The following is a 142,533-nucleotide window of genomic DNA, read 5'->3' on the forward strand; positions in this document are numbered from 1 at the left end:
GAAAAAATATACACTATATTCAGTCTTTACCTTTAACTTTTAGTGTCACTTCTGTCTTTATGTCACAACTTCCCAACACATGGTGTTCCACCCACAACAGAGAAAATGCTGGATCCAAAGCAGCTGCTTTAAGGTACACTGGATGTGAAAAGGGAGCAGTGATCCCATCTTCTGCTCTAGCCATTTGCACACTGATAAAAATTCCAAGAAAGATGCTTGGAGACTCCTGACCAGACCATTCTCTGTTTTTGATATAATTGTTCTGCGACATACTACCCAATTCTGTATTTTCTGTCAACTACTGGCAGAAAGTGTCGAAAATTCTTGTTTTCCACAATAGACAGGGGCAGTTTGCAACCAATATTCAAGTCACTTAATCATGCATTTGTGATAGCTTTCTGCTGTGGATGAGTCATGCTGTGCTGTCCAGCACAATTGTCCATAAACTGTGATATGGAAGGCTGTTCATTTGTGATCCTCTTTTTCATCTGGTATTCTTCAAATATGCTTTCAAAGGTACATCCATTCATGAATTGCATTTGACTTTAAGTTGTTCCTACTAATCAGTAATAAATATTAACACTTAAACCCTCATAGTTTTCAGACAATAAAAAAATATAAAAACTATTTATTAAAACACTTTTCTAAAAACTCGGCATAAAATAAGATAACCTTTATTAGTCCCGCGCGTGGTAAATTTGTTTTGTTCTAATAAGTTCTAATAAGCAATGTTTAGCGTCAATGTTAAGAATAACTGACATTTTCAAATAAACAACAGCTAATAATATAAGATCAAAGTATTTTATGTGATGTACTGACATAAATGACAGGAGAAAAATGAGTACTACTCAATCACACACTACGGTTGGCCAGATTTTCTAACCAAAAAAAAAAAAAATTCCCTGGGCCAGACATGCAAAAGTTACACATGGCCATGCATTAATTGCAAATTAAACACACTGGTTTTGAATTTTGCTGTGATGGTAAAATAAATATTTGTCAGTCTAAACCGCGTTAAATCTACGGGGTTAATGATGGGGAGGAGACGGAGACCAATTTCCTCGAGTTCAGGTACAGAACCCACTTTCCGAAACGGACCCTGCTCACCATTTACCGACAATTCTGTATGGGGCGCCGTTTGTAAAGTGAAACATGCTGAAATTAACAGCAACATTTTTCCACATTTAGCTCAAAACCTTACCTTACCTAAAACATGTTTTTTCGAGTAATTTTTTACAACATTTAGTAAAATATTTGTAACTTTTCATCAAATGTTAAATATTAAATCTAAATGTTAAATATTAAATCTAAATGTTAAATATTAAATCTAAATATTATATTTAAATCTAAATGTTAAATCTAAATGTTACAGAAAACTAAATATTTAGGCTAACATGCAAATTTATTGTACGCATCAACGGAAATACCAAAATAAAAGCTTCCCGAAAACCTCCGGTGCAAAATTGTGTCTGCTCTCCCCCTCACTTCTTCCCGCCATGTGCTGCTTCACTTCTTGCCTACGAGCATGTCCAGCGATTTTGCTGGACATGTGCTGCAGCGATTGTGAAGTGGAGACTGCAGCTGCTAAGAGTGCACTACTGCTGAACCTTTGGATAGCCGACAAAACGGATCTTCCGATGTTTTCAGCTAAATCGCCTGACGTGCTTTCCCATGGTCGGCGCCGGGTTATGGCTGAATTCCAGTGGAATGACGGTCCCGCCATAATAGACGTTCCAGCCATGTGTTCCAGCCCTAAACCTAACCTTATCCCTAACCATAACCTTATTCCTAACCTTTACTAGCAATTAAATGAGTAAAATAGTGTTTTCCAAAGCAATTTTTAGAAAATGAACGAACATGTGTAGATTGAGTCCAAACGGTTCTCATGTGCTCTCCTTTTTCCGATGCCGTCATTTAGGAACGTGTTGGGTACCCGAAAGCATAAAATGTTGACAATTATTAAATTAAAATTAAAATTATTACGCTTAGGGAGTGAGAACGTGTCTGACCACTGTCTTGTTTCGTTATGTTGTTGTGGGTTCTTAAGAATGACACCATTACTTGAAGAGAAGGTATTTTATCGAACTGTGGTTCACATGTAAACAAAGCTTCGCCATCACAGTCTACTCCGAGGTAACTTCCTCTGGCTCTCTAGCTCCCCCTACAGTCTAGGAGTATTAACAACATAAAACATGATACTAGGCAAATAAGGATTTGCTGTTATCATTACAACCACTACCGGCACATTTTTGCACACACACATACATATACACATCCACATTCCAATGTAAGGAACAAACACCCACTGATGTATAAAATAAAGACCAGGGCAGTCTCAGAACTGCGAGTCCCTGAGCCCTCACTCTCGTGCGAGAGCTCAGAGCTGCCCTTGCTAAGCAACAAGTAAAACTGTGTGTTTCTCCTCTCTGATTCTCAGCTGAAGAAGTGTTTTAGAATATATCTCTTAACATTAAACCAATATTTGAAAACAGGAAAGTATCTGATATATGAAGCTAAAATTTACAGCCATCATTATAAACGTTAAACTTTTCTATTGTGAACAGTTGAGCAGAAGGTTTGGTTTTGACACAGAATGATCACTATATCAAATTATACTGTAATACATTAAAATACAAGTACTGATGACCAGAGTACACATATGCTACACTTTTTTAATTTGTGGTTGACGTCAAGAAAAGACAACAAAAGTCAACTTGTTTTTAATTTTTTTTTTTTTTTTTTATTTAATTTTAGTGCCAATTAACTAAGAAGTCTCCCGAAGGTGTTTTGAACTGTAAGGTGGAGGGCCTGTAGGACCTCCACCTTACAGTTCAAAACACCATCTTTAGAAAATTCCAGCAATCAAATGATCCCCTATGAGCAAGCACTTGGCGACAGTGGGGAGGAAAAACTGCTCTAAAAAGCAGAAACCTCCAGCAGAACCAGACTCATGTAGGGGCAGCCATCTGCTGCGGCTGGCTGGGTACGATGGAAAACACAAAGGAGACACAGTGAAGATATAATAGTTTTTTAGGAAAACTGTAAAGACTTTTAGGAATTTTGATTTGAAGCAAGGCAGTGGAAAAGTCAAGGTCTTTAGTCATCGCTGCCCTTAAAACAGCATCTGAAGGGATACATAATAGCTCTTCCCACTGCTGCAAAGAACCTGGCAACTCTGGACTTTTTTGGAGGACTTGTGAGGACACCCAAATTGATTTTCAAATGCTTCAAAATAGCCTCATCAAATGAACTATCACTTGCAAAAGCAGCATTCATGACCTGTTCTGTGGAGCCAAACTCCTTGACGAGTCCTTTAAACATTTTTTTGGTTAATTGACTCACATTCTTGTCCAGATTTGTTATAGACTCCTCAATGCTGATTTCAGGTTGCACCAAGTTGTTGAGATGTTCAATGATGTCTCCTAAAGTTTTGTTAGGTAATGAAAGCAGAGGCTTTTTTAGGCTCTTTTTGTACTGAGCCACGAGTCTAGCTATAAGACACATGGCAAGGTTCTCGGATGCTGCCTGAGATGACACTGACACTTCTGAGAGCTTTTTCTCCAACTTTTCTGAGGGTTTCTCTTTAGACATTTCAGACAGTTTTTCCTCTAACTTTTCTGAGGTTTGCTCCTCAGACTTTTCCGAGGGTATATCCTCTGAGAATCTGTCCTCTGACTTTCCAGACATTTCCTCCTCCATCCTCTCGAGAACTGGTGTTGAACTTGAACAAGAGGATGTTGAGCGTTTCTCTGGTGACTTGACCTGCTTTTCCAGAGACGCTGGTCTAGAAGGACAGGGTTTTTTAGATTCTCTGACACTTTTCTGAGAATAGTCTGATTCTGTGTCTCTTGCCCGTTTCTGTCCCTTTGCAATGACCTTTTGGATCTCTTCAACAGCATCAGACACTTTTTCGCTCTGAACAATTTCATCTATTGTTTCACCATCAACCAAAAGCAGAATCTTTTGCAAAAACTTTCCAACTGCGTCTTCTATGATTACATAGAGGACTTCAGGAGAAAAGAAAACTCTCGATTCAGCTACTTGCTGTGGTGTCTTGGAGATGACGGAGTCTGATAGACTTCTACCCATAACAGTTGTGGGAATTTGGTATATACGACTTATCATTAAATGGTCGTACAGTTTCTCTGTCAATTCTCTCGAGAAATTCTTCACTTTCTCGCTTATTTTAATGTTTTCGAGCCTGTCTTGGATAATGTCATGTTCTTTCTCTTTTGTGAACTCGCTGTATATGTCACTAATTTCAGATTTGATGACATTAAAGCTAGTTGGAGTAGCAGATTTTATCATGTTTCCCAGAGTAGATGAGCTTCTAGAAGGGGCACGGACAGACATGCTAGAATTTGAACGAGGAGTTTCGCATGCTGAACCTGGGAGGCTGACACTCATACTGTCGTGGGAACCCATTCTCTCAGTTTCAGGGGAGTGGGTTACCTTTGACAGACTAATAAAATAGTCTTTGCTCTTCTTCACTGTTGTTTTCAGCTCCCCTTTCATCTTTTCAAAATGTTTTCCTGCAATCTTGGAAAAATGCAGTTTGCGTGATTTTTGCGGTGCGGAACGAGCACGTGAGGTAAAAAACTCTCTCACTTTATCAAAGATGATTCCCCCGTTGAATCCAGATTTGGGTGAGGTACATTTCTCACTGTGACAAGAATAATCAGTGTCAGTGCACTGGAGATTGTCAAGTATAATATTGACAATGTCAGCTGCAATTTTTTCTACTGGGGTCTCAGGTGGAATACTTTCTGCCTGCCTTTCAGCTTCTGCACATTCCCCATTTTCTGAACTTTCTTTCTTTTCTGAAAGTTGCTCTATTTTAGCGGGTGACTCAATTTCCATATCGCTGTCATCATCCGATAATTCATCATCTGTAAAATCTGAATCTTGACACCATTTGGTTAGAATCTCACTAACCTCCTGGGTGGCTGATTTGACTGAGATGCTGGACTCAATGCTATCTTTGCTGCACTCAGACTTACTTGAATCGCTTTCCTTTCCCATGCACGGGCATTTCAGTTTACTTGCATATCTTTTCAAGCATGAGAGAGCATGAGAAACCATGACACGCAGTTTTCTAATATTACGAATTGCCCCACTGACGTAAACAGCGGGGTCTGATGGTAAATTGAAGTGCTCTCTGACCAGGGCGACTATATATTTGACCTTATTTGAAATCTCCTCCTCAACCATCTTTGTCAGCTTTTTAGCACTGCCACATATCTGCTTTGGGATATTGAGCATGTTTGCAATAGTGATTGAGATGGAGTCACCAAATGATGGATTTGTTTCTATTTCAGCAGATGCATCGCTCTGAATGACGGGAAGAGCACGTCTCAAAATGTTGACTGAGGTGATCTGTATGATTTCAGAAATCATATCAGCCAAAACTGCTTGAATATCAGAATCCCAAGCTCCATTTTCTATTAAAGTCCACTGTACATCATCGAGCTTGTTGAAGGCGTTATCGATAATCGGTGACAGCTCATCTGGTGATACGACCAGTGGAGTTTGAGTATTATAATCCTGTGTTGCAGACATTGTTATTTCACACGGATTCTCTCTGTTAAAATCTTCCTGAAATGCTAAACTTTCTGAATTGAAAGAGCGTGGTAAGTTTGACATGTAACTACTGTCGAGGGGGTCTCTGGTAGTGATAACTTTTTGACTTAGCTTGGCTCCTATTTAAGGACTTTCCCGGATCAAAGGAAAACCACATTAAAGGACTTCTTTGACGTAACACATCAAAACCTTCTATGAGGTAAGTCGTTCGAATGCACGAGAATTCGCGCATGCACAAACGCCCGCGTCAAGCTCGTAACTCGGGTGCGCATGGCAGAAGAAAACAGTTTTTTTCTCAAACCTTTATTTAAACATCAGTACAATACAAAATTGAATTAAACAGTACCACAATAATGGTGTTGTACTTACAAAAGAATTGTATGCATAGATAAACAAATACAAGAACAGTATTCAGAAACAACAATATAAATATGCTAGGGGGAAAGTAACTGATCAAGCCAAAGAATAAAGTGATTGAAAGATCTTAATTTTTTCACAAACACCAATAGTTTTTATAGCTTTTGGGTTAGTGGAGTTTTTAATTGAGTTAAGATACTGTACAAGTTCAAAGGAGAATACATAAAAAGAGGGATGTCTTCCTAAACATTTGGACTTGTGAATCAATGAGAAACTGGTCCAGTGAGATCTCACGTGTTCGGCTGCGGTCATGTCGGCCGCACTTTGAATTTTGTTGCTCTTTTTCTCTCCATAACACGGTTACTCGGAAACACAGCAGAGTTCGTCTTTTTTTTATCCTGCAAGATTGTCCCCATTTACTCCGCAGTCCAGTAGATGTTTTGTTAACAAAGAAAATATAATCCTTACTTGATTTATTATGATTAAAAAAAATATTAAAAACTCTTTAAGAGGTGGCAACATGGTAATATGCCGAGTGGCAGCGTTTTCCTTTCTCACTTCCACAGAGTTTTTCTTAATAAGTTGGAATGTAACAACTTCCGGTATAAACACTGTCAATTTTACTCGTTTTTTTAAGGCATGTCACATAGATCAATCTTGTATTTATTGACAATATCAAGTAAAAAGGAATACAGTTTTAGTGGTTTGTTGTGGTAATTAAAGCATTTTGTGTCACTTTATAAAAAAAAAAACAAAAAAAAACAAAACCCAGCTCTTTGCTCAAATTACTGCAGCTGTATATGTGTCGAGTTTGCCTTTGTGCTTATCCTTTTCTTCCCATCAAATTTGACAATTTGAACACACACTTGAATTAAGAGTGTGCTCAGTTTTCCAGCAGTATGTCCAATTCTTCTAAAGGCAGTCGCACTCGCAGTTCTTTCCCTGTCAACAGGTCTACAAATATGGGTCGCCGTTTGTAAAGTGAAACATGCTGAAATTAACGGCAACATTTTTCCACATTTAGCTCAAAACCTTACCTAAAACATGTTTTTTCGAGTAATTTTTTACAGCATTTAGTAAAATATTTGTAACTTTTCATCAAATGTTAAATATTAAATCTAAATGTTAAATATTAAATCTAAATGTTAAATATTAAATCTAAATGTTAAATATTAAATCTAAATATTATATTTAAATCTAAATGTTAAATCTAAATGTTAAATATTAAATCTAAATATTATATTTAAATCTAAAAGTTAAATCTAAATGTTAAATATTAAATCTAAATGTTAAATATTAAATCTAAATGTTAAATATTAAATCTAAATATTATATTTAAATCTAAATGTTAAATGTTAAATCTAAATGTTACAGAAAACTAAATATTTAGGCTAACATGCAAATTTATTGTACGCATCAACGGAAATACCAAAATAAAAGCTTCCCGAAAACCTCCGGTGCAAAATTGTGTCTGCTCTCCCCCTCACTTCTTCCCGCCATGTGCTGCTTCACTTCTTGCCTACGAGCATGTCCAGCGATTTTGCTGGACATGTGCTGCAGCGATTGTGAAGTGGAGACTGCAGCTGCTAAGAGTGCACTACTGCTGAACCTTTGGATAGCCGACAAAACGGATCTTCCGATGTTTTCAGCTAAATCGCCTGACGTGCTTTCCCATGGTCGGCGCCGGGTTATGGCTGAATTCCAGTGGAATGACGGTCCCGCCATAATAGACGTTCCAGCCATGTGTTCCAGCCCTAAACCTAACCTTATCCCTAACCTTATTCCTAACCTTTACTAGCAGTTAAATGAGTAAAGTAGTGTTTTCCAAAGCGATTTTTAGAAAATGAACGAACATGTGTAGATTGAGTCCAAACGGTTCTCATGTGCTCTCCTTTTTCTGATGCCGTCATTTAGGAACGTGTTGGGTACCCGAAAGCATAAAATGTTGACAATTATTAAATTAAAATTAAAATTATTACGCTTAGGGAGTGAGAACGTGCCTGACCACTGTCTTGTTTCGTTATGTTGTTGTGGGTTCTTAAGAATGACACCATTACTTGAAGAGAAGGTATTTTATCGAACTGTGGTTCACATGTAAACAAAGCTTCGCCATCACAGTCTACTCCGAGGTAACTTCTTCTGGCTCTCTGGCTCCCCCTACAGTCTAGGAGTATTAACAACATAAAACATGATACTAGGCAAATAAGGATTTGCTGTTATCATTACAACCACTACCGGCACATTTTTGCACCAGTGGTTTTCGGAAAGCTTTTATTTTGGTATTTCCGCTGATCCGTGCAATAAATTTGCATGTTAGCCTAAACATTTAGATTTAACATTTAGCATTTAACATTTAACATTTAACATTTAGATTTAGATTTAAATATAATATATAGATTTAACATTTAACATTTAGATTTAACATTTAAAATTCTGTTTTAAATATGAAAAGTTACAAATATTTTACTAAATGTTGTAAAAAAGGACTTGTTTTGAGCTAAATGTGGAAAAATGTTGCCGTTAATTTCAGCATGTTTCACTTTACAAACGGCGCCCCATATACAAACTCCTGCAGGTGATCAGGGAACAGCTGCACTGCGTCCATATACAAACCCTGATATCTCTCTCACACACACACACACACACACACACACACACATACATATACACATACATATACACATCCACATTCCAATGTAAGGAACAAACACCCACTGATGTATAAAATAAAGACCAGGGCAGTCTCAGAGCTGCGAGTCCCTGAGCCCTCACTCTCGTGCGAGAGCTCAGAGCTGCCCTTCCTAAGCAACAAGTAAAACTGTGTGTTTCTCCTCTCTGATTCTCAGCTGAAGAAGTGTTTTAGAATATATCTCTTAACATTAAACCAATATTTGAAAACAGGAAAGTATCTGATATATGAAGCTAAAATTTACAGCAATCATTATAAACGTTAAACTTTTCTATTGTGAACAGTTGAGCAGAAGGTTTGGTTTTGACACAGAATGATCACTATATCAAATTATACTGTAATACATTAAAATACAAGTACTGATGACCAGAGTACACATATGCTACACTTTTTTAATTTGTGGTTGACATCAAGAAAAGACAACAAAAGTCAACTTGTTTTTAATTTGTTTTGTTTTTTTATTTAATTTTAGTGCCAATTAACTAAGAAGTCTCCCGAAGGTGTTTTGAACTGTAAGGTGGAGGGCCTGTAGGACCTCCACCTTACAGTTCAAAACACCATCTTTAGAAATTCCAGCAATCAAATGATCCCCTATGAGCAAGCACTTGGCGACAGTGGGGAGGAAAAACTGCTCTAAAAAGCAGAAACCTCCAGCAGAACCAGACTCATGTAGGGGCAGCCATCTGCTGCGGCTGGCTAGGTACGATGGAAAACACAAAGGAGACACAGTGAAGATATAATAGTTTTTTAGGAAAACTGTAAAGACTTTTAGGAATTTTGATTTGAAGCAAGGCAGTGGAAAAGTCAAGGTCTTTAGTCATCGCTGCCCTTAAAACAGCATCTGAAAGGATACATAATAGCTCTTCCCACTGCTGCAAAGAACCTGGCAATTCTGGACTTTTGTGGAGGACTTGTGAGGACACCCAAATTGATTTTCAAATGCTTCAAAATAGCCTCATCAAATGAACTATCACTTGCAAAAGCAGCATTCATGACCTGTTCTGTGGAGCCAAACTCCTTGACGAGTCCTTTAAACATTTTTTTGGTTAATTGACTCACATTCTTGTCCAGATTTGTTATAGACTCCTCAATGCTGATTTCAGGTTGCACCAAGTTGTTGAGATGTTCAATGATGTCTCCTAAAGTTTTGTTAGGTAATGAAAGCAGAGGCTTTTTTAGGCTCTTTTTGTACTGAGCCACGAGTCTAGCTATAAGACACATGGCAAGGTTCTCGGATGCTGCCTGAGATGACACTGACACTTCTGAGAGCTTTTTCTCCAACTTTTCTGAGGGTTTCTCTTTAGACATTTCAGACAGTTTTTCCTCTAACTTTTCTGAGGTTTGCTCCTCAGACTTTTCCAAGAATTTCTCCTCAGACTTTTCCGAGGGTATATCCTCTGAGAATCTGTCCTCTGACTTTCCAGACATTTCCTCCTCCATCCTCTCGAGAACTGGTGTTGAACTTGAACAAGAGGATGTTGAGCGTTTCTCTGGTGACTTCACCTGCTTTTCCAGAGACGCTGGTCTAGAAGGACAGGGTTTTTTAGATTCTCTGACACTTTTCTGAGAATAGTCTGATTCTGTGTCTCTTGCCCGTTTCTGTCCTTTTGCAATGACCTTTTGGATCTCTTCAACAGCATCAGACACTTTTTCGCTCTGAACAATTTCATCTATTGTTTCACCATCAACCAAAAGCAGAATCTTTTGCAAAAACTTTCCAACTGCGTCTTCTATGATTACATAGAGGACTTCAGGAGAAAAGAAAACTCTCGATTCAGCTACTTGCTGTGGTGTCTTGGAGATGACGGAGTCTGATAGACTTCTACCCATAACAGTTGTGGGAATTTGGTATATACGACTTATCATTAAATGGTCGTACAGTTTCTCTGTCAATTCTCTCGAGAAATTCTTCACTTTCTCGCTTATTTTAATGTTTTCGAGCCTGTCTTGGATAATGTCATGTTCTTTCTCTTTTGTGAACTCGCTGTATATGTCACTAATTTCAGATTTGATGACATTAAAGCTAGTTGGAGTAGCAGATTTTATCATGTTTCCCAGAGTAGATGAGCTTCTAGAAGGGGCACGGACAGACATGCTAGAATTTGAACGAGGAGTTTCGCATGCTGAACCTGGGAGGCTGACACTCATACTGTCGTGGGAACCCATTCTCTCAGTTTCAGGGGAGTGGGTTACCTTTGACAGACTAATAAAATAGTCTTTGCTCTTCTTCACTGTTGTTTTCAGCTCCCCTTTCATCTTTTCAAAATGTTTTCCTGCAATCTTGGAAAAATGCAGTTTGCGTGATTTTTGCGGTGCGGAACGAGCACGTGAGGTAAAAAACTCTCTCACTTTATCAAAGATGATTCCCCCGTTGAATCCAGATTTGGGTGAGGTACATTTCTCACTGTGACAAGAATAATCAGTGTCAGTGCACTGGAGATTGTCAAGTATAATATTGACAATGTCAGCTGCAATTGTTTCTACTGGGGTCTCAGGTGGAATACTTTCAGCCTGCCTTTCAGCTTCGGCACATTCCCCACTTTCTGAACTTTCTTTCTTTTCTGAAAGTTGCTCTATTTTAGCGGGTGACTCAATTTCCATATCGCTGTCATCATCCGATAATTCATCATCTGTAAAATCTGAATCTTGACACCATTTGGTTAGAATCTCACTAACCTCCTGGGTGGCTGATTTGACTGAGATGCTGGACTCAATGCTATCTTTGCTGCACTCAGACTTACTTGAATCGCTTTCCTTTCCCATGCACGGGCATTTCAGTTTACTTGCATATCTTTTCAAGCATGAGAGAGCATGAGAAACCATGACACGCAGTTTTCTAATATTACGAATTGCCCCACTGACGTAAACAGCGGGGTCTGATGGTAAATTGAAGTGCTCTCTGACCAGGGCGACTATATATTTGACCTTATTTGAAATCTCCTCCTCAACCATCTTTGTCAGCTTTTTAGCACTGCCACATATCTGCTTTGGGATGTTGAGCAGGTTTGCAATAGTGATTGAGATGGAGTCACCAAATGATGGATTTGTTTCTATTTCTGCAGATGCATCGCTCTGAATGACGGGAAGAGCACGTCTCAAAATGTTGGCTGAGGTGATCTGTATGATTTCAGAAATCATATCAGCCAAAACTGCTTGAATATCAGAATCCCAAGCTCCATTTTCTATTAAAGTCCACTGTACATCATCGAGCTTGTTGAAGGCGTTATCGATAATCGGTGACAGCTCATCTGGTGATACGACCAGTGGAGTTTGAGTATTATAATCCTGTGTTGCAGACATTGTTATTTCACACGGATTCTCTCTGTTAAAATCTTCCTGAAATGCTAAACTTTCTGAATTGAAAGAGCGTGGTAAGTTTGACATGTAACTACTGTCGAGGGGGTCTCTGGTAGTGATAACTTTTTGACTTAGCTTGGCTCCTATTTAAGGACTTTCCCGGATCAAAGGAAAACCACATTAAAGGACTTCTTTGACGTAACACATCAAAACCTTCTATGAGGTAAGTCGTTCGAATGCACGAGAATTCGCGCATGCGCAAACGCCCGCGTTAAGCTCGTAACTCGGGTGCGCATGGCAGAAGAAAACTGTTTTTTTCTCAAACCTTTATTTAAACATCAGTACAATACAAAATTGAATTAAACAGTACCACAATAATGGTGTTGTACTTACAAAAGAATTGTATGCATAGATAAAAAATACAAGAACAGTATTCAGAAACAACAATATAAATATGCTAGGGGGAAAGTAACTGATCAAGCCAAAGAATAAAGTGATTGAAAGATCTTAATATTTTTACAAACACCAATAGTTTTTATAGCTTTTGGGTTAGTGGAGTTTTTAATTGAGTTAAGATACTGTACAAGTTCAAAGGAGAATACATAAAAAGAGGGATGTCTTCCTAAACATTTGGACTTGTGAATCAATGAGAAACTGGTCCAGTGAGATCTCACGTGTTCGGCTGCGGTCATGTCGGCCGCACTTTGAATTTTGTTGCTCTTTTTCTCTCCATAACACGGTTACTCGGAAACACAGCAGAGTTCGTCTTTTTTTTATCCTGCAAGATTGTCCCCATTTACTCCGCAGTCCAGTAGATGTTTTGTTAACAAAGAAAATATAATCCTTACTTGATTTATTATGATTAAAAAAAATATTAAAAACTCTTTAAGAGGTGGCAACATGGTGATATGCCGAGTGGCAGCGTTTTCCTTTCTCACTTCCACAGAGTTTTTCTTAATAAGTTGGAATGTAACAACTTCCGGTATAAACACTGTCAATTTTACTCGTTTTTTTAAGGCATGTCACATAGATCAATCTTGTATTTATTGATAATATCAAGTAAAAAGGAATACAGTTTTAGTGGTTTGTTGTGGCAATTAAAGCATTTTGTGTCACTTTATAAAAAAAAAACAAAAAAACAAAAAAACCCCAGCTCTTTGCTCAAATTACTGCAGCTGTATATGTGTCGAGTTTGCCTTTGTGCTTATCCTTTTCTTCCCATCAAATTTGACAATTTGAACACACACTTGAATTAAGAGTGTGCTCAGTTTTCCAGCAGTATGTCCAATTCTTCTAAAGGCAGTCGCACTCGCAGTTCTTTCCCTGTCAACAGGTCTACAAATATGGGTCACCGTTTGTAAAGTGAAACATGCTGAAATTAACGGCAACATTTTTCCACATTTAGCTCAAAACCTTACCTAAAACATGTTTTTTCGAGTAATTTTTTACAACATTTAGTAAAATATTTGTAACTTTTCATCAAATGTTAAATATTAAATCTAAATGTTAAATATTAAATCTAAATATTATATTTAAATGTAAATGTTAAATGTAAATGTTAAATATTAAATCTAAATATTATATTTAAATCTAAATGTTAAATGTTAAATCTAAATGTTAAAAGTTAAATCTAAATGTTAAATATTAAATCTAAATGTTAAAAGTTAAATCTAAATGTTAAATATTAAATCTAAATGTTAAATATTAAATCTAAATGTTACAGAAAACTAAATATTTAGGCTAACATGCAAATTTATTGTACGCATCAACGGAAATACCAAAATAAAAGCTTCCCGAAAACCTCCGGTGCAAAATTGTGTCTGCTCTCCCCCTCACTTCTTCCCGCCATGTGCTGCTTCACTTCTTGCCTACGAGCATGTCCAGCGATTTTGCTGGACATGTGCTGCAGCGATTGTGAAGTGGAGACTGCAGCTGCTAAGAGTGCACTACTGCTGAACCTTTGGATAGCCGACAAAACGGATCTTCCGATGTTTTCAGCTAAATCGCCGGAGGTGCTTTCCCATGGTCGGCTCCGGGTTATGGCTGAATTCCAGTGGAATGACGGTCCCGCCATAATAGACGTTCCAGCCATGTGTTCCAGCCCTAAACCTAACCTTATCCCTAACCATAACCTTATTCCTAACCTTTACTAGCAGTTACATGAGTAAAATAGTGTTTTCCAAAGCAATTTTTAGAAAATGAACGAACATGTGTAGATTGAGTCCAAACGGTTCTCATGTGCTCTCCTTTTTCCGATGCCGTCATTTAGGAACGTGTTGGGTACCCGAAAGCATAAAATGTTGACAATTATTAAATTAAAATTAAAATTATTACGCTTAGGGAGTGAGAACGTGTCTGACCACTGTCTTGTTTCGTTATGTTGTTGTGGGTTCTTAAGAATGACACCATTACTTGAAGAGAAGGTATTTTATCGAACTGTGGTTCACATGTAAACAAAGCTTCGCCATCACAGTCTACTCCGAGGTAACTTCCTCTGGCTCTCTAGCTCCCCCTACAGTCTAGGAGTATTAACAACATAAAAGATGATACTAGGCAAATAAGGATTTGCTGTTATCATTACATCTTCCTTTTTTTTTTAACAATAAAATAACATACCTACTTTCACAAACATAAACAGTGTCTATTTGTTTTTTACTTGTTAAACCAGGCTTTGTCAAAGTAACGTTAACAAGACAACTAGTTTTCAACAATTATGGTCCATTCAACACTAGTAACCAAACATACTGAAACTTGCATATATACTATGACATCATCTTCCAAACAACATGTCAACACATTACATCTGTTCAATCAGTCTCATAGGTGGCTTTACTTGTCTTACAGATCTTCTCAGTGTTTGTTCTTGTGTATGTGTAGGTGTTTCAGGTGATAGTGTCTCATGCGTGTGTTGGGGTTGTTCAGCAGCCTCCAACCTCTGCTCCACTACTACTGGTCCCTTAAGAAGATCTCGGTGATTTCTTCTCAGCATAGCTCCATCTTCTGTCTGAATGATGTATGATCGTGGTTGATCTTTCTTTAAAACAGTCGCTTTCTGCCCATGTGTTGGTTTTGTCTTTGAATCTCACTTGATCCCCAGCATGCAGTTCAGGTAAGTTTTTTGTTCCTCTGTCATAATAAAACTTCTGCTTTGCTTTTTGTTGCTCCTTAAACTTCTTCACGCTGTTTCCTTCTTTTGTTTTAAGCAGATTTTCCTGAATGGGCAAGTTTGATCTCAGGCGTCGTCCCATAAGAAGCTGTGCTGGTGACATACCACACTCAAGTGGCGTTGTGCGGTATACTAGCAGGCTTTGGTAGAAGTCAGCACCACTGTCTCTCGCCTTACTCATCAGTCTCTTCACTGTTTGGACGGACTTTTCCACTAGTCCATTAGATTGTGGGTAGTGCGGGCTTGATGTTGTGTGAACAAAGTCCCATTCTTTGGCAAACTGTCCAAACCTAATATTGGAGAATTGTGGTCCATTGTCTGTGAACACTTCACTTGGCACACCGTGTCGTGCAAATACAGCTTTCATAGAGGTGATTACAGCCTCTGCTGTTGTTGTTTGCAGTCTACATACTTCTGGATACAAAGAGTAGTAGTCTGTGACTACAATATAGTCCTTTCCTCCAGACACAAAGAGGTCAGCCCCCACTTTCTGATATGGTCGGTCTGGCACTGGGTGCGGCTTTAGTGGCTCGGCAGGATTGCTTGCTTGATATGCCAGACATGTTGAACAGTTCGACACTTCATTTGTCACATCCTGATTAATCCGTGGCCAGTACATCACCTCACGTGCTCTCCTTTTACATTTTTCCATGCCTAGATGCCCTGCGTGTATCTTTTTGAGCATCTCTCCTCGCAGGCTCTTTGGGATGACAATTTTACTTCTCTTGAACACCACATCATCCACTACAGACAGTTCTGCTCTGCAGTTCCAATATTCTTGAATAACAGGTGAGCAGTTTTGCTTACAGCTGGGCCATCCATCTATGATGGTTTTGCGCAGTGCTTTTAACGTTCCATCTTTGCTTGTTTCCGTTCTTATGAGCTCCATCTTCCCTTCTGAAACAGGAAGTGCACTTGTGACCATGCTCACATATGCTCTTACATCTTCATCCATCTTGGTGTTTGCTGGCTCATTCGGATCAACAGCTCTGGATAATGTGTCAGCTGTGTACATCAGCTTGCCAGGTGTGTACATCACGTTAAGCGTGTAACGTTGCAGTTGGATCATCATTTTTTGGATTCTCAGTGGACAGTCATTTAGTGGTTTTTGGAACAATGCTATCAGTGGCTTGTGGTCAGTTTCAACACTGATGGCCTGCTCGGACACAAACTGGTGAAATCTCTCACAGGCGTATGTTATGCTGAGCAGTTCTTTTTCAATCTGTGCATATCTTGTCTCTGCATCTGTCATGGATCACGATGCGTATGCAACGGGCTGCCACTCACCATACTTCTGGAGAAGAACAGCTCCAAGTCCACTCTGTGATGCATCTGATGAGATCTTAATAGGTCTCATTGGATCATAAAACTTCAGAACTGGTTCCTTTGTAAGCAGATCTTTCAAGTCACGCCATGCTTTCTCATGTTCATGATTCCACTCCCATTCAATTTTCTTTTCAGTTAGCTGTCTCAGTGGCGCCATTTTTTCAGAGAGATTGGGTATGAATTTTCCCATGTAGTTTATCATGCCATTAAATCTCTGCACATCTTTCTTGCATTGCGGCCTCGGCATGTTTTCAATTGCAGACACCTTTTGAGCATCTGGTCTGATGCCTTCACTGCTCAGGATATCTCCAACGAATGTCAGTTCCTGCGCCCCAAGCTGACATTTCTCTTTGTTCAGCTTCAGATTGGCTTTTCTGGTTGCTTCAAGAACATTTCTCAGTCTCATGTCATGTTCAGCTTTTGTGCTACCCCACACAATGATGTCATCCATTGACGTGTCGACTCCTTCCAGGTGTTCATAGATCATGTGTATGGTCTTGTGATACACCTCAGGTGCTGAAGCAATGCCAAACGGCAGTCGCCGGAATCTGTACCTGCAAAATGGGCTGTTGAACGTGCACAGTTTTGAACTTGCTTCGTCCAGCTTCAGTTGCCAAAATCCTGATGAAGCGTCTAGCTTGCTAAAGTACTTCGCTTTTGCAAACTGTGACATTATCTCTTCTCTTGTAGGTAGTTTGAAATGTTCTCTCTTTATTGCTCTATTCAGATCTCTAGGATCCATGCAAACTCTGAGCTTTCCAGTCTTTTTCTCCACAATAACAAGAGAACTCACCCACTCCGTTGGTTCATCTCTTTTCAATCACTTCCAGGTTTTCCATCCTGTCCAACTCGGCTTTCAGTGGCTTTTGTAGAGCAAATGGTACTTTGCGACATGGATGAATGACTGGTGTTGTCTGGAATCCCGCACACAAGTCTGTCTTTTATCAGAGTCTGTCAGTCCTCCAAATTCACATGTTTTACTCCTGTTCTGCAGCTCTGTGACATACTGATCTATTGTCTCCACTGTCTTCTGTACACATGTGAAGAATCTGTGACCCTCAAATGTCACATTTCTCTTAGGTATGCAGTAAGCCTCAAACTTCTCCATTATTTTATTCAGCTTCATTCCGTCACCATCAGTAAACGTGAAGTTATTATAGACTTCCAGTGCCTCATCACCCACTATATGCAAAAACACTGACGCTTGCTTTTTATCATTTGCCTCGTCAAGTCCAATTGCTGATAGGTACAACGTGAAACGTTGCTTAAATCTTCTCCAATTTTCAGCCACATTTCCAGTCAACTGAAGAATCGGTGGTGGGTGTAAGCCGTCCATGCTTACGTCGCTAGGTCTCTTTTCTCTCCCTCGGCGAGTTAGCTACACTACGTTCACTGCTAAGCTGATCCATCGGTACTGCTATATTTTAGTCCGTTACCTTTCTTCAAGTCCATTTTCTGACACCATGTCTTGTTTCTTTATGTTGTTGTGGGTTCTTAAGAATGACACCATTACTTGAAGAGAAGGTATTTTATCGAACTGTTGTTCACATGTAAACAAAGCTTCGCCATCACAGTCTACTCCGAGGTAACTTCCTCTGGCTCTCTAGCACCCCCTACAGTCTAGGAGTATTAACAACATAAAACATGATACTAGGCAAATAAGGATTTGCTGTTATCATTACAACCACTACCGGCACACTTTTGCACCAGTGGTTTTCGGAAAGCTTTTATTTTGGTATTTCCGCTGATCCGTGCAATAAATTTGCATGTTAGCCTAAACATTTAGATTTAACATTTAGCATTTAGATTTAACATTTAGATTTAGATTTAAATATAATATATAGATTTAACATTTAACATTTAGATTTAACATTTAGATTTAGATTTAAATATAATATTTAGATTTAACATTTAGATTTAACATTTAGATTTAGATTTAAATATAATATATAGATTTAACATTTAGATTTAGATTTAAATATAATATTTAGATTTAACATTTAGATTTAAATATAATATTTAGATTTAACATTTAGATTTAAATATAATATTTAGATTTAACATTTAACATTTAGATTGAATATTTAACATTTAGATTTAACAAATTCTGTTTTAAATATGAAAAGTTACAAATATTTTACTAAATGTTGTAAAAAAGGACTTGTTTTGAGCTAAATGTGGAAAAATGTTGCCGTTAATTTCAGCATGTTTCACTTTACAAACGGCGCCTCATAATTCTGAGCTACCAACTTGCATGTTATTCTTGGATGCGCTTGTAAGACCGGGTGTAAAATAGCATGACAAAAATATCATACATGTTGAAGCCAAATAGTATCATCAGCGTAGCCCGGAGAACAGCTAATAAGATGAAGTTAGCTAAGTCAGCTATCGCATCGTAGCAAAAGAAAAGCACCATGGTACCGTTCTTTATGCAACTTCAAATGTTGGAAAAAGTTGGAAGTTGTTCCATCTCCGTCAGTGATTCTCTTCTCGCAGGTTTTTCATATTACATTTTGTTTTTTGTTGACTACTTCGTAGTTAAAGTACTTGGGAGCATTTTTGGATTGAGTGTTTTTTTTGTTTTGTTTTGTTTTTTTGTTTTTTTATCTGGTTAATTTGATTGGCTGTGTTATAGCTCACGCTCACATACGTACGGAGTGTGGTAAGAGTGAATGAACAAAATGAGTTAATGGTCCACACTTTTTAAATAATATGTATGTTGAATTTTAGTCCCAAGTCATTTGTGTAAAGTCCCAGTCAAGTCACAAGTCTTATAACATTTTTTTCAAGTGAAGTCTAAAGTCATACAATTAATGACTCGAGTCCAAGTCATGTGACTAGAGTCCTCGCCTCTGCAATCACCTGATTTCAGTTTGCGTGTCAGAGGAGGAAAATAGCGCTGCAGTCTAGAGCCTGGACAGTTATTTTTATTGCCCAACAGGAAAAGATACATGGCAAAATGAAAGACTGCATCGAGGACAGGAAAAATTGCATCATGCTGCTAACACTTCGATTTCAAACATCTGCCCAGACAGCATGCTAACGCCAAGCTAGCCAAGAACCCACTGAGGTCAGATTTGTATTCCACTAAGAGACTGATCTTCGAGACATGTCTTCTCATTAGGGATTTGTCTTGGTGTGTGGGATGTTGCCTGGGGTTGATAGTGTTAAATAGTGATTGTGTGTGTTTCAGCTATTTTACAGAGTAACATGAATTTGATGCAATGTTACTCTCTGGAGTAAATAAGTCATATACTGCATTACGGGGTAATATGTGAAATTATGACTTTTTTGAGTAAAGACACTGATCACAACAAAGAGGGAAAATACAACAACAAACATGCGCAAACATTTGACCAACAGCATTAATGTAATTTCTGCATTGCTGCTTAAAGATAGTGGTGACTCTGAAAACATACCCAATGAGAACTTAATCTATAAGTGATATTGCTAATGGAATAGGAATCGCTAAATTCTTATCAATTCCCATCCCTACAACCAGCAGCTTTAATCTCCATTAGAAGTTTGAAACAATGATTCATATCTGATTCTGAAATAAAGTAACAATATTACTGCTGTTACTAGGTAGGGAGGAGGCTCTGTTAGGGAGGTGCTGAGTTGCTGGGCTGGATTTAGACCTTCAGCAGGGGTCTGTACTGATAAGACTGGAAGCAAATAACACAGTGTGGCGTCATTTTCAATACTGGGTAACGTTTCAAAAAAAAAAAAAATCACCTTGCATGGTGGATTGCCTGGGAATTTACTGTAAAGATTGACTGTGATGGTCGTTATTAGATGTTAAGGACTGAGGTTGTGATCTCTGATTTGCCTATAATGTGTCTTACATACAAACCCCTGCGAATCACAGGCAACCTCCTTTTGACCGTAATAATGAATCACAAGTCAACAAGTCAACCTCAGAGAGCACATAAATGGATTTTAATGGATTAGCTGTCAGCAGCACTAACTAGAAAAAAGGAGCAGAGAGTGTTTACTAATCATGATGGGCTGTGCTCTCCGTGCAGATATTAATAGCCACAAAGCAATGTCACTACCGAGGCCCCTGCCCCCATCCGTGGCTTTGTTTTCAGGCACATTCTTTCCATCTTTGCTTTTCTCCTAACCTACACTCTGAAAATAGAGGTGAGGCGCTTTTTTCACTTTTAGATTGACTTTGCGTGCTTCTCTCAGCACAACACAAGACAGCAGCTGCGTTTTCTGGCACATGATTAGGAGACTGAATTAAATAAACTCATGACACCGTGAAGGATTTCAGTCGAGAACGGGCCCTTGTGAGAGCACAAACATCTCTATAATGAGATGAAACCATGCCGCGCTACTCCATACGCTGGCATTAAACAGCAGAAACGCGTGCGGATCTCATTTCAGGCCAAAAGACGTGGCCCTGAATATTATGAAAGCAGAAGAAATAGACAGATGGGAGTGATGGAGAGCAGGGGGAATTAAAGCGAGGGTCGGAAAGCTATTTCAGGGATGACGTGTGATGGAGTGACAACTGTTGCCCCCCTCCCCTTTATCCCATGTCAGCTCCTGCTCTTTTTCTGCCTCTCTCTATCAAATCCCACTCTGCCTCCCTCTCTTAACCTTAGGCCCTTCAGTGCCCAGAACTTTTCCAACCACAGACCCATCTCTCCATCAGCTCTCTGAGTCTCATGATAAATTTAGAACAATGTTCCCAATGAGCTGTGGCCTGTGTGACACGTGCCACCTCCCAACCACTGCATGGGGCCGTATAGTATATAAGGGCCGTGGGTAAAGGGCTGCAAGAGATTGGGGGAAAAGGTTGATACTGCCTTACACAAACCAGGAAAAAAGAATAAATAGACAGAAAACGAAAGACAGTAAAGGTAGATAGAAGAGCTGTGTGTGCAACTATAGCCACAAGAAGAATCAACTCTCTCCGCCTCCCTCTTCTCTCCTTTTCACTCCTCCTCTGCCTTACCCAGCACTTACAGCCATCCATGAGTGTAACCAACTCCTCTGCCTATCGATCGGAGCGTAGTTTCCACCAGACTTCATCCTCAACTACGTCCTCTGGTAACCCATACATGGAGAAGAGCCGGGGACTATTTGCTGAGGACTTTGGCTCATTCATGAGGCCTGGGAGCGACTCCTTGGGTTTTTCCAGTAAGTTGGAAGCAAATTTAAGGTCTCTGGCATTCGTTTTGTAAACAAAAGGGGTAAAAAATTAATAGTAAAAGAGAGCGGAAGGAACAGCTTTGACGGCAAAGATGATTTATGCCCGCTTGAAGGCGATTTGTGTACAGTGGTGTGTTTTTGTTTGAGGAGTGATAACATATCTTCAGAGGAAGACTATGGTGTGGCTGATCTGTGTGTGGACAGATGTTTCTTTATGGGAAACTGTAGCCAAGGTGCTGAAAGAATAAACAGAACAGACTCCATTTTTGGATGTGTATTTACTCTTTTTTTAAAAGATTTATTAGGAATTTACATATGTGTTTAAAACGGAGGGTTGAGGAGATTTTTTTCCTCACACAGCCTGGTTCATCTACAGGCTCAATATCTCAGTGTCCACTTGGTGTGAAGTGCTCCGTATCACTTTGCTGCTGGTCCACGCAGACGCGTGAATGTCTGAAATCTGATCTTTAAATGGTCCATGTGCTCCTATGTGTCAGGGGCAGAGCAGCATTGTTTTGGAGCCATGGTTGGTGCTGTAATAGGTGCAGCAGATAAGATGTGAGGTGGACGCTGCTGAGAAGAAAGCAAAGCAATCACACACACACATGCAAGCACACACAGAGTACGTGCAAGCCTGGGAATGCTGGACTAACTGCCAACAGTGTGACATCACACACTGAGTATCTGGGATGACGCCTGCATGAGAAATGACCAGATGGTTGCCCAGTGACCAGTGCGCACGCACACACCACAGTGAAGTGAGGTCACATAATTAAGCTAACCTACACGTGAAGTCAGAGCTAATATCACTCACACACACTCGTTTCCAGTCTGCTGCCGTGTGTGTGAGGTCATGCACCACGCAGGCTTTCAGTGAGCTCAGACTCCACAGGGATGGAGAATAAATCACACTTTTTTCCTGGACCGACTCACCTATCAGTCCTAGGATATTTAACCGGGACTACAGCTGTGCCTCTTGACAGTTCTTAAAGTCACACCGGGCACGGATTGAATGATTATCTCATGTGGAAGATTCACAGGAGTGACAAAGCCACAAACCATATGTCGGCTGTCGGTTTTCTTGCCTCCAAACTGCTCTCAGAAAACTTTAGTCACCTGGAAACAAAAAACAAAAATCAACTTCTGGTTAACTCATCATGCTGCTTATTGAACATCGAGGAGAGAAAGTCATTAACTCAGCAGCTTAAAAGTCACATATGTTCTTCAAAGAGGTGGTGCAGACCCAAACAGAGCAAAAATGGAAGTGAATATAGAATATGGATGAATGTGGACAGATTAATGATCTGTTTCTTCATGTCTGCTGACTGCCCATAATGTGAGCCAAATTTCAAAACACAGTTAATTTTTACACCTCGTCAACTAATCACCATTATTACTCATCATATTTTTGAGCTTGTATATGAATATGAACAACAAGAGCTTAAAAAAAAGTTTTGGAATTACAAAAGAAGCATACAACACGGGAGCGTAACAGATTTCTATTCGCCTCCTCAAAGCACTTCACACAACACCCGTCATTCACAAAAGCACTTTTGTCTAAGTGCTTTCTATCTAACAGACAACTTGAGGTTATAGTATGTTGCCCAAGGGTTGGACCACAAACCTACAGCCAATCCAAGCTTATAACACTTGGTATTCCAGTCTCCCATCCAAGTACTAACCAGGTCCAACCCTGCTTAGCTTTCAAGATCAGAAGAGGGCATGCTCAGTTTGGTAAGCATGCAGCACAGCGTCTAGCAGTTTCATTTAACCATGGAAAACAGATGATACTCTGAACTGTAATAATTAAGGTGCTTGTTCATCTTTTGTGGATGTCAATTTAATGGATTGAGTCCATTAAATAAAATCCATGTTTGCCCAGAATGTGTGGAATAGAAGGTGTGTCATGCTGTTGAAGCAAAAGCAGAGATTCTGATCATGTCTAAAAATGGATTTTGGTGAATACACACAACTGCAGATCCCTCACTCAAATGAGTATGTGTAGCCCATCCTTAATGAAGCACCACCTGCAGGTACTCCAGTGATGAACAGCACACGGTTCTCAGACTGGTGGGTGTATTCACACAGGAAGTATTGAAGATGAAAATCTGTGAACGTTAACTGTGCGAGATATACGTACTTCGCACAGTTAATTGTAGCTCCCTGATTCAACATTTGTGCTCTAACATCCTTTCATCATCTTGGCCGTGGGTTTAGGTGGAGCTGGAAATATCAAGACTCTTGACGATTCGTACCAGTTCACAGTTGACGTGCGAGATTTCTCCCCTGAAGACATCATCGTCACCACATCCAACAACCAGATAGAAGTCCGTGCGGAAAAGGTGGGTAGGGGCGTGGGAGGTGTTGAAACAAAAGGGGTTAATGTGAGCCAAATAAACCCTAACCAAGCATCCATCTCCACAATACATCGCGTGAATCGCTAACGCTTTCTGTTTTGGCAGTTGGCCCAGGACGGTTCAGTGATGAACACTTTCACCCACAAGTGCCAGCTACCCGAGGACGTGGATCCCACCTCAGTGACATCATCATTGGGCACCGAGGGGACCCTCACGGTCCGGGCACGGCGAAATCCAGCCAAGCATGAGCTCGTACAGACCTTCCGCACCGAGATAAAAATCTAGAGACGGTCCGATCCGTCACTTCCTGTGATTTCATACCATTTCCTGTGCTTCTTATCCTCACTGTCATCATTCAGTTTTACTTCAAACACTCAGAGAGCTGACACTGTGCTCTGTGTGACACAATGCCAATGTTGCTGCTCATTTATGTGTGTGAGTTAGCTCATCCCGCACATACACAACGGGACATACACATTCATTTAAGGAGACACAAGGGCTTGGAGCACCATTTTGCACAAAGACACACACACAACCCATCAGTTAACTTCTCCCCTACCCCTCCCAGTGTTATTCTAAAACTTACCAGTCACTTCTAAAGATGATAAGTTATTGTATAATATTATTTGTGTGAATAAAATGATACTGCTTTGACAATAAGCCATCCTGCTCTGTAGAATGCTTTTTATGAACTTCTGATTTTACAAATTATTGACAGGAAATACGAATTGGCAGTTTAAGAGATTTATTTGTTTATTTATTCGTATTGTTTCAGTTTTGAGAGAACTGGAGAAATTTTCTGTGGAGACTTATCACCATCCTTGGTATGACTTGCCTTAAACCACTGTTTTGTTCACCATCCTTGGAATAAAAATCTGCGTAAACCTTGAGCACCACAAGGCAAACTACCCTTGAAATCAATATGAAACGGACTTGGCATTCAGTGGGTGCACAGAGGTGTATATACAAAGGTGCTTCTATTCAGTCTTTTGTGTGTGGGAGCATTATGAACCATCGTGTCCTCCTTTCAGGAGAACAGGGTTTCAAGGGAGGTATTCTCCAATATAATTTGAAAGTCATTGTTGTTTATAATTTCCTCCACTGTACGTGAGCTATGCAGTAGCTTTTTCGTTAGAAACATACAGGAGCATTACTTTTATCCTTGTATTAATATACTTTTCGTATCGCAGAAAATTAATTTCTCTTTGTTCCTTCAGTTTTCCGATGATTTAAGACAAGGACCTCTTCTGATTGTATAAGCCTAAAGATATAGCTCACTTTAGCACGCAGGGATTCAGTTCTTCAAATTTGAAGATTTGTGATTATTAAGTTAGACTTAGAGCGTTTATTTACACACTACACGTGCCTGTAATGACAAACTACTCTATTTCCAATCCCTTTTAGCTCCACGGTGTTATGAAGGTATCAGCTTTGCACATTATGTAACTTGGGTGTGTCGCGACACCGCGTGGCCGCTGTCGGCAAAACATTGGTACCCACTGCGCGTGCTCCAGCGATACATCCGGCCGGTCCCTATCAATCGATCAGAGAGAGGAAGATGGCGTTGGATGGAGTGAGCGGGGTATGATCGATCACCGAAAAACTCGATTGGGTTCGTTTTTCCCAACTGAGCCAAAAACTCCGTAAGACCGCTTGGACCAGCAGTTTCAAGCCCGAGTGAAGACGAGATAACAAGGAGGTAAATCGGAAGTTGGTTTCTGTTAAAATGGCGCTTCTTCAAAAACCGAAAAGAACAGGCTGGCTGTGAAAACAACAAGAGGGGAGGCCGGACTCGCCGCTCCGCCATCTTGTTCCCTCACCACACGCATGTAGGCATGCTAAATTAATCCCTGATAACAAAGCTGCAAGGATTGAGGAATTGCAATCGATATATTGCACCGTCAAACCACGCTGTCAAAACTTGTGGAGAAACTGACGTTCAAGTTTTAAAAAAAGAGAGAATTAAAAATAGCTGCACAGCCAGCGGGACACGAGATTACGCTTCATCCTTGCGTTAATGTCGTATCTCCCGGTTTAGTTGGCCTTTAGCATCTTTCGCGTTGCATTTCGGATTTAAGCTAGCAGTCATTTTGAGTGGTTGATTTTCAAAACGCCGTTTTTGTCCTTAAAAACACACACACGCAACATGTTTGTGAAGTTTGGTTCATAGGTTGCGTCCCATGGGACAATTGTGAGTCTGGAGGAGATGTCATTATCTAACATAACAACTGAAACTACGTACTTAGACTTTACCAGTGGCAGCGTTACTATAATTATTATAGTTTTATTATTGTTATTATTAATAATAATTTAGTTTATATTTTATTTTATTATATTAGTTTAGTTTTTTTATTGGTTTCAGTTTTCATTTTGCTATTGGTTATTACTTATGCCAAATGCCAGAGCCAAAATTTTACCTCATCAGCCAGTTTGTGCCAAAATTCTAACAGATTAACACATACCATATTTATTTATGTTTCCTCTGTTATTTTCCAAATTCCAAAAATAGTTTTAGTTAGTTTACCCTTTTTCATGATCTAGGTTTTATTTTTATTTATCTAACTAGAATATTTTTCAAAGCTAGTTTTAGCTTTTGTTTAGTTTTAGTTAACTATGATAGCCGTGGTTATAGTCCAAAGGAAGACACAAATTAGTGTGAGGAATACAATTGCTGTTATTAAAACTGCTTGTGAAACAACACGTACAGACAGTTTAAAAACTGATTTAGCTTGTTGGACGCTAACTTTAATACATCTCTGTGCCGATACATTGTAAAAGGGGTAATTGTGAAATTAAAATGAACACAACTTTCCAGTTTTAAATAAGGATAATAAATAATGTAATGGTGTAATGTGACATATAGTCTAGACACAGAATTTATACTTCATTATAACTCATTATATCTTATTTCTGGTGACTTATATTAATTTGTAATGTATAGGTTTAGTTTTAAGGCTGATACATCTATTTTTCTGAAAGCAATCATCCCCTAATATTGACTGACCGCAGTCAGTCAATAATAAAACTACTATGCTGTCAGAGGATGCATAATTATATCAGAGGTGAACAATGCAGACACAGATTTAACCTGACCATCACAGCCTTTTCAAGCTTCCTCATGCTCCACATTTCATCCGTTTTATCCACAGAGCTTGTCCTTCAGGACGATGGAGTTCCCGTGGCACAGTGGGAAAGTTCTGGAGCAGCTTAACCGGCAGCGCAAGCAGGGCCTGCTGTGTGACTGCACCTTTGTCGTGGACGGTGTGGACTTCAAGGCCCACAAGGCTGTGCTGGCTGCCTGCAGCGTGTACTTCCGCACCCTCTTCCTGGAGCAGAAGGATGTGGTACATCTGGACATTAGCAATGCAGCAGGTCGGTCCCCGTCAGGTTATGTGCTCTACCCTATCTCTGCCTCGTCTCTGCTGTCTAACTGGATGTGTTGTTTTGATGAATGTCGTTTCAGGCTTGGGTCAGGTCCTGGATTTTATGTACACTGCAAAGCTGACTTTAAATCTGCAGAATGTAGAAGACGTGCTGTCGGTAGCTCACTTTTTACAGATGCAAGAAATCGTGAATGCGTGTTCTGCGTACCAGTCGTTGTCAAATCCGGCCCCGTCTGTCATAACACTGGATTTTGCTGTTGGTGAGTCGGGTCCTCGGTGAATACTCATGTCTGTACCCTTGCTTTCTTTGTTTCAGATAAATTGTCATTGCCCTCAGCTAATCTGTCCATGCCTTGATTCTTCAAATGAATCATCAGGTTGCTTTGTATTAAATTTGTCAGCCAATTTTACCGTCACTCATGCTGTTCTACATTAAAAAAGATAAATGAAAAGTAATTAATACATATTTACCCGATTGTTGTTTTGTTGAGCTCATAACATGGTTCTTTATCTGTTCTTATTGGCATTCAGTTTGTTGAAAATGGAACACAATCGTCATTGATTCTGCATTCTAATGTGTGAAATGTTGCTCCTGATAATTTCGATTTGATTTGATTTTAATTCTGTCTTTAACACACCAGATGAAAAAACAGGTGAAGGAGAGCAGAAAGAGGAAACTGACAGTCAGCTGTCAGATTTGGCATCACAAGCCGAGGAGTGCCCTCGTAGCATTCCCACAGAGGATAAAGAGACCATTCAAAGTCAGGACATTTTAGAGGAAGAGCTTTCTGCCGAAACACAGAAGCCTGTTTCTCAACCGAAACCCACTAGAACCCACACAGGCCGCGGACGACCACCAAAAACGTCCCACCTTCTGACTCAAAAGAAGACGTCTATCAAGAACAAGGAAGAAAGTGGTGCATTAGACGCACCCGCCTTCCAGGACGACACCGCTGATGCCGACTACACACTGAGTAAATACATATTCATAGAAAGTCTTTTCAGTTATTTAATTATGACGTATGCTAGCATGTTTAAAGTTTGAAAGGATCCACATGATGCTAGTAGCTTTTTATTTGATGGCATTTGATATCTTGATATATTATTTCATCCATTATTAAGGTTTTTAAGAAACGATAGGTTATATAAATAAATACATACATACATGTTTAAAATCAAGAGTTAAATTCAATGGAAAGAACACAAATGATTGTGATGGCTTAACAAAGAAGTGTTTTCATTTTTTATTTTATTGTTTTTATTAGAATCACCGTTAAAATCTGCTGGCAGTTCGCCTTATATGAGCTCCCGCGGGAGGAGAATCAGAAAACCACCTCGACGAAACTTCCCACCTGGTGAGCGGTCTGTCCTGAAGGAACTTATGCAATGCCCCTTTCGTTTAAGCTCCCCACTGGACAAACTCTGTGCAGAGGCAGGAAAAGCGAAGTCATTTAAAAACACCTCTAGATTCAGGTTGATTAGTGCTCGAATGATTATCCGAGTGTTGTTTTCCGCATTTTTACATTCCGTTTAAAATGCCAGAAATGTGATAAAAACATGTATATTTCTTCAACACCTTTGAAACACGCAGTCATTTCACATTAATCTAATAGGATTTAGAGCATTTGCTTCGTATTAGAATAAACACATTTCTTTAAAGGTTGCAGAAAACCTGCTATGTGTATTTGTTTCATTGCTGATGGTGCTAGTTGTTGCCCCAGTTGTAGCTGGTATGTCTGAGACATACCAGCAGTGGGGAACATTAACGTAAGAGTGACCTCTGTCTGATGTAAAGAATGTCATCACTTTAACAGACCGATGAAGCCAGCAATCCCATATCTCAAAAAGTCATTGCTATTTCCCGTCAAAGTTGTAGACATTTTCAGAGCTTTTCTGCTCTTGTTCTCCCAGACAATGACTCAGAGGATGAAGCCCCATCACAGGCAAAAACTGATAATAAGGTGGCAGAGCCAGCAGGGGTGGCTGAAGGGCAGGAAGAACACTCTTTGGAGACGGGCGATGTGGAGGCTGATGATAATGATGATAATGATGATAATGATGATAACGAGGATGGAGAGGAGGATGACGAGATAAGTCAGCAAATGGAAGGAGACAGCCCAAGCAGCGAGAGAGACGGAAGACAAGCTCAGTCAGCGTGCATGAGCAGCCGATCTGAATCAAAGCCTTACAGCTCCGTGACACACAAATGTGAGGTGAGAGATTTGTGGGACGGCCTAAGTTGCGCTGTGCCTGCTTTTCCTGCTCTGGTCTGCAGGCTCTGAAGATACAAATGTCAATGCTGGGAGCTTTCATAAAAGCATCATAGATGCTTTTATGCAAATGTTGGTCACATTTGCATGCATATCTTTGCATTAAAAGGCTTCACGATATATTTTCCTCTTTTTAGGACTGCGGGAAGAAATTCACCCACACGGGCAATTTCAAGAGGCACATGCGTATTCACACTGGAGAGAAGCCCTTCAGCTGCCGGGACTGCAACAAGGCTTTCTCTGACCCCGCAGCTTGTAAAGCCCATGAGAAAACACACAGGTGGATGACTTTTCCTTTTCATATTCATTTAGTTTATCTTTGCATACTTCTGCAGAGGGCTTAATTAAAGTGAGCTGTCGTTGACTCCTAGCCCCCTGAAGCCGTACTGCTGCTCTACTTGCGGAAAGAGCTACCGTCAGATCAGTCTGCTCAACCTGCATCGCAAACGTCACACAGGGGAAGCGCGGTACAGCTGTGAAGTTTGTGGCAAGCTTTTCACCACTTCGGGCAATCTGAAGCGCCACCAGCTGGTGCACAGCGGCGAGAAGCCATACCACTGCGACTACTGCGAGAAGGCTTTCTCTGACCCCACGGCCAAGATGCGACATCTGGAGACGCACGACACAGAGAAGGGCAACAAGTGTCCACACTGCGACAAACGCTTCAACCAGGTACCCTTGGAAAGGTTTGGCTTTTCTGTGGACAAATATAAACACGATGAATGAATAACATGATTCCAGGCAACACTATTTTTAATTGAAAAATCTTAGCTGGATAGTAATATTCACTGTTTGTATATATATATATATATATATATATACATACATATATATACATACATACATACATACATATATATACATACATACAGTGGGGCAAAAAAGTATTTAGTCAGCCACCGATTGTGCAAGTTCCCCCACTTAAAATGATGACAGAGGTCAGTAATTTGCACCAGAGGTACTCTTCAACTGTGAGAGACAGAATGTGAAAAAAAAATCCATGAATTCACATGGTAGCATTTGTAAAGAATTTATTCGTAAATCAGGGTGGAAAATAAGTATTTGGTCAATAACAAAAATACAACTCAATACTTTGTAACATAACCTTTGTTGGCAATAACAGAGGTCAAACGTTTACTATAGGTCTTTACCAGGTTTGCACACACAGTAGCTGGTATTTTGGCCCATTCCTCCATGCAGATCTTCTCAAGAGCAGTGATGTTTTGGGGCTGTTGCCGAGCAACACGGACTTTCAACTCCCGCCACAGATTTTCTATGGGGTTGAGGTCTGGAGACTGGCTAGGCCACTCCAGGACTTTCAAATGCTTCTTACGGAGCCACTCCTTTGTTGCCCGGGCGGTGTGTTTTGGATCATTGTCACGTTGGAAGACCCAGCCTCGTTTCATCTTCAAAGTTCTCACTGATGGAAGGAGGTTTTGGCTCAAAATCTCACGATACTTGGCCCCATTCATTCTGTCCTTAACACGGATCAGTCGTCCTGTCCCCTTGGCAGAAAAACAGCCCCATAGCATGATGTTTCCACCCCCATGCTTCACAGTAGGTATGGTGTTCTTGGGATGCAACTCAGTATTCTTCTTCCTCCAAACACGACAAGTTGAGTTTATACCAAAAAATTCTACTTTGGTTTCATCTGACCACATGACATTCTCCCAATCCTCTGCTGTATCATCCATGTGCTCTCTGGCAAACTTCAGACGGGCCTGGACATGCACTGGCTTCAGCAGCGGAACACGTCTGGCACTGCGGGATTTGATTCCCTGCCGTTGTAGTGTGTTACTGATGGTGACCTTTGTTACTTTGGTCCCAGCTCTCTGCAGGTCATTCACCAGGTCCCCCCGTGTGGTTCTGGGATCTTTGCTCACTGTTCTCATGATCATTTTGACCCCACGGGATGAGATCTTGCGTGGAGCCCCAGATCGAGGGAGATTATCAGTGGTCTTGTATGTCTTCCATTTTCTGATGATTGCTCCCACAGTTGATTTTTTCACACCAAGCTGCTTGCCTATTGTAGATTCACTCTTCCCAGTCTGGTGCAGGTCTACAATTCTTTTCCTGGTGTCCTTCGAAAGCTCTTTGGTCTTGGCCATGGCGGAGTTTGGAGTCTGACTGGTTGAGGCTGTGGACAGGTGTCTTTTATACAGATGATGAGGTCAAACAGGTGCCATTCATACAGGTAACGAGTGGGGGACAGAAAAGCTTCTTACAGAAGACGTTACAGGTCTGTGAGAGCCAGGGATTTTCCTTGTTTGAGGTGACCAAATACTTATTTTCCACCCTGATTTACGAATAAATTCTTTACAAATCCTACCATGTGAATTCATGGATTTTTTTTTCACATTCTGTCTCTCACAGTTGAAGTGTACCTCTGGTGCAAATTACTGACCTCTGTCATCATTTTAAGTGGGGGAACTTGCACAATCGGTGGCTGACTAAATACTTTTTTGCCCCACTGTATATATATATATATATAATATATAAACTATATAAAACTATATATAGCCTCAAACCCCTTGGGAATGATATGTGTGTGTTCCTCAAACTAGGGTCCTCTTCCTGAGGCCCATGAGTCTGACTCTGAAATGTGCTGGTACCACTCTTACAGTTTGGGGGTTACCACTTAGACCACTTTGGACTTTACCTTCCACGCCCGCTTTTGCAGCTGGATGTGGGTGAGGGAAGGGAGATAGGAGAACAACAACATGACTCTCTTTAGAACAACAGGTCAGGGTACAAATCCTCTGCAGGGCATGGATACAGTAAGGTTCCCGAGGCTAGGTCCCTAGTGCTATCCAAACCTGCGCCAGAGAGACTTAACTAAAGTCATACTGGCTTGGCTGTCACCCCGGTTAAGCGCGCATATACTTAAGTGTCATTTAAGGAACATTTTTGTTGTTTTTTTCTGTTTCCTCGTTAGGTTGGGAATCTAAAAGCTCATTTGAAAATCCACATCACAGACGGGCCTCTCAAGTGCAAAGAATGTGGCAAGCAGTTTACCACTTCAGGTAAAAAAGAAGTAATAACAATGTTGCTTTTTTTCTCTGCATTTTTATTGTCACCGTGAATAAAACGCTCTCTGTTTCTTCATGAATACAAATTCTACCTCTCATATTGATCTTGAGAGAAATTAAGGACCAAAAAAAAAAAATCAAAACATACACCATTGATTTGTTATTTTATTTATTTATTTCTTTTTGTACTTACTAACAGAAACCTACTTTGCGTCTTTCCGTTAGTAGGTAGTGTTAGTCAGTGTTATTCAGTTTGAAAATGGTTTGGGATATACGAAAAACCCATTAAACTGCATGCAAGTACAACAAATGTTATATTTAGAGACTCAGTAATAATTATAATATCACTAGTAATATTAAAATAATGATAAATACGATTAAAATAAAGTGTGATATCCAATAGTTAGACCATACATGAACAAAATTATTTAATTGCTTTTAGTTGGTGTGTTACTATGTAGAGTTGTTTTTATTCTTTGAGCCATTTGGTCTAATCTGTGTGTACTAATACTTGCTTTTTAGGGAATCTGAAGAGGCACCTGCGGGTTCACAGCGGGGAGAAACCGTACGTCTGCGGGCACTGCCAGAGAGCTTTCAGTGATCCCGGAGCTCTGCAGCGGCATGAGCGCATCCATACAGGTACTCTCAAGACAGTTGGATTCTGGGGAACTTATGTTCATTCTTCCATCTGAATCCCTGTGTGAGTATTATCTACTTCCCATGATAGTGAAACAGTTATTTATATGTTGCAGGAGAGAAGCCCTGTGTCTGTATTATCTGTGGTAAAGCTTTCACTCAGGCCAGCTCCCTCATCGCTCATGTCCGCCAGCACACGGGAGAGAAGCCCTACGTCTGCGATCGCTGTGGTAAAAGGTCAGCACGGCACAGTGCTGCAATGATAGGCTCAGGTTTCAAACTCACTTGTAGCTGAGGTACAGAAACTGGCATTATTTAACAGGGATGTTTGAGAGGGGAATATTAAGTGTAGTTTAGAGGTTTTGACCTGTGTAGGCGGTAATGAGAATTGAAGATAATATAGATTTGTGGTCATTCTCAAAGGTCAAGTAACAGTGACCTGTTATAGTTCATTCAAATGATAGTGAGAGTACTGAGATTGACCAGATTAGAGATTAAAACACTGTTTAAAAGATTATTTTCTTGTGAACAAAATGAATAAATGTGTCAGTAAAGTAGATGAGAGGAAATATCATATATATGTTTTTGTGCAGGTTTGTGCAGTCTAGTCAACTGGCCAATCACATTCGCCATCACGACAACGTCCGCCCGCACAAGTGTCAGATGTGTAACAAGGCATTTGTTAATGTGGGAGACCTGTCGAAGCACATCATCATTCACACAGGTGAAGACCGAATTTGTTACAAGGCTTTTTTTTTTAAGGAAAAATGGGAGAGTGAGGGTTCACCTGTTGAGCAGCTAAGTCTCTGTTTCCCACCACATCTGTATCCATCCAGCAGAACTCTGATCTTTCACCGTCAATTGACTACTACATCTTTGTTTTGTTGTCTCAGGAGAGAAGCCGTTCCTGTGCGATAAATGTGGTCGGGGGTTCAATCGCGTGGACAATCTGCGCTCTCACGTCAAGACTGTGCACCAGGGCAAGGCCGGCATGAAGCGGCTGGTGGTGTCAGAGGGAAGCGCAGACGAGGGGGGTGATGGAGGAGCGGGGCCATGCACCTCTGACAGCGAGATCAACATCGTCACCGTCACCACGGAGGACATCGTCACACTGGCGACAGAGGCCCTGGCGGCCAGTTCTGTAGCTCAGCTGACAGGTCAGACTACATCTTCAAGGCTAGAATGTAATCAACAACACAGATGTTTGTAGATGGCAGTGAGGCACAGACGGTGACAAATGTTTGTGTCTGTTAACAGTAGTTCCAGTGGCTGCTTCGGTTTCTGCAGATGAGACCGAAGCTCTGAAAGCTGAAATCACCAAGGCCGTGGAGAAAGTGCAAGAAGCAGGTAAGACCTGGCATTATAAAAACATGTAATGTTATGAATGACAACAGAATATCAGACATGGTTTGGGGGAGAAGCAGTATGGAGTGTTAAGCTTATAAGCTGAAGTCCATTTATTGACCCTGAAAACAATAATCAGTAAAAGAAGCTGAATATGTACGTATGAGTATGTGAGACAGATTTTGAAGTACACAGCTACTTGCATAACCATCTAAATCAGGGGTGTCAAACTCAAATACACAGTGGGCCAAAATTCAAAACTGGAACAAGGTCGCGGGCTAACGCTAATATTTATTGAAATATATTTATTCCTCCAGATATAAGAATCAATCTTTTCTTATGGACTCAAACACGTTTTGCTGAAAAACAGAATATGGAACTAGCAAAGCTTAATACTAAACAATATATATATTAGCTGTATAATACCAGTAGGCCAGCTCTGATAGTAATTTGGTATGGCTTCGCGGGCCAAATGTAATTAGGCTGCGGGCCAAATTTGGCCCGCGGGCCAGAGTTTGACACCTATGATCTAAATGGTCTCAATGAGAAGTATTATTACGGTACTGTTTACAGTACCGTAATAATACTTCTTCATCAGAAGACAGTTCCTTTTTCTTACACAGAACAGGACACAGATTGAAAAATGGTTTGTTTGTTCATGAAACCTTCTTCTCTTCTCAGATCCCAACACGCAGATTTTGTACGCTTGCGATTCGTGTGGCGATAAATTCTTGGATGCCAGCTCCTTAGCTCAGCACGTACGCATCCACACAGCTCAAGCCCTGGTCATGTTTCAGGCCGATTCCGACTTCTACCAGTACACCGCAGCCACCACTGCCGAGGGGGATTCCACTGCAACATGGCAACCCACACCCGAACAGGTCATCCACGAAGGAGAGCTAATCTTCCGTGCTCAGGTTGGAGAGGGAGAAACAGAGGACGGGATGATTGGAGAGGCGCAAGAACAAGAAGAATCAGAACAGGAAGTTCAGGAGAAGGTGGAGGATGGACAGGTGGAGACCACCACTGAGATCAAAACATGAAAAAGATGTAGAGGAGGACAAGGAGCAGGAGATGGAGTGTGAGAGTCAGTCGTAGTGGGGCAGATTTGTTAAAAGTGTGTGTCATTTTGCTTGTAAATGAAATGAGATTTATACTGTATAAGGAGAAGTAAGAAATGAAGTGTGTTTATGAGTTTTGTTAAATATGAACTGGATTCATAACAGACACTGTTCCTGAAAAAAATTCTTTCCAGATTTGTGATCAGTAGTCATGTTCTGTTTTCAGCAAACAAGGTGAGATCTAGTAGTTTTTGTAAACGTTGAGAGGTGGTTATGCTACTTTGTGTAGTTTATTTTTAGACTTCAGTGTAGGACTGTGCTTTGTCCATTATATAAAACATTTTAAAGTCTGTCTTACCCAGTATAATTTAAAGAAAAAAATTCTATGTGATATTTTTCCCATTTTTATGATGAAATAATAATATAATCATTTTCTTTAAACATCCAAAATATTTTTCTTGTACTTAAAGTATTTTCATGCAGAGAATGTTATTCAAAGGCTACCTACATGAACATATATGAGTACTAAACTAAAGTAAAGGACACTTGATGCCTTTTTACAGAAGCAAGGTGTTGTAAATCTTGTGTTTGGATAATATTTGTATATTTGTCATGTTACCTCTGAAAAGATTAGAATCGTGTACAGTGACGACAAACTGACAAATGTCAGAAGACATTTTTCTGTCACTATTGATTCGTGTCATTAATTTGTCTGCAGAATGCTCGGGTAAAACCCCTAATACTACTTTTACTGGAAGATGCCATCAACTCAATAAAGAATTGCCACTGCTTGTGTTGTGCTCTTGTTTTTACTAAAAATAAATAAAAAGAATAACAAAGGCTTATGTGCCTTGCTTATTATTTAAAAACAGAAATAACTTAAATGACAGCTAAAAGGCATAATCCTTTAAGTCGTTTAAACGCCGTTTTTGTTGTAAATATTCAGTAAAAATGTGCATATTTATATTTCAATGCCTGGACTTACCTGTTTGCCAGGCTTACAATGAAGCTCTCACGCTATTGGTTGACCGGCAGTCAGAGCGACGCGTTCCGCTCTGTGATTGGCTGCCTCTTAGGGTCAGAGTTTAGTCAACTGCTAACGCTGACGTCGACTTCTGCAGCAAAATGGCGGCGCTGACAGCAGTCATGCAGACGAACCGGTCCGGTTCTTTATCATCGTTCAAAAAACGAACCGGAACAGTGTCAACGAGGCGGTTCACGCTTTTGGACAATAGCGTCCTTTTATTGCTGTCGTTAGCCTCCGTGCTGCATTGTGCTTTGGCTGACGGTAAGACGTTGGTACTGCTGGACAACCTCAACATCAAAGACACCCATTCAATCTTCTTCCGCAGTCTGGCAGGTCAGTATGATAATACTATTTTTTGCAGCTTTACTTACTCTGCTGTGCAGTCGTATATATGCCTCGTTTACCGGGCATCAGCAAGTTTTTGGCAGCTAACAAAAAGCCGCTGCTAGACCAGAAATTGATGCACGATAGCAAGAATGCTAACATTAGCTTAGCTGTAATGTGTTCGCGGTCCTAACGTAATTTGAGTCTCTTACAACTCAGTGTAATATAATTATATGGATGAAGATGTGCTCGATGCTGTTAAAATTATTTAAATAATACTATGCATTTCCGTGCATATTTGCATTTCCGCTCCTCTGCTCTTCTGGTTTACTGGTAGGTACAGTAGTAGGAGAAATCCACTTTCCTGATTAGGCAACAGTCTTCAAAAGAGGAGTTCATACAGTTTGGGTTATTACTGTTTTAAGAAGACATGTAAAACAAAACGTATATATGTCTGAAAATACAACTTTTTGTAATACTCGGGGATATTACATGCTTTTGTTAGAGACAACATCAGTGCTTGCACACCTTTGCTGTATCCTGTTGTAGTAAACATGTCCTAATTTTCAAAAACCACTGTATTAAAACTTAAGCCTTAGTACACCATTGTTACTGTTAATTATAATGCATCTGTCTTCTTCAGACCGTGGATTTGACCTCACCTTCAAGACCGCTGATGATCCCTCCCTGTCGCTGATCAAATATGGCCAGTTCCTGTATGACCACTTAATTATCTTCTCACCATCAGTTGAAGGTGAGTTTCACAGCATTAAAACAAAAAAAAAAAAAAAAAAAATTGTGGCAGGTGATTTCTTCCTGAAGGTAAACACTTTTTTTGTCATCCGCAGACTTTGGTGGAAATATAAATGTGGAGACTATTACATCCTTCATTGATGGTGGGGGCAATGTCCTGGTTGCTGCAAGTTCAGACATCGGTCAGTTGATTTATAACAGTGTTTGTTCCAGTCTTATATTATTTGAAATGTTTAAGTATGATCATTCAAGTATTTTTGTTTTGTTCTTGTTTCACAGGCGACCCTCTGAGGGAGCTGGGCAGTGAGTGTGGCATTGAGTTTGACGAGGAAAAGACTGCCGTCATTGATCATCACAACTATGATGTGTCTGATCCTGGAGAGGTAAATGGCTTGGCCTTTACACAGCTGCCATTTTATGTTTTGTTATGTTGTTGTAATTTGTGATCTTTTGTAACTCCAGCATACCCTGATTGTCGCTGACCCAGAGAACCTGCTGAAAGCTCCCACTATTGTCGGCAAACCCACCAAGAAACCTGTTTTATTCAAGGGTGTCGGGTAAGCACAGTGATTTTCACACTGTTTAAGATGTGTAATAAATGATAAATTCATCCTTTTAGCTGGAGCAGAGACTTGTGTCAGAAGATGTAACAGATAGTGTTGTTAGATTTTTAGTCATTGTAAAAGATTAACTCCCATACTCAGTGGAAAATATATTGAATGTGGCTCACTTCTTCCAGCATGGTGGCAGACCCAGACAACCCTCTTGTCCTGGACATCCTTACTGGGTCCTCCACCTCCTACTCCTTTTTCCCTGACAGACCCATCTCACAGGTAATACTGTTGACATGTCATGATAATGTCAGGTAATGAATTATGATTTATTCAGGAGAAACTGTCCCGGGCATGATAAGTAGCCCTTTAAAATTAAAATTGTGTAGTAATGCTTTTGGAAGAAAAAGGAACAAGCTTATTGTGCACTACCTCATTTTCTCCGCGATGTATAACGTGGTCAAAGTTTCAGAACAAAGGGTGAAGCTAAAACTGCTTTGTTCAGGCAGAATGAACAACAGGGCAGCACCAAGCCCAGTATGAGATGATTAAGGATTATTTTCAACTATTTTTAACGCAAAATTATGCTGGTAGAGTCCAATAATAAACAAGTTGAGTTGAGATCCTTGTATAACTATTATTAGCCTGAATGGATATTCAGTTCACTTCAATTTGATTTTATTTATAGAGAGAATCAAATCACAACAACAGTCACCTCAAGGCATTTTATATTGTATTGTGAAGAGGAAAGCTACAACAATCAGATGACCTTGATAGTGAGAAGAAAAACTTCTCAGTATCACCCCTTTTAACAGGACCAAACCTCATGCACAACCACGCTCAGGGAGGGGCAGCTATTGGCCATGACCGTTTGGGGACAGGAGGTACTAAGTTAATTTTACTTTTTTAATGTTGTTGTTTTGTGTTTTTTAATGCTGTAGTACCCCCACGCTGTTGGCAAGAACACCCTGCTGATCGCTGGCCTCCAGGCTCGAAACAATGCCAGAGTGGTGTTTAGTGGCTCCTTGGACTTCTTCAGCGATGCCTTCTTCAACTCTGCTGTGCAGAAAGCCACACCAGGTTCACAGAGGTACTCCTGTCAGTGATGGCCTGGCTTGTTTTTCTACCATGTGAATGTTACAAGTTCAAACACATTTAGTGCAGATTTCTGCAAGTTTAGATGCTTAGAATGTGTTCCACTGAGTTTGCAGTTTAGTGCGTTTGACCTCCTAAAGCTAATCTGTAGGTGGAAAACAGTCTTAAAATGTAAGATTGTAATAACTAGTCACTGATATTAGATTTGGTTACAATATAGTTGGTTACAGATGTCAGTGTTTGTCTCCTTGTGGGCTTTTTCAGGCACGAGCGGACAGGGAACATGGAGCTGGCCGAGGCTCTGTCTCGCTGGGTGTTCAAGGAGGCTGGAGTCCTCAGAGTGGGAGCTGTTACCCATCATCGCGTGGGGGAGACCGACGCCCCCACAGCATACACCATCACCGACCTCGTGGTGGGTCTTGTTGTCTGTTTGTTATCATCACCGTGAAGATATTTGTTTTTAGTGCAGTGTTGCTCAATCACTGTAAACCCTTTTCATGCAGGAATACAGCATTGTCATTGAGATGTTGTCCGAGGGCCGTTGGGTCCCATTCGACGGAGATGATATCCAGCTTGAGTTTGTGAGGATCGATCCCTTCGTCAGGACTTATCTCAAGAAAAATGGTATGGTATTGTGTTATAGAATACATTTGCATTCATTTACGTCTTGTTTACAACCTGCATGTATTGTTTTTATAATGTTTGGCAGGTTGACTTCATATTCAAACTGCATTTATGATAAATGTTCCATTGTTGTTCAACTAGGAGGTAAATACAGTGTCCAGTTCAAGCTGCCTGATGTGTATGGAGTCTTCCAGTTCAAAGTGGACTATAACCGACTAGGATATACACATCTCTACTCCTCCACTCAGGCAAGTTCATCAGAAGTTTCCTCCTAAAGACTGAATCATGTTGAATTTATTTACTATAAGATAAATGTATAGAAATGGTAAATATGGAAAGTATTGCTCAATTAATCATCCTGGTTACTACCTCTGTTCTTTTATCAATCATTTGTTGTAATAGTAACATAGTAACCCATTAGTTGATGTGCTGTATGGCTTGCTAACTAATACAGTTGTGTTTTTCCAACGTAGGTATCGGTGCGTCCCCTGCAGCACACCCAGTATGAGCGCTTCATCCCCTCAGCCTACCCATACTATGCCAGTGTCTTCTCCATGATGGCTGGACTCTTTGTCTTCAGCGTAGTTTTCCTCCACATGAAAGAGAAGGAGAAGTCTGACTAATACAGAATGCCAATGGGGAAGAGAAAATAAGACTGGAAGTGAACTTGTGGTGTGAAGAGTGGAAATGAATGTCGTGATGGCTTGAGTCTTCATGCAGGGACTTGGACTGTTTCTGTTCTGTTATTGGGGAACTCACTTTGTCGGGGTCTGAGGGCCAAAAGAGGCGCTGACTGTAATGCAGTGGTTGTGGGAGGTTTTTTTACACTTTGGAATCACTCAGTGGCCCTTGTCTGTTCTGAAGTCAGTCAGCATTTGTTTAAAGTTGTTTTACAATTGATTAAATATTTCAAGTCAAACATTTGAAATGGGGAAGAAATTTACAATAAAATTTGACCTGCATTGTTTTATTTTTCAGCCAGAAAAGTTTATTGTGGTAACTACATGCACTGATTATGGCAACAACTCATTTGTTTTTTTGATAAGATTAATGTGTTTCCAAATAAGTTGGAGTCATCTTAATAAAATATTGACATTCCACTCAATAGAAATGCCTGTTGTCTCTGTAACTTAACATGCAGTAGCGGAGTTCATTGAAATGTTACGACTGGTTTGGTCCACTGAATGTGGGGCTGCTATGATTTGTGTTTAAGGCAAAATAAATGCTTAATGACACTCCTTTTAATGTGCAGATACTTAACAAGAAGCGAAATGTGGGGGAAAGTAAAAATGAACAACTATCAAAACTCTAGATATTTGGGGGGGGGGGGGGGTTAAACAAACCTTAATCTTGATATGTGCACATTTTTAAAAAAGAGCCAGGGTGCTTTAGCATTCACCAAGATGAATAAGGTCTGAAGAAGTGCTGGAACCGCTGGGGGAAAAAAAGTTTATGACTAAGTTAAAACAATGGAGTCTTGTGCCGAATTCATCACTTCATTCAGATTAATTGAATCACACACTAATTTACATTGATATTGGGTTTTGGCACAATTCTGAGCATAAAATCTTTAAATTTGCGAAAATTCAAGGTCCTTCAGTCTGCGATTAACAAACCGGATGACGTCATTGACGTAACTCACTGACGGCGTGAGTTCAGTTGTCACTCAGCAGATGATAGCATGAAAGTAACCTTAGCATGCGTTACATTGATTAATTAACTACGGAAATAAGCACAAAGAGGTGACTTAAAGTAGGCGTAGTTCACAAGTGGCAGTCAAAGTAATAAAACGCAGAGTGTGAGAAAAATCGGTTCTACTAACAGTAAAACGTGGGTTAACTTTAAAACTTGTTAGCTATCACAAGCCCCTAGAAAAAAAATCGAGTGGCTAAAGCTAATGCACAACCATAGGGTAACTGCACTAGGTTAACCGGGCTGTTCAGTGACTGAGCTTACACTGCTTCACTGTTTTTTTGGCGTTAGCGCTATGGTCCCGAGCTAGTGTCGGTCGCTAACACTGACATTAGTCCTATATTGCTAGTTTGGAAACCAATTGTGTTGGTGGGCAGGATAATGTTAGCAAGCTACTGCAGGCGGCGTTAGCTTTAGCAAAACAAGTGCTCTGAGTCAGCTGACTGCCTGCTGAAAGCTGCCAACAGACCAGTGATGGATCAACTGAAAGTAAAGGATCGTATATTGGAAAATATCTCATTTTCTGTTAAGAAGGTAAGCGCTGCTGGGTTGATTACCGCTAAAATACTGCCAGACATTTTCGCGTTAAGATTTTTCACACGTTTGAATCACTATAGCTAACATTAGGTCATCTTTTGTCTGCTAAAGAGGGCAACTTTCAAGTCAGGAGGACACAGGAGGGCCTTGCCCCTACTGATAAAGAGAAAATAGCGTAGTAGATGTTTCATATAATGTTTTATGGCTCCAGCTCTCAGTTAAGTAGAAGTTTGTGTCTTTTTGGCTATGGTAACAAAAGTGACACCGAGCCCCTGTGTTTGTTCACTGCGGCATGTGTTATAAACATACCTACAACCATAAATCCGACACATTTGTAGCAAAAGAGGTCAGTAGATCTTTGCTCTTGATTTTAAATGTAAATAATGGGCCATTTTGGAAGTCATGTGCAGATCTGCTTGGTGTTGTGGAACATTTCCTATAACCTGACAGGCGGCATTGCACCGTCTTCCTTCTTCTCTCCCAGTTAGCTTTTGCATTCGTTTAAAAAAACACGTTTATCTATTTAATGATTTATCTTTTGTCATTTTATTTATTGTTTTATATCGTTTTATATTATTACTGTTATTTATATATTTAATCTTCTTCCCCTTGACATTTTCATTTATCTGTGTTGTATTTTCCTGTCCAAATCACCAGTCCCATAATCAGGTGTTTGAATTAGAAAAATTCCATATTTGTTTATTCCATCAAGCAAATATCTGTATTTCACCAGGTTTTACCCTGTAATTTACCATGTTCATATGTTTTATTGGACTGACACCTAAAGGACTGTAACAGTGCTTGTAAGCAGATATTCCTCAAGCTTGTGGGCAAATGTACAGTGTTTACCTCTGACAAACATTAGTCATGTGAATAAAGTCACAGGAAATAAATGATCGTTTTTTTCTTGAGTTGCAATCCTCAAACCTTTCCCCAAAGTGCACACAGTTTGTTCATGCTTTGGTATTTTAATACATTATATTAGGTTCAGGATTAAGTTCAAGGGGCTTTGCAGGTCAGTCGAGGACAATGAAACAGTGTTGCCTGTCACTATTTGGTCCTCGGTGCCAGCACATGCGATTTGAAGTGAAATAGTCACTACAAGGATAGAAGTGGCACCGCTCATCACTAATCACATTGAAGACTAATCACGTGAACAATGTATGAACTAAAGCCTGTTTAGTACCTCCTGTCCCTATTATAGGTAACAAGAAATACATGCATATCATATAGCTAGCTGAAGTCTCCAGCCCAGAGTCAAAGATATTTTATTAAGTCTGTGCTGCAGCCAACTTACCTTGACTGTCAATGTAAATCATGAAAGGCGAACTTTCTTGGCAAGTCCTTGACTTGGCTTAAAATCCTTGGTTAACTGTGTGTTGTATTGTATGATTAATTTTCTTGAGACCTTGTCCTAAATGTTATTCATGCAGTGTTGATGACATCCATAAAGATACTTTAACTTCATCATCAATTATACTGCTTTAGTTTCATACAACATCATCTTTGATTTCAAACAGATAGTTTGAAATCAAAGATGCTGTTGTGTGAAACTAAGGCAATACAAATAACAGTGGATGACCAGTTTTACAAATTCAGTCATGGGAAGAGGTCCTTTACATGGTTATTGGTGGCTATTTTATTTGTCTAGAGTGAATGAACAACAAAACAAACCAACGATGTCTCTTCACAGCTGCAGAGTTACTTTGCTGCCTGCGAGGATGAAACTCCAGCTATTCGGAATCACGACCGGGTACTGCAACGGCTTTGTGAACACCTCGACCACGCTCTGCTATATGGGTAAGATGGTCACTAGAAGCAGATTGCACGCACTGTACATAAAAGCTACCATGACACCATGATTTGCAAAATTCCCATCAAGCTGAGCATTTTACTTGTTGCCATTTGAGTGCTTTCAAGCTACATGTCAGTGTGTAGACACCCCAAAAGGTTGATTTTGTTCATCTTTTCGTAGTGTTTTCAGTGAGAGAAACATTTCGTCACTCATCCAAATGACTTCTTTAGTCTCAGCTGACTGTAGGTTTCCCCAACCTTATAAACAGAACATTTGTACAGTGACTGAGACCAGCCCAATGAACGAACAATGAGCTGTGAGGTCAGTTTCTTGATCATTAATATGCAAATTGTCACAACTGTTGATAAACAACCACCGATCAAAGTCCCTTGATCATTGATCAAAGCCCATTGATCATTGATCAAAGGCCATGAGTATGGAGACAGCTTGTTCGATTTGTCAACCACAAGATGGTCCTGCCCTAAAGCATAGCCTTGTACAAAATAAACATCATGTTCTGTTTCCATAAGACCTGAACCTAGAAACTGAGACCATAAACTCTTCCAGAAAATGTTTACTGAGGCCATGAATCAAGGGAGGAACAGTCCACTTTTGCTATGCGCTCTGACTTTTTGCAGCTGTGTGACACTCCCCCTGCTGATGAGGGAGAATGCAGTTTAAAATCTCTTCTGCACTGGCTCCAGTTTTCAGATCCAGATGTTGAATAGATCTTTTGTATAAAGTCTATGGATTGAAAGAGCAAACATTTGTATCAATTGTATTTTTTCTGTGTTTTTCTGCAAGATTTATGTCCATCCATGATATCTGTTACAACTTGTGGATGCTTTTGGTTTCAGTTTACATATACACTTTTCACTGCAGGCTGCAAGACATTTCCTCAGGCTACTGGGTGCTGGTCCTTCATTTCACTAGAAGAGAGGCTGTGCGGCAGATAGATGAGCTTCAGCACATAGCAACCAACCTTGGTCGAAGTGAGGCATCTCTCTTAGACCAGCACACACACATGTGGAGTACTTGGAGAGTAAATTATTACTGAGCTATTATCTTTGTTGTTTGTAGGTCGTGCGTGGCTATACCTGGCACTGAGCGAGAGCTCTTTAGAGAGCTATCTTCGGCTCTTTCAGGAGAACCAAGCACTGCTGCATAAGTATTATTTCAAGTAAGTCATCTAGTCGTTTGATCCCGATGGCTTAAAGGAAATGAAATGTTGCTAATCAGTTATATTGAAACTGAAACATTGTCTTTTGTGAACACGTCTCACAAATTTTTGTTGTTTAAAAAAATTCTTCACGGGTAGGAACGCACTGGTCTGCAGTCACGACCACCTCACGCTCTTTCTCACACTGGTGTCCGGCCTGGAGTTCATTCGCTTCGATCTGGAGCTGGTTGGCATATACTTGACTACCATATCAATACAAACTAAATTTCTTAAATGACTGCAGCATAACTATATGTTTTTGTTGGGTCTTGGTGGTTCAGGATGTGCCCTATCTGGATGTGGCCCCCTACATGCCAGAATACTACAAACCACAGAACCTGCTGGACTTTGAGGAAAGACTGCCCAGCTCAGACAGCCTGTCTCTGCACTCCTTCACCTCCCTCACCTCCACCAACCTGGAGTGGGATGATAGTGCCATAGCTCCTTCTAGTGAAGGTGGGGTGTACTTAATGTGCTAATCCGTAGCTAATTTTTATTTCCTGCTTTTCTTACTTTTCTTCAGATTTGATTATGTGTGTTTTAGAGTAGAGAAACAGACTAACTGGTTTTGCAATCTTTGCAACTTTACACGCTATTAATTCTTTAATAGCCCTTAAAGTCAAGATTGAGTAGTCAGTTTCTTTTATTTATTGAATTTTTTTTTAATAGCCAATAGAAATATGTAGTGTTAGTTTTAAGTGTTGCTGTGTCCGCAGTGTGTGGAATTAGCTCTCGTGTTATTATATTCTGCTCTTCTGCTGAGAGGACATGCAGGCATGGCAGGCTGTATTTTGGGGTTTATGATGTAATCAGGGTTCACATCAGTGCAATCACACACTCATGTGCTTTTGCTCATACTGTGATGTCAGGCTAATGGCATGTCAAAGCAGAAGTTAGTTTGACCTTGGCCTTTTATTACTCACAGATATCAAAGAGCATTTTATCAGCTGTCTTGGCGTGCAGATGCCATTGGTCATTGAATATTGTCATCAGGGTGATTGCAGCACTAAGCATTTCCCATTCACACCCCACAAAGCACCAAGCCAGTTCTCCTTTTTTTTAGTTCCCACTAGTTTTCCACATCGATTCTGTTATTTTGTGTTCCACATATCATGTTGTTTTACTGTTTCTGTGACATTGACTAAGTCTCCTCTCACCTGTCTCCACTCCATCTCTCTCTAATGTTGAATGTTATTCCTCCTTTTTTTAGATTATGATTTTGGTGACATCTTCCCCGTGTTGCAGTCATTGCCAAGTGCAGACTGGGAAGGTGGGACATTGGTCAACCCTCCCTCTCCTGCCCTACCATGCCTCCTTCCTTCCTTTCCTTCCTACTGTCTGGCATGTTTGTGCTTAAAGCATGCTGGATACTCTACCAGTAAAAACTGCTAGCTGGTGTAAAATATTGTATCTCAAGACACAGAAATACACTTGATTAATGGGAAATGGGTAAGAGCGGTTGAGTTTTATGTAGGTGATTTCAGTTGAATTGTAGGCAAATTTCAATCTGAAGTTTTGTGACACATGACTGACTTTTTATGAATGAATGTGATGTACATTTACTCCCATAGCTGGGAATTTTAAATCGCATTGTGTACGTTTAATACAAATTTAAAAGCACAGTGCTTTCTTCCATAATTACAAAAGTGAACCTCACAGAAAAGGTAGCATTTAATAAACACACGCATAGGACATAGGTACTTCCAGCTGAAAGACTTTAGTAAAGCTTTATTAAATCATCATATTAATTCAGTTAGAAGAGAGGCTTATTTTACAGGAAGGTCATCATAAATATTGACTAGTAAGTTTGTTTCACCTGGGAACTCGGTGTTGGGTGGGTTATAAATGAGTACAAAATTATAAGCCCCACTATGAACATTTTTGTTTTTAAAATTATTTTCCAAGTGCTGTTAAACAGGCCAAAGATTTGTTTTAATGCAGCTTTTCCAAACATCCTTGTTTTATTTTAGATGCTTTCATTATTTTACACAGAGAACAAAATTATTTCACAAAAACTACCAGGGTCACAGTTATTAGCTCTCCTGATGCTAAAGGTCAGTTGTGTATCTTTTTTTGCTGGATAACAACCTGAAGGAGTTTGTTTCACGTCTGCTGAGCAATCCCAGTTCATTTTTCTTTTGCGATTCTCTCAAGCTCCTCCAGATTCGATGGTCTTCTGGCATGGATCTCGATCTTCAGTTCACCCCACAGTTTTTGAGGACTCACGTCAGGCTTTGTACAGGCCAGTCAGTAACATTCACTTTGGTTAAGTGGAGGTAGTTCATCTCCAGGAGCGACTTATGTTTGGATTAATGGTGTCAGACCCAGTTTTGCTGCGGCCTGCTTGAGGGTTTCTTTGAAAATCTTCACATATCCTTCTTTCTTTATGATTCCTTTCACCTTGATGAGATTCGCAGTACCAGAAACACTGAAGCATACCTACTTCCTCATACTCCCACCACTGTGTTTCACTGCGCAGAAGTTTTTCTTGGTCTACAACCTCACAGTCCATTCCTGAGCAGGGTTCTAGTGATCGTCTTCTTTGAGAGTACAATTCCCGACTCGGTCTTTGAAATTGTTCCCTTGCTACCTCAGCCAGGTTTGTTCTGTGCTGTGTCGCTCTCTTTGAATTTCTTGATGATAGTTCTCACTCCAGTTCATAACAATTTTTAGAAACGCTTTGATAGCTTTGTATATCCATCTCCTGCTTTGTGAGAGTCAACAATTGTTTTTCTCGAGTCTAAACTGATTTTTTGTGTTTTTGGTATGATGGTTTCTCAAGTGACAGCTCAAACCCTCGCTGAAGTTTTTATACTGTGTAAATTGTAAGATAACCCTCAGCTTTAACTTGATTTTACTTTGACCATCACAAAGTTAAAGTAGTTTGTGCTATGGCTCAGTAAAAAGGTCGGTTTTTCAGGAGGCTAATAATATTGATCCTGATTTTTTTTCCCCTGAAATAATAATGTTATTGTGTGCAAATTGAACTTATTTATGCTTTCTAAAAAAAAACTAGTATGTTTAGAAATGTGTTGAAAAATTCCTTTAAATGTCATAGTTGGACTAATAATTTTGCACTCATTTGTATTTGCTTCTGTCATGTTGTGCATGTGTTACTTGTTGGGAGAATGGTCCCTGTGCTCACTGTGCCTTATTATTTACCACAGCAAGAGATGCTCCTGAAGTAGCTGTAACTCACCTCATTGAGTCTGTCTCCGGTACACTGTGTATCTGTCTGTCTGGCATACCATTTTGTGTAATGTTGTCCTGTGTCATGTGTTGCACCGGCCTAGGTTCAGCTAAGCTGTAGTGTAAGGCCAAAAGTGATGATCGTTCTTGGTCACAGAGTTCAAATGAGCTTTTAACTTTATTTTACCACATGTGTATACATTAAGCTCCCGCATGCACACGCAATCTGTAAACGTGAAATTTGTCACAATTCATTCCACGGACAAAAAATTATTTGTGCGAACATTGTTTGTTTGGAGAAATCTTCAACGTCGTCTAACTCTTTAAGCTGTAGTTCTATTTGCTGACATCAGGGCTGAGATACTCCAGGTTTCTGTCATGCACAGATGTTCTAGTTCTTAATACCTCAATTCCAAATATCCAGCTTTTAGAAAAAGCAGGATGCTGTTGGATAACAAATGCTATTCTCCTTTTGCAGAGCCATCCTAGCTGCCAATGGCTTTCTGTATTCTTGACAAAGCATGCTTGTCCATTTTCTGAAGCTTTGATGAGAATATAATTGTCAAATGCAGCTTGTAAAAAAACACAACAGTCATTATTAATAACCTTAATGTCAAATACTGATTCCTCTAAATTATTCAGACATATCCATGTATCATCTAACGCTGCCAGCTACAGTGATAAAGCTTGACCTAGGTCTGTGCCTGTGCAAAGAAAACCTCCGCCTGTGTGCCTAACTGAGCTCTTACTTGTTGCATTTTATGCTTTTTTGACTCTGCCAAAGGCCTACCAAGAACTCTGCAGTCCCTAACATTTGTTGTGCTACACAGGTGAAGGAATACACACACTTTTTTTGCGGCGCTGTTTTGTTGGTCACTTCTCACATTCTGATAAAAATGCATGAATAGAAAGAATTCTCCTTCACATTACTTCTTTGTAGTATTTGCTACCAAACCAACAGGACGGTGCAAACGAAAAAATTCTGTGTATTTCTACAATGGTGTCAATGTAAATGTAGTAACTGCTGCTGCTTTTGCATGAAATAATTGAATCTCTGTGCCTTTTCACGGTAGAGGGTGACCTGACTGACCAGGCAAGCTGCCCACGATCCAGTGGCTCTGATCCACAGACGGTCATAAGCGACGCTGTGGTGCTTTCTACCACTGTGAGGGTGAAGCTACCGCCTGTGTCTCCTCACAGCCCCACATTCAGACACAACCCGTTCAACGAGGACTCGGACACCAATACCTCAGCTGACGTCACACCAGTTCATGTGCCTAGCCGCCACAGTAGCACCACCACATGGGATGACACGGAGATCAACAGCAATGAGCTTGAGGTTATTAGGTAGGGTAGATACAGCTTCCGTTACTGGCATGCACATATTTCTGGTGTTTCGAACAAGCGCTAACGCCTCTGTTGTTTCAGGATGGCAAAACGAAGGAAACCAACAAAGAAGAGACGTGGAAAGAGCTTTACAGATTCCATCAGCAGCACCCATAACTCCATCTCCTCTGAACAAGTGGAAATGGAAAGTAGCATCACTTCAGTAGATGCTGATTTAGTTAACTGCTCTATAGTGAAGCTGTATGATGAAGGAGAGTTGAGGAGAAGCCGGCTTGGATCAGAGGTTCTGGATGAAGGACGCGATGATGGAACAGGCCTGCGACTCCCAGAGATGGCAGACAACTCCATGGACAGCTTGGGCCAACCGCTGTGTGACGTCATTGACCAGCTCAATGGGACTCTGGATCGAGAGGACACCTGGGAACATCCAGAGGTGGACAAAAATAGCAGATGCTCTTATCGGAGCTCCGAGCCTCCTGCACAGCAGCCCTTTCGTAAGGATTCAGGGGGTAAACCACCTGATCCGGCCCCAGGAGAGACCTCTTGCTCCCCTCTGGCCAAAAGCCCCGGCTTCCTGCCGACCTCTCCGGTTCCTGCAGACGTTTGCTGCTTTACCCCCAACAGTCCAGACTCTCCTCCCACGCGTGGTAGCCACCATGACTCTACAGAGCTTAGCCAGTCACAAACTTTTTCAGGTGGCCTTGAAGATGAAAGAGAAGCAGAAGCGATTGCAGGACAAGAACCCGTCATGAAGGAGGAGGAAGACGCACAAACAGACAAAGAGACTTTTAAAGCCGAAGAAACAAAACAAGTATTACAAGAGGAGAAGCTTAGTCCCTCTGAAAGTTCTCATCCTGCAGAGTTTAAGTAAGCAGCTGAACAAAATGAGCGGTTTGTTGTTATATCGTTGTTTAATGTTTGTTTAATAGTGTTCGTCATTCAAATTTCAGGGTGGACAACAATCACTTGCTGCTGCTTATGATTCATGTGTTCAGAGAGAATGAGGAGCAGCTCTTCAAGGTAAAGACGGAGAGAGAGTTTTTTTTATTGTCTTTAAGGGATGGTGGTTTTAGTGTTGTTGCACCTGCTGGTTTTGACATCAGAGAAGTGGATACAGGTTATGTTTCACACTTTACACCAACCCTATAAACAAAAACCTAAATTGATTCCAATTTCTTCAAAAATCATTATGTAACACAGTTAAGTAACATTGAGAATCATCCCTCTAAAAGTCCTGTGTGGACTGTGTCATTTATATAACATCGACATCATGTCGTAGGCTGCTTTACAGCAGACAGTTTCCAACACTTGTCTCAGCTTTTTCTTTGTGTTTTCAGATGGTGAGGATGAGCACAGGTCACATGGAGGGGGACCTGCAGCCTCTTTATCTGCTGCTGACTGACTGTTACATCTACCTGCTTAGAAAGGGTGAAAGTCTTGTCTGTAATAAGGGATGAACAAGTCCAAAACTTAAACTGGGAATTAATAATAATGCCATTTGTTCCCACAATATATATTTAAAGTATATATTTAACAGTTGTGGGAACAGTGGGGTCCAAGTTTCACAATTTCAAGTTTTATTGTCGTTACTCAGTAAAGACACATATTTCCCTGTACATTCAAAATCTTCCTTTACTGTCCACAAAAGATGCCAAAGAGAAAAAATGAACACATAAATAAGATATATAGGATGAACAATCATTTGAAAACAATAGAAAAGATTAGAAATATCAGCAAATGAGAAACACAGAAGAAATAGAAGATTTACATACAAAACTATATAAATAAAATTAAAGAATCTGAGCTGCAATAAGAGCTTGACATATTTATATATTTTAGAATACTACATCAGCTTAATGTGCTGTAGTAGGATAGCAGTACCTGTATTTGGGCTGCACATAATGTTTACACATGAGATTAACATTTCTGCATGTCTCGTATTCCTCCGCAGGTGCAGCAGAGAAGCCCTACACAGTAGAAGATGCTGTTTCTTATAACGAGCTGGACTACATATCAGTAAGCTGTTGCATGTTTCTATTACGCAGCACGCAGTTACCTCATCATATTATATTGGTAAATGGCCTGTATTTGTGTAGCGTTTTTCTAGTCCCTAAGGACCCCAAAGCGCTTTACACATTCAGTCATCCACCCATTCACACACTGTTGATGACAAGCTACATTGTAGCCACAGCCGCCCTGGGGCGCACTGACAAACATGACAGTTTTGTTTCTGATGATGTCATGATGTTGTTTTCATTTAGGTGGGCCTCGACCAGCAGACAGTAACACTGGTTTGCACCAACAGACGAAGAAAATTCCTGTTGGACACAGCTGACACCTCGCTGACAAGGTGAGTACGTATCTGTGCCTCATATTTGTTTTTACCAGTTTAGCTCCACGCAGTGTCTGACATGTCCAGTATTTCCATCTGACATGATTGTGTCTTTGCAGCATGCCTGCGCAGTCTCTCCTTTCATATTTGCATGCATGTATAGGCTGACATGTCAGAAATCAAATAATCTGCACTGAAATGAAGACTCTTCTGTGACTTAAGTTAATTTTATGTCCAAAGCAGGAGGCTAAATAAGTATTTCCATCCAACTGTAAGCATGTGAGCCGGAGAGATACTGACTTTATAGAAGCATGAAGGTTACACCACCAAATGGTCGTTAGTCCCGCCTCCTTCTGACCTCCAGTCAATTTCTTCTTGACTTTTAGTTGGTTCCTGACTATTCTCAAGTCAGCTATGGTAAAAGGATGTCGAGAGCCTCCGTACCCCTCAGTTCTGACAGACGCCACCATGGAAAAACTGGCGCTCACCAAATTTGTCTCCCAGGAGTCTCACTCCGAGGTAAAGTAACTTTAAACACGATGATCACATTCATTTCAATCATTACTGATATATAAAAAAGAACTTCCTGGTGCACCTGTTCAGGTAGGAGTACATATATGTACATATTTCATCCTCTAGAGTACATATTTATACTAAAATAACAACTTTCCTTCAAAACAGCTTAGCATCCCTAACATCAAATATTATAACCCCAGTTCCAGTTGGGGCACTGTGTAAAATGTAAATAAAAACAAAATGCAGTGACTTGCAAATCTCATAAACCCATTAATCACAGTAGAAGATCAAAAACATCTTCATGATTGTTTTTCTTTGTATTTTACACGTAGGGTTGTAGAATAATTGAGAGTCCCTGCTTTATTGCTTTCATATTTCTTGGCAGACTTTAAAAGAGGTGGCTAACTGATCCTTACCTGTGTTCCCAGGTATCTGAAGTGTCTATTAAACTGTATTCACTGGTTCACTGGGAGGATCCTATGGACATGACTTTATCTCCCCAAGGTGGTCCACCAAATCTTGGAGGATTTTCCAGCACAAAAGAAGGGTCTCTGCAGTATCGGTCTGGAACTACATACCTGGGTAAAGAGCAGTGGAAGAACTGCTACCTCGTTCTCAGGTACGAGCAGGTTGTTGTCTCCTTATTTTAATATCAAACATTAACCCTCAAGCATTGTGTGTTATCAGTTTTGTGAGGTCTCTTTCCTTGAAAAAGCAAAGAAACCACTGATAAGCATTAACACCACTGACATACTCTTATGAGTGCTATGTGCAAGAAGTGTAGATTACATTTACCATACACCTCACTTCCTTCTATTCACTTTAGCAGTCATAGTGAACTGTATGTGTTTAATGTGTCTTTTGTTAAGTTGAATGTAACTATGCTCTCTTGTCATGCAGCAATGGGATTCTGTACCTGTATGCAGAAAGAACAGATGTGACCCCCCTGCTCTCAGTCACCATGGGGTAGGCTTCAGATGCAGACTCCATCCATTCATGAAGCAAATCCAAAGACACTGAAGTTCACTGGTATATTTTTCTCATGTTGTTTGTATTCTCTCACTCTCACTTCAAAAGAGGAGAGCACTGTGGAGGCTGCCGTCGCTCAAACAACACAGAACGTCCACATGCTTTCCAAGTCATCCTGACAGAGCGCCCCCCGCTTGTGCTCAGTGCAAACAACGAGCAGGACATGGCTGAGTGGATGCAGTTACTCTGCCAGTCTGTGTCTAAAGGGGTGAGGAGAGAAAGCTGGTAAAGACAGCCTGTTCATTAGTGCTCATGAGGTTCACCCAACCATAAAAAAAACTCTTTAAAGAGCAATGGTTATGGTCAGCTTTAGATATTAAAAGAGGAAGTGCATTATTTTCCTTCTATGTACCGGCCGTGTGAAAATGATCATTACACATTTGTTACAACAGTTTCTGCTGTTCCCATATTTCTATAGGCATGGTGTAAATATAACATACAACCACCTTGCTTCCAGGTCATTCCTCAGGGTGTCTCCCCCACCCCGTGTATCCCATGTTGTCTCGTGGTGACAGACAAGAAGCTGCTGACTTGCCATCAGGACTGCCAGACGAGTTTCTTTCGTTCACTGGGCAGCGCTGACATCTGTGATGTCATCGCTGTCAGCCTGGAGGCAGACATGGCGTACTGTGTTATTGTGAGTGACCATTTCTAAAGCTGGTTACTAGTGTAATCTCTGTCCTATACTGGAAATTGTATAGCACTGCTGGAACCACTGGAAATTGTATCATAATTTAATGAATGTTGATAAAACTCATGCTTGAGCCGATTACAGCGGCATTTTGCCTGAGTGCTTTCTATGAACACACTTCAGGGTTCAGTATCTTGTCCAAGGACACTTTTGCATGCAGACTGGAGGAGCCAGGGATCGAACCACCAACGTTGCACTTAGTAGATGACTTACTGTACTGGCTGCCCCATGTACATTGCATAAATTACGTTTCACTGCTTTAACACTTTTTTAACACTATAATAAGCATCACTGTTATTCTCCGATTTGTTGGTAGGAGTTTGCGGCTGATCGGGCACAGTTCCTCCCGCCCTGGGTTTTGTACTTCAGCGGCTGTGGAGAAAGAGATCGATTGCTGCAGGCTTTGGACGACGCATGGAAGGCCATTTTTCAGGTAACAACATCGCTTAGTCTGTCAATTGTTGTGTGTTTAAGAAAAAATAGAGCAACTGTGCAGCCAGTGAAGATAACTACTGTCAGGATGTAACCCTCATGCACCCTCTCCGCACACAGGTTGAGCTTCCTCACAGAGACGTTTCTGATCCATTGGTGCAGAAACGCTGCGGCGAGGCACTCGAGCTGATGAAGAGCGCCTGGCAGAGAGCCGACAGTCTGGCTCGAGGCAGAGCCCAGCGTGAGCCGTGGTGCTGACAGACACGCACATGAATATCTACACATTTGCGTGTGTTTGCAGCCACTGAGTCTGATAGTTTGACAGGATGGGGTGTAACAGTTTGTGCCACTGCGTAGTCATAAACTAAAAGACTTCTAAACCAATGAGATGTGATGTGGCTTGTGATGAACGTCTGATTCTTAAATGTAATCAGAGAAACTTCCTGTTGTAGAAGCACTGCGTGGTGCACATCACATTGCAATGATGCAAGACCGCAGAGTCTTTTAGTAGCCTGATAAAACAGCATTATAACTCACTATCTTGGTATTCCTCATACATGGGAGCAGTGTAGACTGAGTCATGCCAAATCAAAGACATTTGCTGTCACATGATTTGACAATTGAGATATAGATAGAAAATGATAATTACATTATTTAGCAGATTGAAGAAGCTTGATGGAGACACAGAACAATTACCAGAAGCTTCTCTGTAACATGAGAGTTTTATGCACGCACATATACAAAGCCATTAATGAAACAGGAAATGGTTGGTTGTTGGTTTAGTAAAAAGTTGACACTCCATAGCCGGAACTTTCTGCACAGCTCACACACCCGTGTTAAGAAAAAGTCACTTGTTGCTTATTAACACTTAGAAAACGTGCTTCTGAACCATAATGGTGGCGTATCATCAGTGCAAACATACAGCACTGCACAGTATCATTGCATATTCACTGACGGTTACATATGTGTTGTGTACGTTTGGGATTAAGTTTCGGTTTGTCAGCAAGTAGTTACTCTGAAGTATTGTCACATACACACTGCACATCATCGGGAGAGAATGAGGATATCCGAATACTTAACACTTGCACTGTTACATAACATGCTCATGGCTGCAGCATCTGTCCGAGTTCCCGCTTTATCAGTTTTAACGTTTTCATTCAGATGAAAATAACTTCTTTCAGGAAATACAACAAACTTGCCTTTTCTCCACTCTGCAGAGATGAGTGGAGGTTTCCATGCTGACTTGCACTTTTTTTTCCCAGTTTTTTTTTAAGCGGTACTGGTTGTGGCATTGCATTAACATGCCATGTTTAATTTTATTTCCTTTTTAGAGAAAATGGGAACAGTTGTTACCAAATTATCCAGTTTGGAGGTTTGTTTTTGTTTTTTAATGGAGGATTTAAGGTTTGCGTGAGGAGTTATTCAATAACTGAGAGCTAAAGAATGTTTTGACTTCTCATTTTTATTTTGCACCCGTAGTTTATGCTGTACTGTAAGTTTTGACCACACATCTAGATTATAACATGCCTGCGTCCTCTGCACTAGTCCCAAAGTAGGACCACATTTGAGGTTTAAAATCCTTCAAAATGTTACAGTCTAGAGCCTTTTAAATAATAGCCTGTTACATTAGCTAATAGTAAAGCCTTAATCTGGCAAGAATACATAATTACAGGACAAATTTACAAAAAATAAAAAGCCTCCTTACTTGGCATAGAAATTATTGTCCGGAGACATGAATAATGCATGTTTGTCTTTAGTATTGAGCCTGATTAGAGGATTAAAGTGCTGCTGCATGTGCTGTGTGACTGCTGTTCCTGGAAGGCTGAGATAAATATGAGGTTTTCTTTGCGATGACAATGTTGCCTTTTTTAGCTGAACTGAATTAAATTGCCAAATTATTTAATTCAAGCACCAGTTTTTTTTTTTTTCTTTCAGCAATGCCTTACACTTTATAATTTCACAGGGTCTAAAACAATCAACATTTTTATTCTGGGTCCTTTGAGAGAAATGTCAATGCTTGTGCTCGATGTAGGTCTGTGGGTCAAATACGTCTTACCACTACTTACTGTTGAATATGTATGGAAATGTTACCCAGGCCCTATACACATGTCACTGTGTTGCTCTCATGTCCGCATTGATCTGTATTTTAAGCTCTTCTAAGTGCCCCATGTTCTCTTTCACCTTCTGCTTTTATTTATTCATATATATCATTTTTATTTTATTTTATTTTACAAATAAATCTAATCTCAGGTGAAAAGGGTACTTCACAAAAGAACACTCACCAGTTGCTTCTTCTTTTTTGAGCATTTCATTATTATTATTATTATTATTTAATTTTTTCTGCTTTGCAGCAGTCCTTTTTTAAATTCTCTGCTTTCCTTTTGGTGCCTCCCTTGTGCTCGGTGCATTAAGAAGTGATTTTGCACACATGGACGGCTGCAGAGTGATGTCAACTGTTGGAAAAGGTTTTCTGGAGAAATCCTTTTATATTTTAATGGGTTCCAAAATAGGATTGGTTGGCAGTGCGGGTAAATTCGTCTCCCACAGTGGGAAAGAAGCATTGCAATATTTGGACTTACTTGAAATGTTTGTCGGATGATTAATAATGAATGTGTTTAAGAGTTGGAGAATATGAATTGTATATAAGGAGAAAGTCAAAGTTAGTCCTTTTAAGCAGTGTTTTTGAAGGTGAGACATTGCTGGCCAATGATGGAAGACATCTTTTAAGTAATGCATTATGCAAAAGCGCCTTTTGATTTTTGTTTACTGCATGTAATATTTTTATTGTGTTTAGCATTTTTATTAAATTGTACATGAAGCACTAATCAAACATAACAGTCCCTGAACTCCCACTTGGAGAAGTGCATGTCGTGAAGGTTTTATACTGTTCATTTAATGTAACGAATGTACAAATAAATCTTTGTGAACTGTAACCAAACCCCGTCTCCTGTGGTGTCATTTCCTCTGCTTTTAGTATGCCCGTTTGTGTTTTTTAACAGCTGCCTTTTTGTCATAGGTCACGCCAGTGAAATATGGTGCAATACAGTCGAGTCATGAGGGCAGTTGTGTTAGCGCAGGAACAGAAGATTCACGGGTAAGAGGGCATCTTAGGTCACTATGCTTTTAGGAAGTGGAACACAAAATGTGTTCCCATTGTCTGTGATTGTTTTAGATACATTTCTTGTGTATGTTTGCTCAATTAATAGTTTCTTTTTGTAGTGCCTATGACATGCTGCTTGGTGATTTGTATTACCTCTACCAAGGAGATTATGTTTTGAATGAAGTCTTGAATGAGTTCTGCTGAGACCTAGTAGGGGTGTAGAGTGGACTCATGTTAGCAATCTATTCAAATTTGGCATACTTCCCCTTCAAAGTCCACTCAATAACTTATTGGTTGAAAATTGATTTAAAAAAACTTTCTAACTTAGCAACTATGATTCTTAAAAGTGTGTTGTGTATTGTCAACTTAAAGAAAGTACCATGTAAAGATTTAAAATATCATGTTACATTTGACCTCTGACCTTTTCTTCAAGGCCAGTAGATTGAGCCGAAGGTCAAAGTGATAATAATGCTATGTAGAGCTTAAATACATATTCATTTTTAATTTTCTGTACTTTACACACATTTAAAAAGAGCAAATAAAACAAAATGAATAAGTGAATAAGATACAATACTAATCCCTTAAAAAGTAAACACTGCTTCAATCACTTCTATGTTTTAAATCAAAGTTTTCAAACGTTTTCTGACCAAATGTCACACTGAGACAGTGGCAGATGAGCTGTTATATATTCGCAGTTTGCTATTTCAGTTACTCTAATTTCTCTGACACACCTGCAGAGGTCATACAAACAGTTTGCATCCAAGCCTGATGTCAACCAAAGTGTATAGGGACGTCTGTTATATGGTGTGTATGTTGCGGGTAGTGAGTAACTTATGACTGAAACACCCAAAGTGCTTTTATGTGAATCCAAGTTATTTACTTTTGGCAGAGCAAATATGGGTGTACTCTGAGAATAACAACCTAGCTTTTAAGTTCAGAGCACCTTGCAAATGCTCAAGGTGTCGATAAACTTAAAGGATGTTTGGTATCAGCTGACTCAGTTTGTAGTGAAAGGAAGACGTTCAAGATAGCATCAGATACAATCCAGAGTACATGTTAACAACTTCCTTTATTGCTGATAATATTTTTATAGTTGCTAGGGCAACCGTTACCACTGGTCTTGTTCAGAGGTATCTTTATTATTTAGTAGTACAGTAATAGTGTGCTTGTGCGGTTACCATGAAAAAGAAAGCTGTGAACTCTTTGTAGTAACACAGTTTTGAAATCATAAATAGGGTTAGAAGTTGAGACTGAAAGACTTGAAACCAAATGTAAACCATTACAAAACAGCATCACTGCTAGAAAAGGAGGCTGTGATGGTTTATGGCAAAAAAAAAAAAGAGGAAATTAAACAAACATTGAGATGTCAGATCGATGTTGGTAAAACATCAAGGGTTTTGTCCTCTAGGGAAATTCACAGGAAAAAGTTTAATATGAAAATGAGGATTATGTGCTGTGCCCTAAAGGTTTGTTGTGGATAGCTAAGGTGAAGCTTCAGAGCAGGGGTCTCGAACTCCAGGCCTCAAGGGCCCGGTGTCCTGCAGGTTTTAGATGTGTCCTTGATCCTACACAGATGATTTAAATGGCTAAATTACCTCCCCAACATGTCTCCATGTTCTTCAGAGGCCTGGTAATGAACTAATCATTTGATTCAGGTGTGTTAACGCAGGGTGAGATCTAAAACCTGCAGGACACCGGCCTCCAAGGCCTGGAGTTCAAGACCACTGCTCTAAAGCATCTTTCAAACTTGCCAGTGTTGGCTCCGGCATTGCATTAAAATCCACTCAAAGATACTTGTGATGTCATCATTGTTTTTATAATAGAGTTTCCCTTTGACAGCACGACTCTGGTTACTGTATGTGTTGTGTTATTCCTTCATACATGTCTCACAGGTTCGACTCTGCTCTGACTGCAGCACTGCAAACAGCATGAAAAGCAGGAAGGCTGCTGGAGGTGGTGTGCCAAAAAGTGACTTAGTTTTATATATCCTTTATTTATCCAGCTAAAAAAGTCTCATTGACAATAATTTATTTATTTATTTATTTATTTATTTATTTTATATATAACCTCTTCATTCATCCTGTTGACTACAGTATTTTTACCATTATTAGCAAAGTTATTACACATAAAAACCACACAGAAACATCACTTTTTAGCTAAAAAAAACCTCCTGGTACATGTGGGGCTTCTGGACTCTGAGTATAAACCAACAGCATTTTTAAGTGCGCACAGTTTGTTCTGCGCTTTGAGAAGATCACGTGGGGGTGGTGCTTTGCTTCATCCTCCTGTAATATATGTTAATTATCTGCAGAATTTCAAACCAGTTCAGTGAAGTATATGAAACAGCTTGCGTGGATGAAGGAATACACATTGACTTCAAAGAGAAGAATCCTCTCACAGTGCGTTATGTCCATATAATTATATTATTATAGCACATAAGAGCTTGGACTGCCATTCACTAACTGTTACATTATTTACGAGGTGAAAATGTGCATTTCCCTGCTGAGATGCAGCACAGCACTGTGCGCGGTGTTGCCTGCGTGCTAGATCCATTACGGTATCCACGGCTCTTGCAGTGGAGCAGAGGAGCCTGATGGATGCAGAGATAAAAAGCAGAACGAGGACAAGGGAAGCGTAGATTGCTACAAATGCAGACTTCAGCAGCAGCAGCTTGTTTTTCACTATAGCAAAGACCAGTATCCAGATTTTTTTAAGGCTTTTTTTTGCATCTCTTACCTTCAGCCTGGCTGAAGTTATCTTTGAATTCCTTCAGTACAGATTTCATGTGAAGGCATAGTGTTTGTTTCAAGTCACAGGAGCTTTTATTTTTTTTTTATCATGTTGAGGAAGAGCTCAGAGCGGCTGAAGGGAGACAGAGAGGTCCTCCTGGATCTGGATACTAGGGCTGAAGCACAAAGCACAGAGTGCTATGGGAGCCTGCAGAATGGGAGCTTTATCCCCCCACGATATGTAAGCTCTGCTTTACTTATTTCCTACAATACTGCAGCGTGATATCTCTTCAGCTCACATAAATCTATAAAATCACATCACTTTCACACAGCAGTTATTCATTATTCTGTTCCCTTTTGGCCTCACTGATTTCTCAGAGATGTGGCAGTGAGTCTTGAGGGGTTTTACCCTTCATGTAATATAAACATGAACACAAGGTACTGTAAGGACACTGATAATGGGTAATGGTCAGGCATGACTTTACTGCACTGAAAGATTGTTTTCGGCTCACCTTTCTGGTCTTATTACTGCAAAGTGGAGGCATGTACTAGCACAAGAATTAAACCTCTCCTCAAAGCCAATTAAACATTCATACACCGAGCGAAAAGGTTCAAATGCAGAAAAGTGAGCAGAGTTTTCGTGAGCTGCTGTCTCTTTACAGAGTTTCATGATATATTAATGGTGGCTCAACTGTCAGCTTTCAGCTGCAGCTGCTGATGGAGATATGGATGGCGATGATCCCATTTATATGCAGTCTACTACAAGAAGTAAGCAACCAGTGCCACAGTTGGGGAATTACTTCAGAGACGGGAGAACTAAGATTGGTAGGCCGCTCGCTTTGCATGAGGTTTCATCTGCTCAGTGGTAGGTAGACAGAGTCATTCGTTCATTTAACCTTTCACTCCTCCGGTCTGGGGTGCAGACTTCGTGCTGGTGTGGGAGATTCGTTCACGGAGGAAGCGGCGAGGGAAAGGGACAAATATGGCTACCAGTGAGGAGAGGGAAGCCGTTCCCACTGAGGAGAGCAGCAGGTCCGAACGAAGGAAAGCACAACTGGCTCAGTGGAGAGAGAAGTTTGTTCAGAACCTGGAGAGTGTTGGCTTGGTCATGGAAAAGGTGTTGTGGACAAGATTAAAGATTATTCATCTTATTATTAAATTGTTAAATCTGTTCATTATTTTTCCTGACTTGTTGATTAACATCTTCTTTGTTGCCTCTTTACTTGTAGGAGGAAACTGCAAATGAAAAGAAGACCATACACTTTCTCAAAATTAGCGCCCCCTGGGATGTGTTGGTGTGTTATGCTGAGGAGCTTTGCCTTAGAGCTCCACTGCAAGTAAGTACAGCTGTTTATTTCTAGGTAAGTTCAATTTAAAGTTATTTGTTACGTGACGTTAAACCCAGTTGATAATAATACTAATTTGGGGAATAAACAAGGACAACTTAATAGGAAAGAACACACTGATGTTTACCAGATAAAGTCTTTGCTATCTCACTTTTCTCTTTAATCATGCGAACATTTTCTGATTATCTCTGAAGAAAATGAAAACCTGTCGTAACTTTTCACTCAGAACCAAAAATGTGCATCTTATGCTGTTCTACAGTAATAGAAGGAGGTCACCTGTATCTGTGTTTGTGTCCCAGGCACAGCAGCATCTAGACCTCAACACATCTGCTCGGGTACTGAGTAAACTATGCATACCTAACGTAATGACGGAGTCTGTGCCTAACAGGCCTCTGGACTATTACACATGTGCCTTTCGCAAGTCAAAGATGAGCAGGTGGGTTAACTTCTGCAAACTGTTGGATCAGATCACTGCTGCGTGTTTTGCTGAATGTACGCCTTTCTTCAGATTCCTTGGCTGGGAAGATCACGATACATATTTCACAAATACGCAGAGGCACCGTGTTGTAAGTAACACAAGTGTGACAATAGCAGTATACTGAATGTATCGGATGTATATTTGAACTAACAGACTGAGAGTTTTCTTTCAGGTCTACGAGATTCTTGCCAGGACAGCATATGGGAAAAGGAAGAAGGCTGAAGTCGGAGTGGACAGACTGTTAAATGAAGGGGCGTACACAGCAGCTTTCCCGCTGCACGAGGTGAGTTATTTTTAGCTGTTCTGTACACTGAAATGTGTCGTTTTCTCTTTCTCATTAGCAGCATGTTTTTTCTCTTTAGGGGCCCTTTCAGCTTCCAAAGCACGAGGTCCGACCTGACGAGCTGAACCAGAGGCAGGTTCTCTACTACTACTGGGCCCGCTGGTGCAAATGGTACAAGTATCAACCACTGGACCATATCAGGGAGTACTTTGGAGAGAAGATTGCACTCTACTTTGCCTGGCTGGGTAAATATATATTCTTATTTCTGTTGTTCAAAAAAATTTGGCTCATTTTTTTACAGATAAAAAGCCCACTCCTTCCTAAATCCAGGAGGATTACTGAATCCAGACCAGAAGGTATCACAATAACTAGTAATGTTAATTAAATATTTCGATTTTGTCATTATTGCTAAAATGAAAACATTATAAATATCTGTGCAACTGTTCAGGTTTTCTCCCTGTCGACAAGTAATTTGAGTTTAATTAACTGCTCAACATAAGCGTTCTATTGATATTTCAGTAATTTTATTACCTTGAAGCACAAACTAAAGCAGTTTTTGCAGATTATTTGGTTGAAATCAATTTAAATTTAGTAGCTAACTATAATTTTATTACAATTTTGGTAATTTGATTTGAGTCTGATGGGGGCCAAAGATTTCTCTATTTAGAAAAAAACCCGCTGTTCATTTTAATAAATGGGAAATACGTGGAGTCTGTATTTCACGCCAGAATCATTTAAAATGATTAGAAATGGATCAAAACTAATACAGGACAATAAGCAGAGTGCTCACATAAATAAACATACTGTATGATACAGCAATCTAAGCTACAGCCTCCTGGCACTGACTCCACAGTGAATTGCATCTATTACTTTTTTCTTTCTTTCTTTTTTCACATAAAGGTACAAGTGGAAACTCCTTTTTTTAGCAGTGAAATTCTTTTATGAATCTCTGTTAAGAGGAGAGTGCAGTATATGCAAAGGGGCTATACCTGAGCTTGAAACCATTATTGTCAGGATGAAAGTCATCACTGCAGCTGAAATCGAACATCCGTCTTGCATCAGCTGAGAGCTGCAGTCTAATGGAGCTTGTCTCTGCAGGTTTCTACACAGCCTGGCTGCTGCCGGCAGCAGTGGTCGGGACTCTGGTCTTTGTGTCTGGAGTGATGTCCATGGGTACCAACACACCAGCGTGAGTCTGCATCATGTATACATAGCATGTGTTTTATTGTGTAACACAAAATAATTTAAATGAAATGTCGCATTACAGACATGGCTAGTCACGTGTGACTGCACTCACTTAGATAAGGTAGTGTGGTATAGTTGTTGCACACAGTGGTCTGCTTAAGCAGGCAGTTCAAACACAAGTGAAGCAACCACCGTTTTAATAGACACAAAAACTTAGATCTTGTCTTTAATAATGTATAACATAAAAATCAAACAAACAGGAAACCCCTCACACAAAGTTATGCCAACCTCAAACCAGCTTTGGTGTGTCAGAACTGTTTTATCGCCATAAAACAGTAATAAGGTGGAGTCAGTCTGCCATCAATCTGCTTTGATTTGTTTGTTTGCAAATGAATGAGGTCAAGTTGACAGATACATGCAGTCTGTGAGTCCAGTAAGATTGTTATAGATTTGAATCAGAAATTTCTCTGCTAATAGTGACATAGTTGTTGCAGGATGGTGATTTCACTGCAAAATATTATAGTCATTCAACAACCTTGCTTTTATTTAGGAATATGACCCGGACGAGTTGCATTAATCAGTGCAGGCTCACTCAAACTGATTGCAGCATGTTGGCAATCTGTCTGCATTTATAACTTTATTTGTAAACATTTGCCAGTCTGTCTGAGACTCAGATCAGACCGAGTCAGACCGCGATTGTTTGGAGACAAGTTGCCTCCAACCAGGTGCAATAGCCTTGTGATTGAAACGGTTGCCAAATGTGAAAAAATCCAATGCAATCATCGGGCAACTATTGATCACCCAGCCCCCCGATCCCTCAATGGAGTTTCAGATGGTAACCAGACATTATGTTTAATTAAACATTAAACATACTTATGCACTGACATGTATCACTATTGATAGTGATTCAGCTGAATTTAATGCACACCCACCTGGCTCATAATAAAAATAAACGGGACTAACCATTGTCAGCCAGCTGCTGGCTGCAGTGGCTTCTTAGAGTCTTATTGTTTCAGTGAAGCTGCTGAAATTGGTGCCGTTGTGCCTGTTCAGAAACGTATAGCAAAAACCTTACTGATGTCCAACATAAGAGCCAAAGTTCAGCGCTGTACTTAATGTACACACATGAGATTAGCATTGATATCTCCTTAGAAAGAAAGCAAATAAGTGAGTTATAGCTTTTGTTTTAAGGGCTGCCAGAGTTTCCTGGAAATTAAACTCCACTTACAGACTCTCTCAAACAAGCACAACTTTAGATTCAAATATTTCAAAGCAGAGCGCACTCTGCATAAAGACTCACTTCACAACTAGATCATCTACATGTGGGATGTCTGTGCCAGTTTGTCATACATTATTTATTAAGAGTTGGCTCTCCTTTCTGGTTTTTCTTCTCAGTGTAAGTGTAGCTTAGATTATGTACAGTAATATTGCCTCTGTAACTGTTTACCTTTTTCTGGCTTCATTTCTTAGGGATAAGTCGATATCCTAGGAAAGAGAGTCTGTGGCAACAAGAAAAAGCAGCCATCTCTAATGGACAATTAGTGCAGAATAATCCTTCTATTAAAAAAAAAAGAAGAGGAGGAAATAGATCTCGCTGTCAGTCCAGGCTTTATTTGTAGCTGATCCCATGTGCAGTCAGGGTTTCAGTAACTCACTCTATAACTGTAATAAAGGAAAGAGCAGTAGCTTTGTTTCCCGGCAGGAGGTTAGGAGAATGCTTTCCACACCGCTTATCTGTTCCCTGGAAGCAGTACGTAATAGGTATATGTGCAGCCTTTACATCCATTAGAGTTAATTCTCCCAATCCCTTAGCTCCCACACTGATCATTATTTGAACCTCACAGTTATGTGAGGCCAAATACGTGTTGCTTTAAAACCTGTAATTAGTGTTATCTCAGGTGTAACTAATCTGTGTCAGTGTGTCTGTCAACAGGGAGGAAATCTGTAACAGTGGAGCTAGCTATACCATGTGTCCACTCTGCAAAACATGTAAGGCCTGGAACATGTCTGAGATCTGCACCTTGACGAAGGTACCAAGCTTTTCGTGGTGAACAAATCGCTGACTCTGCAAAAAAAAAGACTTGAACCTAACGGTTGTACCTTTCTCTGTTGCAGCTGGGATACTTATTTGACCATCCAGGTACAGTGTTTTTCAGTGTGTTCATGTCATTCTGGGCTGTAACCTTTCTGGAGTACTGGAAGAGAAAAATGGCCACTCTGGCACATCACTGGGACTGTATGGACTTCCATGAAGAGGAGGTATTGGTTGCTTTCAGTATGAGTGTGATCATACTGGTCTTATTCGGTTTAGAGCTCTTAGGTCTGTCACGATTATAGATCCAGGAATACAATAATGGGCATCATGACTGGTTGCGCTTGTTTGCACAGAGATTCTATTTTTTTTTTATATTTTATTTTAACCTTTACACACGGAAGTTTCAGTTTTGTACAGAGTAAACAAGGTAAACAACAGAGCAAAGACTAAAGTTACAGACCAATCTGTGAACCAGACAAAGCTGGTGAAGAGTGTGTCCAGTGATGATGGTCACTGTTTTCTTTAAGGAGCGTCCTCGGCCGGAGTTTGCAGCCATGGCTCCTACTATGGAGCAAAATCCAGTGACTGGGGTCAAAGAGCCATACTTTCCTGAAAAAACCAGGCTGTCTCGCATGTTCACTGGCTCCATGGTTATCATAATGATGGTGAGGCTATTTAAAATATTTTACATACTGTACTGCTGTTTTGTTGTTTTTGCACTTCAGTAACAGAAATACTCGAGGTGCATTTTAACACTATGCATTATGTTTAGTCGGGTTCTTAAACGGTTTAATTAGCACTATTATTGTCACACTGTAAAATGTCGTTCTAATACAACAGATCCAGATCCGCTCCCGAACAACAGACTTTCTCCTTTTCTCATCATTAATCTCATTGCACGTGGTTTCAGTAAGGAGTCTCGGTTTCTCTTGAGCTTTTCCTTTTGTGATTGTGTTGAGAAATAGAGGTGGGGTTAACACCTTTGTGCCATTCCAGTAAATCCTGCATTGTTAACTGAACCCTTTTTTAATAATGAATCCAGGTCACATGCCTACAGGGCCAGATATGATCCCATCATCTCATCCACGCACTTTATGCTGTGTCCAAGATTCACTTCTTTGTAGATGCAGATCTGAGGATCATTTTTCACACACCCTTCTTTTGATGATGGGATTAGAGATGGAAATGTTTTAAAATTCTAATTCTCTTCCCTGTTCAGTAGAAGGATTTTGCTGGAAACATAGTGATGTTGTGATAGTTGTGAATTTCGATATAAGGAATGAAAATGTCTGCAAGTTAATTTCCCGAAACTGAAAGGAATAGAATTCACTATTAGACAAAGAAATGAATATCATGGAAAAAATGATTCAGCTGTTACTAAATTTTATGGGAATAATACCTGATCCAAGCTCTTGTTGGAAGCTCTTGCTTGCTTGCCAATCTTTAGAAACATCCTACTACTAAATGCTACTGACTTAGGAAAGCATATGCATGTCTAGCACATTCAATTAAAGCCGACTTTTAAAAACGTTGTTTGTGCTCTGAAAGATGTCAGTCAGGATGTAAGAGATATGGATCAGTTTTATGATGAGCATCATGAGAGCCACATCCAAAATATGTTGTCTGACAATGAAGATGCTGGACTGTTGACTTCTTGGTCTTATATTATGCTGCACGGTGTTGATGATGATAGCAGACCTTTGTGTGCCTCTGGCTGTGTGCAGCATATCATGTCGCAGCTACAGGTGTGCTTTTTGCCCTCTTCTCTCAGCTGTGTGTGGTGATGATCTTCCTGGTGACGGTGGTCGTGTGCCGTGGTATCATCAGTGTGGTGATATTTCATTCTGGGAGCCCTGTGCTGCGGACAGAGGTACGTTACAGCTGTTTCATGCTTTGCACAAAGAAATGCTACAAACACAATGGAGCTTTTTCCAAAAAGAAAACTGTTAATAAGAAGAGAATGCAATTATTAAATGATTAAAAATGATCACAATCACATTTTAATATAACATTTTCGTTTTTTTGGGCATCACAGTGGTGCAGTGGTGGTGGAATCCACTGGCCATTTGGGGACTTTCTGTATGGAGGCCCCAGACCCATACATCCCCATACTGTGTGGGTTCTCTCTGGGTACTCTGGCTTCATCCCGTAGTCCAAAGACATGCATGATAGGTTAACTGGTGAATATAAAATTGGCCATAGGTGTGGAAGTGAGTGTGAATGGTTGTCTGTTTCTCTGTTTAAGCCCTGTGGTTGACTGGCTCCCTTTCCAGGGAGTAGCCCCACCCTTTGTCCTGTGACAGATGTGATAGGCTCCAGTCATAAGTTATATTTGTGGAATCAGCAACAAACTGTGATCACTGAAAGTGCTGCTTGAAGGCCCAACGATCATGACCATTCAGTCTTGGTTTTCTTCTTTGTCCACTGTGTACAGAAATTTATGCTGACACTTTTTATCATATTATGTAACACATATGATCTGCAGCCAACTTCTCATATTTACATTATACCAAGAAACAGCTCAGTGTTACTGGCTTGTTGATAATCAACCCTAATTTGTTTTCTGGGTCTTCAGCGTAGGGCTCAGTCACACTACAGTTAAAATAGGATGGCAGCCTTAGTGGGACCAGTAAAAACTGGTGGTTGGCGAATGAGTGTGTTAAATGTTTTGCACTCTCTGGGACCGACCGAGTATCAGTACTTCTACTTAAATGAAGAATCTCTGTACTTTTACCACTTCTGGTTTCTAATAAAGCAACTCTCTGGATAAAACCTGTACTCCACATGAGTGTCAGTCCTCAGGAATACACACACACACACACACACACACACACACACACAGTGCCCCTGCAGTTTCCAATAGTTCACCCTTATAACATAATCATATTGATTTTGGTTGCACAGCAGTCCCCCTGCACTGTTTTCTCTAGTGTAATAGTAACTTTACACAATTTTTTTTGCCATTCTCCCAACTTTTACTGCCATCAAATTGAGTTCACATGGTCAAAAAAGATCAAAGTATTTCTCTGTTTCAACATTTGAGTTGTGTTGTGTTGGTACTGTTTTCAATTAAATATATTTGTACATGTTTAAAGGATTTTGCAAATCACTGCATTTTATTTATCATACAAACATTCATGCATGTAATTTCCTCCCCCAGGCAGGGACCATAGCCAACATCTCCAGCAGTATTGTAAATCTGGGGCTCATACTGCTGATGGGCCAGGTCTACACCGCATTAGCTGAGCAGCTCACTAAATGGGGTAAGAATCAATGCTGCTCTCACACACCTCAAACCTCTGTGGTGTATATTGTTATCAGCTTTGTACTTGATTGCCACTAACTAAAAGCTCAGACTTCTCCAGAGCAGGTGAATCTCTTCAGTTGGATCCTTATGGTTATTGTTTCTGTCAAAGTAGCTGCATCATGTTGCAGAATTATGGGACTGTAAAGTACAGATACAGAGGACATAAAATGTCTACACACACAACCTAAAACAATGTGGTTGGACACGTCTGCACGCCTTCTTATAATTAGGGATAAGATTAATCACATGTGAATTCATATTAAACATTAGTCATCAGTTAAAGTGACTCATTAAAATCAAATGAAGTTCAGCTGTTTTTGTAGGGTTTTCCTGATGTGTACCTTGTGGCATCTTACAACAAAATTTGTGATCTGCAAATAACTTACAAACACATCAAACTGATCTCATTGCTGAAAATAGATGAAAAGAAAAAATACAATTACTGCCAGAACTGATGGAAAGACAAGAAGATAACTGGCCAGGGAGGTTTACAGCAACATTAAACGAGCTGCAGGAATTTCTGGCAAGAATTGGTTGTGTACTACATGTGACAACAATCTCAAGTTAAACACACACAATATACATACATCAGAGCGTCCACAAGCATGTAGGTTTTGTGTCATGATCTGATGAGGCCAAAGTTGAAGGTTTTAGCAGCGATTCCTTGAGATATGTTTGACACAAAAACAGAAGTTCACATCACCAGAGAAAAACTGTTCCTGCAATGAAGCATGGTAGTGATAACATCGTGCTTTGGGGCTGTTTTTCTTCATCTGGAACTACAGTAGGGGTTTAGTCAAGCTGGGAGGATTTATGAACTGTACTAAAATAGCAATCATTTTTCACAAAAAAAACCCTTCAGGCATCTGCTAGAAAACTGAAGATCAAGAGGATTTGGACCTTGTAGCACAACAGCAGCAACCAGCTGCATATATCCAGATCATCAAAATAACTGATTCACCAAAAAATGAGCCAGCCTGAGTACAGATTCAGATCCTGCTGAAAAACTGTGGAGTGACCTGAAGAGGACTGTGCTCAAAAGATGGCGCCATAATCTGAAAAAGTGTTTTTACAGAGAAGAGAAGGGCAAATAATGAAGACGTGCCATGCTAACAACTAACCAAAAAGACTGACTGCTGTAATAAACTGAAAAGGTGCTTCAACAAAGTTGTTAGTTTAACCCTTTAACTCACAGTGTACCATATTTGATACATGAGTTTTCATGAGTTCTTGAGATGTTCACATGATCAGTGTGCAAAAGCTTATTTTTTTAGGCAATAAATAAGAACAAATAAATAATAATTTTCTGACAATTATTTCATGGGTCAGGCTTTAAATAGCTAAGGATGTGCATATTTATGCAATCATATTGTTGTAAAAATTTTAGTGTACATGTTTAACCCCTCCAAAAAAATTGTAACTGTTAATCTTGATGTTTAAATAGTTCAGCCACTGTTTAATATGAATATCTGTAGGATTGTTGATGATGTATCCAGCAGAGTATTTGTAGAATTATCTCATTTCAGTCAAGAAAGTATGATAGACGATCATTTTTGCTGCTGATTCTTGATTGTTATAAAAAAAGCAAAACAAAAAAACACACCAAATTCATCTAAATAAAATAGTTTACACTGTGGTTTCCCTTTTTTCTTAGTTTTGACTACCTGTAAACCAGTTATCATAATATTTTGTTATCTATATAAAAATCACTTTGAAGTCATTTAAACTGTCTAAGTGAAAACAAAGGCAACATTGTCTCGATGTCTTTAACTCTGTGTTTTTGTGCGATGTGTTGCAGAGATGCACAGAACACAAACCCAGTATGACAACGCTTTCATCTTCAAGGTGTTCATCTTCCAGTTTGTCAACTTCTACTCGTCTCCCTTTTATGTGGCTTTCTTTAAAGGAAGGTGAGACACACGAGTCACAACAGACACACAGGACAATCATGAAAAGATGAAGACACTGAGACAAAGAAAGTATTTAAGGTGCCACTGATCTCTCTGTGATTAGGTTTGTGGGTTACCCTACCAACTACGGGACCTTGTTCGGGATGAGAAATGAAGACGTGAGTGATTTAGAGAGCTTGTAACGTACCAGCATGTGAAAATGATGCCCCCATAGTGTCATGTCTGTGTGTCTTTGCGTTACAGTGTGGTGCCGGGGGTTGTCTCATTGAATTGGCTCAACAACTTTTCATCATAATGGTGGGAAAACAGCTCATCAACAACATTCAGGAGTTCATCCTACCGTACGTTGCTACACTTTTAGCTTTTATGGGGTTTTTTATGTATATGTTTTATGTTTTTATAGAAAAATGTTGTCAATCTCCGGCATATTTAAACATCCTTTATTCTTCTTTCATTTACATCCTTTATTATTTATTTAAAAGCTTTCGTGGTTTATCAGGGCAAAAATTTCTTTCAAACAGACAGGAGTAAATTTTTTCTGTAATAAAATAATAATTAAACAAATTAGATTCAAACACATGAGAAATAAGTGCAGTGACTGTCAAATACAACTGAAAAGCTGAAACTGGTACAGATGTGGGAGATGCATAAAAGTAGCTGAGCTGTGTCATATTGTTCTGCAGTTCCAGCTGTTTAGTGCAGTAAATCTCATCCATGTGCCTCTGCACCATCAGCTGTGTGTGACTGTTTAAGACTTACTGCAGACAGTAAGTGTAAAATAAGGGCAGCAGAGGAGCAGTTCAGTAAATACACTTAAAACCTCTGGCAAAATTATGTAATCATCACTCTTGAGGATCCAGCTCTTTTACTTTGTAGCACATAAACAAATCACAGATATGATGACAGAAATTATTGCTATACATGAAAAATAAATGGGCAGAAACAGGAGCCAACATTTGTTACAGAACTGTCAGAAACAGGCTGAATGAAATGAGATTTACACGCAGAGAAGCCAAACACAAGCCAGCGCTTACAGTGGGCCAAAGAGGGGCAGTCGTGGACTGTGTTAACTGATGTTAGTGATGAATCATAAATGTGGAGTGGCCGAGGGGATGATGCTGGAAATTTGGTCTTGTGCTGCTGCAGTGAAACAGACAAAGATGACTGCATAAAGAAAACAAGCACTTTTCCCCACTCAGTGGTGGGGCGGCATGTGTTGTAAAAGATGAGAGGGGATTGCAGCCACTACATCAGCAACAAATGCTTCCAGTGATAGAAAATAGGTTTGGTTAACTAATTCCAACTGAAAGTCTATGGTGGTTATTGGGGAACAATGATTGCTGTTCAGCTACAAAAAATAGTCCTGTGTCATATCTGTGATGTAATGAACATCCTCTAAATGTGCTGTTTCTGTCATTTTTGCCATTGCATGTTACAATGCATACTAACATAAATCCTTATCCTGATTCCATCAAATGATCAGGTGACCCTGGAGTTATGCTCCAATAGGCCCAGGCTGCTGGGGCACTCCCTCTTCACTCCTTTTTACTCTCTGCATGGTTTTGCACCACGTGTCTATTTAGTCATTAGCCGTTATTAAACTCTGGCACTTTCTCCCATAGTTATCTCTTTTCTCCTGTTTCTGCTGTCTTCTCCCATGCCATCACCCCCAAGTGGTCGCGGCAGATGGCTGCTCCTCCCTGAGCCTGCTGGAAGTGTCTTCCTGTTAAAAGGGAGTTTTTCCTTCCCTCTGTTGCCAAATGTTTGCTCACAGGGGTTGCCTGTTGTTGTGGTTTCTTTTGAATAGAGTTTTTGTTTTAACCTTAGAGTATAAAGCACCTTGAGGCGAATGTGTGCCTTTATAAATAAAACTGAATTAAACCGAAAATGTCTTTTTCTTCCCTAACAGTAAAGTGAAGGCCTGGCGCCAGAAGAGAGCTCTGGCAAAAGTGCTGGGTGGCAAGGCATCCCATGAGCCTCGGCGCTGGGAAGAGGATTACCAGCTGGTTGAGTGTGAGGGCCTGTTCGAAGAGTACCTGGAGATGGGTGAGTATCCATATCTGGATTTAGAGACTTTAATATCACTGCATTCAACCGGATCGCCAGTTCAGTTCAACTAAAAATTCACACATAGATAATATCCATTTTGATGAAAAAATGCGAAGATTAATTATCTAATTTTAATTTCATGTGCTGCAGTGCTCCAGTTTGGGTTCATTACTATCTTTGTGGCGGCGTTCCCCCTCGCTCCGCTCTTCGCCCTCCTTAACAACTGGGTGGAGATTCGTTTGGATGCACACAAGTTTGTGTGCGAGTACCGCCGGCCGGTGGCTGAACGTGCACAAAACATCGGAGTGTGGTTTAACATACTGGAAGCTTTGTCACACATGTCTGTCATTGCCAATGTGAGTTCATGTCTGATACATTATTGTCAGACTACATAGCAATATGAGAAAAAAAAGAACATTTATTATCTTTTATTCTTTTTCAGGCTTTCCTAATAGCGTTCACTTCAGATTTTTTACCTCGCCTGCTGTATCAGTACAAATTTGACAATGATCTCAACGGATACGTTAACTTCACCCTGGCTTACGCCCCACTCAACTACACAGAGTACCCTATGTGCAGGTATGCTGCTTTGATCTTTCTTTTTATGCTCCTTTTTATTCCTTCATCTTATGTGTCAAGTTCAACTTCTCATATATGGTTACTTTGGTGTTGCTAAGCAACATTTACGTTTCTTAACATTTAAGTTAAGTGTGTTTATGTCATAGCCTTGGCCAACAGTGGGTGATATTACTGAATATTAAGACTGTTCTTTTCATGTGCTGCTGCTGTATATTATACACACCAAGTATTACAAATATTTCTTGTTGTAACTTTGTAACAAATTATGTTTGTGGGGGTTTTCCAGATACAAAGCATTCAGAGACAACAATGGAAACTACACACTGTTTTACTGGGAGCTCCTGGCAGTCAGACTTGGCTTTATTATTGCATTTGAGGTATGACGGAAGCTTCCTAGCATCTCTATTTACTTCATTTTGCCTGTTTTAGTGGTTTTACCTTTGTTTAGTATTGCCTTTTCACTGACACCTCTATGCCAGTTCTGCTTGTTTGGACAAATTCTAATGATTTAGTCCTCTTTTACTGTTTTGTTTCCATCTGCATCACTTTTTATTGCCTCTTTATCTACCTCCTCTCTGCCGTTTCCTCACAGTTATTTGTTAATGCTCACCTGAGAGAGAAGAAATGATTCACCAGTTGTACAAATTATGTGGAAAATAAAACTACAAGTACTGTTTTTCCATTTTCATGCTTGAAGATCAGCTGTCTGTTTGCTTAAATTTAATGACAATTTCTGATGTGGAGATTGTTCATACTGTTCTTGCTGTTGTTCTTACTGTCACCAGCACGTGGTGTTCTTCGTGCTGCGAGCCATTGACTGGATTGTACCCGATGTTCCCGAGTCTCTGGAGCTGAAGATGAAGAGGGAGCGCTACCTGGCTAAGCAAGCTCTGGCTGAAAACCAGGAGGCCCTGTTGGTGAGTCGAGCCCGAGCGGCCACCGCTGCCACTCCAGGCACCTCCAGCCCAGGTCAGTAAGAACATGGGACGCACACACACAAGGTCATGCAGCACACACTTCTCCATATAAAGAAAATCTAGTTAACAATGACCAGGTAAATATGTTCATATTAAACTCAATTAAATCATCTTTTGGATACAAATTTTTGTGTCTGAGAGCAGAAAAAAAATAAAAACAAGTCTTTTCTATTAGAAGTTTCTAATAAAATGTTACCGTGCTTCCTTGTCAGCTGCACGATAAACAAATCCTCTGCAGTGTGTTTCCACGTAGGTGATCCATGCACTGTCAAACCTGTCACTGTCTCTGACACGGCTGATTCACACTATAAATTCCACAATTGAAAGGCTTTTAAGAGCTCACCCACCCACCTGCAAAGCACCTGCGGCTATACTGGCTGTCATAAACTCGCTGCGTACAGCATGATCATAATGGGTAACCTATGTGGGATCAGTGCCAAATATGTCGCTTGATTGCATCGCCAGTCTTTGTGACCTGATGTGTGTTGGCATGGGTTATTTCATCCATCAGCACTTCTGTTCAGGTTGGACTTTAAATAAAATGAAAAATCATTATGTTCAGCAAAACTAAGCAGCTTAACACGTCACATGTCAAATTTCATATTCTGCCCACGGGGAGCGAGCGATGATTGTGGGGTATAGACTGTCATAGTGTGTATATTCATCCTCACCTGTATGTGTGTGTGTCCCCTTTGTTCTGGCCCACGCTGTTGTCATGTGTCTCATGTTGTGAATGTTGCTGGATGAGGACAGGTAAGTACAGAACAGGTAAGTGAATGGCATTCCTACAAAGAATGTCATGATTTCAGTTCAGAAATATTGGTATTAATTTATATTTTTAAGCCGATTTTCTTTTGTTGTTTAATCAAAAGTTATAATGTAGTACATGTAAGTCAGCAAAACATCTGTAAGAAGTCAGTGGGCCCAGAGTTGCTCGCTGTTATGGTGATTATTTATCTCCATATCACATTAGTTAGTCTCTGTTTTGAAGCTGCTTATTTTATTTGCTAATCCAAGTTAATAGCTAGCTCTTTCCTCAACATTACTAACTAATACTAATTACTAATACTACTACTCCATGTGGTTTCATTGTATTTGGGATGCAAAGGTTTTGGATTGGAGTCTGAAAACTTGATTACAGCAGGTGGCATTGTGGGATTTTTATATCCTCTAACTCCCCTAAAGTCACATTTTGTTTAGTTTAATTTAGAACTTAGTTAGATCAACACTGTGTGAATTTAATGTGCATATTTGCATTGTGTAACCAGTTTATTTAGTGTTGTAGTTACCTGATGTGATCGCTGCAGCAAAAGTATCTGTGTCAGCCTTTTCCTCCTCTGTACCTCTTATTGTAGTCAGTCTGTTACAGCTAACTCTTTTTCTTGTCTTTCTGCTTTTTTCCCGTTACTTCTGCCATTGCCTCCTCTGAAGGAAGTGACACGTCCCTTGGAAACATGAGTTAAGATTCCTCTGTGGAAAAGAAGCAGTGGGACTGAACGCTGGTGGAATATGAGACTTTCCTTTGTATCTTGGATAAGTGAAATTTTCCCAAGAAAGTGGAATACTGTCTTGGGATTGGTTTTCATATCACTAATACATATTCATCTGCACAGATACGTGATAAGCAGGTGTGCTTTGGCCCGCCCACCTTCTTCATATGGACATTTCTCCAACATGTTTGGGATTTTTTTTTTCAATCTCATGGATATTGCAACATTATCAGAGTCTGATATTTCTTTACTGGAGCAAAGGGCATGAATTTATAAAGCATAAATCTATGTATTGCTAAATAATTAAGCAACGTATGTAGGGAAAATTAGTATGTTGATTGGCTTCCACTAGCTGCAGCATGCACTGTTAATGCTACCTGACTCCACGCAGGTGTGGGACTTACTTGCAGTACTGTGTGTGTATCCCACGCAGCCTCAGATTGACTTCAAAGTCTAACAACATGAACTATTTAAATGATGCCAAATGTTGTATTGACAGCACAGTTTGAAATCCAAATTCCAATTTGCAGTGTTTTTCTTGGAGTTACTGTTGGGATACCCAGAGGACCTGAAATGTAATGAAGTCGGATTACACCTTGACTCTGCAAAAGCTCATCATGAATATTTTTTGGGGGGGGCTTTATAAAACTCCTCTGAAGGGACAGAAGGCTTCAAACAAAGGAGTGCACAGGATCAGTAGTGCCACTCATGGAAAGAAAACAGACTTTTATGTGTGAGCTCGGCAGACTGCCTCTTTAATCTGTATGGTTATTATCCTTATGACGAATGCTGACTTGAGGTCAAAGTTCACCTTTCTTGGACAAACTGTTACAACAAGATCAACAGAGTCAACAGTGCTTTGGGGGTTTTTGCCCCTCATTTTCACAAAGCTGGCATTGTTCACTGACTGCATTATCATCACATAGTTTATGCTGCGTTTTCACTCAGCACCAAGCATGAAAGTCTTTTCTACGTGAATGTCCTGCACAGTATGGCTGTACAGTAGTGCTGTACTGTAAACAGGAGTGAAACAGCACCTGAGCAGAGGCCACATTTTACGTATGAGCTGTTTTGTCATTTTTGATCAAATAAATCTAGTTTGACGAACGCAAACACCTCCTCGATGTGGGATTCACAGCCTCAGAGATGCTGTACTTGCTGGAACTTTAATCCTTCCACACCATCTGTCTTCTCCACTTTCTTCTTCTCTTCATTTTTCCCTCCTTAAAACATCACCTTCCCCCAAAAAGATGAAAAAGTCTCTGATTTATTTGGAGTCAGAAACAGACAGGTGTTTCATTAATGATTTCCCTCTTCCTCTCCCTCCTCCCCTCACAAAAACTCCACCAATGGCCGTGGCCTTGGGCAACTCCTGACTTTTACTTCATCTCATCTCCTCTTCCACCTCAGTCTCTTTTTTCATGTTATTTCATTCCTGAAGTCACTTTTTTTTGTAATGCATACTGTCTTCTTCCTCCTCTTCTCTCTCTTGGCCACATTCATCCTTTAGATTGTTGTGATTGCTCTGCGTTCCTCTGCCATGGCCTGCAGGAAGAGTGAGTTAGTACATGTCAGCGAGCACAGGTATGCGCTGCGGACAGCGGCTGGCTCATTTACCGGCTGCTGGATTGAAGTGAGGGAATGTTTGCATGCAAGCAAGACATGGCAACGAGGCATATGATGAGGACTCAGCTGAATAATTTTTTTAAAAGCCCTCGAAACTTGCCTGATAGTCAATGCATTAGCATTTCAGTTGCAAATGCACATACTGAGAAATACAGCTGCATATATGTGTGTGTGTGTGTGTGTGTGTATATATATATATATATATATATATATATATATATATATATATATATATATATATATATATTAGGGGTGCAACGATACACAAAATTCACGGTTCGATACTTTGGTGTCACGGTTCGATATTTTTTCGATACAAAGAAAAATGTTCATGCCTTTTTATTAATTTGTCATTTATTAAATTTTCACGGCACATTCTGCACCACCTCTCTGTGCGTTCATCATTTGTTTGAAGCCAGCTCACCTCCTGCAACCACTTTTCCGAGAATACGTGCTTCTTTTGTGGTTCGGACTTCTTCTGACATTTCTTTGGGGGTGGAGGAACATCACAGTAATTGCTTAAAGGAGCTTCTTCGACATCTTTAAGAGTTCTAAACAAATGTCTGTCCTCCTCCAGAAAATCTTATGTATGCAAACACGCGTTGCAACTTCTTATCTTGTGCGCGCTTTTTATTTTGACAGCAAATGCGCACCTGCGGACCACTTCTGTGCAGCCCTGGTTATTTAGCTTGTCATATTGCAGCCACAGAAATTCTTTTGTCCATGAAACCATAAAGCTGCACTTTCTTTTTGCCTTATAGTCTGATTTGTCATAACTTTTCTGTTTTGTTTTAAGCTTTTTTTTGGCTGTCACTTCTTCACCCTGACCTGTCTTATTTGGCTCAGCAGAACTAAAATATATATCCTGCTGCTTTTACACACGCACTCACATAACGCTCAGCGATTCTCTGCACGATCAACCTCTCACATGTTTAAGCTTGCTGCGGGAGATTTCACTTGTCATGTTTGCATAGTAAGCTAACGATTGATAAGACGATGTCAGAGGAATTGGTGCGCAAATTATCATCACTCACCAATCAGTGCTGTTGCTCTTTATACACAGTTTACCCAATTGCAAAGTGAAAGCAAAAAACAAGCGCAAATTCAAAAGCGATTTCAATATGTCACATATTGACAGTGGCTCACCGATGCCAATGACATAATTGCCCAGCTACATTTCCGAAAGAATGCAAAAGCATTGACATATATTTTTCCTTCCTACGATAGGCCGACGGGCAGGGCAGGGCAGCCCGACTGGAAAAATCGCTAGCCCCGGGACGTCGGGCTAGCGATTTTGCGAGCCCTGTATCTGATCGGAATCACTCATCTTTGGAAAAGAGAGTTTATTACAGAGAAATGGCTCTTTCCAAAATAAAAGCTATACTATATGCTTCTTCTGGGCTATATTCTCAGCAGCATATTAAACATATCAGGTCCCCATAAGGAGAATCATGTGCTAACGGCTGTCTAAATGACTCGGGTAAACATGCGCTTGTTGTTTTTGTCTGCTTTCACTTGTCTTTGCACTAGGATGATGTCGGTGTAAATGTGCAGTCATATTCGTTGTGTACCCACTAGTGCTGTCAGCGTTAATCTGAAATGAGGTTAACGCCACAACACAGCAAATCTCCATTAACGAGCTACCGCGGATTGCCCCATGCGTGGGGCTGGACGGCCAACACCTTAACGAGCTAACTGCGCTAACACACTAGTTCCCACCCATGTAATTGAGCATTGCTGGCACATCCAACATACTGTTTTGCTTTAGTTCATGACACGCTTACCTTCAGGGTCATACGTCACATGAAAACCAAAATAGTTCCAAACGCCAGATCTGAATGAGGGTGGGGGAGGTTCAATTTGCCATGTTGCAAGGAGAGCTTAACTTCTGTCTCGCTAGCTTGCCCTGCGCTCAGTGAATCTGTGTTCTAGGCTACACTGTCGAGCGCAGATCCACTGAGCACTCAACACAGACAGCACGGTCAGAAGGAAAGTTGATAAAATAAATTAAAAATGTTGTATTGTTCAATACATATGCGTACCGAACGGTTCAATATCGATAAGAGTATCGTTGCACCCCTAGTATATATATGTATATGTGTGTGTGTGTATATATTAAAAAAACACCCAGCAAGCCCCTGCGGGCGGTTTATTCTTCAAGCTCGGGTCCTCTACCAGAGGCCTGGGAGCTTGAGGGTCCTGCGCAGTATCTTAGCTGTTCCCAGGACTGCGCTCTTCTGGACAGAGATCTCCGATGTTATTCCCGGGATCTGCTGGAGCCACTCGCCTAGCTTGGGAGTCACCGCACCTAGTGCTCCGATTACCACGGGGACCACCGTTACCTTCACCCTCCACATCCTCTCGAGCTCTTCTCTGAGCCCTTGGTATTTCTCCAGCTTCTCGTGTTCCTTCTTCCTGATATTGCTGTCATTCGGAACCGCTACATCGATCACTACGGCCGTCTTCTCCTGTTTGTCTACCACCACTATGTCCGGTTGGTTAGCCACCACCATTTTGTCCGTCTGTATCTGGAAGTCCCACAGGATCTTAGCTCGGTCATTCTCCACCACCCTTGGGGGCATTTCCCATTTTGACCTCGGGACTTCCAGGTTATACTCGGCACAGATGTTCCTATACACTATGCCGGCCACTTGGTTATGGCGTTCCATGTATGCCTTGCCTGCTAGCATCTTGCACCCTGCTGTTATGTGCTGGATTGTCTCTGGGGCATCTTTACACAGCCTGCACCTGGGGTCTTGCCTGGTGTGATAGACCCCAGCCTCTATGGATCTTGTACTCAGAGCTTGTTCTTGTGCTGCCATGATTAGTGCCTCTGTGCTATCTTTCAGTCCAGCTTTGTCAAGCCACTGGTAGGATTTCTGGATATCAGCCACCTCCTCTATCTGCCGGTGGTACATACCGTGCAGGGGCCTGTCCTTCCATGATGGTTCCTCGTCTCCCTCCTCTTTCTTGGATTTCTGCTGCCTGAGGTATTCACTGAGCACGCTGTCAGTTGGGGCCATCTTCGTGATGTATTCTTGGATGTTCGTTGTCTCATCCTGGACTGTGGTGCTGACACTCACCAGTCCCCGGCCCCCTTCCTTCCGCTTAGCGTACAGCCTCAGGGTGCTGGACTTGGGGTGAAACCCTCCATGCATGGTAAGGAGCTTTCTTGTCTTTATATCAGTGGCTTCTATCTCCTCCTTTGGCCAGCCTATTACCCCAGCAGGGTACCTGATCACGGGCAGGGCGTACGTGTTGATGGCCCGGATCTTGTTCTTACCGTTCAACTGACTCCTCAGGACTTGCCTGACCCTCTGCAGGTACTTGGTGGTTGCAGCTTTCCTAGCGGCCTCTTCATGGTTCCCATTCGCCTGCGGGATCCCCAGGTACTTGTAACTGTCCTCTATGTCTGCAATGTTGCCTTCTGGTAGTTCAATCCCTTCAGTTCTGACTACCTTCCCTCTCTTTGTTACCATCCGACTACACTTCTCCAGTCCGAACGACATTCCAATGTCATTGCTGTATAGCCTGGTAGTGTGGATCAGTGAATCGATGTCTCGTTCACTCTTGGCATACAGCTTGATGTCATCCATGTACAGGAGGTGGCTGACAACTGCTCCATTCCGTAGCCAGTATCCGTAGCCAGTCTTGTTAATGATCTCACTGAGGGGGTTCAGGCCTATGCAGAACAGCAGTGGGGACAGAGCATCTCCTTGGTAGATCCCGCACTTGATGGTGACTTGTGCTATGGGCTTGGAGTTGGCCTCTAGTGTTGTACGCCACATCCCCATTGAGTTCCTGATGAAGGCTCTTAGGGTCCCATTGATCTTGTACAATTCTAGGCATTCCAGTATCCAGCTGTGGGGCATTGAGTCATAGGCCTTCTTGTAATCAATCCAGGCAGTGCACAGGTTGGTTAGTCTGGTCCTGCAGTCTCGGCTGACTGTTCTGTCTACCAGTAGCTGGTGTTTTGCGCCTCTGGTATTCTTGCCAATTCCTTTCTGTGTCCCGCTCATGTATTGACCCATGTATGTATATATATATATATATATATATATATATATATATATATATATATGTATATGTATATATGTATATATAGATATGTGTGTGTACATATATGTGTATATATGTGTGTATGTATATATACATGTGTGTGTGTATGTATGTGTATATGTATACACGCATGTATACATACATATACATGTATACATACATGTACACACACACACACACACACTATTAGTCGTACTTGTACTCCCACTGATTAGTACACCAATGTCCCGAGTTAACCTAACTTCCAACTGCCATTCTTTTTCATGTTTGGTTGTTGAACATTGCTGATCCCTCTCTAAACGGTTCAAGCGTTCCTTTGCAGCTTCTCTCTGTTTCCATCTCACAGTCTGACATTTGGTGAAAGCTGCATGCAGGCGCGCGCTCGCTCCCGCAGCCAGAGGCATTTCTAGCAATGGAGCTGCACGCACAAAATCCAACATGCAAATCTCTGCCTTTCAATCCCCATGTGCAAATCTCACACATTTGGACGGTTCTCAATGCATGCACACACAAAAGTAATCACTTTTCTGATAAAGTAGATACCCCACTGCCCTCACATTCAGAGTTTTTAGTGGTTCAACACTTCCATAGAAGTGCAACCTTATCCTTCCAATTTATGTCCCTTTTCAATCTCAGGGCAGGTGCTGAAATGGCAAACTAAATAACTATGAGTTTTATAGAACGGGCAAGAGAAGGGGAGGAGAATAAGAGAAAATAAGACAGCACTTCCCTAACAGTAGCTGTGTGTGTGTGAGAGAGAGAGGGAGGGAGAGAGAGGGAGAGAGAGAGGGAAAAGCAGAGGGAAGGGAGAGCAGAAGAGCTTAGAGAGGGGATCTGCATTGCAAGTAGCTCTGAGTGCAGCAAGCGGTGGCTGTTTTTTCTCAACCTGTTTTTGTTTTTCTGGAGAGGGGAACAAGAACAAGGAGAAGATCCGAGCAGAGGAGTGCAGTTTATAAAAGTCCAGGCTGTGTCCAAAGCTACAGGGAGGACGAGGGAGGAGAGAAGCCGGGAGGAACACAAGGCAGCAATGGATAACAGAGTCCAGTCTGACCCTGGGATGGCCTGGATTCACACACTGCTGCTGAACTCCATCCAGCACACACATTAGGCTGCTAACGCCACTGAGGTACAGTACTAAACATACACCAGCAATAACTCTGAAATAACAAATTAAGTCATGAAATCAACACACACATTCCATCTTCTCTCTGATATCAGACGGCTGCTGTGAGTGGAAGTTGAGCTGCGCCGTTTGCCCGAGAGTGCAGGCTGTGCTTTGTGTGATACACTTGAGGAAAGTAGTGCTGTGCAGCTCGTCAGGTGCATTGCATAAATATGACAGCTTATAAACTCTCAGCTGGATACAGGAAGCATAGTCATGAGACGGGTTATCAGGTGTATTGTCTACCAGGTGTATTGTCTACCAACAAAAGGCGTCCATTTGAACACATTTTTTAAAGCCATGTGTGTGGTAGAATCAAGTTAATAGCTCAACCATTGTGCTGGCTTCCCCGCTTAGACAAAGTCTGCAGATAGTCAAGTTACCCAACTCAAATTGATGCATGTATCCTGCCAGTGAGATTATTAGCTTCTGCTTTAATGTATTCTCTTGGAAGAAGCTGCTTCTTGCATCTATAATGTTTCCAGCTGCTCCCTAGGCAGTGTAGACTAAGGTGAGCCTTGAATGTGATGGTTACAGTGGAGCAGTGAGTTGTTGCAGAGTGGGGCAGGTAAGTGCATGTCTGGAATATGCTGGATGAAGGGTTGTTAAAAACTACACAGGGCTGAAACTTGGCACTTCAGCTCAAACACGCTGCTCAGTTCTCCTCCTCGTTAGATTTTAGCATAATACTCAAATCCACCTCTGTGTTTGTGGCTCCTGGCTAAGAGCTTGTTACTAACCCTTCCCTTTTCTGGCTCCGTGTGCTTCGAAACGTGTGAGTGCTTGTATTAATTAATGCCTTCATCTGCATATGTGACACGAAGGGCTTATTCAAAAGCCCCAAACTGGCCAAATTGCTGACGCCGCTTCATCAGTGAATAAAACAGTAATGCACCGATGACATTTAATAGCTGGAAGCTGCTGTGTTTCTCTCGCTCACCCACTGAGAGCGAACACTCTGACTTGTTCTGAATGTCTTTCTACTATCATCAGCAAAAGCCCAGGTGATGGCTAGCCCTCGTTCTGTTATCCTGATGACTAAGTGCATTGTCATGTGAGTTGACTGCTGCCGACGATGATGGCGATGACGACGATGATGATGTGTATGGATAGTCTGGAGATTCATATTTTGACTGGAGCACAATTAGATAGTTGTGAGCGGTTTTGTGGATTATCTGATTTACTGCGGTGTGTTTGTCTCGAATGAGCCATCTGCACATCATACGGGCAGAAAGTGTAACTCAGGACCTTGGACTGTTTTACTACACTTTATTACAGGCTGGAGATCGCCTCTCTGATAATCTATCTATGTTTTTTCTCATTGGAGGGGAAGAAAGATGTTTGATGACTGACTTGTTTTTCTTTCTGACTACATCTTTTGGCCTCCCAGCAAATGACTGAAGTTCTGATTTCACTCTGCACGCCTGCTGATATCACAGATTTATAACTCTGCTTGCCACAGGAGCCCTGCCTTTACCCAACACTTCCTCCCCCACACAACTGCATGTCTGCAGAGCACCTGCCCCATTACCTGCCACTCAGACACTGGCTGTCTGAGTGTGTGTTTGTGTGTGTGCATGTGCACATGTGTGTGTAGGTGTGTGCAAAGTTTAGGAAAGCAATCCTGGATGCCACACCTCGCGATCCTCCCACCTCACCTATCCCTGCTAACCTTGCATGCAACAGCTTCCCTGTTTACCTCATGGGATTTATAGATGTTCACAAACATTGTCATAAGTGCCTCTGCTCTGGTTTCCTCACTCACCTGTTTTCCTTAAAAACTAGGCTAAGATCACTAAGCAGCACTGACTGAGAGCAACCTGTCATTTAACCATGAGTGACACTGATATTTTAAACTTACTTGGTCATGTTCCTTTTTTTTTTTTTTTGGCTTGTGGCCTAAATAGCAGCAGTGTTAACAGCCCATAATAGCAGCCTTTTGCTCCTGCTTGTGTGCTTTCGAGTTTCTTTGTTTGTCTCCTGCCTCAGCTTAGCGGTCAATTTCAGAGGAATGAGTGTGCCGAGTCATCCGGGGAATGTGGAAAAGTGTCTCCTGCGTATCATCTGGGGGTAGGGCGCCTCTCAAGTTGGACGTGAACTTGTCTTCAAAACCTGTACTCTGAAACAGGCCACCTACTGAGTTAAAAGCCTCTGCACTCAGTTAATAATGATAAGCAAGGCAATGGCTTTGATTTGTATTTAGAAACGTTTTTTTCTGAGGCAAGCAGGAGGCTCCAGCCTCGCTTTGAAAACATAAACTTTTTACTTTTTAGGCAGCAGTCCATGGCTCTGTCAGAGGGCTTTTTGGCCCATATACAAAGGTTAAAACCAACAGAATGTTGAAATCTAAACCCAGGGGCGATGTGTACAGAGCACTGCGCTGACTGCGTTGCTGCACACCTGTCTAAGACTGTAGCCCCAGGTTATTGACTTGGCCAGTGAGACGCAGCGTATGTTCACATATGGGCTCATGCACGATAATGCATTCTTGGGTTTGGAAGCAGTGCCCTTCATTAAAATGTTTTCTGCACATCTGTGCTCTTCAGGAAAAAAAACAACATAAACCAGGTGTTGCTTTCACATTCATCTGCAGCATGTCTTCTTTCCCAATTTAAAGGCCATCTAGCTCTCTTTCACACCCACTAATCCGCTCGATGCTGCTCGTATTCACAGTTTGGTTTTGAATAGTTTGCAGCTTTAGCTCTCAGCTAAACACGAATCATTTCTGAATGGTCATCTCATCAGGCGTGCTTCCACTTTTGCCTGATCACATTTCAAAACAACTTATAGCTTGTCCGTGCCTGTCCGCATGATAAAAGCGAGGAGCATGGGTAGGGCTCGGTGCTGAGAGATACTGTAGTTAAAAGTGCAACAGAGAGCGTGTGTGCAAACACAGGAGCTGATGAATGCGAGAGATGCATCAGCAGTTGTAAAGTAGGTCAAACTCTCGAGAGCTCGTGGCAAAGGATCAGATTAAGAATCAAAGTGCTCTGATTGACAGTTGAAGAACTAACAAACTCTCCATCCTCCTGTTCAGCAGACTTACATGTAAGCCATAAACTAAAATGAAACCAATGCAGTTGCATGAACGGCAGTCAGTTATTAGAACTCTTCTGGGCTAAAAAAAACCAAAACATAACAAAACACCCCAGAGTAATAAATTGAAAGGATGTGGTTTGTGATAGGCTGGAGACTCCCCCAGCTACCACTGGGTGAGAGGGAGGGTACACCTACAAGGTTGCCAGTCTGACCACACAGACACGGGGAGAACATGCACACAAAGACCCAGTCAAATGGTTGTCAAACTCAGGAGCTTCTTCTGTGAGGCAACCTCTGCACCACTGTGCCACTTGAAAACAAAATGTAAACTTTTATCAACAAACCAAATCATTTGTCAGGAACTATTTCCAGCTGCGGAGTAATCCATATTAGATATTTGAGTATTTAGAGCAGCATATGTAGGACTGAGTTTAAACTATAGTGCTTTGCTTATGTTTGTAGTAATGAATAAAGACACCCAGGAGTATAAGAGCACTGTGTTTAAAATATTTTTTAGCATGGAGGAATATGTTTTATCAGCCTCTGGATATATATGATTGGGGTTTCTTGCTAATATTTTAAGGTACAGTGTAAAGTGTCCTGAACTTCTTCTGTGAATTGGTGCTCAAATTAGCTAAAGAGAAAAAAAATATAGGATACTAGCATAAGCTAGTCAGGTAAGAGAGTCAGTTAAATCTAATATGTATGAATATCTAAAGTCATTTATCTAGTGGTTGGAGAAAAAGAAGATATTTGAAGACTTGATATGTATAATGGAACGTATTACTATAAAAACGACATGCTTGCTGTATTTTAACTAATCTGATTGGGTTTAACTTTTCATATCTCCGCATAACCTGCTAAAACAGCTCTCTTTTTTTTTTTCCCAAATCTCATTGCATTCTGATAACCGTCCTCTGTCAGAAGGTGCTCATTATCAGATTTTCTGGATTTACTACCTGTTGGATCTTTGGCTCTCCATCTACATGGTAGCTTTTGCGACTCCTGACAAAGCACCATAATTAGATCAGGTTATTTCCATAAGTTTTGTCAATAGCTCCTTTGTGTCGTTGCTATCCTGGCTGCGTGTCTCTTGTGCATCAGCTTATCTGACTGTCATGGCGGATGAGTGAAGCCGGGAGTGGGGGGCAGGAGAAAGGTTAAAGGTCCAAAAGTCTTGGCGTTTACGCGTGAGATGGTCGCCATTTTTCCAGGCTGTTAAATGAGGGTTCGCTGTTTGTTCATCTCTGCTAGCAGGAAGCCCTCTGGCCGAGACAAGGTTAGAGAGGGCCTCTCTACATGTTGTCGGTTTCAATTAAAGGCTGGGAGCCCCTCTCTCTCCCACACACACACAGACATTCAGGTGTACCTTTTGAGTTGTAGCTTTGTGCGATTAGTAGCCGGGTTGTCAGCATGCATCTTCATAGTGTCCCAGTAGGTCATGGGTAAGTTGCCTGAGGCTTTAGGGGAGGATTAGGAGAACCCACACCATGTGTAAACATTTAGGTAACCCTCCCACTAACACCACCACTACCAACCTTCTCGGTAGCCTCCGGGGTACTCACCTGTCGCCACTGGTGGAGGCTGGAAGAAGAAGTACGAATACCAAGAAACTAAACTGCCTGACCTAAAATTCACCCATCTGCTTTAAAACTGCTGACATGTCTGATCTGACAAAAGAAATGCAGATTAACGCGTCAACCTGGACTACTTCTTTCACTAGAATTCAGCACAGCTTAATTTTGAAAGATTAAAATGAAACACCATGAATACCACCTGGCTTTCCACACACGTGTCTGTGTCGCACATTTGAAGCGGTGCACAAAATAAACCTGAACTGAGGTGAATTTCCATCAGTGCGGTTGAATTAAATTCACCTTAATTAAATGCATATTTTAAGAATCAGCCAGGAAAGTGCAACTGCACTATAGCTGTGTTATCAACTGTAAGCAATCAGAAAATACTAACAGATAAATAGCAAAACACTTTCTAATGATTTAAGCCGTCATAATCATCCATAAAATGCTGTTTTTAAAAGTATGGTGGCTGCACTGAAGCACAAGGTTCGATTGCAACATTAATAACAACTCCAAAGGCTGGGTTCATCATTTCAGAGGTTTCAAAGATATTTACTCATTTGCTAAACATGCCTACCTCTGTAATATTCTGTTAGATCTAAATTTTCTCGACAAGTTCCCAGCTGCCTTTAACTGTTTATATGCCAACGCATCATAATTTGCATCAAATTAGTCCTAGTTAGACATCGTTTTTGCACAGCAGCTTGTAGGATCTTATCAGAACTGCTCACGCTGTGAAATATGCTGTTGCAACAACAGAATACTGCATCAGATGCTTTATGCTTTCCATTTTGAAAGCTGTTTCACATCTGTCCCAGCGCTCAATGGAAATATTTCACAAAACAGAGAGTTGAGGAAGGTGCTTTTCCCTGACGCTGAATGATGTCACGTCTTGTCTCGGCAGACAGTGCTGTGCTCTTTAGCCTGCTGCTTGGCAATTAGTGGTCCGATGTGACCGAGCTGAACTGCGATCTCACACATACACGTGAGATGGTCGCACCACACTGCCAGGACACTCCACGTCTGTCTGACCAAACACACTGAGGACGGGCAGTCATGGAAAAAAGTGTGACTGTGTGTGTGTTATCTTTTCATTGTGCCTGGTTATTCATATTTCTGCCATAAGGCATCGTAACGCTGCAAGGAAGGAACCTTAAAACCTTAAATTATTGTATTTTATCATTGGCGCCTGTTATGGAGCGTTGTGTGGGTTGCAGCATCATAGCAAAGCAAAGTGTGCATTGGCCTGAAGGTTAGGAAAGTAAAGTGTTTATACTGGATCCTGATGATCAGGATTAGTTTATCTTAGTTTATCCATTCAGCCCGGCAGTGTTTTTGTTTTAAGCTCAGTTTAGTTTAAGCTGGATTCCACAGTGTCTTTAATCATTTATTGTTTAACATTTACTATATAAGCAAATGCACACTATTGTAATCTTTGCATTCTTGTAAATAACCATATAAACATTTTTTTTATTGCTACTATGTCGGTGTCGTTTTTTTAAAAAGCCGCTTTTATCCCTTGACGTTGGTTGACGGAGAGTCACTAAATGACAAAGTATCTTTATCTCTATTTAATGTTTTTATGGTTAGTTTTGGTCTTTATAATTTGGTAATAATGTTAGTTATTATAAAATGAGGCGCATTTACGGGGGGAAGATTCAAAGCTGTTCAGAACATTTGATAGAAACATGAGAGTCTGTGAAAGCAGCAGACCCAAAGTCGTGTAGACACCAGTCCCACAAACACAAATGCACCAGATCCTCACCGCGCTGGTGATGAAGCGCTCGGTATTTTTACTTTGTTTCAGTTTGTTTGGTGAGTGCAGATCATCATTTCAGCTAGTTTCCATTTTTTGTTATTTTTAAAATGACTAGATTTTGTTTTATTTCAGCAACTGAAAGTTGACTAAATCTAGTTTTAGTCTTACTCAACGTAGAGATTTTTGTTGGAGGTGGGGGTGGGGTGGGGGGGTGCGCCTTTATCTGACATATTGAGATAACACATTTTCAAAGAGCTAAAATAATGTACATTTTTAAGTGTTATCTATTTTATCTTGACTAATCATCAACACACTTTATTTTGCCTAGTTTGTGATGTTAGACGACATTGTCTGTTTCCGGCCAGGGAAATGTCATCAGTAAAAACTTTTTTTTTTTTTTTGAAGAGGCTAGATCTACTCTTATACTGTTTCTTAGTTTTATGATCCCTGAAAATAAAAATCCTTTAGTTTTTGTACTTTTGGAGACCACAAGCTCAGTCTTTCTGGGCTCAGATCAGCGTTACTTCTTTCAGGCTGCGATTAATGTGCGTTCAGCTCTCTAGTGAGTATTTACAGACGCAAATGTGGAAAAGACTTAAAATAAATTACAGTGCCTGTGTTGATAGCTGGATTACTTTGGCTGTTTATTGTTGTCAGCGAGCCAGTTAGAAAAATCCCGTGGAGCTGCACCATGGCAGAAGTAACTAGGTAACTTTTGAATCCGAGAGGGAACTGGGAATGAACAGCGGTTGCCGTGTTTTAATAGATCAAAGGTTAATCACAGCGAGATAACGGCGGTAGTAAGTGCCGCGTGGGACGGGTTCATGTTGATGTTTGAATAATATCTTGATTCGTCACCAACAAGTTTGTGATAGATTTGCTTACGTGCTACCTTTATACACCCTAGCATTAGTAAAATAAACAGTGTAGACATGTACATCTTCACTGTCAAAAACCACAAACAGCTCCAGCAATGAATCCATTTGTTTTAAACTCCCAGCAGCAAACATCAGACAAACTTTAATTATGCGATTACACAGCGTTTTGGCTCTGTTGACGTGCTGAATCAGCAATAGATTTATGATCATATTCCTGCGCTTATCCCCATTAAAGGATTATTTTGAGACGTATCACAATTAAAAGTGCTCCTCGTTTGGCTGCTGGCATTAAATGCACGCCACAGCGCCACTCATTAACGTCTGTATGCAGACACGCTGTCTTAGAGCAGCCTAGTGAAATTACAGGGGGGGAAACACTGGCAGCAAAGTCCACAACAGTCACAAAATAACACCCTGCTGTGACAAGGGAAATTACACGTCTTTGGAATTGAAATTTTAATAGTGCATAGATATAATTGTATCAGGGCGAGGAATGCGCAGCACATGTAATCGGATGCTTTCATGTTTTGATAAAACACAGCGGTGGGATTTATTCTCAGTTCTTTAAATCTTTCTCTTGGTCAAATGAAAAGATGAAACTAATGCGCTGCGCAGATTTATGTTACATTTAACGTGCTGTTAAAGGCTTATGTGAACATTCATTCATTAGGATAGATTATTTTCCTTATTTGCTAGACAATGCACTATAAACGACAGCGGTAGAGAGGGTTTAGCTAATACTTGACATACACTACAGCAGGATTAGAGTATAACCAGCCAGTAATCACATGCCGATACCAGTAAGCTGGTGTCATTATGCAGCAGTGGTCGAGATGTGTTTATATGGCTCAGTGGCTGCACTATATGAGTGGATCAGTATAAGCAGTTCCCACACCCTCTCAGGTGTCCTGTGCTCAGGGCGGCCTGGCCCAGGTACACAGATAAAGGCTGCCTTTGTCTGCAGCGGGGAACAGGTAACCATTTGAGCCTGCCTACTGTGTGTGTTTGTGTGTGTGTGTGTGTGTGTGTGTGTGTGTGCGTGTGTGTGTGTGTGTGTGTAAGAAAGAAACAGAGAGATAGGATTGACTGGTCTGCCTACCTTTGCCACAAGAACAGGTGTGGCTTTTCAATGGCCTCATATTCACAGCATACACATCTGCGCTCAACAAAAAGGAAGGTAAACTGTGATTTCCAGTCCGTGATTCTCCAGGCAAACACGCAACATTGCAAACATACTCTCAGTGAAAGCACGAGTGTATGCTTTTATCCACTTAAGGGACACTAGGCGCATGCAAATTACAGGTACTCAGGTTAATGGGATACATTAATGTAAAATGTAAGCGTCTCGTAAACATTTGCAGTGTGAGAATGATGATTAAGCTCTAAATTACAAAAAAAAAAAAAAAAAAATCCACAAATTAAAGGGTATAATTTCTGGCTACAGAGAGCCTGCACTGTGTGTGTGTGTGTGTGTGTGTGTGTGTGTGTGTGTGTGTGTGTGTGTGTGTGTGTGTGTGTGTGTGTGTGCTGTTGTGGAAAAATACCGATAGAAAAGTTAAAAATTAACATACAGCCCTGTATTGTCATACAGTACACTATTTTTGCGCTCTGTGAGTTTACAGGAGTTTAAAATAATAAACTGAAGCTGGATAGATTTAAAATTAAGCATGCAGGCTAACGTATTTTATCCTGCAGTGCTAACAAGTTATGCTGGAAGATATATATTTTTCATGAGCATTCAGTAGTAAGCTTTATTAAAAATGAACAAAAAAAAGAAGTGACTGAAAACAAATGTGGCACAAATGTGAGCGTGCATGTGTGGAAAACGGCATTAGTGCTTGCAAATCTGTTTGCTACGTACAGTTTAACCAAGTGCTTCAGCCACAAGAACATATATTTAAAACAAAAACTTGACAAAGAAATTTACTTTTTGTTATTATTGCCAAGAAAACAGAAGAATCTGGTGTGCTGCTATCAACAGCAGTGTGATTATGCCAGAACCACATGCCTAGGTTCCTGCGAGGATGTGACTTGAATATAAAAACTATTTTTTAATAATCCCTACCTCTATATCCCTCTGTGGGTTTGAGGCTGTGTGTGTGTGCTGTACGTTCGTGTCTGCCTTATTCTTTTCCCTAGGTGTTTAGGCCAAAAGTTGAGGATTACTTGCCCAGGAAGCAGTGTAAGCAGAGACAGAGCTCCACTGGTGTGTGTGTGTGTGTGTGTATAAAGAGCCTGTCAGGAGAGCTAACTTTATGACCCGCTGCTGTGTTTCAGCAGACACTCACTGTAAATAGTCAATCACTAAAGGTGCCTGCTGAAGACAGCGGCTGACAGGAAGTCAGAACAACAACCAGACTGACAGATGAGTGTAGAGCTCAGGTGAAAGGTGAGAGTGCTGACGATCTCTTCCTCCGTCTCTTCTTCTGTTGTGGTATTCTGTCTGGAGCTGCTGTGTGTGCACGTGTGTGTGGAGATGTTAAGTACAGGGGGTGAATGCTGTGTGGAGAAAAGTCCTTTAATTAGAGCAGGAAGACACTGCATCAGACTTAAATGTGCGTGCGTGTGTGTGTGTGTGTGTGCGCGCATGTCTGCACATGTCAGTTTCAGGGTCCTTTTTCATGGAGCTGTATATGTGCCTTTATCCTGCTGCACGAGTTGTAAAATGTGAAGAAAGGGTTTTAGAAGGTCGTTCTTGTGCCACCTCCACACGGTCGACATCCATAAATGATCTAAATGGTTTCACAAACTTCCAGAATTTGGACTGCTGCTTATTAGAACTGAAAACACTGAAACACTCGATCGATTGTTAGGAATCCTCTGGCGACACTAAGCCAGGCTGCAAACACTGAGCCGCGTCCGACCATGTTCGATTGCAAGATAAGTGGTTCGCTGCCATAGTCGTTCTGTTCAGCAAGGTGTTTGGAGGAATTATGTTTGCTCCATGTTTTTCAGATGTTACTGCAGAATTAAATGCTATTTTTAGGCAGTTCTAAATCCTAAATGTAGATTGTCTAAATCCTTTTTTTATCCAGTCCCTTATGAGCCACTGTTTACCAAAGCTATTAACAAAGTTCCAGTCTGCAGCTCATTTGCATTTGAATTAGAAAATAAGAATGTGTGATCTTCCCTCTCTTCTTTTTTTAGCCCTCATGTGCCCGTTCAGCGATGCTCCCCGGGTATGGGTTCTCACCTTTGCCTGACTTCCAGCCTCACCTTCATGCCATTCGCTGCCCAGGAGAAACCCCCAGCATGTGGATCCCGGGTGGCTCGGCAGAGTCCCAGAGTCTGAGTGAATCCACCGAGGACAGACGCCTCATCCACATGTGTCACCACAAGCACGTTGCTGTGTGCCAGCAGGAAACGCTGGCTTTTTTTGAGCTACAGCCAACAGCGACTCACAAATTAAATGGTTTTGGCTCCTCGAGGCCGGCCATTATACCACACGCACAGTGCACAACACACTCGCAGCATCTGAATGGTTGCAGACAGACGCTAAACGAACAGAATGACACACGCAGCAGAGGCCGCAGGACAGACGGCGAGCGTGGAACAAATCTGAATTCAAACTCTCCCACACTCGCCGCAGGTGACGGCGAGCTTGAATGCCAAAATGGCAGCAGGACTCGTTCGCAAGAGGCAACTGAAAAGCCACGAACGGTCACGACAGTATGTCGTCCTCTCCACGCTGCTCTTAGCCTCCCTCTATCGTTCCCTCTGTCCTCTCTGTACACAAACAGAGACTCCTTGGAATCTCAGCTACCGTCGTCACCAGAATGTCCTGGCATTCAGGGCCCAGACTCCTACCAGCCTCAGAGGAGAACGTCACAGGGTTCCCTGAAAGAGAAATCCATCCGTGAGTGTAAACCTTGTTTGATTTGGCAAATTAGGCTCTAAAGCTCCTTAACATTCTTTCTTCTCATCTAATAAAGTAATTTTCTCATGCGCAGGGAGAAAGATGCAGGTTTATTCCCCAGACAGTCCGAGTGATGAATCGCTCAGCAGCCCAGTCCTGGAAGCAGACTACATCTTTCCTGGACCTTTTGCATCTTTCTTAGAGGAAGACCTCAGCGGGATATCTTCACTAGAGACCATTTCAAGTCCCTCATCCACAGACGGTGCTACGGATCTCTCAAACACCAGTCACGATGATATTTTTAATCTACCCGAAGAACCGTTGCAGATAATAGAGGACTCGATGCCATGTGTAGGAGAGGTGAGTGGCAGCATGGACACATCGATTGCCGCGGGTGGAGGGAGCTCTTTGTCACGCACCCGCCAAGGCGACCAGGAACGGCGGCGCTTCTCAGCTTCAGAGATAATATCGAGGCTTCAGCTATCGCAAAGGAAGAACTCCTTCACCTTGAAGCTGGGGAAGTCGCTCTCTGCTCGGGTAGCCTCCAGGGACAGACAGAGCTCCAGCAACCTCAACCCCAACACCGACTGTGAGTAGACAACAGTGATGGATCAATCAAGAGTTTTCCAAAGCAGCCCAACGGATTATAACAGATCAGTGAGACAAATTAAAGATGACTTAATAAGATGACTACCACAGCATGCTGTTTGGGGCAGTTTATTCATTTACTTCTTCCAAAAGTTTCAATCTTAAATGCCTATTAGAAATTTAGCATTTACTGAGCAGAGGCAAGAGTGACCACAAGCTGTAATGACTGCAGGATTCAGCCACATTAAAAGTTCTGCTGTGCTTTAAACTCGAGGGGTGAATGTTAGTGGAACAAAGCCTAACCACTCAGGCAACAATCATAAAATCATCATCTCTAATAACTTTGCTATTGCTGCCAAACACCAAGCACAGGCTGACTGTAGAGTGTACAAACTGACAGTGATAAATAGCTTTTCCTATGTTCTCAGAAAAGAAGCCTCAGGTTAATCTTTAGTGTAAAAAGTCATGAAAAAGAAAGTACAACAGCTCTTTGTCTCCTTTATTGCATGCGGTCTATCGGAGTAGGTCTCAGTAGGTCATGTCATAAATCACAATTACTTTATTCTCCATAAATCTCACATCCACCATCTGCATTTCATTCTCCTAAGGTAAGTCAAACTCAAAGCAGCGGAGCTCAGGAGGCTCCAGTGACAGCGCTCCCCAGAGTCCTGTGGGACCGGCACCTTCCTTTCCCAGCGGTGACAATGGGATGCCTTTGCAACGCTGGAGCGCCAAGCTCGGGTAAATAGTAGCAAAAATAGTGCTACTTAAAATCTGTAAAGAATAAATCAAACATAGAGTTTCATTTCCCATCGTTTCACAGAATGCGTAAGAAATCCATAGAGGAGGACCTGAACACACATCCATCTGTTCCTAGTTCAAATCGACTGTCACGGTTTTTACCCAGCTGTAAGTTCGCTTCACCTACTGTTTGTTTTTTCCAAAACTGTAAGATATTCCAATCTTTACAAAGTCTTACCTGTGCTTTCTTGGAACAAATTTGCTCTTTTTGCAGCGATTCTGTACCAGGAATACAGCGACGTCGCCATCAATAGAGAGATCCAGAGGCAGCAAGGGAAGGAGCCGGGCACAGAGGAGGAGGGGCTCAGGGAGGAGGGCTCTGATGGGATCCCGTCTCCATCAAATCTGTCCCCATCCAGCTCCTTTCGCTCATCGCGAGGCTCTGCTTTTGCACTGTGGCAGGATATACCTGATGTTCGAAGCAGCGGGCAGCTCGACAACTTCAGCAATGAAGAAAGGAAATTACAGGAGGTGAGTAAAATATTACGTTTCCGTCTCATTTAATCTCTGTTTCACTCTTACCGCTCTTTATAAAGCTGAATTGCTGCTTTTATCTAAACTCAGGCAAAGTTTGAGCTGGTGACGTCCGAGGCGTCGTACATTCGCAGCCTGACAATCGCAGTGGACCACTTCATGCTGTCACCGGAGCTCGCAGACTGCCTCGGGGCTCAGGAAAAGCAGTGGCTCTTCTCCAAGCTGCCCGAAGTCAAAGATGTCAGTGAGAGGTGAAGTAACACGCAGCTGACGTCCTTCTGTTACCCTGAGGTCGGCGTGTGCTAACATCTCCAGTATCACATCTCCTTCTCTGAGTCTCTCCTCGCTTGTTGCCTGTAGATTTCTTCAGGATCTGGAGCACAGGCTGGAAGAAGACATTCTCCGTTTTGATGTGTGCGACATCGTCCTGGACCACTGCCCGTCTCTGCGAAGGGTTTATTTGCCCTATGTCACCAACCAAGCTTACCAGGAGCAGACATACCAGCGTTTGCTGTGAGTGTAGAAACACATCAGCCCCGGGAGACGTGAGCACACATCTGCACATGTGCTTGACCGCAGTGCATAAAGTCTGATTGTTGTGTGGCTGTCTGCGAGTGCTCTGGTGTATTTGCACGCCTGCATGACTTAACTTGCAGATGATTCATCTCGATTAAGAGCATGTTTTCTCAAGCTGAATTGGATGCTGGAATTTTGATTCACTTTCTCTGAAAGTCATTAAAACATTTCTCGCCCTGTCCTCTCAGGCACGAAAACCCTCGTTTCCCCGGCATCCTGGCTCGCTTGGAGGAGGACCCCATCTGCCAAAGACTTCCTCTGACCTCTTTCCTAATCCTCCCGTTTCAGAGGATCACGCGGCTTAAAATGCTAGTGGAGGTACACGCTTAAACATTCACTGCAGAATTCCAGTTGAAACCCAATCATACGGAACTGCATACGGGATAATTTTTTTTTTCCCCCTGCGACATCACCGCACAAAAGTATTGTTTACTCCCTGGAACATCTTCAAAACCGTCTTTACTTTTCAGAATATCTTAAAGAGGACAACACCGGGTTCCCGAGATGAGGACACCGCCACCAAAGCTTTCAATGAGCTAAAAAAGGTGGTGATTATCATCTGTAATAGCCAGTTGGATGAGTACCAGTAGTGAGACATGACAGTAATCACCGTGTTGGTATTTGTCTTCTTAGATCATCAAAGAATGTAACTCCAGTGTGCAGTCGATGAAAAGGATGGAGGAACTCATCCATCTCAACAAGAAAATCCACTTTGAGGGCAAGGTGAGGGAAGCATTTGAAGGTTCCTCTTATTATCACATTTTTGTATTTTTTTTGTTCATTAAAGCGGAGCCTGCTTCCTTTCTTTGTAGATCTTTCCTCTTATTTCCCAGTCACGTTGGCTGGTAAAGCACGGCGAACTCCTGGAAGTAGACACTCAGACAATGAGCATCTCCGGATCAAAGCTCAAGTTACCCACCAAGCCAGTGTACCTCCACCTGTTCAATGACTGCCTGCTGCTGTCCAGGAGGAAGGAGTGAGTTACATTCAGTGTGCACAAAAAGAAAAGCTGAAATATTGCTCTAATGATGCATAACATGAAAAGTGCCAAAGGTGTGGCCAGAAATATTCATCCATTTTCAGTAAACTGCGAGCGGCACACTGGCGAGGACCCCAGTTTGGGTCATTTCCACCGGTCTGTCTCAGACAGTAGAAGTCTGTGTTGACAGTCTAACCCTGGGCCATGAATTCACGTTGCAGAGCCCCATAAATGTCGGGGTGGGGGGAGTCCAGGTTGTGCTCCCGCCGCTTTGATTATTGAGATCTGGGGACTCTATGACCAAAAGCTGCTGTTTGGTCTCTTGATCTCATCAAGACTGATCACCCTCAGCATGAAAGTCGTCCCACTTTCACATCGAAGTTCAAGGTCCTGTGTCAAAATGAAACAAAGGCAGAGGGTCATAATAGGACTTCCGCAGAGCATTAAAAAGTGGTAAAAGTGCCAGAAGCGGCTCAGATATGCATGAGAAGATGATCTTAAAGGTGGTATCCACCTAGTTTAAAGGTGTTGTTTCAGTTTGACAATTTGGTGTTTTTCCCAGACCTTTAACCCCACAGTGAGGTGATCAGGTGACTCTGTTATGCTGTAGGCAGCATTTTGCTGCCATAATATTGGTTCGATTGTCCCTTTACAAGGAAGGATCCCTGCAAATCATTTCAAAGTTGTACTGAACGCTCTTTATTGAGTAGTGGTGGAGTTTTTCCAATATTACAGGCTACACCTGCACCAAATAGGAAAAGATTGCTGCTTTGTTCCTTCTGTAGAGTACCAAAACCAAGTAAAATGGGTAGGTGGTGCTAGTGGTTCAACAACTTACTGAGATGTAGTTTTATCTATGAATTTGTATATACTGCTTGCTATTGATCATTATACTAAAATGACCCATTGTCCTTTGCAGTACATGGAAGTTTATGGTGTTTGTACACGCTAAAATCGGAGAGTTGAAAGTGAAGGATCTCAGTCAGAAGCTGCAGGGCATCTCAGGCTTCATCTTCCACCTACAGCTGTGTGAAGGCCAGCAGCTCAAACATCAGATTCTGCTCAAATCCCACACCGAGTGAGTGTCATCTCTTTGTCAAAAGGTTCAGTCACAGCTGGACAAGTTAAGTTGTTTAACCGCTCCTGTCGGCTTTGTGTTTGCCAAGGAGCGGGAAGCAGAGATGGATCACCGCCATGTTTCCGTCTGACCCGCTCGTAGACATCGAGCAAGCCAATGAAAATGATGGTCAGTGGAGATCTATCAGTGCAGAAAGATTTAAGGCAACACTATTCACCTCCTCATTCATGTTCTCGCTTCGTGCCTTTTCCTATTAGATATATCGCAAGTTCAGTGCATCAAAAGCTACCAGGCTCAAGAGCACGATGAGTTAACACTGGAAAAAGCTGACATTCTTCACGCCAAGACAATTACAAGTGATGGTAAGAATCGGGCAGAGTCTGGGGTTTTTTTTGTTTTTTTTAACCACTCCAGCCTGAACCTAAATGAACAGAACTTGGATGCATTAAACACGCAGCTGTTTATTTGATGTCTAAGGGCTGCTGTGTTTCAACAGGCTGGGTGGAAGGCATCAGGCTGTCAGACGGGGAGCGGGGCTGGTTCCCCAAATGCTACGTGGAGGAAATCACAAGTCGCAGCGCGCGCCTCCGCAACCTCAGAGAAAATATCCGCATCAAATGTGTCACACAGAAACTGAAGGGAGAGCACTAACTCTTTTTAACTTGCAACTTGTCATGTGTTAAAGTTGCATTTTGAAGCTTGTGGATGATTGTTTTCTTTTTTAGATGGACGTGGGACCTCCGTAAAGTATGCAGGTGCTAAAACAAGCCAACGTGTTTTGATTGTTATCCCCGTGGTTGACATTAGCAGTTTCCTTTGGCACACTAGCTCCAGAAAGAGAGTGCAAAGCTTCTAATGCTCATTTTCCATTTGTAGTTTAGATTTTCCACACGTAAGACTGTAAACTACACAGGGGGATTACTTTATGCATGATTGGGTACCATTTTTACAGGCTGGAAAGAATGAAGAATGTGGTTTAAATATGTGCACGTTTATCACCAGAGGTAGTAAATGTAAGCATCACTAAGCAAGTCTGTCACTGTTTTTCTGTCATGGCTCATGTGGGGCACAATCTTACTTTGGGCTGTCTCCTGGCCTCTGTGGGGTGCTGCAGGTTCACTCTTCTAATAATTAGAAATGTGCTTGATGCGGGTGCTGCTTCTGAGATGCCTCAGGACACACCACAGGCAGTTTTTTTCACATTCATATCTTCACGTGATATACGATTTTTTACCAGTGCAACAGCGCATTATTTCCATCTACACCCTAAAGTGATAAGAATTTGTTAAAATACGCTTACCTCTTTACTAGAGGATGACACCTTTTTATATGGACATGATCTGCAGTACCAGTGCTGTGATGAAGTGCTTTCAGGACGGTGTTTTAGAAACGAAACAAGTCGTAGGGTTTAATATCGGTTACACTGTATCCACATATGTAGCCAAACCCTGATATATTGTGTGTATTCCTCTGTGCCATAGACTTCTACTTTTGTTCAGAATCCACTGGTGACATCTCTAATTTGTCAGTTGCATCATGAGATGAAACATCTACTCCTGTTTTAGTAACATCTGCATGAAGTCAAAGCCGCAGCGAGCAGCTGTTGACCTATAAAACCAGGAACTGAAAAACCTACCAGTTTCACCTTGTTGGGCATTTACATTAACCATCCATGTGGTAAATGTGGATGTTTAGCGTTACATGTAATCATTTTAAAAAACTTTGTTGACCCAAATTAGCAATATAATTGATTATACCATTATACTAGAAATACTGAAAAAATACTGCTTGCATGCACTAAGCACTAACTTGCGTATAGGTCTCCATCCTTCAAATTATTTTGTGTAAAAATTCACAAGTGACCAATAGCACAGTGTGACTGAGCTGAAAGCTGTTGTTAATGAACCACTTTAATTAAGATTCCAGTGTAAAGTCATCCAGCGGCACATGAAATGTTTGTAGCCCAGCTTATTTCTGTATCTCACTTCTTAGTTTTAATTTAAACTGTTGCAGTTGCAGTATGTGTATTTATAGTTACTCCTCTAGCTGGTTCCTCTCTAAGGAGATTCTGATGTAAATGTGTTTTCCGATAAAATGGGTTTGTGTATAAAGAGCAAAACGTTATGACTGTAATTTATATGAACTAAGATTTGACAAATACTATTGTATAAATATGACATTTGGAGTCAGTTTAATTCCCAACGCCACGGTAATTACAAGCGCTGTCAGACACTGGACGTTTTCTAGATTTCTGCGCATTACTGTAAATGTTTTGCCTCTGAAATAAACAGATCCTTACAATATGTTGTTTGGAATAAAAAAAAATTATATAGTTTATTTTGAAAAGGTAAAACAAAGCTACATACAGGTATTTACAGTTTATTCACCCCTAAGTTTAAGCTATTTTTGAGACTCTACAGTTTCTACATCTAACATTTCTTCAGCTCTGATCTGCTCTTAAACTGGGTCAAGGACTAGTTTACCCCCCAACATGAATAACGGCTTTAAGTGCTGTGTTCTGTCTGTTCACAGTGACAAAATCAACCCAATATATCAAAGATTAGAAGGAGAAGTCTTCACTGCTCTGCCTCCATGTTGTGGCACATACCAGACATATGTACAAATTATCTACATGTTTCAAATTTATGATTACAGTGACGTTTGAGGCTCTTCCTCCCGTCTGAGGAATCAGCCGCGTCCATTGATGTGATATGGGTCGGCTGCTAGCATTGGTTCCTGGGACTCCTTCCTGTTCCTCTGCAGCTTTGGCATTATCGGAGGTGGCGGTTGACTCACAGTAATATAGTTGCTTCTGTCTGGCTGCAAATTAAAAAGAAAATCTTGTTTACGCAAATATGCCGCACAGTTAAAGCACCAGACGTCATGTTCTGCATGACAAGCAGTTTACTTGACTCTAGAAAAACAACGGACTTTAAAAAGCCTATGCTTAAGGAGTGTCCAAATAAACATTTTTATATCTTTTGCTTTCAGAGTTGCTGAATATAGCTGCATGAATGTGCTTTTAATCTCAAACAAGTTTATACAAGTTGATTTTCATACCAAACTAAAACAAGTGACTACCACACATAAGCCTAAACTATGCAGAAATGTGATCGGCCAGTGGTATTCATAGAAGGTTTTCTTCTAGAAAGTATTTTATTATGCAGCTACTTTACAACTGCTAAGGAAACGTAGCGTTTAATGCCACAATTTTCTTGAATGTTTATGTGCTCGTGCTCTTGGCAAACCATTTAGGCCAAAAAAACTCTTTGTTGGTCACTTCATTAGATATACATGTTCAACTGCTTGTTAACACACATATCTAATCAGCAAATCACCTTTAGGCATGTGGACATGTTCAAGATGACTTGCAAACTAAACATCAGAATCAGAAAGGTGATTTCAACTGGATTTTCCATTATAACCATCTCTAGGGATTATAGAGAATGATCCTAGAAGGAGAAAATGTCTTTGATGCCAAAGGCCAGGGCAGACCGGCCAGACTGCTTCAAGCATGGAAATAACCACTAGTTACAACCGATGTATGCAGAAGACCATCTCTGAAAGCAGCAGCAGAAGACCGCAACAGGTGCCACTCGTGTCGACTAAGAAGAGAAAAACGAGGCTACATTTCACAGTTGTGCCTTCTATTATCCACAGTTGTGCAAATGTGTGATGCTATAATGTTAACATGGAACAAAATCTCAGACGAATGTTTCCATCACTCTGTTGAATTTATGACATGAAGAACTAGCAAGGTGTACCCAATGAAGTGTCCGGTGAATGAGTATTGCTGGCTGATAAAGTGCTACATGGCTGTTTTTTAAATTAATTTACAGAAAAGTATTTTTAAAATTTCTTTATTTTTCACTCATGTAAATAAAAAGCACATAATAATGTTTAAAATTAAACCTACACAAACTGACTGCAAATGATCACCTTCCCTGTGACTCCTTCATCTCTCCTGACCTGTTTAGCCTCTTTCACTGTTACAGCCCATACATTATTCTTTAATGGTTCATTAAACATGTATAATCATACAATCATGTCTAACCTGTTGTAACTGAAAAATCCAGTTCTGATAATCCTCCATGCAGGTACAAGAGACCTGCAGCGGCTCCACCAGTTCACCTAAATCCAAACAAAAACAGTGATTATATGAAATGAATCACATATTTATTTTTGCCCTTCCAACGCTGCATTTAACTAAAAATACAAAGATACCACATGTGTAGAGTGTACCTATCAGTTCAAACTCCAGCCGTCCAGGCAAGGCTGACCTCTCAACTGCTTTGACACTTTGTCGGGGCAACCTGCCCTGTTAGAAATGACAGAAAAGACAAGTTGTTGCTGCTTTAAAGGTTTTAACAACAGGTGAGCTGGGCTTCTGTGCTTAAAGACAGATAACCATATAAACAACATCTCCTCTCACATCATACACAGACGAAAGTCTAAAACCTCAGCCAGAAACTAAACATGTAGAGCAGTCTGAAGCCTGAGCATCTACTTCTCTAACAGTGTATATATAAATACGAGCGAAAATGAAAAAAGAATAGTTAGTTCATTATTTTGGAAATAATTTTCTACTACAAAGATACTGATACTGAATGATGAAGGCAGAAAGTTTGAACTACCATGTTACCTACCAAAATAACAAGGAACATGTCATAATTACTGGGACACTGGGAAGTTTTGCTGTCACAGCAGCAGAAAAGGTGTTATTATGGATTTTTCCCATAGAGTAATTTTGCAGTACCTCATATCTTATAGTCAGGCGCTTGTTGTCAACAGATAGAAGCACGATGTCTTGAGGGAAGAGTACCATCAGTCTTTCTTGGAGACCCTAAAAGAACAAAGCCAGCATGCCTTGGTTACTGTATGTGAGCATACTCACATTTCCTGTTATACAGTGTTATATTTCCAATTTAAAGGACGATCACATTTTTATCCCCTTTTGTCGTTAAAAGAGCAATATCACCTAACCTGGAGATGACTGAAAAGACTTTTTGTGCATTGAGCAGCTTTATGGAAATTGTTGCCCATGTTCATTTTAAATAATCTGAACAAAGAACAACATTAATCTGAATCTCACTTCTGCCCCATGACAGGGACAGAGAAGTGACTTGTTGAAGATACCCTGAACTTCTCTGTCAGTAAGTGCAGCTGTTTTTGCTGCTGTAAACCTCTGTGATCCTGGGTTAGCCTCTGTAATCTGGGGTTAGCCTCTGTTATCTCTGTCTTTATCTCTTATCTCTGTTTATGCTGCTGATAGCCACTGTTAGTGGCTGTTAGTCTCTGTTATCTGGGATTGATCTATGTTATTTGCTGTTAGCTGATGTTAGTCTCTGCTACCTACTGTTTAGCTTCTGTTAGCCACAGTTAGCAGCTGTTAGCTGGCTTTCGAGATACTTTTTTGAAGTAGATCTAACTCGGACACTTGTGAATAAACTCTCATATGGTGTGAATGAGAATGTATATCAACCTGTTTATCTGAAGAAAACTGTTTTTTTTTTCTTTTGTTTGTTTTTAGAACACTCCACCCTAACATTAGCTGACATAATGTTAGCTTATAACCAGCTGTTGTTGTTGTTGTTTAGCCGCCTTAGGCAGCTGTCTGGAGGGCAGGGTCACATGTCTAATCTGCTGGAAATAAATAATTGAGAAAATGTCATGAATAAATAAGCATATTTAAGTTTTTGTGTGTTAAAACACCCATATTTTGGTTCAAGAGATGATGCTTGATTTGATGATGTAGAGAATGACGTTTTATCCAGACGCCGGTCACATTCTTTATGATAAAACACAGCTATGATCTGTCATATGATGAGTCTGCATTCGTATGCCTACGAGTTTTAACATGTCCTACGCAGGTGGCTGGTCTCTAGTCATATATAAAATGCAGTTATGCGGAATAGCGATGTCTATCTCAACAACTGTATTCAAGATGGTGGGAGGACTGTATTTTTAATTGGATTAATTCTAAGTTTATGAGATTGCATTAAGTTGTTGGAAGATCTAATTGCACACGTATCAATGTATATTTATGAGAAATCATAGCTGAAAAGAGTGAAAACTGCTACATGGTGATCAGTGTTGGGTAAGTTACTTTAAAATAGTAACTTAGTTACATTACTAGTTACTTCTATCAAAAGTAACTCAGTTACTTCAAGTTACTCGTTACTTTCAAAGTAACTAGTTACTAGGGAAAGTAACTTTGGTTTTACTCAGAATTCTCTTGTTAATGTGTTGCTTCCATAACTTTGCCAGTCTTCTAGCTTGCTTACTTGCCACAAGTGCACTGTGCCACCTACCAATAGAAAGGAAAAGATAATGTGCATATTTCCACGAGAGAAATCCCACGCCTGGACCGTCATTGACTGCTGCCATGATTCTAGCCTACGTCACAGCGTCATGTGCGCCTTTTACATCCAACACAAAAACTGCAGTCGTGATGCTTTGATTGTACTCAGAACTCGGAAATTCTGCCTTCTGAATAGGAAGATGTAAGTAACACCAGACTGCAGATGAGCTGCATACAGGGCTGGACGGGGACAAAAAATCGGCCCGGGCATTTTGACTAGAGACCGGCCCGCCATTATAGGAAAAATCATAAAGCCTTGAATGAAAACAAACGCTGTTCTGACAGTGATGTTCACTGTTTTGATGGTATATATGTATCAATCTATCAATCGTTTGTTGTAAGATTCAGATAATTATTTTTAAAAAGCGAGACATTTTAAATGAGAATAAGAAAGAAAAGTATTTCTTTGTGCCCACCTCTCCCTGTTAATGCCCTACCTGGCCCCCCTGGCAAAACTTTGCTAGATCCGCCCCTGCACAGTTACCAGCTGTCAGCTACCTAAAAAGGATCCTGGGGTTATCTGTCTCTCAGAATCAGTTCATAACTTCCCTTCAACTCATTCATGTCACCTAAAAGGTAAACCTGTTTCTCCATCACCTGCTCAGCTCTGATGATTCAGTAAGGACATCTCCTGGTTCATCTTCATGTTTCCCTCTCACCAGATAACCAAACCGACATCATGACCAGCAGCTATTTTGCAGCTGTGGCTCCAGCAAACATCAGCTGATACTAGAAATTAATATTAAATAAGTTCTAACAACAGCTGATCAAGCTTAAACGTGCTGCTGTTGTTTAACGCGACATCGGCTGGTTTCCTCTTTCTGGCGCAAAGTGGGCGATAAACAAACAAGAGAGCCGATCAGCTGATCATTGATCAGTTTTCATGATTGAAGTAGAAACGGGAGAGGGAGGGGGGAGAATGAAAGAAGAAGAGGCAGCTGTGCAGCAAAGACACAGAATAACTCCAGCTTTGTGCCTTTTTCATTGTAGCTGAATTACGGGACAAACTGTTCCTTTTCACCTCAATAAGAAACGCGTATTATTTTCTCTGAATACCAGACGGGGCAACTCTAATAACTTATGAACAAAATAAAGTTCAACATTAACTTCATAGCACCCACCCAGCTGTATAGAAACTCCGTCATGCTAGCTAGCACGCAGTACGGAAAAAGTCAGAATAACAAAAATAAACTCCACCTAAACTTGGTTTATATCTGACCCAGATAGACTGCAGGTCATAACTTCTTACCTGAAGTTCAGTTCACACTTGGACCAGCGGCCGCCTCGGGTCTCTTTTCCTTCTGCCTCCACTTTCCCTCATCCACCTGCTGGCCTCCACCACTTGCTAATGTTACTGAATCTGTGGAAGCTCCGCGATAGCCACCACACGAAGTAACGAGTAACGACCCTATCTAAATCCCAGTAACGACTAACGCGTTCCTGATTTTGGCATAATAACTAGTTACCGTGCTCGTTACCACAATAATAACGTAGTTACTGTAACGCGTTACTTAATAACGCGTTAGTCCCAACACTGATGGTGATAGAGAACAAGGTTGCACATCCTTCTTTTAGGAGCTGAGGGGAAATATGTGCTCTTGTCAATTACGGTTCAACTTGCATCATGTGGTAAATGTAGAAGGAAAGAGTACTGAAAATAGGGCTCTTTACACTTTTCTGAGGCCTTTAAGAAGTCAGAAGCAAATGTCTTTCCATGCTTTTCAAAGACTATTTTATAATTCTAATAAAACAAGCTCATTTTTATTAGGATTTAAAAAAGAAGTCAAGTTTCTATTTAATGATCTAAATGGAAATTGCCCTACTGTCTAATTTTGGTGATTTTTGTGCCTGCCAAATAGTTGATCATCTTTAGTTTAATATGTCAACACACAAAAAAATGTTTTAAAAATATGTTACAGAAAACTTTCAGAGGACGTTGAAGAGTATTTACTACCTGTCTCTGTGTGTTGATGATGTGGACAATAGATACGTAGCTCGGCTGACCCATGTGCTGTATGGGCGAGCCCTCCCATTGCCATATTGGAGCTTGTAGTAAGTATTTTTTCAGTTCTTCTCTTTTCCAGTTCTCATCACACGGTAACTAGAAGAGAAAGATGTGCACAGTGTATTTTACTGGCATGTAACTACAATACTTTGGTACAGTTGTAACCAGATGCAGTGCAACAGTTAGTTAGTACTAGATAGGAGAGAGCGCAGTGGGAGGGACTCATAGGTTGGATCATGGCCTTGTATCTTCTGTCTTCTGCGTGCTGCATCCATTTCTGTAGCTCTGCCGCACTGGCACATGTGAACACCTTGGAGTCCATCACTGGACCTGGATAGAAGAGGGAACAGCATAAATCATGCTTAGTTTTTCACACTGCTTTGCACGTCTTAGTTGAACTCTGTAATTTCCACTGACTCACTGCTGATTTCAAACATGTGTGGCGAATGTGACGCGTCCAAGTCCAGAGAGACAACTTGGAAGGAAAGTCCAGAAAGGGGAAGAATGCCCTGCAAGATAAATGAAGACAAACTTAAAGAAATGAATAACACCAGCAATTAGATTCCTGTATTAAGATTGCAGTGCAGAAATTGCCTAACAACAAAACCCAACATTTACAAATTTAGGACATTGATCCCTAAAAGTTCCTGCAGCTTTATTGTGTTTCTACACTTTCAAAACATAATTCTCATGTTCACCCTAGAAAGTTTGGAGATTTTCATTAAAAAAAAGTGAAAGGTGTTTGGGAAGGTGGCAGGCACAGTAGATCTGAATAGCTGCATTATAGAAGTTTGACAGTATATTTGGGACTTGAACCATAGCTGGAAATAAAAACTTAAATCATTCTATTTTCACCTTTTGCAACTTGGAAGTAAAATTCTAACCTGTTTGAATGCAGCTTGATGCATGGTATTATGACTAGGGTCTAAAGTTACAGTATACAATTTTCTGATCACAAGAGACAATTTAATAAGTTAATGAATGAATTTTTCATTATTAATAAAGCCAATGTGTGAAAAAAGGCATGTGCATGTACAACACAAGGATCTAAAGAGCCTTCCATTAGGTAACCTCAGTAGACTGGGAGGGGTAAGGTTTCACAGTGGCTTCAGCAGTGGTAATGTCCCATGCCTTTTTCCACACCTTGGTTCATGTGATGACGTAAAAGGCTAGCACTGGGTCAACGACCCCCTCATAAGGAACAACCCCCACTAGAATTTAAATACACATACATGTAGTGTGTGATCCCACTTTTAAGCTGATATCATGTTTAAAACGTTTGTTGTTTATGTCGACCAGTTTGGCTTGGGGTCCTCATAGAATGAGTTAAAAATGCTCTGTTGTAGCTGTTTTCTGCAGGGCACAAATGACAGCCCGTGATTTAATTTCCAACACCCCGCAGCTTTATCATTAACACCCACTTTTAGTTTTATGTTACACTACACTAATCCAATAAAGGTTTTCACTTCTGTGAAAGAATATGTTTACTTCAGTTTTCCAGTGATCGTCTGCTAACATAGCATTTCTAACCACACGTCTTAAAAAGTATAAAGAATACCTCATAAACAAAGTCTTGCCGAGAGTGGTCCAGAGAAAGGATGAGTAGGTGGAAAGAGAACAAAACCAGGAAGTGTTCTCGGGTTTCCTGCAGAGGCACAATTCACAGGATTTAATCATTTTCATTGCTTTTTTTTAAAAGGGCCACAAAAACACAAAAAGTTAAAATGACTTTACAGGATAGGGCCAAACGATGGGTATGGATCCCTGCTAAGTGACTTGTTTATGATATTTAACTAATTTATAACTAATTAAACTAATTTAAATGTGATTTTTCTTCTTGCAGCAATTAAAAAAAACTTTTATTTTGTTGCTGATTTTAGAGCCGCGTCTAAATCCAAGGACTGTCTCACACATTAAATTTCTCACTCCTTTTGTGTGTTACCATATTACCCGTGTGTAGCTGATGTAGAGAGACACCAGTGAGGAGTGGATGATCTCTCCATACATGTGGGCAGCTTGGCCCTCCCAGCCCCTGATTGGCTGTTGGGAGTATATCCTTTGGTGGAGCTCATCTCTGCTCTTTCCCCACAGCACCACCTAGAGACACAAAAATATATCACCCCATGTCTGTGGCTCATTTCATGTGTCTTATTTTTGTCTGTCTTTGACAGCAGTGTTAAAAGCTGCAAGATTTTCTCTTAAATAGAGAGAATTTAAAAAAAAATTCTATGGGTGGCCATTTCCCCCTTCCCACTGTCTCATATCACTGTATTTATTTATAGTCAGTATTAACACATGGGCACATGTTCCACAGAGTCATGCATTACACAGCAAACCTGAATGTATTTCACCATTGCAAGGCTTGAATCACTGTCTTTAGGCAAACTTTGTGTCTGTCTTTAGGGAACAAATACAGAGGTAAAGTGTAAGAGTTGAATCAAGTCTGAGAACAAAGCTTTATCTAGCAATGTTTCCTCTCTTGTATATTTCCTGTAAAGTTTGAATCACACCAAAGGGGAATGCAGAATATGTCACCGTTGCATTGGAAATTCCTACAGCGCACGAGGTCTCGTCTCACCCCGGCTGAGCACTACAAGTGTTAATTCAGACTCAACCACACAGCATGCTCTGACCTTGAAAAGTGCACGATCAAAGTGTCAAGATGTTTATTTGTCAAGTACGCAGCACACACACACACATAGCAACCTCTTGTTCCAGGTGTGGTATTGTAGGTCTGCATGGTGGCTGGGGCTGCTCGTCTCTGCTGTTCCTCACAGACAGCTGAAGTCTGGTTTCTCCCAGGCTCCACACACTGAAAACAAACACGCACTCTTGCTCAATGAAGGTACAAACACTTTAATGCATTAGTCATAACTGTACTGACAATTAGCATGCATGCGAAAATGGTCGATTTTTGAGTATAGTCATGCAGAGCTGAAAGGAAGTAGATATGATTTCATATTATTGTTTGAGAAGTAAGTTAAATTTTGACTTTGGACCATTCACATTTTAAAATAATTCTAATTTATCTAATACTGGGCCATGAAGCAATTGAACAATTTGTGCCTGTTATGGCCATAAGAGGGTTATCCTCTCTCTTAGAGCAGGCTGACTACTTGTACTTGCAGGAAAAAAATAATAGGTCCTTGTAATTGAAATATACAATAATATTTAAGAACATTGTAAAATGGCTAAGCACAAGCATTGTCCACATTGCCAGAAATTTAAATCAATGTATAAATATATGTTTGATAGATTGATTGAGGGGGAGCATTAAGCTACAAGAGGTGTTTTCAGTATAGATATTTTTGTATGTTTTACATAATGTTGTTATATAATGTATTAAACCTACCCAGGAACTAGCTGCACAACTATATGACTGAGCTATAAATGTGTGATAGGATGGGAGTTCATAAGTGTTGGTTCCTCCTGCTCATTTTCGAGCACTAGAGGACTTTATTTTTCTTCATGTATATGCTCTTTTTAGTTCTATTTTGTATATATGACCACATGCTTGAAAACTGTCAATCAATCAAAACTCATTTTCTGAGAAACATATCAAATGACTGAGGCAGGTGGTATAACCATATATAACATATAACCACATATTGCTGACCCGGTATGGCCACAGTATAGACACCTTCTAAAGGCTGTTTCCGGCAGGATGACGTGCCATAACACAAAGTTTAAACTGGTTTCTTGAACGCGTCAATGATTTTGCACATAGTTCAACTTCACATTTTATATTATGATTGTGTAATATAATTACTGAGTGTGTTCAAGAAGCCATGTAAATAAACCTGGAACTCTGAAACAACACAAAAACAATCATGGCTGGGGACATAAAGTCAAGTTTAAATATAAACTGACTTGAAGTTGTTATTACTGTTAGATATTTACTGATCTAACTCATCTGGTGATTAAACGTTATAGAAGTTTTTGCTATTATCATACTAGTGACGGCACTAGTTAAGCAGGTTCTCCTGAAATTGCATTATTTTCTTGTATATAAACAAGGTCAGCATCAGTATACTGAGCCAGTCAGTAGCTAGCAAGCGCACATTCTAAGACATCTTTGAAACACACACTTTTGTGTGTGTTATGAAATACAAACATAAGTGGCTTGCCTTATAAGCAGTTATAATTAAAGAGCTACACATAAGGAGCAGAAGCTCCTGCAGTGATTAGCTTCTGCTAATCCCCCAGCCTTTGAATGAGAGGGGATTTGTCCCGCCCTTACTCTGTATTAAACCCCTCCATGCTTCAACCATTGTCTTATAGTAATCTGCTAATCACATCAGTGCAGCATCACTGAGCACCCAAGTTCATGTTGAGTAAATAGGAGCCAATTAGCTCTCCTGTCTTGTGTCTCCATGAGGTGCTGATGGGCAGAAATCGAACGCATGTCATTGGTTGTTCTGCAGTTTTTGTTTTCTTTTTCTTGTTGGATTTAAATCCAGTTTTAAAGTTTAAAGTGCTCTGTGTGACAACACATCCTGTTACTTTAAAGCCAAGCATGTAGTGTGTGTGGTATATCCTGTACATGATAACACTGAATATGCTGCAGTGCTGAAAAGGATTATACTTGTGTTTTACATTATCACCTTGAAAATGTCAAGAATGAAATGCCACAGAAAACCGCAGGTGTTGAAAGAGAAGCAGCTCTCTTTTCACTTTACAGCGTGCCACCGCTTCCTCCAAAACACAGAAAAACCACATTTAAAGTGACTTTAAAGATACACTCAAAAAAATACTGAGTGAAATTCACACGTTGCCGTTCTGTTAACTGTTATTTATATAGTTAACTTTTGTTGCAGGATCAAAATGCAGTGAAATAAAATTGTGTTTTATTTTTGAACAGCTCCTAGCTTCAAACACTAATCTTGCATTTGTGTCTTACCCTAAATTGTCTCCAGAGAGTTCCAGGAGCTCAATCTCATCAGGGCCCACCTCGTCCACTCCAGTATGCCTCTGGGTCACACTGCAGCATCCCATGACGGAGAAGGAGTCTGTCCCTCTTTACCTCGTCTCAGCTTCTGTTCCACACACTGAGCACCATCTGTCTAGACAATCATCCAAACAGTTTGTGCGTGCCTCATTAAAACCAAAGAGATAGCAAAAAAAATGGGGGGGTGGGTTTAGAAGAGGATATTGTGCACAGGAGCAGGGGATGAGGAGGCGGGGTGCTGCTAAGCTCTAGTTCCCCCTTTTTGCCAGCATTCAGTGTGTATTTCCACAGAGCCCAGAAAACAAAAAGCTTTTGAAGAGGAATTGAAGACAAAAGTGGCAGTTTTTTGTTGAATCGCAGCGTAGTAGTTGTTCCTTCCTTCCTGTCAGTTGGCCGTCGGCAGATGACTGAGCAGCTTCCTATTTCACACTCTGAACTTACGCTGGGAACCTGCTGATGTATCAGCGTGATAAATAAAAACTGTTTTGTCACAAAAAGACGAGCCGACCAGATGAAGGTCAAAAACTATCATACCTCCTGATAAGACAAGCTCCCTCCTTGTTGTGAAACGTGTGGATGAAGCAGTTATCTTATTGGGAAAGATGGGGCCATGCCTGTCTAGTTTACATGCGCTGAACTTGACTCTGAGTAGCCAAGAGAGATAATTATGAGTTATGACACAGAGAGGTAAAGGGCTGCAGTCAAAACAAGCTACAACAACTGTAGAGTGGAGCCTTGCGTTGATCTTCCTGGTTAAAGTTGCAGTAAGGTGGTGGGAGGGTTTGCACACAATCACGTCTGAGTGACTTTCCACAGATCAGAAGCTGCTCTGCTGATGCAACTTCATGTCAGATGACTCACTGATGCATTTTCTACCAGACCCTTTGATTTGAGAATGAATGTTGTATGCATGCACTAACAAAGAAAAGACATGGGTTCTCTTCGCCACACCTTCCTTACCAAACAGGACAAAAAAAGAAGCCAGAAGATATTGTTGATGATGAATACATTCTTTATTGACGCATTTTCCAGAGTATTTCTCTTAAAATCTTTAAAAAGCACCAAAGGCTTTTTATACCACAGCTGTCTGCATACTGTCACAGTTCCTCTTTTCTTTTCTACACTAAACTCTTCGTATCCTAAATTGTTCCACATGTTCAATACTGTAAGGTACTGTGTCCCAGGAGAGCCACAGACAGGTAGAGCTTCACTCACTCAGAGCTAGTGATGAAGGGGATGTGATGGTCATTTCCAGCCTTTAAATGATGATTCAAAGTACTTTTGCTTAGCTTGAGTTTAGCTGTATAATGTGAATGCCCTGACTCATGATGATTTTGTGAAGTGCTGGTGGGACGGTGGCCACTCATTGACCTGCTCCTTCGTTTTGGAAGTGCTGAATCATTCGCAGAATTATCAGGGGATGCCGAGGGAACACTTTTTTCCTCTGTTCCACACATAAATCTTCTGGGTTCAGTTTTCTGTACATCTTTGGTGTTTTTCTGCAATTCCGTGCTAGACTTCTCTGTAGTGGAAAAAGCACTATAGAGATGCACAAACTCCCTCTGACTGACCAAAGGAAAAATTTTCTGCCTGCCACGAATCTTCCTGAAGATCTCCAGAGTCAAATCTAGAGAAGGGCATAAAACAACAGACACACTTATAGATTGAAAAAACACTTTTGGGTGTTACAACACATCAGCCTAATTAGCAAACATGTGCAATAAAGGGAACTGTGACTATGCCAGTTAAACACTAAACAAAATGTGAGAACATCTTTGGTGGAGTGGTATTAATACAAACATATGCTGAATTTGAGTTTGGGGCCTGCGAAACGTGCTGTTTGTTTTTCCAGAACTCACCAAGTGTCTCCACAACCACGCTGGGTATCACCTCCTTTAGCACCTCACAGTTCGTATGGAGAGCTGGATTGCAGTTCATCTCCAGCAGCCACACCTATCAGGAATGCACACACTCAATGCACATGCTAAACACTGTTTGCATTCACATTACCAGAAATGTCCTACCCACTTTGAAGTCTTCATCGACCAAGAAGTCACAGCCGATCAAGTCAAAGAACCCCAGGCGGCAGTCTAACTTAGACTTGACTGCTAAGAAGCACTGGCTCATGATCTGCTGCATGCGCTTCTGAATATCAGGGAGAAAGAAAGTTGTTCATTAGGCATCAGAATGATTTTACGACTTTTGTATAAATGGCTGGTTTGTTTCACTTCAACTAATTAAAGTTCCTCACTACTGCATATAGGTCAAGCTTCATTTAAGTCAAAGAAATGTGTGTGTGTGTGTGTGTGTGTGTGTGTGTGTGTGTGTGTGTGTGTGTGTGTGTGAGACACAACGCCAAAAATGAACCGACCAATCTGCAGGGCACTGTAAAAAAAAAAAACCCCATCACATGTAACATCTCATTTTAGCGATGAGATGATGCATCCAAACTTAACCACAATCTCAATTAGCTGCATGTGCCAGAAACCATCATTATAATTGTAATTGGTCCCTGAGAGCTACAACACTGCACTCACTGCAAAGGCGCCCAGCACCCAGTCCCTGGGCAGATCCTTTGCAGCCTGAAACCTGTCGTTGACGTAGGCGTTGAAGCTCTCCATGGACCACACAGTGTCTTCCTTCAGTTGGCTGTAAAGAGGGTTCTTCTTCTGCATGTACTGCAAACGAACAGCAGGGGGACCAGAGACACACGAAGATGTGAGCAGAGGCAGGTAGCAAGTTTGTGCCAAAACAAAAAGCTTGATCTGGAAATAATGAAGACATGTAGCGTAAAAAAGACAGACATGAGTGTCCCTCTAGCAATAATTTTGACATCAGACTGCTGTTTCCAGCTGAAACACGTTTAGCATCTTTAATATCTGATGTTCACATAAAATTCACCACCGAAAGTAAAACCTAAACTAATGTGTGATTCAAGCTAAAATACAAAATAAACCAAGGTTAAAATCCTTTGCTAGTGTAATGGTTCAATTACAGTGACTTGTGTGTTTTGCTAAATGTAGACAATAAAGTGAATCTGAATTTGATCTGGTCTGTCTGTGGAAATGCTTGTAAATAACATTTCAAAGACATACCGCTCTAGTTAAAACAGTGATGATGTAAAGTGTCATTTTGGTTTCTATTCCTATATATACATTTCTGCTATAGCCAGGACTCATTTCTTAGCATATACGGAAGATGGCACATTGTTTCAGGACACCAGTGTTTGTTACAAGCTCCACTGGAAGGACCTGCTTTCTAATTGCTTCCCCCATTCACCACATTTTTTAACAGCTGTCTGATTTCCAAGCAGATGATTGTAAAACCGTTTAGACTTTGATCTTCCAGTTAACCCTTCATATTCTCGCAGAGTCTATCTAGATTAGAGGTCTACCTGGTTGGTCAGGTGGGCAGAAAGGTTCTTGGAGGTGGGGTCATAGAGGTCACAAGTCAGTCGCACGTAACCATGACGGAAAAAGACCACATAAGGTGCAGTGCATGCGATGAGAAGGTAGGAGCGCACGTCAAACTTTTTCCCTTTCAGCAGCAGCGGGTTCTGGATGTAACTGAGGACAAATCGTAGGTCTGCATTCAATCGCACAAACCCCTTCAAAGGCTGCGTTTGACAGCAAGAAGCTGAAGCTGACAGTAAGAAATGAATGACAGATGGTTGACTAAACAACCTGTAGTACAACAGAATTGTTTTTATGGTTCCTTATCATTGGCTACTGTTACTTATGTTCATGTTATTTTAGAACAGCACTGCAAAATGACAACTGAATCAGAGACCCAAAACTAAAGGTTTTTTGAAGCCTGTTGATGCTTTTAAAACCATGTGCCAATCCTAAAAACCAGGAATAGCAGGCACTCAAGCCACAAAAATAGAATAATATGCTTGCTCCTCTGGGAACTGCAAGTGTGGGTGATATTAATCTTAACATCCTGTGTTCACCAACTGTTGAACGACGTAAGCCTGAGGCTGGCGGTAATGCATTTTCCTGTTGAACCGGCGGTCCTCCATGTGCTTCAGCTTCAGTCTGAAGGCAGCTATGTCCTCCTTGCTTTTCAAAAGGAAGATCCCTCTTCCCTGGTTCATACCCGTAGGCTTACAGATCCACATGCGGCTCTCACTGTTGCTCACACCTGGCGACAGTGACAAAATTAAATTAACGGGGTGTCACAGGAACTGAGCTTTCCACCTGACAGTTTCCGTATCTGTATTGTTTCTAACCCTTCAAGGCTTAATCCTGCATTGAGGCATTTGTCATTTTCACCAGTAAAATCTGATTCCGTGAAATCGTGCTTTAGTTGCACTCAAGCACAGTTGTGGGAAAACTGGATTGCACACAAGTGTGTTGTATTTACTTTTCACCTCTTTAGCACATGTTTAAATCTGAAATGTGAGTCTGAGTATTTCCTTTTTTTTCTATATGTTGTAGTGGAATATGATCTCTAGTCCACTACATGTCATATCATTATGAAAATAAAGACGTAAAAAAGCTCAGAACATATTGTGAACTGCAGTCAATAAAAATTATGATGCAAAATTTCAATTTCTAATTTTTTTTAAAAACAGTCAATACGCTGTTTTAAAAGTGATGCCAGCATCGACTGTCTTTAACTCTTACATGCACGTCTATTAGAGTTGGTTCTGTCCTTTTTTCTTCTTTTCCACAAATTCATCCATCACCAACAGATCTAAAGCAGCTGTCTATATTCTTGTCCTGTTTACTTAGTGATAAACGTGTTTGTCAAAACCCGTGCACAACTACTCTCATTATGCCGGGTGCCGGTAATTACTACAGTGGGTGTTAAAAATCAATTTCATCCTCAATGCTTACCATGAAAATGTCAACTTTAATATTAAATCTATTTTCTTTAGCATTCAGATCCTGCAGCACCTCTCTCCTTGTGTTTGTGTCTCAGCCCTGCCCTCTGCTGACTCATCTCTATGGCAACAGCATGTTCCCCTGGTGATTTTATCAGGGCCTTATGGGAGGTGAAGTGCATTATTTTCCAGCGTCCACAGCCTCTTGATTAAACACTCACCAAGGCGACTGTTGTCTTAATGCTACGCAGGACAAACGATTCTCTTTCTCTTCAATGTTGGATGCGTGACCCAACATGCATTTCAAGTTTGATTGATCTCATTTTAAACATGCAAACTAAAGGATGTTCCAGTTCAACCAGTACTGTTATTGTTGCATCAAAATGCTAATGTGTAAAAGGTTGTTGTAGTTAGGTAAGATGTCAGTTACCCTCCTGTTGGGCAAAGAAAGCCTCTCTCTCTTCCCTCACATCCATGCGCAAAGTAGTGGGTATGAACTCTTCCATTTTCAGCCTCCTGTAAATTACAACAGAACAAAACGAACAAGGAAGCCCACATGGATGTCGGTGCCATGGATTGCGGGAAAACTGGCCTTGAGGCAAAAAAGAAAGTCAGGCCACAAACATACAAAATCTTTGGTGTACCACAGCAACATTCATATGTTCTGTTCATCCATCGTTTGCGGCATATGTTCAGATTTATTCCAAACCTCAGTCATACCATAATTTCAAATCATTAAGTCAAGCTTTACATATATGCAAATGGATTTTTCTGAAGAACTGAAGGAAGTTTGTAATAAATAAAAATCTAAAAACACACACATAGTCTAAAATATGGCATATTTCCTGCTATATACTGGTATAATAGTCCATTATTGCACATCTTCACTAGCACTGAAACATTTTCCAGCATTAGTATAAAATTCCACTTATATACATTTAATTCTTTTTGTAGAAACTGAAGTACTCTAATCTTAATATTTGTAACTATAATTTCACATATTCACATTAAAAGCTGAACAGCTGGTTAAAATAACTCAGTGTTCATAGTTTTTATCTCTAAGGTGTCATATCTCTAAAATGAGGAACATCGTATCTCAGAGCGATGCTGGAAACGAATTCATGCATTTATTACTTTTTAGGATAGACTATTATTATAATCAAGCTGTTCTAAAAACTTCCTGACAAGCTTACAGTTGATCCAAAATGCTGCAGTAAGAGCGCACACAGTGACTAGAAAGAGAGGGCATATTTCTCCCATATTGGCTTTTCTTCATTGGCTCCCTGTTAAATCCAGAATCAAATTTAAAATCCTTCTTCTCACATACAAGGTATTCATTAATCAGGCCCCTCTTAAAGACCCCATAGTACCGTATCAGTCCAATAGAGCACTGCGTGCTACGACTGCAGGCTTTCTTGTGGTCCCTCGGATATTTAAATGAAGAATGGGAGATAGAGTTTTCAGCTTTCAGGCACCCCTTCTGTGGAACCAGCTCCCAGTTTGAATTTGGGAGACAGACACTTTCTCTAATTTTAAGATTAAAACTTTACTTTTTTGATAAACTTTACAGTGAGAACTGGATCAGGTGAGCCTGAATCCTCCCTTGGTTATGCTCCAATAGGCCTATGCTGCTGAGGCTTCCCATGATCGACTGAGTGTCTTCTTCACTCACTATGTGTTTATACACCTCTGTATTTAATCTTTAGTTATTATTAACTCTTCCACAGCGCGTGTTTTGTTCTGTCTTCCTCCCCTCACACCCTACCAGTCGCGGCAGATAGCCACCCCTCCCTGAGCCTGGTTCAGCCGGAGGTTTCTTCACGTCAAAGAGAGTTTCCCCTACTATCGTTGAAGCGCTTGCTCATATGGGGTCATATGATTGTTGGGGTTTTCTCTGTATTATTATAGGGTCTTTACCTTACAATATAAAGTGTTTTGAGGTGACTGTTGCTGTAATTTGTTGCAATATAAATAAAATTGAATTGAATTGGACTTACAGAACTAAGCTTGATACAGAGGCCTCTGCGATGCACACTGATGCAGTAAAATAAAAAAACAAAAAAAATAAAAAATGTATTGCATGTTTAAGAAACTGTTAGCTTTGTCCTTCTTTAGCTCTAGTTTTGGGGGGCAATGGTTGGGAGACTTTTTTCCTTTTCATACATGTTTTCCTTTTTCTTTTTTTCCCGTTTTTTCCCTGTAACCAAAGATAAAGTATCCATCTGTACATGACGTCATTTACCATATAAATTAGGTTAGTATCAGAGTTTACATCTAACATCTAATACTTCCTGCTCTGACACAGATGTTTGCACAATAACTTTGCGTAGCATTCAGCATATCCCAATTTTGAAAGTGAAGTACATTTTTAATGTTTGTGACTATAAGTGAAGCTTTTTTTAACTGCATGTTTCTATGAGCGTACAGGCGCTCTCTTTGCTTCTGTTTTTAAATCTATTGTATTTCCTTGCCGAGTATGACGTAAAAAAAAAAATCAGGTTGTAAAATCAAACTAATTTACTATTAATAATTAACCACAGATCCAGCATATAACTGCGACACAGAGCTTCTGTGATTCAATGGAGAGGCTGGATATCTGATGAGGTTACTTGGCGTGTTTATTAAATAGTTTCACAGGCTGATATGGTTTTAAATCATTATTTACAGAGTGGGGCTTCTATTGAGCCACAGTAATCGTACCGGATAGAAGCTGGGAGATCTGACACAGCTGCAAAATTTGGTAACAGAGATATACATGTCTGCTTTTAAGAGAAACAACCATTTTGGATACGAGAGAGAGACAAAGACAAAGAAAAGAAAATAAATGTCCAGCTCACCTAAGTGCTTGACCATGGCTGACTCTGCTGCTCACTCGCTCGTACTGTTGAAGACTGCTGAGGAGACCGATCTTCGTGGTGAGCACCTTGTTATTGGGAATCTGGTACATCATCTGGAATCTGGTGCCTGCCTGGGAACAAAAAATGAGGATTTTTTTTATTATTAGTTTCCTTCTGTAAACAGAATACAATAAAACTTCTTTTCACTAAGAACAAACCATGAAATGTTAGTTAGTTAGCATGTCAACTTTTAGTTTTGTCTCTTAAGCTAAGCAACAAAGATTGCATATTTTTTTGCAGGGGCTCGTCGTAAACCAGCTCTACGTGATATCCTCTGCATTCCCACTACCTTCTCTGAAGTTAGAGTACTGGGCTGGTGATTTGGTCTCGCACCACTTGAGATTGAAATCCTCCCTGTCCTTGTTGTAAATCCTCTTCCATCCTCTGCTCTCACAGTAATTGCTCACTCTGAAGGAAAAGTCCCAGAGGAAATCACTTAGACTTTAATCACACCACAAACAAGAAGGGGTCACATTAGAAAAGCTTTAGACTGACAAAAGGCCCCAAATAAAATACATACCATGCTATTTTTTATTCAAGCATCACACCATACGTTTCTCCACAACAGTTACTTTGAAATTAAATAATTCATACTAACATTTTAGCTCCGTTGGTTCCTCCAAAAAAGTAAAAAGGCCCAGGCCCCCTCGGCTCCTCTATCTGCCTGCCTGACAAGTCCTTTAACTTGGACCTCTGGACGGGTTGTGCCATTATACATGGACCTGATACACAAACACAACACATTACCGATTCATTTCTTTACAACAGAAAGGTAGAAGAAATAAATTCTATTCTATTCCGGGGATTATTTAAGTTGTTTGACTTATAGTGTTTTTATTTTATTAGATTAAAATGTGCAGACTTGCATTTTTGTGTGCTAAAATAAAAATCACCCTATGGACAGAATTTAAAATAAGGCGCCCTCTTTACTCCACACACACCTCCACTTTGGCTCTCCTGGGTGACAGACGATTGGGAAGATGTCTGTCTCTCTTTCCAAGTCTGTGTCTGTGGCGGCAGTGTCTGTCCTCTTCCTGGTCCCTCCTTCCTCAGACTTCCTGCAGGCCGGCTGCTTCCACAGGGAACTTCTGTTTCCTCCTTTTCTTGGCCTCGCTTCTTCTCCAGTCTGGTCTCTGCTGTATCCTGGCCATAACTGCAGGGATCCACGGAGCACTTTGATGACATCTCTTTGCTCTGGCGAAGGTCACTGGGGTAATTTATTATTGATCCATAATTAGAAAGTGGGAGGAGCTCTTTTGATTCACAGTGATCCTGTTGACAGAGCGGAACAAGAGGAAAAGTACTACTGTAGAGTTTTCCCTGTGTGGTATGTGCATATTTTTTACTGTTATATTATTTGAGTGTCACACTGTTCATACTTCAAACAGGTTCATAATGGCAGAGAATAACTTAACTTAATAAATACTCTTTCTGAAGTGCATTTTAATTACGCATCAGCCCAAACTGCCAATTTAACTTCAATTTGTCAGTTGCTCTTTTAAAGTGATCTCCCTCCAAAAGCTTACAATATGATGACATGTGAAGTTTAATGTGCCTAATTATGTTATGCTGAAATTGCAGCATCATGTCACTGGTCTTCTAGAAAATGGTGAATAAAGAAAAAAAATGAAGTAAGCGTACCTAGGTGGCCTGCTTCCTGTACCAACAGCAAATAGTAGCAGTGGAAATGTGATACATAGTATGGCTTTACCGTTTGCTGTGGTTTAATAAGAAATTAGCTCTGTTAGTCCTTTTACTGTTGTTTTGTGTGAGTAACATAAATGTACGTAGGTATTTATGTTGGAAAGCAGGAGCAGAACTACTACAGCTATTCAAAAATAAAACGGTTTACCTGCAACTACAGCTTCACACACACAGACATCAGGGCTCCCTGAAAAACTTGTCAGCTTACTCTTCTTCTGCCAAGTGCACTCAACCTTATAGTCCAACTGCAGGGCCAAGACAAACAGTTAAACCCACAGACTGAAGGACAGACTCGACAGGGGCGCAATCACATGGTCTGTCAGCAGTTTAGTCTAAAGTTAGCCACAGTGTCGCACAATGAAAGCAAGAAAACCAACTAGTAATGTAAACAATCACCAGTTACTCGGGTAATGGGACCCTTGGCAACAGTTGCTACTCGTAGATTGAATCTTACAACACAAACTAACAAGTCAAGATTGTGTATCCCACACCAACCGGACATCTAAGTTTAGCTTCATTCATTATTTATTGCCCGTAAGCCTCTATTGTGTGGACCCTATGGTAACATGAGAGCACTGTGTCAATCAAAATGGATTTGCCAGTTTTCCAGGGTGGCCTGGTAAGTAAAATAGTGTTCTCAACTGGCTCAGTGTCATTAACATCTAAAAGAAATCATTTCAGGGGACTGGTTTGCTTTAGATACACCGGTCTCCATCTTTTACATTGGGTTGTCTGTAGGACAGGAGGTAGAGCAGGTCATCTGCTGATCTGAAGGCTGGTGGCTTGAGCTCTGGCTACTCCAGTCTGGCCAAAGTGTAACTTGGGTCAAATTTGCGTGTGTGAATAGTACATAGCAACCATTAAGATGTAGAAGAATAAAGTGCTTATATCAATGGGTGAATAAGTACTGAGTAAGTGCTATATAAGACATCGTCCTACCTGTGGGCTACCCTATATCTTTAGGTCCAGTTTACACAATTTAAGTTAGAAATCTAAGTAATAAAAATAAACCCAAGTATCCCATTAAACTAAGACACAATTTAATGTGAACATTAATTTATTGTAAAACTACTTCATCCAAGGCGAATCGTTCTTGATACTTCCAGACATCATCATTAATCATAAAGTCTAGCGCCAAATCCAGCAGCAGGTATGCAGTTGAGCAACATAGCATTAGTCTGCTCGCATGGCAAATCCACTAATCACCTTCTGTCTCAGTGATTTGACTCTGGGGAAACACCCAGGCCCAGCTATGGCTGGCAATTATGCATAATCTTCTCTCTTCCTCCAAACAGCCTGATAATTGACAGGGGTGGGTACCTTTTAGACCCAGCACACATGCAACCATATAATTACACATACAGAGGGGCAACCACGAGCAACATAAGCACACTGTGAGCAGACATATGGACCAAAGTATTGTGCTTTTTAGAGCATACATCAAGTTTGGTTTGACTTACCATCTGTAACCTGATAAAAGGACAACCAAACTGTGAGTCAGCGTGATTTTGGCTCTATTGATCTGGTTTGTTTTTTTGCATCACAATTATCCTCTGTGTTAAATCAAATGTAAAAGAAAGAAGTCGCCAGTCTGATCAGTTGAGTTATTTATACACATATGGCTGTAAAAGAGTAAATGCCCAAGTGCAAAATACCAGCTATAAGAGGGAGCTGCTTGGCAATAAAACTAGTCCAGCCACAACACCCCAGTCGTTACAAGGAGGCCTCCCATATTCTTGTTTAACAGAGCTTTGTGTGGAGCCAGTGTGAGCCACACCTTGATAAAGAGCCGCCATCTGATAGACACACTGTGCAAAGTGCTGCGTAGGTGGACAAAGAGAACAGGCTTGTTTTACAACCTCATGGTTCGCCATCTGCTAAGAGACTGTGTACATTTGTGTGTATGTGTGTGTGTCTGTGTGTGTGCTCATATATGACTTTTAGTGAATAAACTTGTGTTATTAATGTCACCAATTTTTTTATCCTGTCTTTCATTATTTATACCTGAATTCATATCTTTCTTTCGACCTCCATTTGTTAGTAAAGGGTGTGGGAAATATGACACTTTTTACTTTTACTTTCTTTTTCTTTCCATTAAGGTAGTTTAACTTTCTGTGGGTGGTGCTCCACTGATACTCATACTCCTGGGCCTTATTGTAAGAAAAAAAAACACACATCAGATAGAATATGCCAGAAAGACAGTGGGTTAGTGAATTTAAAATACAGGAATATATCGTTAGGTGTGTGTGACTCTTAGTGACTGTCCTATCTTGGGGCAGTGACAACTTAAGTTTTGTGTTTCTTTGAAGGCTCACCTATTCCCATGTCATCTCAACTGACTCAAACCAGGCAGTGCGCCACAATTACAGGGATGCACCCTGCAGCAATGGTGTCCCCACACAACCCATTATTTAGAGGGATTCTCCTTGTCAAGGTGTTATAGCGGAAGAAATGGAGTTAAGTTACGATGCAAAGAAAAGCTGGTCTGAATAGGGTCTCTCGCGCTCGCTGCTGCTATTCATGATTTCCTTACAGGATTACAGGAGCAGAGCACAGGGGGCTGTAGTATCGAGGGGCGACACTGCGTTCCCAGGGTCGATATCTACTTGTTCCCTCTGGTGACAAGTACAACACAGAAACAGAAAGACATCGAATTTCACAGAGAATAACAATGATATGGGAAAATGTGCAAGTGGAAATGTACATTTTGTCCTTTGTTCTGAAACAGCCGTGTAACAAGCATGAACACATGTGTTGCCTATATTGCTTTTACTTGTTAGTAAGTAAGAGTGCTATAAGTGTAAGAGTCACAATACAATTTTGTACAAACTTGATGATTCAGTCCTACCTCTTACATAAGAAGATCAAAATGTAGGATGATAAGAATATGTGTATTTGACTGGTTGTTGTTGTTTTTCCCTTTACTATGGTGAGTGATGTCATGTGCAGCGGAGTGAGGTGGAGAGCTGCATTAGGCATGAGAGCATACAGTTTTTTTTTATAATAATAATAATAATAATGTATACTTTATTGATCCCTGTGGGGAAATTCCTCTCTGCATTTAACCCATTCACTCAGTGAAGCAGTGTAACAATGTAACAATGCCATTTTGATCATTTCAAAGTAAAAGTTTTAAAACTTAATTAGCTCTCCTGTCATATGCATCAGACCTAAGTTACTGTGCATGCAGTTCCAGAGTGCCTTGTTTAGAGATTTAGAAGAAATCTCCAAAGAATTCTAAGTTTGGGAACATAAGGTATAAAAAATCATTAATTGTGTTGGTTACACCCTTTAAAGCTATGAGAAGACACAGGAGGACACCGCTTGATTTTTAAATGGAAAATGACTCATAAATAAAAACAAAAATCTTTGACAAGAACATGACAGTACTTGTTATGTTATCCTTTTATATTTCACTTTGTTGCTACTAGCTAAAGCTAAAACAGCAACTTCTAGTTTAAGCAGCTAGATTCATTCATTTGGTATATTTGAATCTAAATTCTGTCACGTTGTGAAAACGAAAATCTACCTGAGAGGCTACCAACTAATGTTACTTGGTTTATGACATTTAAAAGATTTGATTATTAAAACCCAACATTAAGACATTAAATCTTCTAGCTATAACTGAACAAGCTAACATTAGCGTCATTAACTATTTATTATTAAGTAAACCTTAACAATTATTTTTGCAATGTTTTGGGGGTTAAAGCATATCTGTGCGAATCAGAGTTCATCAACAGTGAGAAAAAAGTGACAAACAAACAAACAGCTGCTGCTAAGTTAGGCTAACATGCAGATAGTTTCACCGTGAGTGTTTTATTTTTTTAATGTGCAAATTATGGAAGCTTGGGGACAATTTTTGGTTACTACTTTAAAGTTTTGTTTGGTATCTCAAAATGGCAAATGGCAAAAATAAGCTTCCACACCTTAGGTGAAACTACCAAAATTTCCACCTACAAACTTACCACTTCTTGTTAAGGGCCGACTTTCCTTTCTTCTGAGCTGTTGCTGCAGTTACTTTTCTTGCCCACAGGAGGCGCAAGTTTAATGTTTACTGCAGCACCAACAGTTGTACATATTAGCTGTCAGGCTTTCAGATGACTTCAGAAGCTTAACGTTAACTGACACCAGGCCCTTTTCTTTGCCCAGCAGACTGCCTGTAACTACCAGAGCTTCTGATAGCTTCTGTACAACTTGACTATGTTATGGCGTGCTCCTGTAGTATTTATTATATTCTTCCATGTTAAACTAAGTTAGCTAAAAGTTGTTAGCTAGCTAAGTTAAATATGTGTGTTCACAGCAGTGTATTTTGTGAATTTGCCCTGCAGCAGTATCCAAATTATGTAAGTTTGATTTGTTCTTAATAACAAAGAATATTTTATGGTTGAACAGACCAATACTAATGTTTGCATGCTAAATAGCTACTTAACTTTTGAATAAGAGGAGGTAGAAAATGATTTTTCATCAAGGTAGCAGCTTTGGAAGTAATATGACAATGCGCTCAAAAATAATAATAAAAAAAATTAAGGTATATCATACATCATTTAATCACACACTCAACATTTTGTGTTTCTCAATGATAGGAAAAACAAAAAAGCAGTATCAGAGATGTCCTGCCAGAGATATCCTGAGTAAGTAACGAAGTTAAAGCTATTTTGTGTTAGTTATTTACCTTCTATGGACCTGCAAACTCCATGCAGGTATGTATGGTGTGTAATAAGTCTGTCACATCTTATATGTCTTTATCTGCATTCTTCAAACGCTGACCTGACAATAAATGACTGATTATATTGCTGCTAAATTATGAATCAAATCTTTGTAAAAGCTACGATTATCCTGTCTTTAATGCGTTTTAGAATTAACCAAACAAAGATAGTATAGTTTATGAAATAGATAGATGAAAAGATACTCCTCAGTGTTTCTAATGAAGGCATTTGCTCACAAATTGCAGCTTGTTGCTGATAAAAACAAAAACAGTGAAAGCGAGTATTTCTCACATGGATTAAATAAGATATTTCCTATAATCTAGCAATGCTTCTACCAAAACCTGTAATCAGCTCCACACCTTGATACACTCGAGTGTGCCAGCTTTTTACTCTTACTGTGCGTCAGCACATGTGCAGGTATGTCACAGCCGTTTAGCTCCCGTTGTGCTCCTGTTCCACTCCAGTGGATAACCCAGCTAAGTGAGTCTAGACTTCTCATCCACAGCCAACACTAATACAGGAATCTGGTTTGACTGCAGTAAGCATGCACAGACCAGCGCAGGAATTCTTTACAGGCCCTCCGCCAGTTAGTAATGTGATTCAGCGGTGAGACGTCACAAAGGGAGGAGCTAACTACAGCAGTAATTGTACTTAAAGTCTTAAATTAATTATTTCTGACACATTTTAACTCCGTGTCTTTAAGTTCAGTCTAAACCACCAATAAGCTAAGAGCTAAAACACTTGCAGCTTGTGGAGGAACAAAATAATATGTAGGTGGAGCATACGTTCGCTCTCATAATGGTTTAAAAAGATAGTCATTTCAAAATTGTGCTTCCTTTCATATTAGTTTACCAGCTCACATAGAAATGTCACACTCTTGATTTGTTTGTTTCCCCATTATTTAAAAAAAAGCATGTTGGTAATGTTTAGGAGCATTAATGCAACAATATTTTACAGCAATTTCTACTTTACCATTCATAGGATTTACACAATGAAGAATTTATTTATTGAACTGAAGGCCATATATTTAAAAAAAAAAAACCCTCACTGTAATGTGTCATTTACAGTAGGAAACACAGGGTACTATTTTAAAGGCGCGTGCACACAATGACTCAGCATAATTTTGCTTTGTTGTTCCCCCTAAGTTGTTAAACAGATACCATTGTGTGTTTGATCAGAGTGAAAGGAGAACCTGCTGATCATGTTGGCTAAACTTTAAGATTTGATGCTGTATTTAACCTGTTAAATATTAAACCTTTCAAAAACCTTTCCTCACAAAAAATCCTTCATAATGAAAAACAAGCAGTGTAGCAATTCAAAATAAAGCTTTGACTAATGAATGATTAAACAGGCGCTGAAAAGGAAAACATTGCTACTAAAATAAACTATATGCTAAAATTAACAGGTTATTGGTTACTGAATAAACACATTCCCCTTACATTTAGCTTTTCTTAATTTTACCTTTCAGTGTTTGTCAAACACACAAACACACACTGACGCATAAAGAGGAACTGACCAACTCATTCCACAGACTGGGAGCTCAACGAGGCCCGAGGTACGTCATATTAAAGGTTTTTTTGTGTTTGTGTTCTCACTGATAAAAACCATAGCTGCTTACCCACTGAGCCCCTGAGTGAACACGCTTAATTAAATACCACCTCCATACCTCCTTTGTGTGTGTGTGTGTTGCCTGTTTTTACTGAGAGCGAGGTAACAGCATATATGAAAAAATAAAGTTATCATTTTAATCACTGCCTATACTGACTGAATGTGTAAACTTAAGTCGGCCGGTACCCTGGCAGTTTTACCAAGCTAGTCTCTGTGCTGCTATAGAGCGGGACACAATGAAGGCTTAGCTGATAGTGGGGGGGAGACCTCATGGGTAAATTGAGGCATTTAAAAAGAAGCTCTGTTCAGCGGTAACCTGATCCACACCTGACTGGGGCTCGGCATTCCGGTGTGGCCGGGGGAACAGTTCACAATTACCAGAGAAACTGCAGCAAAGAGCCAGGGCCCTGGAAATCTGCGGTAAATGGTTAAAAATTATTCTGAAAGTCACTTTTCACGAGAGAAAAAAAAACAAGCAAACAAAAGGAACATTTTCATTATTATCCATCTTTATTTAAATGTTTTTTTTTCTTTACAACATACCACATTAGATACAGTTTCTATGTACAGAGTGTGTGTGAGAGTTTTGAAAACTGTGCGCATTGTTCTTCTGTAGCTGGAGAAAATCCAAGTTCCCAAAAGGAATTTAGTTATTGCGGTAAGAGTAAGAACGCCGATCTTTCAACAGAAACGTTACACAATTTCTAATCCTTTTTTTCTTTTTTACATCATATTCACATTAACATTCCTGTCAGAAGCCAGATTATAGCACAAAGACCCCTAAAAGTCCAACCTTATCTTGAATTGCTGCTCAATTGAGAAACTTTGACTCAAGGCACATGGAAGAAACCACCAAAAAATCAAACCATCTTCCAGCGCATGGATCATAGTTCCATAGTCATCACTCAGCCCCATCTGCCACTACTGTTAATATGCTGATGTGCTTCCCTGGATTGCCCTTTGTCAATACGCTGAGAGTCAGATGCACGAGAGTGTGAGAAGAGGAAGTAAGAGAGCAGAAGGTAATGCCATTTAATGGACGGCATTACCAGACAGTATTAGACACCAATAATTACATCTAACCATGTCTGGTAAGACGCCTATCAACAGGCTGGAAGGATGACTTCTGAGCTTTCACCTGTGCAAAGAGGAAGATGAAAGCTGGAGGGAAGAGAACAGTGTTGCAGAAACAGGCTGAAATTAGCAGTTCCTCTTTTGCTGCGATCATAGATTATGTAAACACTACATTGTACCTTAAGTCATTTTTTCCATTTTACTTTGCCAAGCATGCAGAAAGAGTCAAAGACACAGGTGAACAGACCAAGGGGAGAAAAAAAGCAAAGTACGCTTGGCTAGCTTGACTTTTTGTGTTCCGGTTTGGCTACATTTTTACATTAACGCAAATTAAATGATGAAACTAACTGGAGGGACAAAATACAATTCCATGTTTCTGTGGCTTAGATAATGGAGCTAGATGAGCAAATAAAGGTGTGGCTCAATATTTGTGGGGTAATTCTCCCTCCTTCTGCAAACACTAGGTTTCTGCTTGCTTCATGTCTATTATTTGCTTTTGTTTCTGACGTCTGTTTGAAGACTTTACCCATGACATTCACATCTGTCCCGATGATGGAAAGTGTTCATTGTGTAAAACGGTGTATTTAATCTCCTCTGTTCTAAGTCAACAGCACAGAAATTAATTGGAAGTTAAACTTCCAATGCATTATAGGAAGTCAGTTTTATATCTGCTTAAAATTCCTGGTAGACAAGCCTTGGAAAGCTGGGAAAAGGCTATAGTCTATAAATGACTCTATAGCTGTGTTGGTTTTTTTTATGCAGTAAGGCACTCTCAGGTGAGCTCATGTGTCAGTTCCAGGATGTGCCACGCAGGTAGGGCTAGGTGGACCAATCGCTGCCATACAGCACAAAGACCAACACTGTTCAGGGGAGGGAACAAGGAAATGAGGCCCTGCAGGACCGGTGGAACCATCAACTGACTGCTATTCTTTAACTTGGGGTGGGGTTGCCATTAACGTTTTTTGTTTTTTTTTTAAAGGGAGGTTGGGAGATAAGTTAAAGTGCTGACTTTTAGGACTTACTGTATTAGAGATCTACTTGCTCTCACAAGAATATATTAGGGAAAAGCCTAAGAACTATAGTAGTTCGCTGGACTCAGACAGAATTCGGTACAGCCTGAGGCAACGCAAGTCTACTGTAAACAAAAGACTGCAAACTTTACCTGGAATCGACATGCGAGTAAAATGTGAGCACACCGAGCAGCTGGCTTTGTGAAATGTGCCCTTCAGCGACCACATCAAAATGCCTCGAAGAGTTCAGCTGCCCTTCACAATATTTGCCATTTACATACCGAAGACCACGCAGTCACCCAGAAAACATCGTTACCAGACAGTGTTAGAACAACAGTAGTACAGTCCAGCACTGTCAGGTAAGATGGATCCTGAGAGCCATTTCTGTCACTGCTCAAGCATTTGAGCTGATCCACAGGGCCCAGAATGGGAGCAAGTTTCCGCCAAACAATGATAGAGCGGTTGATATGATTGTAGTCGGCAGGTGGCTATCATCATCATTACCAGGCAGTATTAGAGAAAGTGATGATATCCAATGCTGCCTCGTAAGATGGAGATAATCACCCAAAACACGTCTGACACCGCCTAAAGTTCGTGAGGTCATCATTCATTCATTAACCTTCAATAAATGGAAATCTTAAAGAGTTTTCTCTAAAAAAAAAAAAAAGAAGAAGAAGAAGAAAAGAACAAAAAAAAAACAGGGAAATTCAACTTTATCACATTAAATGTTAAGAATTTAGCTCAAAGACACGTAAAAATATGCAACTTTTCAGCTCCACTAAACTTCTGAACTTAACCACCACAGAGCCCACCAAACAGCCATACATTGCTGAAAATAGTACAGGAAATAGTAGCAGGGGGAAGTCCATATCTAGAGACGACCTCTCTGCTGTGTAACTGCTGAGCCCTTGTTGTGGTTGGGGTATTTAGCTTAAACTTGCTGTCACAGAAGACTGGGCCACAGTGGTTGTTAATGATTGCCAAAACCTGTTCTGACTAGTCTAAATCTATGGCACGGCAAGGTTGGGAGGGCTGCTTTTCACACAATACATGGCAGTTACTAATTTCAAACACTACAAGTTGCGCACATCCCTCAGCCTCAAAGGCATGTTAGCCCTCGGGGAGCTCTCTCTCACCAACGTCACACTGTATCCTTGCTGTTTGTTTTAGGTTGTAACTATTCTCGTTCGATTAAAGCAGCGTGGTAAGAGAGCTGTTTCAACAGATGTTTAATGAATTTAAAGAAAGGAAAACCTCTTTTTTTCTCTTTTCCACTGGCGGACCTTTCAGGCCGTTGTCTTTGTGTTTGCCGAGTGATGAAAGGTTGATGGAATGCTGCTCAGCCCGACCTGACCAGTGCTGTGTATGCAGAAGGTCACTGAAACAGCCCTCCTTTACTGAATAATGTGGATCATTCACAGGTATAAAGCGTGAAATCTTCACACCCTATACTGAAATTTGAGTGTACATCATTATTCTCTAATAATACGTGCGGCGAGTACACTTTTACCTACAAAAAAAGAATTAATTAAAGACTAAACCTTCGATTTTAAATCTTTATCCTTTTAAAAGCAACTAAATTTGAGGCATTTTTGGCAAGAGCAGCTTCACAGTCATCCTTAAAGCAATGCTAAAGTAGAGTACAGAGGGGGGAGGGAGAAGAAAAGAGTATAAGGGAGTGAAAAGTTCGGGGGAAGGAAGCTGAGAATGCACCTGTAACCTTACCGTCATGAAAAGTACCCCAAGGAAAGAATGCAACAAAACCAAAGTAAAGTGAGCACGTTTAGAGGGATGGAGCTGAAGAAGAAAGAAAAAAGATCTTGAGTTTCCAGCCCGCTGCCTGAGAACGCTCCGTCTTCCTCCCGGTCAGGCAGGCCCCATGAAATGAGAAAGCCAAGCAGACCTGCTCTCCCAGACTATTTAGTTAATCATCAGCATTATAAACCAGTGCTGCAGGCCCTCTGAGAAAGACAAGAGCAAGAGAGAAAAAGAAAGAGGGGAAACAAAGATTAGCCTAGAAATTTGAAGCTGGTAGAAACAAGCTGTGAAAATAACAGTACCTTATCAAAGCAGCGCATGTCGTGTGTCAGTATTCAAATATCTAACCAGCTCCTACGTCCTCTCTGTTTGCCCCACGTTTGTCCATATACTTCCTCTTCTGCTCCAACTTACGTCAACGTATCGCAAAGCTTTTCTCCCATTGTGCTCCGTGCCGTGGGAGTTAGCTGTGCTCGCGGCTAACCACGCTTTTTGCCTGTTGGAAGTGAGGCGTGCTCAGGTAACTCTGCCCTCTCTGCTGGAATGCGACTCTGCTGTGAAGTGAACAACCTGATAGGTAAACTGGCCTGGCCCTTAATCAATAGTTGCTGTCTTTGTGACAAAACAATGGCAGGGAAACCCAAAACCTTATTTAACTCCAGACCTTATCTCAGTGCCACCTAATTGGCCCTTCAGACTACTGAGGAGCTGCGTGGTGACATTTAGGCTACGATACTGCTTATCATCCGTGTGCCACTCAAGTTGCTTGCTAATGATTTTAAATGTGCACACTGTGATGGACTAGCTATACTTTTGTCTTTTTTAAAACTGTCGCTCCTTTGGCCAGCCCAGTCTCGCCCTTGTCACTTCACCTCCCCCATTTTGACTAAAATATTCAAATAAAATTTGACTACCAAAAAACGAGATTTAAGCTTTTCCTACCAGACTCTATGCTTTTTAAGCTCCTCCCCCTGGAATACAGCATTATTAGCTAAGTTATGAATATGAGAAAAAGTTAAATAATTACTTTTTAACATGGTGCCATGTCCCTGGTGGGAGATAGCATTACTCCTGATTAAGTGTTTAATTCCAAAACAAACAAAAATCCAAGTAGAAAATTGGTGTTTAATCCCAAAAGTGGAATTTTTTTGTTTTTAACTTTAATTCAGAAATTATTTACTGATGATGTCATTTTTCCTTGGTTTAAAAAAAAGAAAAAAAGTACTAGCCTAGCCTAGCACCAAGTTTCCTTAAATAGTCCTGACCCTTAATGCAGTGTCATTCACCCTGCAATCGTATTGCAGCTTGAATTTAACCTCTCACCCCATGAGGCGATAAGACTTACATTTCCCTTTCAGGTCAGACCTGTGCCTCAAACATGAGCAAACAATGTAAAATAAGTATCTGCCACTTTTTTCTGGCTTGCTGGTGATTAAATGTCACCCCACCGAAATTCTATTCAGTACTTCCCGCCCTGTTGCAATACACCAGCAGGGCAACTGGCACTCATGTGACTCGCAGCTATTCTACTGTATGAAAGAAATGAACAAATGTTTCACTTTCCACCAATCACAACCTTCCACCTCGCTCTGCAGTTGTCGCTGTACAGTAAGCAGTCGACATTTTCCCTCCATTTTCCCTTCTCCGTTTCGGACTTCCACAGTCCGCCGCTGCTTGAAAGCATGTTAATAGCAGCCTAGAAAACTAAATGTATACCTTCTATCTTGTGAAAATGCTCTGCTCTGATAATTCCAACTCCTGTCTCAACTTGTACTAAACCTCAAAGGTACGGAAAACGGATGAGCAGACATTTTACGTCTGTCTGACTCACATCCACATCTGAAACGGGCAGCGTTGATTCAAAGTTGAAAAGCCAAAAGAGAAAACCCGTAGGTTAAACGCGAGGGGAAAAGGCTGGATAATGTCGTCAACGGATTTACAGTTCAACAGGTTGAAGGAAAAAAAGTTACTAATTAAGCTGATATGAATTTTCGCTTAAATTAACAAATGTTTGTTAAATAATCGGCTACTACTGCCATGCTATGGATTTGTGAAGATGTTTCATACCGTAGTGTCGTCGTTGTCTCCTCGTTAAGCATGTTTAAGTCTGTAAAAGAAGGAATCAGCGTCTAGCTTCATATCCTTTGACAAGTCTGGCAGTTTGCCTTTACCTGCCCCAACTGGTCTATCCAGTTTAGGAATGAGCGTTAGCCTCTATTGTTTCCTCTTCTTTCTCTCTGCTTAAATGGAGCTGAAATTTGATACACATTATTTTCGCTCCCCATTGAAACTACCTGGACCCTCCTATATCAGCACGCAACTGCCGAGGGCTTCACGCGATGACCTAATTTGTTTGTCGTACATTTCCTGCTCTTAGCCATCTACCGATTGTCCTTAAAGTTCTAACTCTGCCGCCGCTGAGCAACAGGTAATGACAACAGCACAAACTTTAAAGATGGAGAATGAAGACAAAGAGGGGATCGCATTTGTGAATTTACCCAGTCGTTCCCAGGTGTGGTCATCGATCCAGAAACCCCAGACAAGAGGCATCATTGTATGCGGGCTCCTGACGCCCTGTTGGCTAGTCTTTCGCGGTCCTGCTCCCGCTGAAGGACAGTCGACCTCTGGACGGTGATTAGAAAGTTAAGGGGGGGAAAAAAAGCTGTCCTCGTCATGTAGATGCAGGCGTAGAGTCATAAGACAAGCCAAACCCCGGAACACAGCCAACCATTTCGAAGCGCGTCAGTCATCATCCTGCTGCCAGAGCAAAACTTGTTTTTTTCCGTGAGCCCTCATCGGCGGTGTGAAGCGTTTAAGCTCCTCAAGAAGACAGAGGCTGAATTTGTAAAGGGCTTGGTTTACATGTAGCATGACCTCCCCTCCTCCTCTTTCCCCCCACAGGTGTAATTTTCAGGTTGTAGCCAATCTCCTCGGGCTCTGCCGCTTGCAGGTGCGTCCCCCGCTCTGCGTTTAGCCAATGGTCTTAAAGACGAATACCCCACCCATCCCACCTCACCGGTTTGCTCACCTCCACCCTCCCCATCGGCCCCCAGGTACCTTGTTGTGTGTGTGTATGTTTTTATGATGTCAGCTCAAGCCTCTGTGGGAACGACCTCCTATGTTCTTATTACAACTTATTACTTCCCAACTGCCAAACACACCCATCTTGCTCAGGGAAAATAAATCATCAAGCCAGAAAAACTATTGGGGTCAAGTATTCGAAAACATGTATCTTTAAGGTATTATGTCAAGCGCAAACTTTTACCTGCTTCCTAGAAGCATAAGCCCACCATAACCTGAAATGCCTGCCCTTTGCTCTCATAACTTCCCCCGGGCTCTCTTTGTGTCCACACACCTTTTTTGCCCCAACAATAACCCGTCTGAGTTTCACCGGGAAATGACAGGTGTACAAAGTACAGGTGAGTAAGACATACTGAGAAGGAAACACCAGCACTCTGTGGTCAGTTTTAGTTGTGTGAAACGGGGGAGCAACGACAAGGGGCCTGATGGGGCCCTTGGCCCTTAAGGGCAAAGAGGGGTATTATCCAAACCTGGTCAGGGCTTGGCTGGATGCTGGGTAAGGTCACTTTCGGTCTTGAGGTGTAATTATCGGGATTAGACTCAACAATGAGCACAATGCCAGAACCATATCCTGTTTCAGTAGGGGCGTGGCAGAGGTTGCAGCAGAACTACATTGAAAAAGATGGAATAAAGGCGATTGTTTGACTCTATAAACCACATAGCAAATAGACATTAGGGAAGGAAACTAGAATAAAATAATTTATTATCCACAAGTCTTTCAGTTTAACCATTAGAGTTAGGGATGGTTATGGCAAAGCTCAATGTTCAGCCTGTTAACAGTTTGCTGTCATTTACTGCTTTAGCTGACCACCACACTTGGTAATAGTCACATAGGGTGGGCTTAAGCATTAAAAGTAGTTTATTCACTTTTTTCCTTTTGACACCATCAACCTTGAGCGGACCTCAGTCTCTTCAAAGGAAGCAGTTAGTAAATTGCTCTGCTCTGAAAGGTTTGCTTTGTTTAGGCTTTTCATTTGCATACCAAATGAGGCAGGGACAGGACAGGGGCCTGACCTGAGCTTATTTGGCTACTGATGGCTATCTGGGCAGCCGGTCACGCAAGACGGGATGTAAAGACATCCATCACCAGCAGTGACCCAACAGCTTCAGATGTACAACAAGCACAAAGAGGCAAATGCATACATGCATGCTTACATTCAAAACTGCAAAAGCGATATAAGTTTTGAAGTTACAACCCTCTACAATTCGGAGTCACTCTGTAGGTATGTACTAAGTCCATACACAGACCTTTGCTATTGAAGCAGATTATTAGAATATACTAAAGTCACAGGAATAAAATGTAGTTGGAAGCAGGACACAGACATATTCTAGTTATGCCAGAGCTTTCTATCTGCTAAAAGGGAGGTTTTCTTACCAGTGTTGCCAAGTGCTTGCTAATAGGGGTCTGATTGTTGTGGTTTTCTCTGCATTATTGAAATTATTGCAAAGCTCCGTGAGGTGACTGTTGTTGTTGTTATAAATAAAACTGAATTACTATGACTTGAGGACTTCACAAAGGGATCAAGCTAATCATTAAAAATGACTTAATGTTTCTTTACAGTATAGAAAAATGAATGTGTGTGTGTGCGTGTGCGTGTGTGTGTGTGTGTGTGTGTGTTTAAACAAAAGGCCTACAAACTAACACCTAAAGGCAGGTGTAAACTACGTCTGGAAAATGACAACAAATAGAGCGAATACTTTTCCTGTCAACAATCCTTTCCAGGCAGTGACCGATACATTAGGATACTTTTTCTATTCGCATGGGAAATTTTTTCTCTGACTCATGATTTTTCCATGACTTTGCTTTAAATGCTTTAGGTCTTATATCTTTACTGATACCTGATACACTGCTGCCCCGTATACTTGGTTGTATTCTTGTTTGCATCTATAGGAACCTGACAGCCAAACATGTGGATCACATTCTGGATCCACACTAGAACTTATCAACTAAGAAAAGGAAAATAATGACTCACGCTTGTTTCATTTTATCCTGTGCTGTCACCGACAGTTTCCATGTTGCCCTTCATTAACCTGCATTTTGTATCCAAGGTGACTCGCAAAGCTGGACACGTATCTCCCCCCAGGCCTCAAAAGTAGACTATATTTCTGTTTTTATTATGTTTAGCCAACCGAAAAATCATAGTGCACTGAACAGGTGACCTTTGTGGCACACTCCGCCCTTTAAAACCCAGTTCAATAAAGTGTGTTTACCCCCCCAAATATTCCCACATAGCCACATCTGTAGCTTCAGGCCTTACACACACACACACACACACACACACACACACACACAGCCCACCAAAAAATTAAAATTAAAATTAAGGTATTTATTTAAGGGAGCATTTTCTTTTCAGAATCTAGCCCTCAAATGGTTAATGATTTTTTCACTGTTTTACACTGATCATTGTTAGCTTCAACAAGTTACACAAATAACAATTAGCAAAAATTTTTGTTTGCAAAGTCTCGGTAAGTGAATTGCTTACATTCAAATGAGAATAAAGGATAAAAATATGCCAGAAACAGTCAAAGAGTTTATGATAAATCTCCTGATTAGTCTATATACGCTCTGAAAGCATTTCATTACCTGTTCTATTGCTGGTTAATGCAAATGTCTATTAAGCCAATTACATGGCTGTAGCTCAGTGCTTTTAGGCACGTAGACGTCATCAAGACAGTGCTGAAGTTCAAACCAAGACTCTGAACGTGGCTCGGTTGATGGTGCCAGAACAGCTGCTTGAGCATTTCTTAACCTGCAGATCTGCTGGGATTTGCACACATAATCATCTGTAGGTTTTACAGTGAATTGGCCAAAAAAGAGAAAATATCCATTGAGCAGCAGTTCTCTGGGAAAAATGCCTTTTTGATGCCAAAGATCAGAAGAGAACGACCTGATTACTTCTAGCTGATAGAAGTAAGGCTACAACTCAAATAGCCACTCATTACAACCAAGGCACGAGAGCTGCTTCTCTAAATGTACAATACACAACAGATCTTGAGCTATAGCAGCAGAAGGCCTCAACAGGTGCCACTCCTGTCAGCTAAGGCTGATAAACACACTGAAAGCATCCATCATGCCTTCTATCAACAGTTTAGGCTGCTGTTGGTGGTATAATGGTGTAGGATATTTTCTTGGCACACCTTGGGCTCCTTAGTGTTTAAACACCACAGGCTACACAAGTGCTGTGGCTGATTATGTCCATCCCTTTATGATCATAGTATCCATCCTCTGATGGCTGACATGTCAAAAAAGTAAAATCCTCTCAAATTAGTTTCTTCAGCATCGTGATTAGCTCACTGTACTCAAATGGCCTCCATGGTTACCAGATCCCAATCCATTAAAGCACACTTGGGATGTGGTGGAGCAGGTGATTTGCATCATGGATGGACCAAAATGTTTCCAGTACCCTGTTGAACTGGTGCCATTTAGAATCAAAGCAAAAGAGAGGTCAAACCCAGGACTAGGTGCAACTAATAAGGTGTCTGGCGAGTCTAGGTACTAAAATCTGATATGGAAAAAACAACTTCAGTAGTGAACGTTTCACACATGAATGTGTTCCTAAAAGGTTGAGACATGCATATAGTATGTCAAGCTTCTACATGTAAATGTATAATTGTTTTCTACTCTCCTCCAAACAAGTTGTCAAACTTTATTTATTTTCATATTATCCTAACATTATTCTTTGCAGCATGCACATTTTAGGAAATAGCATGAATGTCTGAAATTTACACAATTTTTGTAATGTGATCATCGAAGGAAATGATAGACGGCCTGACAGGGCATGTATCAGCCATGTATCATTTTAAATAATGCCTGTTTGGGATATTTTGGGTATTCAGAGACCCACCAAAGCTTTTACACTTATCATATATAGCTTGTCTGACAACTGTTTCGATACTGTGCACGTGCAGATGGACCTAAATGGAGTAGTTTTAATAAAGGTGTATGTGTGCATGTCTTGAAGTAAATAGACACCTTGTACTGTATAGAGTCACCTGTGAAACTGATCTGAACAATGCAGTATGCTGTGTCTTATAACATATTCATCAGTTATGAATAATGAATACCAATCTTTCCATGTTAAAGTGAAAAGTCAGGGGTAAAGTAGTTGTTGTGAAAGCTGCTGTTCTCACAGGTCTCTTAAATTGGAGGCCTTTAATTGCTCAGTACGCACTAAATGATTGTTCGGTCTTTTCTATTGTTTTATCCACCTGTCCGCTTCTCCTGCCCTTCTGCTCAGGTGACTACGAGATAATTATAGAGATTTACGATGTCTTAGAAGAAATTGGAGGACTTAGCCCAGGTGTGATGTTTAAAGGTCCCTCATTACACTGTTCAGCACTCAGCCACTGAGTTCTACCGAGTCTCTCGCCAATTAGGTCCCTGTCTGCCAGGGCAGCAAAACCCCCTCACTCGCTCAGAGCAGATAACAGAAACATGGAATACAGCTTTTGTTGTTGTCGTTGTTGTTCTTGCAGTTCTTTTTGTACATTACAGTGTTTTTAGCTCTATATTGTACTTTTGCATTTGCCCTGTTGTTGGAAGAAACAACAAGTCTCACTTCTTTTCACAAAGCCTGAGAATCACCAAGGGAGCAGCATGCACACAAGCAGTCTAGCAGCCGCAGCCGTGCTCTGACTTGCCGCCTGCCACCAGCAGCAGGTAATTGGCCCCAAAGGATTTGGTGCGGGAAGGTGTGTGTGGATGGCACGGTTGTATCCCATAATCTCCAATGGGCCATATTGCTATAGGGGAGCGGAGCGAGGCATACTAATTATTACTATTTCACAACACACCTGTTTGGCTCCAAACTGCTGCTGTGATCAACCTGACATCCACGACACGCACAGAGATAAATGGAGTAATATTCAGAATTCATACATGACCATAATCCACATAAATATACCCACTGTTGAATGTTAATGTGCTCTAAATATGGTCGACACAAAGGTTGGAAAACTAAAATTGTCATATGAAAAAAAGTAAATAAACACACACACATACACACACTGGCAACTGTGGGGTGTAACAAGCAAGATGAATGGGTTAGTGAGCTATGTCGAGCTTAAAGTCAGATTGCTCTGTGTCACGAAAGTGGCTCGCTTTTTACTTGGCTAAATCACCATGGCAACTTATGCTGAACACATAACCTGGTTGGGAGCAGGTTTAGAGCTTCGGTTGATGAAACAATCGTCTGGAAGTGCCGCGTTTTAACTGATTCTTCTGTTTGCAGCATGTTTTGAGCACAATATAGATTTTCTGCTGAAGGGATACGTTTTATATGTGGAGTTTGTTAAGTCGGGCCTTACTAGCGTCATAAATGAAGAAGCCCAGGTGTAAAGATGTAAATGTAAAATTGTTGAAGTAGAAACTGCATCAGTGTTTTTGTACTTCTAATCTGCTGCTAAACCTGTTTTACACTGCTGGAATTGTAGCTGCTAGAAACACAATAGAGAAACTAGAGTATGTTTCATTTATTATTCTGCGGGACAGTAACATTTAATGTGTAAAAGTATCCAATTTAAGCATAAGCATTATTCCTAAGGACGTGCTTGTTAAAATAAATATATTAACTCAAACTAAAAATTGAAATTTGTCCAGTCTCTGCCCTAGATCACCAGATTAATGATTTTCTGCAGCATGAATCTCTCTTTCACAACACTGCTGAATCTTACTGTTGTGGGTTTTTTATGTTCTTATCACCATTTCATTATTATCATCTGATAACATCTCTGATTGGACTAGGCGGCTCTCACAGGCTTCATTTTCTGTGAAGAAGGGTCACATGACGAGCTTGTAGCCTGAAGCAGAAAGCACAGCTCAACAGAGAAAATAGAAAACCACTATCATGATACCTGTTATCTCCAGTTGGGGTTTTAGGGTTTTTTTTAAGCCAGCGAACACAAAGACAGCATGAACTTCCTTCATGGTATACCCCTCTGGCCTATAACCATCACCTATCTCACACTCTGACCACAGTACGTAACATACAGCTGTCGTTTTCCCCTCTACATGGTAACATTTCAACTCAGTGTCGCTAATTTTTAGTGAATAAATAGTTAACTAGTTTTTACAGAAATTGTAGAAATGATGATGTTGTAATGATAGATATTAATAGTAAATATCACGGGGCAGCCAAGAACATTATGCTATCATTTGAATTAATTGCATTTTAATTTGTGGTAAAATGTATTACCACATTGTTTTTTTAAAAAAAACATCCATTACAAATCATTAACCGCAAAGTTAATGATAATAAATTAAGTCAGACCTCTGATACATGAGAAGCACATCTTCTTAAAGTCAAGTTCAATGTCATCTGAATGGATTCTTATCCATCCTAAAACTGCATGTATAGACACTCACACGCTAAAGTTTGACTCTTGTTGCCAGTCAAACACACCTGCAGAGCAGCCGGCTGGCTCAAATTTCAGTCATTCGCCGTCCAGACGCTGGAGTTTGTTTAGGAAATGAGCGTAAATGGTGACCTGAAGGTCATCATTCATTGTGTCGTGCTTTAAAAAGCTTGTCAGCCTTGCCTTCTTCACATCCAAAACTGGCATTGTCAGTCTTTAAAGGGTTTCTGTGTGTTCAGTTGGACGGCATTATGAGGTGCTAGGAGAGCGTACCATCTCCAAACACACCTGTCCGTTTCTTCCAAAAGACTTTCCATTTGATCTCGTGTAATTAGCTCACTGTATAATGCGTTTACTAAAGCATTTGAATGAAGGCAATAAAGATTTTTCAAGGATGAGATATCTGCTTTAGCTTATGTGCATGTCAATTTCATTCAGGCATGACAACATGAACAGGAGCTGAGTGCCCATTGCACAGGCCTTTGAGTCTTTGGAGCAGAGATTATTCTGAAAGGAAAATCATGCTTGGACAGCACATACAGCTGATTATCAAAGGTTCATCAATCAAAGTTATATTTACGATAAACACAAGTTCAAAACTGCTTTTAATTAGCCATAGATAACGTCTGGTGTTGTATCAGCATCACCATTCATTTTTAATTCTGAGACCAGGCAAACCAAAGGGAGGCTGACAGATAAATGTAAACTGGAAGTAGGTCTACTCGGTGCTTTGTAAATAAATCACAAGTCTGTTTTAACCAGAAGTCCCCAGGAAGTGAATATTAACTGAAACTAAATCAGGAACTAAAAGTCCTTCTTGTGTAGACCTGTTTGCATTTCTACCACACCGGAACGACCGAGACCAAACGGACAAATTCCAAAGATTACATTTTAAGAGAAAACTTTGTGATCTTTGTATTGTTTGTCTGATTCTTACACACCATACAGGAAGTAGTCATAGTTTCGAATGTCTGCAAACATAAAAGGTCACCTCCAGTCCCAGTATTGATACAATTGGCAGGCATTTTTTGCTGCTCAATGGAAGCCATTGTTGCTGCTAGAGTGGCAGAGTTTGTCTTCAAAGGATGGTGTTTGCTGACATGCACTTCAGCACTCTCAGAGAATTTCTTTATCATGTCCTGTAGCATTAAACATCTGGGACAGGAGGGTTTGGGGCTGATTGGAAGAATGCTAAAAGAGCTTTACAAAGATAAAAAGCAGTTCCCAGTGGTGTCTTTAATACTGAAACTTTTTTCAGCTGCAAAGATATTCAGGGACCACCCTGAAAAAAACCCTGCAACGACTGGTCTATTCTCACAGTCTGCCCTTTCTTAAAAATTTTAGAATTACAACTCTTATTTATAGATTTTACCAGTGTTTTTTAGACCCAAAACATGTTCAATGAAATATGGGAAGGGAGTGGGAGGGCAGGAGCTGTGCCAGTTTTACAGTGTCGGCTGTGAATTATGTA

The 142,533-nt window shown here is 40.7% G+C and overlaps 9 protein-coding genes across 11 annotated transcripts; 6 read left to right on the plus strand and 3 right to left on the minus strand.

Moving 5' to 3' along the window:
- Positions 1-2,732: 2,732 nt before the first annotated feature.
- Positions 2,733-12,112, minus strand: LOC148096913 (uncharacterized). Its single transcript, XM_087834217.1, has 2 exons — positions 9,981-12,112; positions 2,733-5,608 (listed from the first exon to the last, which is right to left on the minus strand). The coding sequence occupies exons 1-2, from the start codon at positions 12,008-12,010 to the stop codon at positions 3,097-3,099; spliced, it is 4,542 nt and encodes a 1,513-aa protein (XP_087690343.1). The 5' UTR covers positions 12,011-12,112; the 3' UTR covers positions 2,733-3,096.
- A 9,070-nt stretch (positions 12,113-21,182) lies between these two features.
- On the plus strand, positions 21,183-24,592 carry hspb7 (heat shock protein family B (small) member 7). Its single transcript, XM_006785349.2, has 3 exons — positions 21,183-21,563; positions 23,793-23,917; positions 24,038-24,592. The coding sequence occupies exons 1-3, from the start codon at positions 21,398-21,400 to the stop codon at positions 24,215-24,217; spliced, it is 471 nt and encodes a 156-aa protein (XP_006785412.1). The 5' UTR covers positions 21,183-21,397; the 3' UTR covers positions 24,218-24,592.
- An 870-nt stretch (positions 24,593-25,462) lies between these two features.
- zbtb17 (zinc finger and BTB domain containing 17) lies at positions 25,463-36,446 on the plus strand. Its single transcript, XM_087834014.1, is given in 16 exon segments — positions 25,463-25,631; positions 27,082-27,304; positions 27,396-27,575; positions 27,957-28,289; positions 28,581-28,670; positions 29,227-29,528; positions 29,723-29,865; positions 29,957-30,257; positions 32,521-32,608; positions 33,137-33,253; positions 33,367-33,487; positions 33,844-33,974; positions 34,144-34,407; positions 34,508-34,597; positions 35,276-35,630; positions 35,632-36,446. Coding segments are annotated over 15 exon segments (2,781 nt in total). The 5' UTR covers positions 25,463-25,631; positions 27,082-27,099; the 3' UTR covers positions 35,693-36,446.
- A 303-nt stretch (positions 36,447-36,749) lies between these two features.
- Positions 36,750-41,262, plus strand: ddost (dolichyl-diphosphooligosaccharide--protein glycosyltransferase subunit (non-catalytic)). The gene is made up of 11 exons (XM_006785347.3): positions 36,750-37,015; positions 37,650-37,760; positions 37,855-37,941; positions 38,039-38,142; positions 38,222-38,316; positions 38,499-38,592; positions 39,252-39,400; positions 39,670-39,817; positions 39,909-40,029; positions 40,171-40,277; positions 40,503-41,262. The coding sequence occupies exons 1-11, from the start codon at positions 36,781-36,783 to the stop codon at positions 40,650-40,652; spliced, it is 1,401 nt and encodes a 466-aa protein (XP_006785410.1). The 5' UTR covers positions 36,750-36,780; the 3' UTR covers positions 40,653-41,262.
- Positions 41,263-41,700: 438 nt separating this feature from the next.
- On the plus strand, positions 41,701-57,746 carry plekhm2 (pleckstrin homology and RUN domain containing M2). Of its 3 annotated transcripts, XM_006785344.2 has the most exons (20): positions 41,701-42,255; positions 43,952-44,058; positions 44,936-45,045; positions 45,134-45,233; positions 45,372-45,459; positions 45,554-45,728; positions 46,483-46,542; positions 49,535-49,808; positions 49,890-50,675; positions 50,759-50,828; positions 51,146-51,236; positions 51,760-51,824; positions 52,070-52,158; positions 52,527-52,659; positions 53,085-53,275; positions 53,557-53,622; positions 53,734-53,893; positions 54,143-54,322; positions 54,693-54,809; positions 54,929-57,746. In XM_006785344.2, exons 1-20 carry the CDS (start codon positions 42,196-42,198, stop codon positions 55,064-55,066), a joined length of 3,060 nt encoding a protein of 1,019 aa, XP_006785407.2. In that variant the 5' UTR covers positions 41,701-42,195; the 3' UTR covers positions 55,067-57,746. The 3 variants fall into 3 exon arrangements, with proteins under 3 accessions (XP_006785407.2, XP_006785408.2, XP_035761440.2); XM_006785345.2 differs by lacking the exon at positions 46,483-46,542; XM_035905547.2 differs by lacking the exons at positions 54,693-54,809; positions 54,929-57,746 and having other exon boundaries at positions 53,085-53,285; positions 54,143-54,275.
- A 2,735-nt stretch (positions 57,747-60,481) lies between these two features.
- On the plus strand, positions 60,482-76,751 carry ano11 (anoctamin 11). The gene is made up of 23 exons (XM_087833773.1): positions 60,482-60,878; positions 61,336-61,462; positions 61,561-61,754; positions 61,867-61,974; positions 62,283-62,419; positions 62,492-62,549; positions 62,634-62,744; positions 62,824-62,989; positions 63,843-63,933; positions 65,863-65,959; positions 66,045-66,188; positions 66,492-66,629; positions 67,736-67,834; positions 69,125-69,227; positions 71,070-71,181; positions 71,285-71,339; positions 71,425-71,522; positions 73,091-73,227; positions 73,381-73,586; positions 73,673-73,809; positions 74,096-74,186; positions 74,595-74,778; positions 76,218-76,751. Exons 1-23 carry the CDS (start codon positions 60,747-60,749, stop codon positions 76,247-76,249), a joined length of 2,757 nt encoding a protein of 918 aa, XP_087689899.1. The 5' UTR covers positions 60,482-60,746; the 3' UTR covers positions 76,250-76,751.
- Positions 76,752-82,798: 6,047 nt separating this feature from the next.
- On the plus strand, positions 82,799-101,014 carry arhgef19 (Rho guanine nucleotide exchange factor 19). The gene is made up of 16 exons (XM_006785343.3): positions 82,799-83,087; positions 93,524-94,232; positions 94,327-94,821; positions 95,429-95,561; positions 95,644-95,729; positions 95,836-96,092; positions 96,186-96,346; positions 96,456-96,608; positions 96,860-96,989; positions 97,142-97,216; positions 97,305-97,394; positions 97,484-97,647; positions 98,570-98,728; positions 98,817-98,896; positions 98,986-99,090; positions 99,225-101,014. The coding sequence occupies exons 2-16, from the start codon at positions 93,545-93,547 to the stop codon at positions 99,377-99,379; spliced, it is 2,931 nt and encodes a 976-aa protein (XP_006785406.2). The 5' UTR covers positions 82,799-83,087; positions 93,524-93,544; the 3' UTR covers positions 99,380-101,014.
- A 2-nt stretch (positions 101,015-101,016) lies between these two features.
- LOC102786134 (putative pleckstrin homology domain-containing family N member 1) lies at positions 101,017-112,181 on the minus strand. The gene is made up of 11 exons (XM_006785740.3): positions 111,995-112,181; positions 109,801-109,906; positions 109,045-109,191; positions 108,653-108,739; positions 107,516-107,603; positions 107,288-107,424; positions 107,044-107,190; positions 103,485-103,571; positions 102,971-103,046; positions 102,783-102,859; positions 101,017-101,548 (listed from the first exon to the last, which is right to left on the minus strand). Exons 1-11 carry the CDS (start codon positions 112,087-112,089, stop codon positions 101,417-101,419), a joined length of 1,179 nt encoding a protein of 392 aa, XP_006785803.3. The 5' UTR covers positions 112,090-112,181; the 3' UTR covers positions 101,017-101,416.
- Positions 112,182-113,041: 860 nt separating this feature from the next.
- On the minus strand, positions 113,042-121,036 carry ttll10 (tubulin tyrosine ligase-like family, member 10). Its single transcript, XM_087834221.1, has 11 exons — positions 120,709-121,036; positions 120,366-120,489; positions 120,057-120,175; positions 119,708-119,834; positions 117,301-117,386; positions 115,999-116,185; positions 115,437-115,608; positions 114,580-114,720; positions 114,071-114,187; positions 113,902-113,995; positions 113,042-113,669 (listed from the first exon to the last, which is right to left on the minus strand). Exons 1-11 carry the CDS (start codon positions 120,950-120,952, stop codon positions 113,254-113,256), a joined length of 1,827 nt encoding a protein of 608 aa, XP_087690347.1. The 5' UTR covers positions 120,953-121,036; the 3' UTR covers positions 113,042-113,253.
- Between the last annotated feature and the right edge of the window lie 21,497 nt (positions 121,037-142,533).

The sequence above is a fragment of the Neolamprologus brichardi genome, chromosome 20, assembly GCF_056152115.1.
Source record: "Neolamprologus brichardi isolate AB-2024 chromosome 20, ASM5615211v1, whole genome shotgun sequence".
Lineage (NCBI taxonomy): Eukaryota > Metazoa > Chordata > Actinopteri > Cichliformes > Cichlidae > Neolamprologus > Neolamprologus brichardi.

Bases quoted from the DNA above. Each gene is read 5' to 3' on its own strand.
- LOC148096913 (XM_087834217.1), bottom strand. From the start codon at position 12,010: ATGTCAAACTTACCACGCTCTTTCAATTCAGAAAGTTTAGCATTTCAG. The intron at 5,609-9,980 runs GTCTGAGGAGCA...CAATTCAGAAAG, and splicing joins GAGGAGAAATTCTTGGAAAA to TTTAGCATTTCAGGAAGATT.
- hspb7 (XM_006785349.2), top strand. From the start codon at position 21,398: ATGAGTGTAACCAACTCCTCTGCCTATCGATCGGAGCGTAGTTTCCAC. The intron at 21,564-23,792 runs GTAAGTTGGAAG...CCGTGGGTTTAG, and splicing joins CGACTCCTTGGGTTTTTCCA to GTGGAGCTGGAAATATCAAG. The intron at 23,918-24,037 runs GTGGGTAGGGGC...CTGTTTTGGCAG, and splicing joins TAGAAGTCCGTGCGGAAAAG to TTGGCCCAGGACGGTTCAGT.
- ddost (XM_006785347.3), top strand. From the start codon at position 36,781: ATGGCGGCGCTGACAGCAGTCATGCAGACGAACCGGTCCGGTTCTTTA. The intron at 37,761-37,854 runs GTGAGTTTCACA...TGTCATCCGCAG, and splicing joins CTTCTCACCATCAGTTGAAG to ACTTTGGTGGAAATATAAAT. The intron at 39,818-39,908 runs GTGGGTCTTGTT...CTTTTCATGCAG, and splicing joins ACACCATCACCGACCTCGTG to GAATACAGCATTGTCATTGA.
- plekhm2 (XM_006785344.2), top strand. From the start codon at position 42,196: ATGGATCAACTGAAAGTAAAGGATCGTATATTGGAAAATATCTCATTT. The intron at 50,829-51,145 runs GTAAAGACGGAG...TTGTGTTTTCAG, and splicing joins ATGAGGAGCAGCTCTTCAAG to ATGGTGAGGATGAGCACAGG. The intron at 53,276-53,556 runs GTACGAGCAGGT...CTTGTCATGCAG, and splicing joins AACTGCTACCTCGTTCTCAG to CAATGGGATTCTGTACCTGT.
- ano11 (XM_087833773.1), top strand. From the start codon at position 60,747: ATGTTGAGGAAGAGCTCAGAGCGGCTGAAGGGAGACAGAGAGGTCCTC. The intron at 61,463-61,560 runs GTAGGCCGCTCG...TCTGGGGTGCAG, and splicing joins AGACGGGAGAACTAAGATTG to ACTTCGTGCTGGTGTGGGAG. The intron at 66,630-67,735 runs GTGAGGCTATTT...CTCTTCTCTCAG, and splicing joins CCATGGTTATCATAATGATG to CTGTGTGTGGTGATGATCTT.
- arhgef19 (XM_006785343.3), top strand. From the start codon at position 93,545: ATGCTCCCCGGGTATGGGTTCTCACCTTTGCCTGACTTCCAGCCTCAC. The intron at 95,562-95,643 runs GTAAATAGTAGC...ATCGTTTCACAG, and splicing joins CGCTGGAGCGCCAAGCTCGG to AATGCGTAAGAAATCCATAG. The intron at 96,609-96,859 runs GTGAGTGTAGAA...CTGTCCTCTCAG, and splicing joins CAGACATACCAGCGTTTGCT to GCACGAAAACCCTCGTTTCC.
- LOC102786134 (XM_006785740.3), bottom strand. From the start codon at position 112,089: ATGGGATGCTGCAGTGTGACCCAGAGGCATACTGGAGTGGACGAGGTG. The intron at 109,907-111,994 runs GTAAGACACAAA...GTTTGTTTTCAG, and splicing joins CTCTCTGGAGACAATTTAGG to TGTGTGGAGCCTGGGAGAAA. The intron at 101,549-102,782 runs GTTAGACATGAT...TTTAATTTGCAG, and splicing joins GGATTTTTCAGTTACAACAG to CCAGACAGAAGCAACTATAT.
- ttll10 (XM_087834221.1), bottom strand. From the start codon at position 120,952: ATGTCATCAAAGTGCTCCGTGGATCCCTGCAGTTATGGCCAGGATACA. The intron at 120,176-120,365 runs GTTAGTATGAAT...CTTTTCCTTCAG, and splicing joins GGAACCAACGGAGCTAAAAT to AGTGAGCAATTACTGTGAGA. The intron at 115,609-115,998 runs GTTGGTGAACAC...ATTTGTCCTCAG, and splicing joins CAGGCTTACGTCGTTCAACA to TTACATCCAGAACCCGCTGC.